General features: G+C 35.1%; 8 protein-coding genes and 1 pseudogene across 15 annotated transcripts in view; 5 read left to right on the forward strand and 4 right to left on the reverse strand.

The window, feature by feature from the left end:
* The window catches only part of LOC132286681 (probable serine/threonine-protein kinase PBL8), a 7,835-nt gene extending 3,390 nt beyond the window's left edge, over nucleotides 1-4,445 (reverse strand). Inside the window, exons 1-3 of one of the 2 annotated variants that reach the window (XM_059789047.1) lie at nucleotides 4,053-4,445; nucleotides 3,244-3,590; nucleotides 2,996-3,131 (exon numbers count right to left, since the gene is read on the reverse strand). In XM_059789047.1, coding sequence (XP_059645030.1) covers nucleotides 2,996-3,131; nucleotides 3,244-3,590; nucleotides 4,053-4,107 — 538 coding nt within the window. In that variant the 5' untranslated portion in view covers nucleotides 4,108-4,445. Of the gene's footprint in view, nucleotides 1-2,995; nucleotides 3,132-3,243; nucleotides 3,594-4,052 lie in introns of both variants that reach the window. The other variant, XM_059789046.1, reaches the window with a different exon arrangement.
* A 24,774-nt stretch (nucleotides 4,446-29,219) lies between these two features.
* LOC132284876 (protein LURP-one-related 8) lies at nucleotides 29,220-30,499 on the forward strand. Its single transcript, XM_059787005.1, has 2 exons — nucleotides 29,220-29,611; nucleotides 29,758-30,499. Exons 1-2 carry the CDS (start codon nucleotides 29,336-29,338, stop codon nucleotides 30,163-30,165), a joined length of 684 nt encoding a protein of 227 aa, XP_059642988.1. The 5' UTR covers nucleotides 29,220-29,335; the 3' UTR covers nucleotides 30,166-30,499.
* A 4,177-nt stretch (nucleotides 30,500-34,676) lies between these two features.
* On the forward strand, nucleotides 34,677-40,602 carry LOC132285827 (cell division control protein 2 homolog C). Its single transcript, XM_059788054.1, has 7 exons — nucleotides 34,677-35,141; nucleotides 35,687-35,748; nucleotides 35,885-35,996; nucleotides 36,118-36,211; nucleotides 36,766-36,835; nucleotides 39,622-39,760; nucleotides 40,302-40,602. Exons 1-7 carry the CDS (start codon nucleotides 34,800-34,802, stop codon nucleotides 40,392-40,394), a joined length of 912 nt encoding a protein of 303 aa, XP_059644037.1. The 5' UTR covers nucleotides 34,677-34,799; the 3' UTR covers nucleotides 40,395-40,602.
* Nucleotides 40,603-41,535: 933 nt separating this feature from the next.
* LOC132283807 (mediator of RNA polymerase II transcription subunit 33A-like) lies at nucleotides 41,536-63,617 on the reverse strand. 2 transcript variants are annotated; one of them, XM_059785835.1, is made up of 12 exons: nucleotides 63,009-63,617; nucleotides 58,814-58,924; nucleotides 51,248-51,601; nucleotides 49,040-49,356; nucleotides 48,823-48,914; nucleotides 48,323-48,704; nucleotides 47,945-48,155; nucleotides 47,741-47,855; nucleotides 46,940-47,101; nucleotides 45,631-46,303; nucleotides 45,180-45,386; nucleotides 41,536-43,188 (listed from the first exon to the last, which is right to left on the reverse strand). In XM_059785835.1, the coding sequence occupies exons 1-12, from the start codon at nucleotides 63,311-63,313 to the stop codon at nucleotides 42,098-42,100; spliced, it is 4,020 nt and encodes a 1,339-aa protein (XP_059641818.1). In that variant the 5' UTR covers nucleotides 63,314-63,617; the 3' UTR covers nucleotides 41,536-42,097. The 2 variants fall into 2 exon arrangements, with proteins under 2 accessions (XP_059641818.1, XP_059641819.1); XM_059785836.1 differs by lacking the exons at nucleotides 58,814-58,924; nucleotides 63,009-63,617 and having other exon boundaries at nucleotides 51,252-51,342.
* A 5,103-nt stretch (nucleotides 63,618-68,720) lies between these two features.
* LOC132286035 (protein PIN-LIKES 6-like) lies at nucleotides 68,721-76,903 on the forward strand. Of its 4 annotated transcripts, XM_059788293.1 has the most exons (12): nucleotides 69,082-69,278; nucleotides 69,402-69,486; nucleotides 69,609-69,922; nucleotides 70,278-70,357; nucleotides 70,440-70,564; nucleotides 71,751-71,872; nucleotides 72,526-72,705; nucleotides 73,447-73,521; nucleotides 74,217-74,317; nucleotides 75,613-75,665; nucleotides 75,887-76,075; nucleotides 76,483-76,903. In XM_059788293.1, the coding sequence occupies exons 3-12, from the start codon at nucleotides 69,740-69,742 to the stop codon at nucleotides 76,602-76,604; spliced, it is 1,230 nt and encodes a 409-aa protein (XP_059644276.1). In that variant the 5' UTR covers nucleotides 69,082-69,278; nucleotides 69,402-69,486; nucleotides 69,609-69,739; the 3' UTR covers nucleotides 76,605-76,903. The 4 variants fall into 4 exon arrangements, with proteins under 4 accessions (XP_059644274.1, XP_059644273.1, XP_059644276.1 ...); XM_059788291.1 differs by lacking the exon at nucleotides 69,082-69,278 and adding an exon at nucleotides 68,721-68,801 and having other exon boundaries at nucleotides 69,402-69,922; XM_059788290.1 differs by lacking the exon at nucleotides 69,082-69,278 and adding an exon at nucleotides 68,896-69,037 and having other exon boundaries at nucleotides 69,402-69,922.
* A 293-nt stretch (nucleotides 76,904-77,196) lies between these two features.
* LOC132286034 (uncharacterized) lies at nucleotides 77,197-83,866 on the reverse strand. Of its 2 annotated transcripts, none has more exons than XM_059788288.1 (3): nucleotides 83,638-83,866; nucleotides 83,287-83,420; nucleotides 77,197-79,290 (listed from the first exon to the last, which is right to left on the reverse strand). In XM_059788288.1, exon 3 carries the CDS (start codon nucleotides 79,282-79,284, stop codon nucleotides 77,581-77,583), a length of 1,704 nt encoding a protein of 567 aa, XP_059644271.1. In that variant the 5' UTR covers nucleotides 79,285-79,290; nucleotides 83,287-83,420; nucleotides 83,638-83,866; the 3' UTR covers nucleotides 77,197-77,580. The 2 variants fall into 2 exon arrangements, with proteins under 2 accessions (XP_059644271.1, XP_059644272.1); XM_059788289.1 differs by having other exon boundaries at nucleotides 83,528-83,866.
* A 3,699-nt stretch (nucleotides 83,867-87,565) lies between these two features.
* On the forward strand, nucleotides 87,566-95,911 carry LOC132286306 (uncharacterized). The gene is made up of 11 exons (XM_059788623.1): nucleotides 87,566-88,287; nucleotides 88,399-88,642; nucleotides 90,274-90,316; nucleotides 90,415-90,477; nucleotides 90,598-90,661; nucleotides 90,833-90,878; nucleotides 90,954-91,052; nucleotides 91,754-91,822; nucleotides 91,961-92,267; nucleotides 93,201-93,331; nucleotides 94,234-95,911. The coding sequence occupies exons 2-11, from the start codon at nucleotides 88,403-88,405 to the stop codon at nucleotides 95,506-95,508; spliced, it is 2,337 nt and encodes a 778-aa protein (XP_059644606.1). The 5' UTR covers nucleotides 87,566-88,287; nucleotides 88,399-88,402; the 3' UTR covers nucleotides 95,509-95,911.
* Nucleotides 95,912-97,327: 1,416 nt separating this feature from the next.
* Nucleotides 97,328-102,007, forward strand: LOC132284615 (uncharacterized). 2 transcript variants are annotated; one of them, XM_059786733.1, is made up of 7 exons: nucleotides 97,329-97,524; nucleotides 97,640-97,992; nucleotides 99,016-99,186; nucleotides 99,410-99,526; nucleotides 99,930-100,130; nucleotides 100,592-100,756; nucleotides 101,052-102,007. In XM_059786733.1, the coding sequence occupies exons 2-7, from the start codon at nucleotides 97,774-97,776 to the stop codon at nucleotides 101,691-101,693; spliced, it is 1,515 nt and encodes a 504-aa protein (XP_059642716.1). In that variant the 5' UTR covers nucleotides 97,329-97,524; nucleotides 97,640-97,773; the 3' UTR covers nucleotides 101,694-102,007. The 2 variants fall into 2 exon arrangements, with proteins under 2 accessions (XP_059642717.1, XP_059642716.1); XM_059786734.1 differs by having other exon boundaries at nucleotides 97,328-97,992; nucleotides 99,419-99,526.
* A 3,612-nt stretch (nucleotides 102,008-105,619) lies between these two features.
* On the reverse strand, nucleotides 105,620-107,895 carry LOC132281934 (putative Peroxidase 48; annotated as a pseudogene).
* Nucleotides 107,896-135,995: the final 28,100 nt, after the last annotated feature.

Here is a 135,995-nt window from a genome sequence, read left to right on the forward strand (position 1 = left end):
TCTTTCACTGAACTATAACCTGCGCACTTGCTCATCATATTCATTTTCTAGGTTCCTATTGCAGGTTTTACTTTTTGATTTCAGCGAGAACTACTATCTAAAATAGAAGTCCCAAAATTTCACAAATCCTTCAAATTCTGAGAATTCAGCATGCGAAGGGTTGAAAATGGGTGGAAATCTAAGATTTTAGATAACATTAGAACTTCAGAAACCTCAATGGAGCTTCTATCATAATGCTCCTTCAATACTTTATGAGCTAGCATTGGGTTAAAGCATTTATATTAAATTTATGAAGGGACATTAAATAGGCAGGACCTCTTCTAATAATCATGTATATCAAGGGACATTAACACCTCAAAGGTATTATGGTTACTACGCCCTCACTATAAGTAGGAAATTTTTATTTTTTATTTTTACTTCCACTGCTCTCTATATATAATCTCTCCCTAACCTGAGAACACAGGTTCCAGAACCAGCACCACCGAAACCACACCCAAATTGCTAACCACAATTGAAACCCACCGCCATCACCATATCCACCAACACCTCACAACCTTTTTAAAACAAACTCCATAACCATCACCATTAGCTCTGTCATCATTAAACCTATTTCATTTCCTCCTCTCCTACCCCCCTTCTTGCCACAATCTATACTCCCATGGTTGTCGGCTTTCATGATCCTGATGAGTTTAATCACATCATAATTACTACTAGATTTTTCCAATCTACTGTCCTCAGAGTGGATTCTCTTAAATCTCTTCATTAGCAAATTCACAACCCACAGATTCAACTCTGTGGTGCCAAAACAAACACGCCAAAAGAAATCCCAAGACCTACAAACCATCATAAGTTACATAACAACTCCATTGTTTCTGGCAAACCACATGCAATTTCCATCAATTCCCAACAGAATTTACAATGTTCCACCATCTTTGGGATTTCCCAACCATGAGCTAATAATATCATAGTTATCACCAGGTCAAAAATTATCCCACTACTGTTCAGGGCGCCAAGAAGCTTGTTTTAATGGGGCTTTTTAAATGGATACAAACAGCTCTATTAGGCTGTGGGTGTGTGACTGGCAGCTGACAGGTCAGTGTTGAAGCACGCAGATGGTTTCATTGTATCGGATTAGAAGAAAATAAGAAATAAAGAGAGAAAAAGGAGGAAGAAGATGGCAAGTGTAAGAATATGGACAGTCAACAGTGGTTTGTGGAGGGAGGGGGTGATAGATTAGCATTGTTTGTTTAGGGAGACAAAATATAATGAGAAAGAGAGAGCTATATTATTTGGACTAGACAGTTGACAAACATGAAATCAATATGGCTATGGGATATTGGTCAACACAAGTATATGACTGTCGGATATTTGAAGAGAGAGAAAAACTATAAAATTGCACCCATTGGAGATCTTCAAAATTAGGGTTTTTAGTTGCCAAAATATATCATGTCTTTGGAGGTCAACAATCAACAAAATCATAGCAAAAACTTGATATAACAAACATTTGATAAGAGAAAAAAGAACATGATGCTCTCAACATATCGTACAGAGAAAACAACAGCATAATTGATATGACCAAATCTTCTGAACAATGTTAGCACCTTATTTTGCATTTTTTGGGTTGTCTCCTAATGCTATATATATATATATTATATTTATCCTTATAAAACATTCCAACTTTCATTATCTTCTTAAACATTTTTTCTACATTTGTAGACTAACCCCCAATGTTAATTCTTATATGAAATGTATGTGGGTGTTTTGAGGTGTCCATATACCCAGATTCATTTTTTTGGGCTCACGTTAGCCGACTCCCCATATCTTAAGATTTAATGATTAGGTAAGACTGATACCTTGAGATGTACAAGTCCCAAAATCAGTACCTAATCTCACATAACATATAAGAAAAGGAGGGGTACTTAATAATATTTTCTTATTTCAAAGCGGGTACTATGGAAATTTCTCTCGATCAGCCTGGACAACCTTTACAAAATAAGGATTCTGTTTGTCTGGCTAAAATAATGCAGAATGGAAAAACAGGATTCATGAGCTGACCCCAAGTAGTTGGGAAAGGCTTAGTTGAGTAGCAGTTGCTTGTCTGGCTGACAAAAAGAAGGTCCTTACCTATTTATTCAAAAATAGTTGTGATGTGTTTGTCAAATGCAAAAACCGGGGAGAAGTAAGCGGAAATTTCTACTTTATCCCAAATTTCAAATAGATCTAAATGTGTGGCCATAGTTTTCTAGTTCACGATGTGGAATGGAAATGATTCTTTCATTAGTTGCTAGATTAAGGACAGTACATGTTGCAATATAACACCACATAGTAAAAAGTAATCAATAATGCTCTTACGGTCAGCAATGAAACTGGATTTTAGCAAAAAAGAGCTCCTTATATCTGTACATCTTATAAAGGACAGAAAACAAAACGAGAGAGAGAGAGGGGGAGAGAGAATCTAACAAATGTATGAGAAGGTTTGCATGATTGAAATCTCTCTTCTAATTCAAATTCATGGTATAACATGTATCCTCCCCAGTTCTGGTCATGGAATAGATTAAATAAATCTAAAAAGGATTTTTGTCAAAAAACAGCACTAACGAATAAGACAATTTCAAGAAGAGAACTAGTAAATTTTTCAGGCTTTTTCGGAATACAAGGATATAGTTGTTGTTGATGTAAACCAGCGATTCTACTTATATACAACTCAATTAGGTAAGTTAAAGTAGCAAACTGCATTGCAGCATGTCATCAGGAAAGTTCGTGCAGCATCTCTAGGGAACTTATTACGGAAGTGCTGCAAGTGCATTTGGGAGTTAAATGGGTAAAGAATCAATCCACCATATCACATGGATCATTTGCGCATGTTAGAGAACAGCTTAACTAAATTAAAAAATTTCATGAAGATATAATAAAATGGAAAAGAAAGAAAGCACCATGAAAGACCAAAAGCATTTAACAATGTAAAAAATGACTAATAGAAGAGCAGTGTGTGTACTTCGGAACAAGTGGTTCTCAAGGCTTCCTCGGAACATGAACTCATAAACAAGTAATCTGTGATCATCCTCACAGCAATATCCAATCAACTTCACCAAATTAGGATGCCTGAGCTGCCCGAGAAAGTTAACCTCCGTCTGGAACAGGGAACATAAAATCGAACAAAAGAGTTAGAAAGTTTCTAGAAGGTCCCAATTCTGTATCCTAATCATAGAATAGAGTGACAATATATTAAGGAAAGTTACTCACAAGCCATTCTCTGTGGCCCTGAAGGCCCTCCTTGTTGAGGACCTTGACAGCAACAGGAAGAGATTTGAGGCCAACCCTCACATTCTCATCTATGTAACCCTTGTACACAGTTCCAAAACCACCTTCCCCCAAAATGTAGTCCGGTCGGAAGCTCTTAGTAATGGTTTCGAGCTCGAATAGGGTAAATGCAATGACATGGGTATAGAGCACAGCATTCTTCCTAGAGTCCTCAATGTTCAATGTCGCCAAAGAAGGATCGCACAGATCTGAGGTGGACCGACTCTGCTTCCTCTCTGGAGGAGCACCAGCAGTTCTACCTGGCATCGATATCATGTGGAGCTGCTGAACTGCTTCAAAATATAAGAATGAAAAAATCACCAAACTAAAACGGAAAGGGAGAACAAAATAAAAACCCTAATTCAATCTCATCAAGGATAAAAAATTCACTAAACTGAAAAAGGGGGTTTAAACCCTAATTCCATCTCATCCTAGGTTAAAAATGAATCCAGCAATCAACGCAAGGAATGGAAATTATTCAAATTTTATCTGCAATATATATCGAAGCAAGTATGGAACACCAAATACCCAAAAGACAAAAAGTCAAATTAAGAGCATTCCAAGGAGATACAGAGATGGAAAATTGAACAAATTTGAATCACTTGTTCAGAGACTTTCAAATACCAAGCAAATTGAAGTAAAAGAAGTAAAGAAGATTAGAAGGGTATGGACAGTTACCGTTGTAGATCTGGAGGAAAGTGCAAGTAAGTGGGAGAATAGTGGAGAGAGAAAGTAAAGCAGTAAGAGGGTACCTTGATGAGCATGAGAAACAACAGCAGATTCCTCTCTAGTACCACAGTTGCCCATTTTCTTCTGTTTGAGTAGAAGAAGAAGAAGAACAAACCCAGTTCTCCTTTTGAAGTCTCGGTGTTGGTAAGTGTACTACTTCTCTTAGATTTGCTCTCCTGATGGCACACACTTTCATTCTTCGAGCACCTCCTTCCTCCACCCTTTTCCCCAAACTGTGTGTGAGTTGCTATCTCTTTCTCTCTCTAGACTGCGATTTCTGATGCCACAGCATTCATGGTAAAAATACAGGTATACAAGAAACACTTCTCATTGGGCGCTCTTGATCCATGACTGATAGGTCTACTGTACTCTCGTATTAGATAAAACATTCAAGTTCCAACGGTGATAGAAAAGTGTAACGGGTCTTAATTTGTTTCCCATTTGACTTAAAAGTTTAAACTGTCTTATATAATTTGAACACCGACTATGTTGAAACATTTAAACAAACCCATGCACTTGAGTGTTTTTTTTTTTTTTTTTTTTTTTTTTTCTATTTTTTTCTAAAGTACGTAGAGTGATTTTTTATTATTACATTGCTTGAGTATGAAAAAATGTTATTTTCAATTAATATAAAGTATTTTGGAATAAAATTTAAAAACAAAATTGTACAGTTCAAAACAAATAACATCATACATGTGTGATGAAGTGGATCAATAAATAATTCTTTAAAAACAAATTTTGTTATTTTTTAAAAACAAATTTTTATTTTTTATTTTTTAAAGTACTTAGAGTGATTTTTTATTATTACATTGCCTGAGTATAAGAAAGGTAAATTGTTTATACGTGGTGATGATCTCTAATTAATACGATACATTTTGGAATAAAATTTAAGAGTAAAATCATGTGGGCTCAAGTCCAAAGCAAATAACATGTGATGGAGTGGGTTAATAAATAATTCTTTAAAAAAAATTTTTGTTATAGTTGAATTTTTATAAAACTAAACCAAATAGAAATCTGTTTTGTACAATTTTTCACTGTTAATTTCTGAAGGTCAAATACATGTCCAATACCCTGCGAGAGTGTTTGGTGTGGTTTAAATTTTTATGGTCGGTCAAGGTTGGAATACAACATGATTACATGAACATGGATGGAATAGGGCGAGTCTAGCACATGTTTGGGAGAGGTTTGAATATGTTTTGAAATTAAATTTTAAAAGGGTGAGTTTTAAATGTAATTTTAAAAAGTGTCATAGATTAATACCAAAATAACAATATAACATAATAGAAAGCTAAATTTGTTAATTTAGGCATATGAGAAATGAAAAGAAATCACATATACATGAACAGAAAATGGGTTTGTCTTTAAATAGAAAAATTATGTGGTGGTGGCTTAAGAAGGCAGAGTAGAGAGAGAGAGAGTTGATTAAAAAAAATGACAAGAGAGAAACAGTGGATCAAAGAGATAAAGTGGGGTCTGATGTAGAGAAAGGATAAAAGGAAGAAGTTCAAAGATTTTTTTGAGCGTAGATTAGAGGAGTCATGATGGACTATTTTACAATTCCAAATTTTATATAAATTATTATAAATGATCTTTTATTTAATTTGGTCATTAATATATAAGTTTTATTTTCTAAAATCATGTTTAGGAATACTATTAAATTCCCACGATCTTTTCATTCATTTATCAATTCTTGCAAAACTTTTTTTTTTTAGCAAAATATTCATAAAAGTTAAGTATATGAGTCGTGTGAAACTAACTTAATTAGTGAAAAAATAAATAAATAAATAAAAATAAAAAAATACACCAATTAATTTTAAAAAAATAAAAACTCCGATCTACTCATGCAAATGTTTAGTCATGTTTAAATTTCTAACTGTTGGGTTAGTTTTCTCTTACGCCTGGGGTGTGGGTTGGTTTTCCTTTGTTGGTGTGTGGGCTTTGTTCTGTTGAGCCCGTTTGTTTTACTTTCTTCCCTTTTTGGGCTTTGGCCTTTTTATAGTTATGTTTTGTTAATAAATTTTCATTTTTTTTTATAAAAAAATAAAATAAAAAATACTTTGATCTTTTTGTCATGCAATTTGTTCTTCATAATAATCTAAACTAGGGGTGGGCAAATAATCCGTGAATCCACGAATTCAATCCGTACGGATCATATCAGATTGCTACATCCACGGATTGGTGACAGATTCAAAAAATCAAATCAGTAGATCACGGATCGGTCTATTAAAAATTCGATCCGTAAAATTTATATATATATTTTCAAAGAATATAGTTAATAATAATTTAAGGGCAAATTTTTGAAAACCCCCAATACTTTCAAGAAATGATCATAAAACCCCAACCAGTATTAAAAATCCCCAATAATATAACAACGTAATTATTTTACTCCAATTCTGTCAATTGGCCGTTAAGGGTATGTGGAATGATTAAATTACCCTTATTATATTCGATTTTATTTAAAAAACCAAAAAATCATATTTTTGAAATTACAATATTATCCTTTAGCACAAAAGGATAATATTATTAAATAAAATATATTTAACAACTTTATCAGTTTCACTCTTCTTCAATCTAAAATCAATAGCAGAGTCCGGTAACTGCCAAGAACCACGTTTTGTATCATAGGCAAGGAGGCATTTGGTGTTGACCGAAGCACAGATAATCCTTTTTTATGCTTCATCATAAGTTACAAAGAATCCATCATCGTATTTAAGAGACAGAATTGGATGTGAAGGTGGAGTTATACTTTCCCACATATCGTTGATTGGGTCGAAAACCTCTATCTCTAGACCTTTTCCACCGCCGTCGAGACCGCTAAAGACATAGATTTTGTCATCAGCGGTGACTGCGTGAGGGCACCACCTCGTAGCGTTCATCGAAGCAACATACCTAAACTTCCTCAATGACATATCGGCGGCACGGACTTCTTTAGAGTAATAACCATCGATTCTATCACAACCTCCAATACTGTAAATGGTTGAGCCAAGAACGACACAACAACTCCACGCTGGAGTTTCCACCTTATTCCAGATTGGTTCGATTGCCGCCATAAACAGAGGAGGATAACCTTCTCCTCCAGATCCCTTCCTTTTAATTTCCCTCAACTCATTGCTTAATTTAATTTCGCACTATTCCATCTTTCCTCCATTTGAGTCGTTTTTACACAAACGACTATAGACAGTTTTTTCAACCACCGACGCCGACGAAGATGGATTTGAGTCTTCGAATGTCATCTATTCACGAACCAAAGATGGATTTGGATTTCGAAACATCATCGATTCACGAACCAAAAATGGATTTGGGTTTCGAACCGTCATTAATTGACCAAGCAGAGATGGATTTGGGTCACGGAATATCATCGGTTCACCAACAAAAGATGGATTTGGGTCTGCTGTTGCTATCTTGATCGTCAGCCAAGCCGCCTCAAGTTTGTGTATTTATCTTAGGTGTTCCACTGCTTTCTATAATGAAGGAAACACAGTGGCTCAGGCTGCTTCTAGGGCTTCCTGCAACGTGCATGGAGGAGGGAGAGAAGATGAGTAAAGCATTAAGTAACTTTTGTGGGTTTTTACTATTACAAGCTTGGGGGTATTTTTGGTATAACATATTTAAATACACATCACTTGTTGGGCACATGTGACAGCAGGGGTATTTTCATCACAAAAGTCAATTTGTCAAAGCAATTATTAACCACGCGCTTGGTTAACGGCCCTTGTTGACAAAATTGGGGTAAAATGATAATATTGTTATATTGTTGGGAGTTTTTAAAACTGGTTGGGGTTTTATGATCATATTTTGAAAGTATTGGGGGTTTTCAGAATTTTGCCCATAATTTAATGGATTCCAAGGATATATTAGTTAATAATTATTTAAATATATGAATTAATATTAATAAATTAAAATTTTATCTATTAAGTTATGGTTAAAACATAAATAAATAATAAATAATATTAATTATAAAAATAATAAGGATAATTTAGATAAAACCCAATTATCGAATTCAATTCAATCCAATCCGTTATTAACAGATCGGTGACAGATTAAGATTAATTTAATTCGTTGAGAGCAGATCGAATTAAGATTGATACATAATCCAATTCGATCCGTTGCCACCCTTAATCTAAACTGGTAATCGTTCCTCACTCACAGTTACAAAATCTTTCATAATAGCTTTATAAGTTTTTTACTTGCTCAAAGGAAGCAACATATACTATTAATTAAGCAAAATAGGCTGTACAATGCACATAAAAAATAATCTAGTGTGAGGTTTCTCATTTTTTTTATTTTTGTGGTATTTTCATTATCTCAAGTTGCGAGCCCATGCATGGGATTGCTTGTCACAAGGGGTTTTATAGTGATTTGAGATGTTTCGTTAAGTTCAGGACGCATTGATATGCTAGTTGGACCATTTGGACAGTTTTTTTGGATTTTTGGCTGAGCGACCCGTGTGGGTCCCATGCTAGGATTTTTGTCCTGCATTATTTTCTTAATGGTAATTATTTACTTTAATTGTCATTTATTACAGTTGTGAGGATGGAATGGTCATTTAGGATCATAATGGCATTGTAGTAGTTTAATGAGAAGGTGAGGGCATTTTGGTCTTTTGGTAAGGTCACCCTTTGACTAAGGCCTTGTTTGCCACCTACCTAGACACTTGGTTGAATGGTTGTTGTGATACCCCTCGATTCTAGAGTCACGGGTGATCAAGTCCGAGCACAGATCCGAGGGACATCAAACAATTAATATATAATTAAGCACAGAATACAAATCGAATTAATAAGAAATAAATAATAAAGCAAAAAAGAATTTTAATTAAAAATCCTTAAAATAATAATGTTAAAATCCATTAATCCAAAACCTCCAAAGTAACTCCATTAATTTAACAACTCGGGAATCCCTCAAGTGGACCCCTAATAAAATCCTAAATTGGAAAGGAAATAACTGTAATCAAAATCCAAAGCTAAATAAAGAAGTAGTCCTACGTAGTCGGATGAATGAATGTCTGTATCTGCTCTGCATGACCAAGCTCTAACCCTGGAACTGACGAGCACCTGAAAAATAAGAGAGTGGGTCAGGCCCACATGCAAGTCCTATTTTACTATGATCCATACAGAAACCCGATACGCAGATACATCCTAGATAGCTCAACAATATCTAGAGTAATCTATATATATATAAGTACACACTATAAGACGCTCGATAGTACAACAGGTCTGTCTCAGCCTGAGTAGAGATACCATACAAATCACATATAATGTGATCGTGTGTACCAAGACCTACCAGGGAACAACACCTATGTCCAATTATCCATCCTAGGCAATATACACACCCTAACCATGGTCCTGAGACTCAAGTTCATACCATGGCACTATAGCATAAATATATAAAGTCTGTATACTATTAATACAAAATATCATCCATCTGGTATATTGGCTTGATATATGTATAACAATCCATCCAGTAGGTCATGCAATTATTTTATTGACATGACTCTAACATAAATAGGAGTTAACATTTATGGTTAATCCATACTTCCATTTAGAATAGGTAGGACTGAGTGTTTGAACTAATCCATCCCTAGTATGCCACCGTCCCATACCAGTGCATACAATCCTCCAAATAGCATAGTTAATAAAACAATACTACATATTCATCAATCATTCTCCAAAATATACATTAATATAAGTTAATACATATATAAAGATCTTAGGCATTCATTACAGTACCTAAAAATCATATTCCAACTATTTAAATGGCTAAAGTAAATTTAGGCATCTAAATCCTCCAAACAGTTCATTATTTAATGCGGTTAATAACAAATTAAACCCCAATTTAATCCAACCCAAGCACAATAAATTTTAAGTAGTTCATTGTAATTATAACTCTGTTTCAATATGGTTAAACAGTATAAAATCATATATATAAGAATCTCCAAGTTCCAGTATGTAAGTTGCTTAACAACCAAAGTGCAACATGTAGGACTTTTCCCTAATTTCACATTGTCCGTTCCCTAATCCATTTATGAATTATTATTTCCCTATATGTTTACAGGTTTATAACAATCATAAACAACATTCCAAGCAGTTTAAACGAATTAGAATTACCCTGCACAGTCCAAACAGCACCCTAAAACCATCTGTATGCAAAACTAGGCAAGAGCAGGCTCTCACAAATTGAGAGCCTGCTCCTTTATCATGAGAGCAGGCTCCCTAACTTAGGGAGCCTGCTCTATGCAGAATGGAGCCGGCTCCATGTCCCTTAGAGCCGGCTCCATTGATGAAGGAGCTGGCTCCCTCCTTTTGGGAGCCTGCTCTCTCCCTCTCTGAAGCCCGTCTGTGTTTTCTGTTGTCTTCCTTGTCTCCGGCAATACTGAGAGTCTCTGTACTAATTTTATTACATGTTTTAGGGTTCCGTCTTAGTCCCAGTTTAATCATAAAACATTGTTATACAACCATGACATGAATTGAACACAAGATTCTAAAACAACGGCAGCAGGATTTAAGTTCAAAACTTTACGCAAACTCAAACCAAATTAAATCAATGAAATTACATACTGTTAAACATGCATAAAAGATATGTTTTAGCATTATTTTAATCCCTGGAGTCTACCTAGGCAAGCACAGAACACAGGTTTAAAGGAAAGAGATGGAATAGAAACTTGCCTTTAGGTTTCCGTTCAAAACCTTAAACCTCCGTCTCTGTATTTTTCGACCACTTCCTACACTGCCGTTCCACTCCTCTGTTGCTCTTGGTTCAACCCAGAAGCACTCCGTCCCGTCCTCCTTGAACCTCTCTGTTTATCTCTCAAGTTTTACCCCCAATTCCTCTCTGTTTCTCACAACTCTCCGTGCGTGAAACTAAGTTGAAAGCTTAAACCCTAGATAGACCTAATATACGAATACATATAGGCATCTCTAAAAACCCTAGTCCACTTAGAATTAGAGATTTAAAACCCTAATTAAACTTTCGTCAGCCATAACGTGAAACATAAAACAAAACCCTAAATTACAATTAACGCATTTACCTTATTCAAACAATTACGTCAATGAAAAAAAATACTAATAATACAAATAATGTAATTACAGAAAAATAAAAATACAATTAAACAATTAATTAAATCACATAAACACATTAAATAAAACAATTCATTAAAATCACATAATTCACAATTAATTCAAATATTTAGCAAATAAACAATTAAATTCAAATAAATGAGCAATTAAACAATTAAATTATTAAAAATACAATTAAATAATTAACAAAAATATCAGGACTATCCTTTTAAAATTAGGGGTATTATAGTTGTGCACTTTTGAGGACTCCTGACGTAGAGGACTTCAGATGGGGAGGGGTTTCTCTTGCTGTCTTCCATTTCTTCTTCATTCTTACTTGTATTTCCTTCATGATGGACTCATATTCGTGCTCACAATTGAGCAACTTGTGGTGAGAGTTTGACGGTGAGGTATGAATGAAAAATGACCTAGAGAAAGAGAGCTTTCCATTGATATATTATTTGTGTCCATTCTTTCATCAGTGGGCTTCAGAATTGTCTTGGAAAGAAGGGGTGTTTGGTGGTGCACTAAAGAAGTGTTTTGTTCTTCATATTTTCTTAATTGGAGGTGATTTTAATCAACATTTTGGTGGCTTTGGAGTGGTTGTGCCAAGGGTTTGAACTCCCTTGAGGTAGGATTGCCCTAAACCTTATATAACCTTTACATTTGGTGAATTATATCTATTTCATTGAGTTGTTACTTGCTTGAAAAACTGACCTGAACTTTTTGTGTATTCTGAAATTATTTGGACTGAAATTACATGTTGATTTTTTTGGTTAAATTCATGTAAATTCAAAATTTATCTTTTAGAGATGAATTGATATTATGATAATATAGTTATTTATCTTTTATTGAGACTTGATTTCACACAATTTGATTGAAAAATGAATTTACTATGAAATTCTGAAGTTGAAGTCATCTTGCTGAAAATTCTGTTTTGGAGGCAGAATTTCTCCGATTTTTCTCATCAAAACTGTTTTAAATGGTGAGGTATTTTGGTAAAGTAAATTTATATTTTAAAACTATGGTCTTTAAACTTTTAATTGACTTTGGATTCATTCAAATTGGATGAGAATTGAATTTTTCATGAATTTTCAATGTTGGAAGCTATAGGCTGAAAATTTGTTTTTTTGGGCAGAATTGGATTCAAAATTTTGTGTCAAAACTATTTCAATGAGGAAAGGATTTTTTTAAACTAAATTGATATTTTCAAATTATAGTGTTTAAGCTTTTATTGGGCTTTGGAATCATTCAATTTGTTAAAGAACTGAAATTTTTATAAATTTTCAAAGTTGAAAGTTACAAGCTGAAAATTTTGTTTTACGGACGAAAAATTTGGGGTGATTTTTTTTCGATTATACAAATATTAAACATAATATGATTTTATATGAATTGTTCCTTCAAGAAAATATGTTAGAATGCTATAAATATTGCCATGACATCTATCCCAGTGCTATTATGAGATTTAATATTTTACAGTTAGTTTATTGTGCTATTATGGAATTCATTTAGCATATGGTTGCATTACATGGTATTGGGATAAGACAAGGCAAGGGTTGGGAAATAAAAGAAGGAATTGTGTAAAGGTCAAATAAGAATTGTGAATCTGATTGTGAAAAAGTAATTATGGAAACCGGATGACGGGGAATATCTCGTGTCCTTGTCGTTGGTATACATGGCATCATTATAAACATACATTCATCTCGCATGATTTGGGGGTGAATTTGGAAAGGAAAGGAAAATAGAGCCATCTCATTAGATTGTTGTTGAGAAAATGATTAGAAATGAGTAATGTGAAAGTTGGATGTCAGGGATTGCCTTGTGTCCATGACATTAATGGATCTAGAGAAAATGTAGGGACATATCCTACGTGTGGTTGAGTCACTAGTGTGACGGCCCTGTTTTTTCAAGCCAGTGTGTCCTATGATGAACCATAATTTAACCCGATAACGGATCCGAATGTGGAAGCGAAAACAAAAACAAGGTCGCTAGGGATATACAACATCCCTAGGACGCCAAAATGACCTTCCATGAGGCCATGGAACTCCACGAGAACCGACGTGGAATAAAAAAATCGAAAAATGACCAAAAGAAGCCCCCAAGGGCAAAATAGTCTTTTTATTTAGAAACAACGTCTCTAGGAATGTACATCATTCCCAAGACATATCCGTGACTTCCAATGAAGTCACGGAACTCAAAGAAAGCAAGCGGAAACAATTTAAAAAGGAAAACCGGACAAGTTTAACCCCAAAGGCAAAATAGTCATTTTTTAAAAGATCTAATTGCAACCAAGCACACCATTGGATAGATGACGAAAAATTAGTCAAGTTAGGCTCAAAAATCGCCCAAAACGGAGTCTGGATGAAGGAGAAACACTCATTTGAAGATTGGACGTCAACGCGGCAAAAGGGGCAGCAAGCAGCCCCTCATGCGCGCGCGCGCGCAAAGACGGCACCGCGCACGAGGACAGCGCAGCGCGCGGGCGCGCTGGGTGCACGCGAGGCTGACCACTGCTTGAAAAAGCTATTGTGCATGATTTTCTGAAATTTCCAGAACTGAGGCTAATTTTGGGACCTTAAAAGACTTTTGTTACAAAAACACAAAGAAGAAACCCTCCTTAAAATCAAGTTTTCTACCCGACCATGACGAATTTTTTTTTTTTTAATGCGGTGTAAAATGCCCAGAACGCCCCTAATCACTTTAGGCCAAAAACAATGAAAATGCAACTTCGCACCAAGTGTTCATTTGACCCTAAATGATGTTGTGTGCTAAAACGATTATGTACGCAAACGTAAATAGTGATTTTAGGTGCGCGGGAATGACCCATGGGCCCCGTAAATGCCCGATTCAAAATTTGACCTATCAAAGCTCAAAAATGCCTAAAATGAACTTTTAAAAGAATATTTGAAACTTAATATTACAAAAAAGGTTCAAAAGACCGTTTGGCCTTTGGCCACACTTCATGCATAAACGAAAAGACCATGTGGAAGTATTAAAGCCCACTTCTCACCACACATGCAAATATATTAATGTTAAAGCATGTCATTTTTTTTATTTTTCAATAAAATAGCTTGAAAGGAAAAGTACTTATAATACAAAATAAATGTCATTGGCCCATGGCCTCATCTCATACTTATCAAATACATAACAAAAGGTGTACTTACGTACACATTACATATTTAGAACCAAATATAAAAGTTTTGACATTTTGAATCAAAAATAGCATTTCATGCTAACACTTGCATGAATTAAATACTTCAAGGCTACAAAACATCCAAGGCATGATGTGTATCCCAAATTATAGTTCCAGTACCTGAAAAATGTCCCCACTACGTGGGTGAGTAACATAAAGTTACTCGTAGGAGATGAGCATGCATAGACTTAACGTCTTACTATTCATTAAATTGATATAGATTAATACATACGGTCCATGCCACCTAGCGTCTATGTCAAAGGTGAGACTCAGGGAACATCCTAAGCTACCTTAAAGCATTTATAGCATAAATCACATCATTTATGCAAGTAAATAACATATGAGCATATAGTGCAACGCAACAAGACATAGGTATTCAAAGTTATCAACTTGGAACCTAAAATGAGAAAAAAAGAAAAAAAAAAAAAAAAAAAAAAAACAACAACAACAACAACCGAAACAGTTCATGCCACCTAACGTCTATGTTCTAAATGAGTCTAAGGAATTATTCTAGGCTACATTAGAACAATTAAAATACAAATTACAATTTCAATGCAATTTATTTAATATTGGAACTTCCAATACCACGTAACAAAATATATATTGTCAAAATTATCCATTGACACCTAAAGTGTGTAAACAACTAAATAATACAATTTAGTAAAAGTAGAGCTTCCTATACAACGCATCAAGACATAGATTATTAAATTTAACCACTTGAAATCTAAAATGTGGGAAAAATGACTAAATATAAGAATTTAGTATCATTAGAACATCTAATACAACGCATCAAGACAAAGATTATCAAAGTTATCGACTTGTAATCTAAAATGCGGAAGTAACTAAATATAGCAATTTAGTATCATCAGAACATCTAATACAACGCATTATGACATAAATTATCAAAGTTATCAACTTGAAATCTAAAATGCGGAAATAACAAGTTACAACAATTTAGTGTTGTTAATTTGTAATGAAATGCAAAATCAATAAAGGTGGAATACTCGTATATCGATCGAATCAGACTGACACGGGGCTACTTTTGGGCTACTAACCCATGGGCAGCCTATCCTACGTGCGCACTAGACTTGTAGGAGGAACTTCATCCCCCGTACCAGGACCATGTCCTAGCCGTAGTCAAACATTTGATATCCCAAGTTTCCAAAATCAAAAAGTTGTGTAACCACGTATATATCATCATGGATATACAAGATAAAAGCTATCTATCATGCACAATTCAATTTTGGAAACATACAACACATGCTCTAAGTTCACAATTACTATGACATGAAAAATGTTGAATCTTCAGTGTGCGATTCATTACACGCTATAACAATGTTATTCAATATTGAAAATATAACCTTATGCTTATAATACAAACTCAGAATCATGATTTAAACATATAATCAACTTCAAACACATGATTAAATCATTATTGCAATAGAATTGAAAATTAATTAAATAACTTAATTAATTTCCCAGATTTCAAATCTCGTCCAATTAATCCCTAATTAACATGTATGTCAAGATCATCGCATGGTCATTACATATATCAAATCAAAAACATAATTAGGTCCTTGGAACAACAAAGTAGAATTTAATTAAAACTTGATAATTAAATCTATATATTCTAAAGTAACTCCAAATGGTCCTAAATTAATACATGTTAGTTAACAAGTCCTAGTCATTGCAAATATCAAGTTAAAAACTTAATCAAGTCAATGGAACCATTAAATAGATTTTAATTTTTTCATTTAATTAAAATCTCTAAATTTTAAAACTCATCCAAATGCTCTTAAATTAGAATATGTTAAAGAATATGCCAAGTCCTAATTTAACAGCATATCACAAGTTAATTCTATGCTAGATACAACTAAGTGAATTAAACTTTCATACAAGAAAATAATTAAATAAAGTTTTCAATACTCATTTAAATATTCTCAATTTCATATATGTTAATGAACATATCAATACCTAATTTAATATTACATTACAAGTTAACTACATGCTAGGTACATCCATGTGAATTAAATTTCATCCAAAGAAAATAATTAAATAAAAGTCTCAAAACTTATTCAAATATTCTCAATTTAATATATGTTAATGAACATACTAAGACCTAATTTAGTAACATGTCAAAAGTTAATTTCACACTATATACGATCATGTGAATTAAACTTTATACAAAGAAAATAATTAAATTAAATTCTAGATAAAATACATAAGCATGCATACAAGTTGTATAAGCTTAGAAAATAATCAATACAACAATTATATAAGCCTAAAACTTTCCCTACCTCCATTTGAAATGAAATTCTCAAAACCCACCAAAAGGAAACCACTCCGAATCCGACGATACTTCGGAGTTACGACTGGGACAACGAGCGGAACAACAATCACCTTTGAGGCACCACCAAAATCTAAACCCAAATTCAAAAATGGTCGAAAACGGATTCTAATAGAAGGGAAATAACGGCCTAGCCAAGGCTTACAATAAACTTTTAGACATCGAGGCAAAAATCAAATGGGAAGAAGCCGAAAAAGAAGGAAGAAGGTGGCAGCCCAAGGGCTGCCATGGATGACCGGCCAAGGAGGGAGGAGGAAGAGAAAAAGTTTGACTTTTTCTTTTTACACTTTTTATTTATAGAAAAACCCTAAAAGTGCCCCGAACGGGTCCGGAAAAGTGGAATCTACGCAAACACACTCAAACGGTAATATACTGTGAATGAAAAAGAATTGAAATGAGAAAAAATGAATAACGGAAGAAATGGCGTTGAGAACCGAGTCCCGTGCAGAAAGATATGTCCCGAACAAGTTCAACGGTAACCGGGGTCAAAAACCCTAAAACTGGGAAGAACAACTAGAAGACAATTCTATGAGTACGCGACTCGACAAAAAGTGAAAATGAATCTCGTACGAGAATTCAAGCTCAAAACGAGGCATTTTGCAATAACTTTCGTTAATTGCACAATGACCCCTACAAAAAAGGATAACTGCAAAACTGGCCTAGAATGAAATTATTTTCCAAAAGATATTTTCTTAAAAACCCCTAATCAAAATATTTCCAAAAGATATTTATGAAAAACACTCCAAAAAACAAAAATGTTTCTGAAAAATCCTTTCATCCACGCCCCTATGGGAAAAAGAAACAACTGACGAGCTTTTCTCCAGAAGTAAAGTTACACGCTTTGAGGAAATCAACTGAAATGAAAAATCGTGAAGTCAAAAATCAACTTCAAACACGAAAAGTGAAGTTGTGCCAAAAAAGTGACAAACGGGGAAAAAGACGAAAAGTGAATAGTGTCAAAAAAATAAGAATGTGGAAATGACGCGATCCTTTAAAGAAGTTGTTAATCCAAACGAAAGAGTCTCAGAAACCATTCCCAAGCACTCGAGACGACACCAAGTGGCGAGAAACTGAACTCGAAAAAGAAAATTCAACGAAAAAATTTATCCGTATAATTTGAGAAAAGGAAAGGAAGGAAAATGACCGGATCATTACATTAGGCCCTAAATGGCGCTGGAGATTACTCTGGGTCATGGATAGTTTTTTTCGTAGTGCTGGAGATTATGTGATACCCCTCGGATCCGAGACATGGGTTGATCAGGCCCATACCCAAACCCGAGGGAAATCAAACAATTAAAGTATTTTAAAACAAACACAGATGAAAAAAATGAAATAAGAATAACTATTAAAAGCTGAACAGAATACTAATATAAAATTCTCAATAGCCTGATAAAACTTAATAAAATCCAACTTCCAAAACTTCCATGAATTACAACTCGGGAATCCATCTAGTGGACCCCTAAATAAAAATCTCAACTGAAACGTAAACAACTGACATAAAACCAAATACTAAAATATGGAAGGACATCCTACGTCGTCGGTGGAATGAATGATAATCCCTGCACAGCACGATCAAGCCTAAGACTGGAACCGTCCGATACTTGAAAAATAAGAGTGGGTCAGGCCCACGAACAAGTTCTAATCTAACTACAATCCATACAGTGACCCGATACGCAGATACACCTAAATACCTCACAATATCTATCTAGTCCATACATAAATATATCCACACTAGAGGACCTTCACTGGACTATAATGGGGTCTTAACCTGAGTAGAAGGCAACATGCAAAAACGCATCCAAAGGTGGGCATGAATACCTAGACCTAACAGGGTACACCTCAACCATCATATCCAGCTATGCATCCCAATGCATATACGCTCCCTAACCAACGACTCTGAGACTCATGCCCATATCGTGGTGCCATAACATATATATAAAGTCCGTCTAACCCAAGGTATGCCATTTTATTGTTTATTGAATTGACATAAGAATTTTAATCCAGTTTATTCATTCAACTTAATCAGTCGATCTGACTTAAACACAACCAACATTTAATCCAGGTAGTCATTCAACTTAATCAGTCGATCCGACTACACACAAACACAATTAATCCAGATAGTCTTTCAACTTAATCAGTCGATCTGACTAAACAAGGTTTAGGATTCAATATTTTACAATCCTTCCCTTAAATCCAATAGGTTAGGTTTATGCGTTTTGAGTTAAACCATCCCTAATATGACACCGTCCCATACCGATTCATACCATCCTCCACAACCATGTAATTGACATAATCTATTAATTCAGCAATTAAAATTCCACATATATATATAATCGTTTAGCGATTTATAATCCAAAACCAATATCCAAGTATTTGCAATTAAATCCAAGCATTTAAACCATATAGTTGTAAGGAATGATTTCATAATTCAACAACTAAAATCCATTCCATAATCATATTATAGTCCAATAAATTGTTAAAATTATTCTAAACAATTTAGTTCCTTCCATCCGGTAACAGCGTACTAAGTTGCGTACTTGTACTCTGTTTTATTCCTTTCAACACAGGGCCGTACACTAATCCATAAGTCTAATTTATTAACTAAAAGACTTCTCCATGCATCTAAAACTTAATTTAGAATCATGTTTTAGCATCCTAAATTATCAAATTAAAACTAAACAATTTATTACCTTCCAGCCGATAACTGCACGCAAAGTTGTTAATTAGCGCACGGTTAATTCCATTAATATAAAGAGGGTATTTTATGCAATTCAAGACTTTGATTACATGTTAAACTAATTATTTAAACCCTCATTAAAGTTTCAAAATTATTCTAGAACCCCAAGTGTTCACACAGTAGCTGAAAAATCCGAATTTCACCAAAATTAGAGAGCCTGCTATTTCAAAACATTGAGCAGGCTCTAAAACTCACATGGAGCCGCCTCCAAAAGGAGATGGAGCCGGCTCCATCCACATGGAGCCGCCTCCATGTCCTATAGAGCTGGCTCCATCCTCAAATGGAGCCGTCTCTCTCATTAAGAGAGCCTGCTCTCTTCCGTTCAGCCTCGCTTCAGCACCTGCTTCGTCTCCGGTGAATCCCATTGATTTTGTCCCTCTCTGATACAGTCCCTCATGGTTTTAACTATGTCCAGTATAATCCCGAAGATGTACTTATAGAAGTTAAAAACAAATACAGAGTCTACAAGTTATACAGATTCCTCATGCTTTAAGAACATAACTAAAACAAATATGGACGAACCATCAATAACAGATTTCCAACACATCTAGGTTATCAACATAGCATCTAAGATACATGTAAAACTCAGTCCAGTATAGTCCCAAGATGTGTTTACAGAAGTTACAAACAAATTACAAATCAACAAGTTCCACAGACCACGCATGCTTATAACACAAGTACTGTAATGAACTTTCAGAAACCCATCATCGAATTAATTCACGGCAAAGATTAGGTTAATTTGACATATAAAACATGCTTGATTCAATTATTATTCCATTAAAACCCTAGAGTATATCTAGGTGCACAGAACACAAGCCAAAGGGAAGGAGAAAGAGAAGAACTTGCCTTTGAGTTTCAGACTTTGAAACTCTAAACCACCGTCTTTGAGGTTTTTCGACCACCTTCTAAATTGTCGTTCTACTCCTCTGCTACTCTTGGTTAAACCCAGAAGAAAACCCTTGTTCCCTTCTTCTTGAACTTCTCTGTAGATCACTCAAGTTTTCTCTGTTTCTCTGTCTCTCACTTTCTGTATCTAGGTACGTGAACAGAGTTGTACGTACTTCCCAAAACCCTAAACCCACATTATGATATATTTATAGGCCCAAAACAATAACCCTAATCCGTGTAAAAATTAGAGACTGAGCCCTAATTCCAACCTTAATCGGCCCATGAAACTACCTAAGTTGAAACAGACGGCGGCTATGATAAAACCTAAACTCTACGTTACGATAACTCAATTATAAACAATTAAATAATTACCATTTAATACAATAATTAACCAATTAATATAAAACGCAATTAATCAAATAACTCACGAATTAACAATTAATTTAATTTAAAGAAAAATACAATTTAAACAATTAATTAAATTAAAATACTATTTAAACAATACATTAAATACCAGGAATATCCTTTTAAATCTAGGGGTATTATAGATTACTCTAGGCTAGATACATTAACAGTTGAGATGAGTCAGTTGTTGGAATTTCGGGGAAAAATGATATGTCATTAGCACTGTCATTACATTCATGACACTTCATTTCATTATGTATGTGTTTATAATCCAGATTATCATGTTTCAAGTTCTCTTTCATAAATTGTTATATGTGCACTTCTTATGTATAGTATCTTAAGGAAGTGGGACAAAATCCTATTATTAGAAAGAGATGGAACAGGTACAAGGGACGAGGACCAGCTCGGTAAATGTTTAGAAAAGATGTTGTAAGTGAGTGGTGACGAGGGTGGTTATCCTTTGTCTGTGTTTCATAAGTACAACTACGCTAAGGGTTCCGTAGGTCAGGGATCGACAACTAGTTTTTGTCTAGTGGTGCTTGGGCATGTCACGTGCTGGAATGTGTTAGTGGATGTGCGAGTGAGGTGTAAGTGTATGTGTTAGTGGGAACGGGGATTGGCATTGGCTTTGTGTGTATTGTTTTTTTCTATGTCACGTGTTGACTATTTTCAGAAGCCAGTATGAGTATGTGATGATTCTTTTCCCCTTATTACTATGATCCCTATTTCTGGTTACTATTCTTTGTGTGGATTCACGGAGGTATTAAGGAGTGCGGTTTAGGCAACTCCTACTAAGCTGTGGTCGCTCATTCCTATTATATATACATTTTTTTCAGGTTATGGACATGAGGTCGTAGAAGATGTTCCTCCACAGCCATAGACGGATGTTGGATTTTATTTTGTAGTACATCTTTTGTATAAATGAAAAATGTATATTTTGAGACAAATATGTATATTATGAACCACTTTACAACCAGATTATGTTTAAGTAATGTAATTAAAAGATTATGGGATTTTAAAAATGAAATTGGCTTTATTTCTTTTACATTTTCATATGATGTTTGGCCAGGGAAGATGGACTTTGAGTATGCATGTTGGGATAGGGTAATGTTGTTAAAAATGATTTAGGACCAAGTGGTTCTCTTAATAACAAGTCACGGTTATTACAGTTTATTTAAAATTTGGACAGCGTCCTATAGCTCGATCAGACATTTCTGAGCTCGAGCCTTTCCTTGTCCAATTGTATGTTCACAATCCGGACTCCGGTCTTGGGGTGTGACATCTAGGTTATAGTAAGAGTAGCCATTAACATCAATTAATCATCCAAAAGCAAAATAAATCAAAAAAATCCTCTCAACTAACTAGTGGTATTTTTTTATTTTTTCATAACTAGACGTATCTAAGTACATCAATGAACGAATGTGTTTTGACATGTTCAATAAAATAGCACACTTTGATTGTTACAAGTGGATAAAATGTTTCTCATCTAAATATATGTTCACTTTTTTTATAATTAAAAGGGAAATAATTTTTACATTGAATAGTTGCACTGAATTGCTAGACTCACTCTTTTAATTAGTCGATTATGCAACAAATAAAGAAGTGAAATCTTCCACTTAATTATATTTGATATATAAAAATTAATTAAAAATTATTCCACTATAAAAATTAATTAAAAATTGTTCCACTAAGGAATTCAGTGTTTGGTGTGAATAAAGTTAAAGTTTAAATTTCTTTTTTTTTTTTTTTTTTTCTTTTTTTTCTACTTTTGGACACTACGAGTCTATTTCCTCATTTCCATTTTAAGTATGTATTTAAAGTTCGCCTACCAAAATCCCTTGTTGGTAGTGAAAAATAAATATGTATATCTCGCAGGTTTGGTCTCCTTAATTTTAGCAATGTCACTTCAAAAATTTGAGTGGACAGTTTCCAGTTGAGAAAGTCATATTGAGTTGTATAAGCTGTAGTCCACTGATTTGAAGTTGCAGTTGTTGACTTGCAAGTTGCAAGACTTCAGTCTTTAATTCTTTCCTTAGGAGAGTTTCCTTTGATTTTTCAAATTAATCGTGTACGGAGTATTTATACTCCAAGAATGGTCACACCTATGAGTCTCCTAATTTTTCCAAACCCAAAAAATTTAACTTAAAAGGTAAGACTTAGGATTATATGTGTTAAAAAATGTAGGTTAAAATTGCATATATATTTAAGTCATTTTAAGGCCATTATGATTGCTCCCGCTGGAGTGAAGTTTGCTCACGAAGCCCTACCACAATGCACATACTGAGGCTTAAGGAGAGAAATTTAAAGAATTTTTTTCTTCATTTTTATTAAATATGAATAATAATAACTAATTAAGTCTATATATTTTAGAAAATATTACTAATTAACCAATGAAAAAAATAATCTAGAAAAGAAAGGTTATATGTTATTTAACATTTTCCCTCACTCGAACTCGCAACATTCTCGTTGCGATCCGACCACTTTACTTATCCGAAATGCTGAATCAGATCCTTCCGGATTGGACGTTTGGCGTAAAACTGAACCAAATAATAGATTTAGTTATGATACCAACTGTAACGGGTTGGATACTTTGCAATCCGATCCAAATACTTAAATTATACTCATTCACTTTTTTATTTGAATTTAAAATGACACAAATGCCCTTATAACGCTAGGTCAACATCTATTGTAATTCAATATATTTCTAAAACTAATAAGAAGAAACATATCATTAAAATAAGGGAGGGAATATAATAAATTAATCATATCTAATGGACCTTAGTCTTTCTATTTAACCCTGTCCCTAGTGAGTAGTGATTGAGCCGGCCCTATTTGGTTGTACCATTCATGTAAGTTGATAGTTTGCATAAACAGGCAGAGTTTTAAGTTTGTAGCACGTTACCTCACCCCTTCTATTTGTTGTCAAGTTGTTTTGCATTATATTAATTAAAAAGTGATTGTGCCTGTCAAGTATCCCTAGCTACTTGTCCATTCACACACATAGAGGTTGATCCTGCCTTCTTTATATACTTTATATTTGGGGGTGAGGATTGACCCTTCTTTACTTGTGGGCCTTGTGGCTTACTTGAGAAATATGAGTGGATTAGAAGGGAGGTGGTAGTGTGTACACATTGAGTGGGCGTGTTTGGTGTTTATCCAAAACTTAATCCTTTATAGTTTAACTAAAATCATGAGTGGATTATATATCTAATGTCACCTTGATACAAAGGATAATTGTTTTCAAATTGAAACTAAATATTTGTAATCTCACTATTGTTTAGTGGGGTTTACTCTTTCAGCTTAAATAAATAAATGAAATTAGTTGGTGAGAGCGATAGTTTGTAACTAAAATTACGTGTAAATGCAGGAGTAGAGTTACGTGGTCCACTATAGAAAGAAGTCTACTTGTTTGATACTACTTAATGGCATGCATTTTGGCAAACGCATCGAATCAACTTTTTATGCTCCCAGGTTACCCAAAATACTCGAATTTGGTACTTTGCCCTTTTTTTGAAAATACATGGGAATCCATCCACTTCGTGGCGTGTCACTCTCCAACTTTAACTCCTGTCCACATTCTATCATTCGTGGTTATAGTTTTCCTTTGAGACAAAAGTTTTTCTACTTTCAATCTATGCCTCTCTTCCACCCCCATTCTTTCTCTCTCTCTCTCTCTACATATACACCATACACGCGTTTGCTTTTTAACTAGATGTCATGGTTAGTCCGATATGCTGACTTTTTTCAAATTTGATATTCCATTTGTATGAATCAATTTATACTAATTTTGTCCAAAGTTATTACATCACGATTACGAATCATATTAGATGCACTTAAATAAGATAACATGAATGTCCTTAATTTATAAATAGAAAATCAAATATGAAGGGTATATTTGTTATTTACATTAATTAGAGAGTGCATTTATCCTCTTCCAAATGTGTGTGTATTTATATGACACTGACAATGATTGTTTTTATAACGGATTGAGAATCATTATTAAAATTTAAAAACTCTAAAATAAAAGAAAGTCTGTTTTTTCTTTTAGGATCAATAATCTCACATGGATAGAACATTGTTGCATGCTATTGATTGAAGTCATTTAAAAAAACAATGCAACATTGCAACATTACTCGGTATGAATGTTAGACGGTAATTAAAAAAAGAAAAATTAAATTCCTGGTGAAATTCGATTGACTGAAGCAGACATAGGGGTTGTGGTCGGCTAGCTAGACCATGATTGGGTAGGGACACCTAATGTTCATGTGCATGTGCACGTGCATATATAAGTAAACCAAAGAACTCTGAGGCTTAAAGTGGGCTGGCTCCACGTCTACTACCGCCCACATCTACTACTGCCGACCAATTTTTTTTCTCCCACGCGATGTTTATCAACTACCACATTCACTCGATTTTATCTTTAATTAAGGTTCTGTTTGTTCGGACGAATGTAAAATAATTTTAAAAAATATTTTTTTATTTTTTGATACTTGGTTATTGTAAAATATTTATAAAAAAATATATTAAAAAGTGGTATTTTTTCGACAAGTTATTTTACAAACTCAGCTCGATGAACTTAATATCAATATCGACCTAAACCTTTATCAAATATCAAAAAAATAAAAATAAAAATCATTTTACCTAAAAAACAATCTTTTAGGAATAAAATACTTTATGTCAAAACAAATTTGAAGAAGGTCCTTACTCACCAGTAAACAAGAAATCATCGTCTCAGGACAATGCAGCGTTAGTTCCACTTCCTTATTGCTTGAGTTTTGAACCCTTGACTTGATTGGATAAGGTTGTCCTAAATGAACTTTGTCTTGTTCTTTATGGTTCTAAAATAAAAATGCATGGACAACAAAATAAAAGTAAGCAATGACAAATATGTCCAAAAAAAAAAAACAAAAAAAAAAAAAAACGATTTTCTATCGTGCACGGAATTGGGATACCACATGCAACATGAGATTAGGGTTTGATTGGTGTACCCTATAACAAGTAGGCCTAATTACCAGATTTCCAAACATTGGAGTAATTCCATAAAAGAATAACCTTCTCGGTTTGGTATATAACTATATGTAGTCCTCCTATCCACTTTTACGTATTTAATCAGGACATATCATGCTCAATGATGGTGAACTAAAGTAACAAAGAAAGGATTTCAATCGTACATACGTTGAACAATAAATTAACAAGCACGTTTATGATTATAATAATGAAATGAAACATGAACCTAAAGATCACATGCATGAACAAGACCTAACAATTTAGACATTTTGGATGACAAAACAAACATGCCCATAGTATCTTAATCGACAAAATTGAAACATGAAAAATGGGGGAATTTTGTTGTAAACACCTTATATTATTTGTGATCTAGACCTAGACGTATGTTAGCTGCTGGTGGATATACTGTCAAATGCAAACCATCGAGCGGTTGAGGAAATTGTTATTCCTATTATTTGGGTTGTATTTTACAAGGTTGCGATTTGTTTTCTTCCATTTATAGCTTATGCTGTAATGGCATAGGCTTTGGTGGCTAAGCAAGCCATAAAATGTTGTGTGAATTGGGGTTTAATTTAAATACCTTGTGATTGAAGGGATCAAAGTGCAAATTGATTACAAATGAGAGAACTCTTCCTTTCCTTTTAAAGGAAGTAACTGATTCTGATAGTATATTTCATTACATGGAATTAGTGTTTTAGAATTGAAATCGGATCACAAAAGAGAAATTCTTCCCTTTCATGTAAATGAAGTAATGATTCTAATATTGTGTTTGGTTGCATGAAACTGATTCTAATTATAAAGCTTAAATTCCATGTAATCAAACATATTATGTTCTATCGCATGGAATTGGTGTTTAGAATTGGAATCTGGTCATAAAGGAGAGAACTCTTCCCTTTCATGTAAAGGAAGTAATTGATTCAGATACTATATTCGGTTGCATGGAACTGATTCCAATTATAAAGCATAAATTTCATGTAACCAAACATGATATCAAAATATAATTTGTGTTAGCTTTTTATTTTAATAGAATGTTTCTTGCCAGTTTGATTAAAAATATTCAGCCTACCTATGCGTATTAGACAAACATCAGATGCATCAAAATAAACTCCTTTCAATGTCGAGACGAATTTGGAAAAAAATTATAAAATGTGAGAGTGACATCTTGAATTTGTGCAGCTGGATTCATTGGATTTACTTTTATTGTGATTCAATTATTTAAAAATTAAAAAATTCAAAATTAAATCATAAACATTGAAAATTCGAACGACAATATGCATAAAGTGTGAAAGCGACACATATTCTAATGAATTATGTAACTTAACTTATTTAGTGATTTAACGACACCACTCTATATCTTTTTATCAAGTGAGACATGGGAATCGGTAAAATCTATCGTTGTTCTTAAAATTTTCATTCTCGACTTTTTATTGTCAATCCCCATTGTTGGACTAACGCGCGGAAATCGCCATGTACGCTTCTTATTATTTATTCTTTATTATATCAAAAGTTCAAAACAAATGATTGAAATATCTCTAATGCACACGTCATTCCACACATTTCCACCGGAGAGATTGTCCAGATTATCTGTTAAAAAAAAGAAAAGAAAAGAGATTGGCTAGATTAAATAAATGTACAAGAGTTTGAATGGACATTTCATTTTTGTTCAATTCCTATGTCAAATGTGAACGTGACAAACCCAGAAAAAAAAAAACAATGACGACTTATTCTAGGAAGTAGGAAAATTGGTCAATGTTTTGCAAATTAAATAAATCACATTTATTTTTTAATAATCACCTGTAGATAAAATAATAATTATCTGATCAATGGGATTGAAGTTGTTGTCTGATTGGTTTCATTTAAAATTAAAAAAAAAAATAAATAACAAAATCAAGCTTAGATGATCTAAAGTTGCCGATATTTTTAGTAACCATGGGCAAAAAAAAAATCAATTAGATATTCACTTAGTATATTTTAGGTTAATATCATACATTGTATAAAAAATATTAAATTAAAATTAGGGAGTGTGAAGGTTCGAAGACAAAACTCCCTACAACAACGGGGAGCAATCCAACCATTGAGTATGATGACATTGGCACTGTAACATATTTTTCATACAAAACTACATTAAGTTCTAGCTCTATAATATTATTAAAATGAAAATACTACTACTTTATATCATTATTGTTAATTTATATTCATTCAAAATACTGAATTCAAATGCGTAACGAAGATGATCCTTCGAGAATGTGAGGTACTCAATCGCGTGCAATACGAATGTTATAAATAAATATATAGTATATATATAATAAGTTAATAAGAATAGAAAATTGCTTTAACTGTAGAGTATTGAAAGATAATCCTTCGAGAATGCAAGGAACTTATTCGCGTGCAATATGTATATTATATATATATATATTTTGTAGGCTAATAAAAAATTCATGATAAAAAATTGCTTTCGCGGTATTGGTTAGAAACTAAGAGCCGCACAAACCGCCCCAACCAATGGAATAATCGTAATTCCTAACAAATGTAAGCCTCTCACATTCATTAATTTATTACCCACCAACACAAAATATCTTGTGTCGTGTGTGACAGGTGTCCTCTCTCTCCACCGGGAATTTGTTCTCAGCCACATAAAATTTCCCTTGTTTTCGTCACTCTAATTATTTTATTTGTCTTACAAGTAAAGATAAGAGGCTATTGTCACACACACACACACACATATGCCTATAATATTACATATGTTATCATTGTTTCCACTTTGATTATTATTCTTCTTCATTATCATCACCATCAGTCCCCACCAAGCCACCACCTCCCTCTTTCTACAGTGCGTGCGTGATATCTAGGCTTCTTTCAAATGGATGATGAGAATATAAAATTTTCAAAAATATGTTTGATCATAATGAATAATACCATCTTCTGATTTAAATATTTAAACTTGTTTAGAGGGAATTTTTTATTTTCTTTTTTTTTTCCAATAACTTATAGATAAAAAGTTTTTTTTTTTTAATCTATAAAAGACTAAAAATCACTTATTTTGTTCTGCTGATATAAAATTCCCTAAATTATTCTTCGTCATAAAAAAATCCTAACTTACTTAAATAATTGTAATTTTTTTAACACAAGCACACTTTTTTTTTTTTAGGTAAATGTTAACATAAGCGTACTTATTTTAGTTTTCTAAAACATTTTTCTTTTCTTTTTTCATGGAGAACTAAAAAGTAAATAAAAACGATCTCCTCTCCAATTGTTAAAATTTTGCTCTTTATATATATAATCTTCAAAAGGTTTTTATTCACTTTACCATAATATGGTGTCTAACTAATTGTCAATTGGTCATGGATATTATTTTAGATGGTATAAAATTTGAGTGTTTCATTTTATGTAATATTGTATATGTGTGCGAATTTGTTTGAAAAAAAAAGAAAAATAAATAAATCTAATGTCAACTGAAAATGACCCACACGTGGTGTACAATTACTATCGTGCGCATTTAGTGTGCTTTAGATTCTTTGAGGCCATTTTGGCTCATAAACTTTTCAAAACTATATATATTATGTGCTGGAGGAGTAGAGCTTAGCCAATCGCATAAAGATATCAAAACAAGTAACCTCTCTCTCTACCATTGAAGTTGACCTGCCACTGCTATTTTACTTCTCCGAACCATTCCGGTAATGACAAAGGTATATCCCAACGCCGCGGCCACCGCCGCGGCCGCCGCCGCCGCCGCTACACCCACCCCCGCAACCGAGAGGCTGAAGTCCATCGACGAAAGCTCGATGGTCCTAACCGTGTGGAAGAAATCGCTACTCTTCAACTGCGATGGTTTCACGGTGTTCGACGCCCACGGCAATCTCGTCTTTCGCGTCGACAACTACTACGCCGCCAGTAAAGCTGAGATCTCTCTCATGGATGCCTCCGGCAAGTCTCTCCTCACCTTCCGCCGCAAGGTACATATATATATACACTATGTGTATATACATATACATACATATATATATATATATGTTTGTATCTATATATATATATATATATATATGTCATAATTGTTACTATTATGATCTTAATTTGTGTGATTTTTTGTTTGGATGATTAGAGATTGGGCTTGGCGGACAATTGGATGGTGTTCGAAGGAGAATCGGCGGTGAATCCGCTGTTTTCGGTGAGGAAGAATTTGAATCGGCTGAGGACGAATTTGTTAGCTCGTGTGATGTCAGGATGCAGTGGGAGTGGATCATCATCGCCACCATCGTCACCGGGGAATAAGAAGTCTGTGTATGAGATAGAGGGATCGTACTCGCAACGGTGCTGCGCCGTGTACGACAGCGAGAGGCGGAGAGTGGCGGAGATCAAGAGGAAAGAGGCGGTGGGAGGGGTGGCTTTCGGGGTGGATGTGTTCCGTCTCATCGTGGAGCCGGAAATCGATTCGGCCGTCGCCATGGCACTCGTGATTCTCCTTGATAGGATGTTTGGATCCTCTAGACGATTTTCAGCGCTTAATTGAGTCTCCAAACACCCCAAAACACACACACACAAACACACACTTAAACACACCGACAAACAAACCATCGCTGTCCGTCTCATCAACTTCAGCCACCACCATCACACTTATTTTCCTGTAATTTTTTGTTGTATGATGAGTTGATAACCCATTTTCGACTCTCTCTCTTTTTTCTTTTTTGAATTTATATAATCTGTAGAGCTTGGTTTTTTTTTCCTATTATGTAAATGAATAACCAAGCTTTCGGGTGAAGAATGTATATACATCTTCTTCGACAAAATGTCAAAAACAAAACAAGATAGAAAATTAATATGATAAATTGGTGATTTGATTACCAGATTATGGCTTTTCTCCATGAATTTTTTTTTTTTTTGTTTTTTGTTGCAAGGAACAATTTTTTTATTTATTAATTCCTATTACAAAATTTATGTGCGTGGGACCATCTTATATTATTCCATCAGATATATTTTGTAAATTGTAAACATACTTGTAATGGATGGTTTACCATTTACTTTAAAATTTAAACTGTTTGGTAGTATTACTTATATATTCACTTTTTATCTATAATAATGGGATCCTTTCATCTGATTTTATAAAGTGAAAAATAAATTTCATTCTAGACATTCAATTTTATGGATCTAAAATTTAATTGTATAGAAACATTTTAAAATCAAATTCCATAAGCACAATTCATGTTACATCGGACGAGGTTAGGTGGGGCTATTAGAAAATTTGGTAACATGTACCACAAAAACATTTTCATAATGAATATCATTTTATTTTACTTTTATAATTTACCAACTTTCTAGACGTGCTTCTAGAGTTTTATTATGATCTTTAAAATTAATTATTGATAAAATAGTTAAATGAAAGAGCCTCCACAAAAACAACATTAACAAAAATGTCACGCAATGGGGATAAGATCAAAATCGAGTTTAGGACAATATACATAAACCTTATATATCCTACATTCTGCTATTATTTTTTTATATTTAAAAAATTATTACATAATTTAAAATTACAATAAATAAAGTTCATACATTTCTTTTCATATCAATTTGTTATTAGTGTAAACTATGTAATAATTTTGCGTGTCAGCGGGATGAGTCTCCTATTCTTATTCTCATCTTGATTTATTAATAAAGTGAGTTTAGTGGGTCATAAATATCGCTATATAATTGGACTGGTTCAAAGGTCAACTTCCATTTTTTATCACTACCAATTCACACCTCAACTCCCAATTTTCTCTCTCCCCCACTTCCAAACCCAGCTTCTGACATCACGATAGCATACACAAAAGGAGGCTTTATAACAGCCATTGATGGCTACAAAATGCGTTCGAGATATATATATATATATATATATAGAAAAAAAAAAGAAAAAGAAAAGTAGAAGCCACATCTTGTTGATTAGTCTTTACAACCTGCCGCCGTTCGCCGATCCCGATCATGCAACAACCAAAATTAGCGCATCAACAAGTTTTGGTCACAATAGCCCCTCCTCAATACTAGTATTCATTATGTATCTCATTCATCATTTAAACTCAAGCATCACAAGAGCTGCACTAAATATTCTTCATACTTTAAAATAAAATTTTGAATTATCTGACTTTGTTTGATAATCGCAAATCAAGAACACCAGATTGGCGTTTCGGATTGTTTCCGTACTTTAGCAAAACATGGTAGCAATCAGCAGTTTAACTATTTATTTAATTTTCAAACTTTCAACACTTTTTACTTAATATTTTTTCATGTTTACTCTTAAAAATCTTGTAACAAATATAACGTTATCGAACATACTTTCAATTATTATTATTGAACACACACCACAAACAAAATATTATTTCTGTTTCGTGTCAAAATAAAAATACCGAACATAGTCCGCTTTGTGTATGGCAAAATTCACTCCACAAGAAGAGTGGACCCCACCAATGCGATAATCTCCATTGCCACTGATGAATTCTTGATCATATGTTATACAGTACGATGGAAATGAAGCAAACCACCTTCACTTTAGAGGGAAAAGCAGAGAACATATGATTTTTACACGAATAAGATTCATGACAATGAAGAAGAAAAATGGCTATATAGTAAACAAAATAAAATCAAAATTTGTAATTTCACATCACACGTGCCAGGAACATAAAATTGTGGCCTTGTTTATAGATTTCTGCAAGTGATTTTTATTTTGTTTCAACACAATATCGGGGAAGCTTACCAAAAAAAAACCCCACAATATCGGGGTTATTTGCAAAAACATGATAGTTTTGGGACATTCTTTTGCAATATACGCTCTCTTTTTTCTTTTTACTTTTCTCTCATTGGAGAACTGATTTTCTACTTTGGGTTAAAGGATAATATATAAGATGAGTGTCAAGTGGTTTGAATACAAATGATGATATTGATAACTTGAATTATTATAAGAGTTGGTACCTAGCTCTTTGAATTAATATATATATATATATATATATATATATATATATAAATATATATAATGAGATATTTTGAATGTTGTTAATCAAATAATAAATGATTGGATTAACATGCTTGTGACTTAGAGGTACAAGGTTCCTATTTATCAAAGAGAGGTCAGGGTTCGAACTTCAGTGGAGGCAGTGTGTGTGAATACTAACTAAGAAAAAAAAATGATTGAATTCAAACTTGGGCGTCACGTTCATTGTGGCTCCAAATTAAAATTAGTTCAATGCTATTATCGCTGAGGATGAAATTTCATGCTTTTTAAAACTGATTAATACACGGGGTAACGTTTGGTAGGCATTCAAAATCAATCCAAAGGCATGCACATTAAAGGTTTAACATTGTTAATTTAATATAGAGTTGTGTGCTTCCAAATATTTCACTTTCAAGTTTCAAGTGCACCACATTAAGTCTTCACGTTGAAGTCGGCTAGTTGCTTATAACCCCTCGACCGACATCTCAAACCTAAACCACTATCAGTTCTGAAAGTGGCTCGAATTGTCAAGGTCACTTGGAGGACTGGGATAGGTGGGCTAGCCAAAAGTTATTCACCTCTAACTTCAAAAAGAGAGAGAATACTAATGAGTCATGGTGTCGGCTAGTGTTACTTCATTATTCAAGGTACGCATATGATTCGGAAGAAAATCCCTTTCTGTAAATAGTAAATTCATCTGGTTTGAAATGCATTTAACACACATTTCAATCTTTTTGTATATTTCAAACTCGACATAACAGAAATTACTGTTCCACTGGAGAAATTTCGAGTGCATATATAACCAAGGACTACAAAAAAAATGATGTTTGAGAAAGAATAAAAGATTCTAATAAAAACGTAGAAACATATACAATATAAGAAATCTGTATGCTCTTCATTTTGACTGTGGCGAGCCCAATGTGGTGGCACTCCCCTTCTCTCTCATTTCTTTCTCTCTAAAATAAAATTTAAAATAATATAAGTAATTAAGAATAATATAAGTAACCAGTCCATCTAACACCATATGGAATGATTGAGCTGGTAACTTTTGTCGTTAACTAATGTGGCTCTTTGTACTTACAAAGAAAGCAACAATATATCCCAGAGCTTGGTAGAGTTGGTAAGGTAACGGTCTGGAGTGCCATATATTCTAGGTTTGAGTCCGTCCATCCCCATTATATTCCTTCACTGAAATTGGTGTTGAAACCATTATATTCCCCAGGCCATATCTAGGAGAGTTCCTGGTGCCATATATATATATATATATATATATATATATATATATATATATATATTTTCTAAATTCGGAAGATGCCGAATAAAAGATGTGGGAGTGCGAAACACCATTCAATCAACATCTCCAAATTCAAAAGATGTAACATTTTTCTTACAAAAATAAAGAGCCAATTTTGACTCTCCATACTAATCAATGTTCTAATAGAACTATGACGAGGTGAATAATTTTTTTTTTTTTTGGTTTTTCAAATATGTGGGAAGGCAGTTTCATCCATCACTATGATGAATTAAAACCGCATCAAGTAATTACTGTTATAAGTTTTTGTTTAAATTAACATATTTTGAGTACTTTAATTTATTGCATTAATCGCATATCAAGTTTTCTAGTATAAAATTGACCTATCATAAAAAAAAAAAACTCCAAATACCCAAAAAAATAAAAAATGAGAAAGCACACAAGTTAAATAAAGATGACACTAAAAGTTTTGGTAAAAACATAAAAAATCGTACATAAAAAATTGATTAAAGTATGTGATATGGTATAAGTCAATTTTTATATAAAACTTTGACCATACAAATCACCCCCTCACACTGTTCGTTCCATCTAAAACCATAAAATAAATGGCCAATTGGCCACTATCATAAAAGAGAGAAAATTAAAAAATAAAAAAGAAAGAGAAAGAGAAATCAGTGGAAGGAAGCACGTGCCAGACGGACAGAATTCAAATTTGAAAAGAGAGAGGGAGGGAAACACGTGCCTTTGGTACCGTTGAAGAAAGCTTGGAAACCGATTCAAAGTGTTTTCATTTTCAAATCTCCAACCCCACATTCATTAGGCTCTCACAATACTCTTTTTGGTTCAAAAAACCTTATTTATTAGGGTTTCACAATTGTGATTGATCAGAGAGAGAGAGAGAGAGAGAGAGAGAGAGAGAGAGAGAGAGAGAGAGATGGACAAGTACGAGAAGCTAGAGAAGGTAGGAGAAGGAACGTATGGAAAGGTGTACAAAGCGAAAGACAAAGCGAATGGGCAATTGGTGGCTCTGAAGAAGACTCGTCTTGAAATGGACGAGGAGGGTGTTCCACCTACCGCACTCAGAGAGATCTCTCTCCTCCAGATGCTGTCGCACTCCCTCTACGTCGTCCGATTGCTCTCCGTCGAGCACGTTGACAAGAACGGCAAGCCCCTCCTCTACCTCGTCTTCGAGTACCTAGACACCGATCTTAAGAAGTTCATCGATTCCCACCGCAAAGGCACCAATCCAAGGCCTCTGCCCCCTTCCCAGATCCAGGTTCAATTCAGCTTATCTATACCCTAATTGAGTTCTATTTGTGCAGTGTGAATTTTTTTTTTTTTTTTAACAAATATATGCTTTCAATTTTATCAATATATGTTGTTATTTTTCATTGTTTAGATTTACTAGTTTTACATACCCAAATTGAGTAGATCCTTCACTCCATCGAATTTTAGTTGTGGAGTTTGATATTTGACAAATGTACAAAATATTAAGCCATTAATGCTTTCCATTTTTCACTGTATCTTGTATTTTTTTTCGTATTCAGATTTATTTCTTTTTTTCATACCCCAAGTCGAATAGATCCTCCATTCGATCGGACCCTTCTTGGGAAGAATGATCATTGGCTAATACATAGCAAATGAAGCTATTATTGCATCTATTTTTTAACGTCTATGTTGTTTTTTATTTTTTGTGTTCAGACTTATTTTTTTGCATTCCCAAATTGAGGTGATTTTTTATCAAGCCCTATTTCTGGAGTATGATTATTGGCAAATGCCAAAACTTAAGGTACTAATTCTTTCAATTTTTTTGAATTACAGAGCTTTTTGTATCAGTTGTGCAAAGGCGTTTCTCACTGCCACAGCCATGGTGTCCTTCACAGGTTTCCAGTTTTTATTCCCTCACTTTTTCCTTTGTCTCCTGTTCTTCGGTTCTAGTTTGAGATTTGATAGAGGGTATTGGGTAGTGATTTCCATATTTCATGATTTGATGTTTCACTGTTTTTTTAAAAATTACAGAGATTTGAAGCCACAGAACCTCTTGGTGGACAAGGAGAAGGGTATACTTAAGATTGCTGATCTTGGTCTCGGGAGGGCCTTTACTGTTCCTCTGAAGAGCTATACTCACGAGGTTTGTGTTCTTTGTATTCTTACAGGCCAAATGCAAAGTGGGTACAACTATAGTTCCATTATAACTTTTCTTCTTGGATTAACTTGCGTGCATGTGCTCTTTCTCAACTATTTGCTCTCAGATTGTTACTCTCTGGTACAGAGCTCCAGAGGTTCTGTTGGGATCAACCCATTACTCAACTGCTGTGGATATGTGGTCTGTTGGTTGTATTTTCGGTAACAACTTACTCAGATGCTTTCCATGTTTCAAATTTGGTTTTTTAACATCTTGATTCACTCATTATAATTCTCTGTCAAAATATTTCTTATAAAAATCTATCCAAAGTTTTACATCCATAGATCATTGGCTGTTTTTTGCATTTCGTTTCTCATAAAGTCATAAGCTGAGTAAGGTAAGGTGCTAGGAATTTTATTTTTAGTGACTGCTGCATTCATTTATTCTTCTCTCGATTTCTTTTTTCCTTTTCTTTCATACCATCAGTAATCATGTTGTTGACAAGTAATGTGAAAGGTACAAATTCAATGTATTTTTAATTTAAGTTCTACAATATAGAAGCTGCCATCAGCTCTCATACGATTAGTCTCACTCAAGTAACCACTTCCAAACTTGATGATATCAGTGTCTTTGCTTAAAATATTATTTATTAGACCACAATCTGCCTTGCACATTCAGTCCGAAGTTTGCCCTTTTTCTGGTTTATTTTTTCTCCTTAATTGTCATTTAATGTGAATTTAGTTTTCTATTAATTTTTCCTGATTATTCTTTGCAGCTGAAATGGTAAGAAGGCAAGCTCTGTTTCCTGGGGACTCTGAGTTTCAACAGCTACTTCATATTTTTAGGTACTCCCTTTCCTTGAATTAGACTGCTTCTATAAACCAAATTTATATAGGCTTTTGGTTAGCGATCTAACTGCATATATGACTGCTTGGTGGTTAATCATATGGGGTATGGTGATTATATTTGTCTGAGTTGAAAGTAAATTTTGGCAAAATTATTGGGTTTGCTTAGTTCAGCTTTCTCATATTAGTTTTCAGCTCACAGAAAAACAAAATCTGTTTGAAAATTTGGTTCTTAACAATTTCTCGAGCATTGTTCTTCGAAAATGAACAATGCTCGAGAATGTCATTTTGTAATGTTCTCAAAATTATTATTATTATTATTATTTGTTTGTTAGAGTTTTTGAAGATTGTTTTCAAAGGATAAAACCAGATACTCTTTCGAGAGATTGTCTCTTTATCCAGATCTCCTTACAAGATGGTCTTTATCCAAACATCTTTGATTAATAATTGGATAATCATAATAAAAAATAAAAAAAGAAGACTTCCACGAGGTTACATTTTTTTTTGTTATTACTGTATTTTTTATCGTGCATTAGCTCCCCCTTGATATATGTCGACTCTTAGTGATGTTGTGGATGAAAAAAGACAAACAATTAACACGCAACAATAACCTTTCTCTGTTTTTGTGTGGTTTTGTGTTCAAATCAATAAAACAACCGAAATACATAATAATAAATCATCTAATAGTGACACCAAGATATACGTCGAAAAAAGGGAAACAAAAACCACGAGAACCACGGTTGTGTTCGCTTTGAGCCCAAGCCCGCACAGTTTTGTTATTGGGTTTGACCCTAAAAGGCCTCATGTGAATAGTGCAATTGTAACCAACATGTGTGCATAGGCTGCACTTGGACCAAAGCTAAATGTCAACATAATGACCATAAAAGTGAGCTTTAAATGGACCCTAATGAGGTACAACCCCCCTTAGCATTTTAACCTAAATTAAGGTGCCGGCAAGACCTTTTATAAAACCTAATATACTAGTTGGTCATATGTGAACTAAATCATATGAAAACGTGATTCAAAACAAGCCATGATATATAGGGAAGCTTACACAGGTCATAAAAAAGTCACGGCCCTAATGGTTTCGTTACAAAACGTCAATTTTAAGTAAGAAAATAATATTTTGAGTTTACAAGAATGGGAATGACAGCAAAAATCAAAGGTCGACTGTGGAATGGAAATGGGACCATATCACTATGAACTTTGTGACGGCTGAGATCACAGAAGGGACATGATGCCGTATGGGTGATAGTTAACAGATTAACCAGCATCTCATTTTCTTTTTGGACATTGTGTCAGATGTTGTGAAGAAACTTGGTAGGCTTTATGTGGAGCAGATTGTCAGACTTAATGGGGTTTTGATGTCCACTGTTTTGGGTAGGGATCCATAGTTCACGTCACAGTTTTGGAAGAGCTTTCAGGCGTCTCTTGACACAGGGTTTCATTTTAGCATGACATTCCATTCTCAGATTGATGGTGAATCGGAGTGTATAGTTCAAATATTGAAGGATATTTTATGGGTTGTATCTTGGACTTCGAGGGTAGATGGGAGCATCATTTGCCTATAACAATAGTTATCAGGCCGGTATTGAGATGGCACCGTCTCAGCAATGTATAGTAGGCTGTGTACATTTCTAGTTTGTTGGACCGAGGTAGGAGAGATAGTTGACCTTTGGACCCGATATAGTCGACGAGACCACAGAAAAGATAAAAATGATTCGGCAACAATTGGTCACGGCTTAAAGTTGGCAAAAGAAGCCGACCACTACCTTTGAGGTGTAAGACCATGTGTTTCTCAAGGTTGACTCACGTAAAGGCTTGATGTGTTTTGGACGAAGTGGCAAGTTGCCACCAAGGTTCATCGGGCCATTTGAGATTTTGGAATGTGTTAGTGAAGTTGCTTACTATTTGGTGTTATATATCGCCACAATTAGTGGGTGTCCACGACGTTTTCTATGTTTCCATGTTGAGAGGAAATATAAGCCGAATCCTTCAAAAAATAAACCCGAGAGCATCAATTGATATAGTAACCATGCCAATTCCAAAACCCAATTCGTAACCCCCATATACATGGCAACATATATATATACCTCATTTTTCAGTAGAATGTACTTCATTTTGAAAAGTCATAGATTCAATTGATGGAGGGGGGAGATACTGGAAGTCCTATGCCAATCAATCATGTTGCAAACGCCAGCACTGAGACTTATTGTGGGAGAAGATGTCCTCGTGATAATAAGTGCATGCTGGGCAGGCTGCAACTTTCTGAAGAGGTCATCCTTGAGGTTTATCTATAAGGAACTCCTTGAAAGATTTTGTATTCCTTCCTCGAGGTCTTCTGTATTTTCCTCAAGCTTAGTCCATAGGAGAGTTGCTTGAGGTTTTAATTATAAAATAAGAAAAAGTGTATGAAGGCTCAAAACACTAGCTAGAGGTTCAACATCTCTTCTTTAAGAAATAACGCTTGATGCAGTCGTGTTAGACTTGCCACTATTTGTCTCAAGTGGTTAGTTACATTTAGATGCAAAATACTTGGGTCCACCCTTCAGTTTCAGAGAGATTTTTCTGAGAGCAATTCTCCTCATTTTTAGTAAAAATCTTATAGAAGTTCTGAAATTAATGGGATGAAATGTCTGGTTGCTAGTCAATGATGGTCACCTGAATTTGTACGTGTCATTTCGAAAGCTTCACTCATATTGTAATTGCCGTGGGCTGCCAGGCATGTTAATTGTTAAATTGTCATTTGAATTTTCTTGGGTGTTCTGGTTTGTGCATCATTAAAGGTTGCTGGGAACACCAACTGAGAAGCAATGGCCTGGAGTAAATTCTCTGCGTGACTGGCATGTATATCCCCAATGGGAACCTCAGAATTTGGTGCGCGCTGTTCCATCATTGGGACCTGATGGTGTTGATCTTCTATCGGTAACTACTTATTCTTGAACTTCATCGTATAATTGTATGCTTTAATACTTTAGAATTCCATGTCTAGAATCTTCACTTCAATCAAATTCTTATTCAGGTTTAAGTATACATTTCTGAAACTCTAGTGCAGAAAATCTGACTTGGGTTCAAGTAATCATTTGTACCTTTTTGATATCACAATTCTACATGCTGAATCTTCTCTCACAACCAAATTCTGATTTTGGGTTTTAGTAAAAGTTCATACATTCTACTGATTTAAATATTAGGTTTATCCTGTTGTTAAGTCTTTACAAAGAAAACCTTTCTTCCTTATCTTGTTTTTATTATAAATTGTAACCTTTCTTCCTTATCTTGTTTGTATTATGAATTGTAATCTGAAATGAATATCAAGACTCCTAGTTGCAATGTGTGTGGACAACTGCCTAACAAGTTTAGATGTTGAAGTTGTGTGGCTGAAGAAGGAGCGATTTTGAATCTATTTACTTGCTTTGATCTCTGTTTTGCAAAATTAATATTGTTTTCATGTGTTTGGACAATGCAGAAGATGCTTAAATATGATCCAGCTGACAGAATCTCAGCTAAAGCAGCTTTAGATCATCCCTATTTTGACAGTTTGGACAAGTCTCAGTTCTGAAGTTGCATTTTCATTTTCACCTTTGTATTTGGCGCATTGACTGTATGGAGGAGCTTGCTTTGTATAATGAACATGAAGCACTGTGGGGTCTTTTGTTCATTTGATGTGTGGAAGTAGTTGTCATCATATATGATGTCATCATCTTGGTGATTTTAAACTTTGTAACTTACAGTGTTATATGTTACTTCTACAATTTCATTTTGTTCTCTCTCTCGATTGCTGATATTTTAAGGGTTTATTCTTACTCCAAGAGATGATATCTTCCTTTATCAAAATACTTCTTACATATAGAGTAAAGTAATGTTGTAATGGCTTACAAATGTTTTATACTATGCTTTAGGTGTTATATAATTTTTTTAAAAAAAAATCTATTTTATAATTTGTAATATTATAGATTTTTTAGCCTTGTATATATAGCATATTTGCGTATTGATTCGATATGCTACGATTAGTCGCAATTCCCCACTCCGAGTCAGACTAATATTGCATCGATGGAACCTTCATAATAAATGCCCAACAAATTGCCAAAGCTTCATAATTTTTTCTTTATGAGAAATTATTGTTACCGTCATTGGTTCGAGATGGATTACATGCTTCATCACTTAAAGCCAAATCGATTTTTTGAAATTGAGCTGGACTCTTACTGTTACTTCTTGAATTACGCTTATAACAAAATGGCAACGATTTATGTTTTCAAATTTTGGTTTGGATGACACTTTTTCACAAACTGAATTAGAAGAAGGTTAATATCAAAAAATAGTCTCTTGTAAATTTCCAGAATTCTTGACAAAGAATTTTACGAGAGCTAAATTAATCAGCGTCATAATAATTTGTTTGTATGATACCTCCTCACACCAGCTCTTGTATCAAAACACTTTGTGAAACTAACTCCCATGTCCCAACAGTTCTAAGAGTGATACCTTCATATAGTAGTTTGAATCGTTTTCTGTTTTTGTTTGTTTGTTTTTGCTATAATTTGAGTTCACTGAATGAGCAATTCAATCAGTATTGATGTGCATTGGCTTTACAAGTATATATATACACTTGCACTGTGAGTAAAAATAATCTGCACTTTAGTTCTATGGATCCGATAAAGCTTGCTGTGATAGCAAAACTGCCATTAACATCGCTCATAATCCAGTTCAATAAAAAATTCTAATTTACTCTGTAACTTAAATGCTAAGAGTTCTTTATAACTTCAACAAGATTTACATCTTAACTCTAATTTTAAATGAAAAGGACATGATTAAAAAATGAAAACTATCCCATCGATTACCAGAAAAATGAAAACTATTTACCAATGTTGCTAAGCAACACTACAGCGGCATGGGGTGAGTGCAAACGATGAAAGAAAGCCCCCTCACTAAAATCTGAAGCTCCTATTTATACTAAAACCCTAGCATTCTACTAAACCAAATCGTCTGGGGTATTCTGAGCAGTTAATGGTTGGCATATACTGTTTATCTTGTTCAGTAGAAGATTCTCTGTTTTCCTTCAGCATGGATTTATCATACATATCATTAGGATGTATGATCGTAGAGAAGATCGAACACTAGATACAACTGCCATAGACCAGATTATACCAGGACAATTCACTAGTTCCAGGAACAAGGTGCAGCCACTAGATGCGACAGCCAAAGCACACAAATGCATGCACAGATCACCTGGTGGCAAGACCCTGTATTAGTCATTCAGAATTGATTTTAAATTAAATTGTTCAGTTCAGCCACAGATCCCATAGCTGCAGCCCCACCTCTTTCAAGGAGGGAAAGAGCCAACTCACACTCGTGCCATCCTCTCAAACCATTCACCAGTTTCCTCAGTGTCTCCTGTTTCAATTCCTGAATCCACGTCGGAGCAAAACTCACTATTAAACCCACTAAACAAGAGACATAAGCTTTCCAAGTGGCGGGATCACAGTTGAGTGAAATGTTACCATCCAAAACCCCAGCTACAAAATCCATGTGGACGCTTACAACATGCGACCTCCTTGAGAATGCCCAGAATGGTTGTTTGGTACCAACACCCCACACTAAAGCTCCTGACAGAAGCACCAAGTAAGCCATTGAATATCCCTCCAGTATCCGGGAGACGGCACTCACCTCACCCGGTTTCTCTTCCCTCGCAGAGAGCAACCAGGTTGGAATAGTGTCCTGATACAGTTCTCGGACCAGCTGGAGTCCCCCTGTTACACATAAGAGACTTGCACCAAGTGTGGCTGCCTCTTTTGCCCTGGCAACAGCAACAGCAAGAGATGCTTGGGTAGACTTCAAGCGGGGGGAGTCTGCACTTGCCCATCTGGCTGCTAATTCCCGGGTAGACTTGGCTACAAATTCCACAATCACATCATTCACGCATTGGACATTGTGTATCGTGCGACAGGACCTAAGGTACAGAAATCCAGGTGCTACGCGAGGGTAAACAACACGAGCTGATACAAAGCTGCCCAAGAGACCAGTCACCCCACTTTGACTGGTCGATGGAGGGTTTGAAAGATTGAGAGAGCCAAGAAATGAGATGAAGCAGCTCCTCAGAAGCTGAGCAACAGCTTCCTTGTTTTGTCTGAAAATGGAGCGACAACATGAAACAACAATGAAGTCGTGCCAGCGGCGGCATTTTTGGGCCCACAGAGAGCCAACTATCGGCATGCTTGGCCAAGGGCAACCTGATGCACAGTTTTCCAATGCAGGTCCAGCAACAGCATGGATGTACTCCAAACTCTTATCGAGTTTGAAAGTAATGGTTAAACTGACAAGAGCTGCCATTGGTAGTGGAAGCATTGCTGGTGAAACTCCTTCAAAAATAAAAAATAATAATAATAAAAAAAAAAGCATTAAAATGGAAGGCTTCAGCAATCATAATGTAAGATGTAATTTAAAATTTTCAATTCTAAAGATGGAAAAATATCTCAAGCCAGAGAACAGATGTCACCATCATAAACAGTTTTACTAATTTTTGCAATAGCAATTATAGAAAATAATGAGGGTTTTACAGTAGTCATCATTGACCTAAACTGTTTCTACTAATATTTTAAAATAAAATTTCAGAAGGATTATATGAAATGATGATCATAAATATACAGTTAAGGAAAAATGAACAAAAGGAATTCATAAAGCAACATGTTTGCAATAATATGGCACATACATGAATAACGGGACACTCACATGCCATGATATTGACACGACAAGAAACAAATATGCTGACATGGCAAATCTTTAAAAGGTTGCGCACAGACAAATGCATAGTTCTCTATATGTGCGAGTGTATATTATGTAACACATTAGTACGGTTTATTATCTATACTTCAGTTTATCATCAATACTTCTACATTGATAATTAAACAAAGTGGAAGATTATATACATCTACATAATTATTAATTTATGGTACTAGTATTCTCTTGTTTCCTTATTTTTTAAAATTTACCACTATTTTCGTTTTTCCTTATTTTAAGTGTCTGTAACATCATTGACTTGGATCAACTATCTAAATGGGGTCAAATTTTGCAATAAAAAATTAGATATACAATTGGGATACGATAATCACATTTTAAGTGTCAGGCATGAATCCTGTACTCCTGTTACAAAAATTCTTGAGACATGTACAATTCAAGTAGTGTCTTTGAGCGCTATGAACCTTTGGAACACGATGGTTCTTGTCATGATATGGAGCATGGTTAATTATAGGATTAGGAAGTCAACCCCTTTCATGATGCTCCTAGTCGAGCACTTAGTGAGAGGATTCTCCCTAATACCACCGTGCCCAAAGGAACAAAGCTTTCCAATGAGGCAGCAACATTAAGGTTGACATTCCAGAATTTGAAGGAAGAATCCAGACGGATAAATTTATTGATTGGCTTGATCCTAGAATACTGGATGTTGAGTACAGGAAGTCGAATCACTGAAAGGCGAGGCTAGTAGCCATTAAATTGAAGAAACAGACTTCTATTTGGAAGCATCCCGAGAAATAACAAGCATTTGATGGAAATAGTATAATCATGAGATGAGGTAAAATGAAGAAAGAACCAAAGAGAAAGTTCCTGCTTCCTACAGGAGCATTCTTGACTAGACATCTCTCTTAAGTTTCACATTTCATCGGGAGCTATCAGTGGAGGAGAATACAGAATAAGTTGAACATCTTAGGATGCGTTGTGTCCTATTAGAACCGAAGGAGCAATATTTTTGCTTGCTACCTTGGTGGGCTTTGGCCAAAAATTGGTAATATTGTCCTATTATAGCCATATTAAACTTACAATATTACCTTTCAGAAAGCAATCAAGATAGAACCACCACTCAAGGTTAATCCTAGCCATACTGACACTTCCAGTTCACCTTGTTGATGTTTCAAGTGCCAAGGATTTGTTAATATTCCTCCAATTGTCCTGACCGCAAGATTGTTTTATTAGTAAAATAGGTGTTTATTAAAGTTCCACCAACTAAGGATAATCCAAAGAATGAAAATGACATCACCTATGGGTATCAAGGAACCAACTAGATGTAAATAATTGGCTTTAAAACAACTGTTTTCACACCTGATGCACCTCTCATGTCAAAGTTTGTGATATTATCATTTATGAACTAAAATGATCTCTAGTTCAACTCAACACAACAACGCCTTTTCCCAACTATTCCGGACATCTATAATTGTTCTCTAGTTAAGGAGATAATTCAGCAGACACCGACTTACATAATAACACAAGCTGAAGAGTTAGAAAAATAACAAAAACAAATAATTGAAACATAATGCAATATAATAAGAATTACAAATGAAGGACTTGTTTCACCTACCAGATGAACAGCTTGGAATATTGACACCTGCAGCAGCTAGTATTTCTTTTATTTCAGACTCAACTGATACAAGGTTTGCTGCTGGACTAGGCCAGTCTGTTCCATTCATTGACACTGGTTTCCATATACCACGAGTAACTTCAGCGGAGAAGTAACTAATTATAGTTGCAAGAGAAGCAGGCAGAAAGTCGACTAGGTCCCTCAGACCTGAAAGGTATTTGACGGCTCATCAGAGATATACTATTAATGGAAAGTAAATCACAAAGAAACTCCTAACTAAATTTACTTCCAAAATTCGGTAATAATGTCAGTTGTGCTGTTGATAACAGGCTAGGAAACCAGATTAAGGAGCTATATAAGTACCCACTAACCAGACGAGAGTAAACTAAACAAGAGATTAGAAATGAATAGGGAATACATATAAACTACAAAAAGTAAGCCTTTATTCAACCTGTTGTCAAATCCCGTGAAGAAAGCCTTCCGTGAGCACAAGCTGTTAAAATAGCCTCAAGAACAAAAGGGATAGCTTCCAATACCTCCCATGCGGGGAGCAAAGGTCTCCGGTAATCATCTTCTCCAGCATTTGCCGGGGAACTGCTTGTGCTGCTGCTTGATGGTGTTGAAGAGTTGCCAGACATGGTCCCACTGTTGGTCATTTTCCAGTAAATCATATTTAAGATCTTATTAGCAACCTGATGAACTGGATTTCCACTACTAAGGCCAGAAATTGTTGAGGCTATACAGGATTTGTTTAGACAATACCAAGCCCTAAATTTTGGAAAATAATCAATATATATGGGCTCATTTGAAGTAAATCCATTCAGGTTTGAACTACTACTCATTTCATCCAGGACAGCAGAATTATGTGTTTGAATGCGTCTATTGTGCAATAAGAGAAGATACTCCAGAGAAAGCCCAGCTCCAATTGCTCCCCCTCGTCCTGTTATACACTGCTCAAGAGAAGGCCTACAGAATTTCCACAAGCGAAGAAGAAAGAGAAATGCAGCAGAAAAGACCATGTAAATCGAGGACTCATCACTTGTGCTTGCTTTGTGCTTTGATGTTGGTACAAGTGACCCAAAAGCCTCACAGAGCGGCAGTAAAGAAGCTGCAACTTCAGGCACCTGTAGGAAAGATAACTTAGGAGTATGTAATGAAGTATTTGCATATGCAACTTCATCGGATGATTCAGCACTGAAAATGACGGACGATTGAAGATTGAGCCGAGATCACATCAACATGATTCTTCGATATTTCATGATCACTACAAGATTGTAAGTGATCTAGAGGCCATAGAAGTTAGATTGGTCTAGTATTAGATTGGATGGACAAAAATCATTTATTGACCATTTATTAGACAAGCCAATTGGAAACCGACTTGGAGTTCGGCAAGAAATATATGTGGATAATTGACATAGATGGCAAGTGTTTGGATTGAGCCTCGGAACACACTTAGCCCTCCAGAATAAATATAAATTACTGATTCTTCAATTTCAATCCTTTTCTTTTTACTTTTTTTTTTTTTTTTTTTTGGATAAAAAATTTTTCAATGTCAATATTAACCCTTGGAGTTTCAGACTTTACTTTTCCTATAGGTAGCACTCCTCTCACCGCGAATGAAATGGCCAACAAATGCATGCTTGTGGACAAGGATAAAACTGCAAATTGGTGCAAATTAACTCTCTATCAGCAAGAGTAAAAATGATAATGAGCAAGAACTACACTTTAATAGAATAATTCCAGAAGTATAATTCACTTACCACACCATGCAAAGAAAGAATATGAACAGTATCAATAGAGGAAGCACCAAAAAGGATAGCATGCAGCATGGACATGTAATCAATCAGATGACTCCTTTCTCCGGTAAAATTGGGTGGTACAGAAGGAGAGAGAAGCTTGACTACGAAGTGCACCACGTGTTCCTGTAAAAGAAGCCAATTTGACAAAACAAAAATTAAGAATACGGGTGACTTCCAACTCCAAAATTTGCGAACAAAATAAATATTTTGTGATCTCTAAAGCGATGTTAAATCAGAAACTTGAAATTATATTTGCCACAGCCAAACCATTCTCAAAAGGGATGCTATACAAAACTCCTATGCAAAACAGGGGGTGAAGCTAATTGATTATAGTTTCAGAGTACTAGGATACTTAACTGTTCTAGAACACTTCTATATGAGTTTTTAATAAATTATGGCAATGGCTAAATGTAACATCTCCTAAAAAAAAGAAAACTGGCTCTTGCTTATTATTGCTCTGGTGCCAGCACTGTAGGCCTAGGACAAACAAGATAACTGTTAGATTCTTTATAATAATCCTAGCAAGGAGCCGAAAGGCTAATGCACAATTTCAAGAGCTTTTGCAAACCTCAAGCACATCCATGAGTGCTTTACATCTGAAGAGCCTGGCCCTTCTAGTTGTAATCAGTAACATTTGAATACATCAACAAACATAAATGAATATAAATAACTTATACAATAAAGCAACTTTAGGCCAATTGTGGGCACACAGGGTATTAGAAACAGTCCACGCTTAACATATTCAGTAAATTAATAAGCTACCTGAATATTCCATCCACAACTGAGCGATGCACCACACAGAATCTTTGCAGCTGCTGACTTCTCCTCCTCCAACCCATTTAATGCAATACAATATAACTTTTGAATCTCTACAAAACTTGAAAAGGAGAGCAGTAGATACATCAAATTTTAGAAAGAACAGATATGGCAGAAACAAAGTAACACTATATATTCCTCCCTAAATACCTTGAAGCAGGAGTTGTTATAAGGGCATCTATTAAGGCACTGCTTAATGGAGCTCCTTCCATAAATTTTGACCAAGGGGATCTTTGAAGAGGTGAAGAATCTGAAGGTGAAATTACTGATGCAGACACGTAACCAGACCAAAAATATGCTGAGGCATCAATTAACTTTCTCGCAATGCAAGCTTCCACTATGAGGTGCCTCATGTCACCACCTGGAAACAATGTAATACAACACATTACAGGAAGCAGCAATGAGGAAAAAAGGGTTGAGAATAAACTAAAGAAATGAATCAATATAATATTTGTATTTAGTATTAGTACCAAGTCATAGCAAGTGGTGAGATTATGTATTGAACTATACACTCCTAGAATGTTTTACCTTCTTTTATGGAAGTGTCACTATGAATCCCTTCACTTGTTCCATCCTTTACATTATTGGAACTAGAGATGAAGCTAGCTGCTTTAGCAGCTGCAATATTAGCTGCACTAGCAGCTGATGCAGGGGGGCATAGTAGGGCAGAATAGTGTCCAAGGACCTGAAGAGAGGAGATCAGCCCCTGTTTTCTTGAAGCATGGTCTTGGCCACACGTTCTATGTTTGTACCCGGTTTCCACATTTCTAGATTCCACACCTCCTGAAAGTGAAGAACTAAGTGTGGCATCATCCTCCAAAACACGAGCAATCGCAAGTGGGACAATAGACAGAAGGACACTAAGGCGGGCCTCAAGATGTGGAATAGGCCCTTCCAGGGGGTCACGTTCCTGCAATAAAGCATGGAAAAAAATGGATATCAGCTAGATTTTAGTTGTAATAGGAAATATATATATAAAAAAGTGTATGTATATATATATATATATATTTGTGAGGGTTAATCTCAACTCGTTGCACAAGCCGAAGTGCTGAAAGCCAGAGTGCCAGGAAGGTTTCTTGCCAGCTTGCCTTGTTAAATACTTGAAGTGTTTTGATATTTTCTGCACTAAGATCGTGAAAATTAGTGGCTACCAGAGCCGTTTAGCTATTAAATAGAGAAAAATTATAATGACCTATGACGATCAAGTAAGAAGAAATCCCAGGCAGAAATTTTAACAAGATTCACCTGTGAGTATATCAATGGCTGATGTGACAGGAAGTTGTTTCCCATCCATCGCATTCTCCATATAAATGTCAAAAGGAACCCAGCAAGCAAACCGGCCAGATCCAGAATCACAGCAAGGTGATGGCTTACACGATCCAATATCAATAAGCATCCCAGTGAGCTGGTGCTTGTTCAACTGACATTCAAAATCCAGAGCTCTTTGGATATTTGCAGACAATTTTACCAAAAATTGGTTTGCAGACTTCAAATTTGGTGATGCCAACTTATGAGCTTCAAGAATATGCATCCTTCGCAGGAGGTCTTTGAACAATTCAGGCCTATTCAACCCCATGCCACAAACCCAAAAAAAAAAAAAAAAAACAATAAGAAGGAAAGTGAAAAGAAAATGTGATATATATTAACTAGTCAAAGTTATAACTTTAAGCCAACAAATTACACACATCATAAAGCTTAGCACGCCCATGCCATAACACTGCCAAGAGGACTTGACCTGACACCCAGGGGGAACTTAACCAAGTAATTTGCCACAACAGGGTACCACTATGCCACATCGACGGCAGTACTACAAAAATTGTTGATTTAGAAAGTGTTAGGAGGATATAAATATTGAATTTATACCTTCTCTAATAGATTAAGCTTTTAGAGTAGTTAGTTGTTAATAGTATAAGAGTCAATGGTCTCGAATTAAAACCTCACCGTCACCCTGATAATTAAAATTGAAAAACACGTGTTGGAACAAAAGAAGGCCACACCTAAGGGGGTGCGTTAGAGGATATACATATTGAAGTTATACCCACTCTAACAGCTTAAGCTTTTAGAGTAGATGGTTGTTAATAGAAAGTTTAAAGTATCCCAAACTACTCCAAACTAGATTACACATTCATTCATATATATATATATATCACATAGAATACGAGTAATATAGAAACGACTTTTCAATTTAGAGAACACCCCAGATGATAGCAACTTCTTGTTACTGGCTGCAATGTTTTTAGCATCTCTTTACAACTTGTGTTTATATTACTTATTGAGAAATATTCTTATAAAAAATATACATATAACTTGTTCAGAAATATAACAATTGCAGATAATCTCAAATATTTGAACAACACAAAATGAATAGTAACTTCCAAAAACTCTGTTCAATTATGCTACTATCCCATTTCAAATTTCAGTAAATACATTATCTGATGTTATCAAAGACTTCAGATCTCTCACTACAGTCCTTGGACTGAGATCCTGTTCAACATGTCCCTCTTGATCAGACAAAAGAAAGCATGATATCATGTCTGCTATGTTGAGAGTTGAGGTTAAAAAGCTCAGAAAGTGAGCCTAGTCATATATAAAAGGTGTAATTGCCACCAATCGACCAACAAGAGAGAGAGAGAGATGCTGCCAATTCTCAACTGAATGCATCTACCCATTTTATTTTCATTTCCTTTAATAAAAGCTTCCGAGAAAAAAAAAAAAAAGGTATCCAAGAAGCATGACCAACTTCATCATGAATGGGCTTACTGCGACCAAGGGAAATCTCTTATTTTATCAATCATATGCAAACAAATACAAATGAAAAAAAAAAATGATCATGTGGCTTATGACTCCTGAATTTACAAAAGAGAGTTATTTAGGCGATTTTTGCAAGCCTAAAGCCTAAAAGTACATATTCAAGTTTCAAAAACTTGGTGTAGATCATTATTAAACAAGGAGAATCTGTTTATGGACTTGACAAGACTAGAGATCTGATTCAAAAAATGATCTTATGAGAAAGAGAAGCCAAAAACATCAAATAATAAGGGATGCAGTTTGAGCTAAGGGAACCATAATTTTTAGCTACCAAAAAATCATAAGAGACTGATGTTAGCTCATTGACACCAATAACGGATCTAGATTTCCGACTCCTTTTAGGATAAATCAATGGCAAAGACTGGGACCTCCAAAGTTAAGAGGATTTTCTAAATGCTACATGATAGTATAATAAAAAGGCCACGAAACTCAGCAAAATGCAATGCTAGGAACATGTGAAGAGTAACGAAGTTGGACAAAAAATGTTGCAGTAATGGAACAATGCAAGCCGAGAAGTTGGTAAAGGGGGCTATACAGAATTCGGTTGATTACTAAAGAAATGTATAATTCAATTCCGGAAATAACAGATGTGTACAGAGGGCCAAAAAAATTGACAAAAACTGAATACAGCAGTGAAGAACGTACATACTCAAGTGAACAAGGCGGAGTAGAACCATAGCCTTTCTATTTTCTGTTAGTTTTCCCAGCACCTCCAGGGCCAGAAAAGAATTTGTTCTTCTTATCTGTTCACGATGTTCATTTTTTTTATAGATTTTATTTCCTTTAAAATCCACATCCATATTCTGGCTAGCTCCACTTCTAATTGCTTCACTTGCTCCGTCAACAGATGTCATTTGCAATCCCCAATCTTCAAATGTGCTGTCAATTAAGCCAATGACAATATTGAAAAAGAGCAATACCAGTGTGCGTCCAGGTTCCAGATCCTGAACCCCATATCTCTGGGAAAGCTGAAGGCAAACATCAACAGACTTTATTATCCTGCAAAATAGAAAAGCATGAATTGAACAGATTTGATTGGTCGAATCGCATACTGCTGCACGTGATACCAAAAACTGTGTTTCCAAATATCAACATTCTTTTAGCAAGAATTTGCATTACTGTCACAATAGCTACAGTGAACCAAGAGAAATCAGAATGGGAGACTACCATACCAGCAAGTCAAAAACTAAAAAGTTAAATGACGATAACTAATTTGTTTCCAAGAAATGGTTACATGTGCCTGAGAGAGGGCAGAGCAAGAGAGTTGAGGACCCACTTTCAAATTCAAACTTAAAACAGAAAGTGGATCCTCAACTCAAAGCATTTTAAGTCCGATAGAAGTTCATGTAAGAGGAAAATAGAAATTCATCTCCCAGAGCATTTGAAAGAACAAAAATTACCCTTAGGAATGGAGTCACTGCAAAATACAGTGCCGTTTAAAAGAAAGAATCAGGAGGTTGCGGCAGGGGAAATTTACTCACCAAAAAAATACAAGAATTAGAAATTATATCTTTTCTTGAGCATTAAAGACCGCAAGTGGTTATTCACCAAATGAATTTAAAGGTAGCCTCAGCGGAATTTAAACAATCATTTCTGCCCGCAAAAACAAGAGTACAAACACCTAAATCGTAACTATAACCGAATTGTAATATATTCTTCTTCCAACCATCTGTCAAATTAAAAAATAAAAAATATTTTCTTCCTTCAAATCATAGATACAAACACCTAAACCGAAATTATATGGTAAGATAGTATTAAGCGTTGCAAGACTTTACTGCGTAGTGGATGGAAAGAAGGTTGAAGGAAATCAATTTTCCCTCCCTTAATTAGATAAATTTCAATTTCGTAAATGTTATTCATAGTAGTACGAGATGAACTGGAAGGCTGCAGTACTACCATAATAAATCACATTTAAGAGATTGAATCTTCTAAATATTAGCTTGACTGAATAAAATTTAAACATTTGATTCTCATACGCTTGTTATAAATTAATTGTCGGAAAGCTTATCAAACTGCTTCTTTGGACAATGGATCTATTAAATTAGTTCCACTATAATATTGATCCAGTGTATCATTGATGATGAATTTGAATGGTAGTCCAGGTTTGATAATCTTGGCTAACTTGACAAGAGAAAATTTTATAACCTGTAAATACTCTTTCAAGTCCTTCAGTCTAGTAATGATAAACTCATCCACGCAAACTTCTATGGTTAGGGTGACAAGTGGAAGTCGACATATCATTTATCAATCCACTCTTGCCCATCCTTAACTGAAATTCTGGCTCCGACAATGACGTGAAACCAAGTCTAGGGTAACCCCAGTTCCTTTGATAAGTAATAATAAATTAAAAAAGGCGTTCAATAGGGGAACGCGTCCCGTGGACAAAGGAACTGGGGTTTAAGGCCCCAAAGAATCCCAAAAAGAGATTAAATCAACAGAAGAGGAACACGAACTTCTGTTCACATAACAAAAAAGAGAGCGAATAATAAAAAGTTTCAGTGTCGCTGTAGACGACTCCTTCCCTTCAAACATTCTACTATTTCGCTCCTTCCAGATACACCACCAAATACAATGTGGTACAGATCTCCAATAAGCACGAACACTCCTACTCACACGGCAACCTCTCCAAATATGAATTAGCTCCCTAGTAGAGCGTGGCATTACCCAACACATGCCAAATAGGCCAAGAATGAGATTCCAACAATCGTGCGCTACAGAGCAATAGGAGATGATCGACTGACTCCCCATCCTGCTTACATAAATAGCACCAATTAACAAGAAAATTTTCCCTTTTCCTCAGATTATCGATCGTCAGAATCTTTCCCCAAACAGCAGTCCATACAAAGAATGCCACCCTAGTAGGGACCATGGAGCACCAAATAGTCTTCCATGGAAAATCATAGGATGCAAAATTAGACAGACATAAAAACAGGTACCTTACTGCAAAACACCCCTGAGAGGAGGGAATCCAAATCAAATTGTCAAAACCCCTGCCAATTCCTTCTTGCCGATACAATTGATCCAAGAAAATGCTTAACTCTTCCAACTCCCAATCCTGAAATGAACGCCGAAAATGAACATTCCACGTAATCCCACTATTATCAAGCTGATAACAGTTAGCTACTATGGCATGTTTATCAACTGCAATACTATATAACCTGGGAAATGTACGACATAAAGGCTGGTTCCCACACCAAAGATCATCCCAAAAGCGAACGCAACTACCATCTCGAACTCTGAATCTGATATGAGAGGAAAAGGCATCCCATCCTTGCCGAATGGATTTCCAAGCCCCAACTCCTCCCGCAATAGAAACCGGACGTGTGGTCCATCCGCCAGCATCTTCCCCATACCTGCAAGACACTAATCTACGCCAAGGACGATGTCTTTCCTTCCCGTATCTCCACAACCACTTACCCAGAAGAGCTTTATTAAAAGGGATCAATCGTCTAATACCAAGACCCCCCAACTTTATAGGCTTGCAAACTTGCTCCCATCTAACAAGATGATACTTGAACTCATCTCCCCTTCCTCCCCAAAGGAAATTCCTTTGAATTTGTTCAATTCTATCAGCAACAGAGCATGGAATTTGGAACAAAGAAAGAAAATAAGTGGGAAGACTTGATAAAGTGCTCTTAATGAGAGTTACTTTCCCCCCCTTAGATAAATATTGCTTCTTCCAACCAGCCAACCTCTTTACATACCTATCAAGCACAGAATCCCAACTCCCCACTAACCTGGAAGAAACCCCTAGGGGCAAACCCAAATAAGGGATGGGAAAGGAATTCACCCTGCACCCAAGAACTACAGCTAAAAAAGAGATGTCCTCAACATTCTCGACCGGGACAAGCACACTCTTGGCCACATTCACCTTTAACCCGGAAACTGCCTGAAAGCAAGCTAGAATGCACCTCAAATATCTAAGTTGAGACACATCAGCATCACAGAAAACTAGAGTGTCATCAGCAAAGAATAGATGTGAAATCTCCACCTGATTGTCAATATCTCTTCCCACCCGGAATCCCTTGATAAGACTAAGATTCTCTGCCCGGCGCATGAGTCTGCTTAAGCCCTCTATAACAATTAGAAAAAGAAAAGATGACAACGGGTCACCTTGTCTTAAACCTCGAGAACACCCGAAAAAGCCAACTGGAGAACCATTCACAAGAACTGAGAACTTGACAGACGAAAGACAGGTCTCAATCCATGTCCTCCATTTACTTCCAAACCCCATTCTTTTTAAGCAAGTAGAGAAGGAAATTCCAGTTGACATGATCATAAGCTTTCTCAATATCAAGTTTGCAAAGAACTCCAGGAACACCACTACGCAACCTTGAATCCACACATTCACCAGCAATACGAACTGAATCAAGAATTTGCCGTCCTCCAATAAAGGCATTATGGGAATCTGAAATAATTCCATCCATAACTTCTCTCATTCTATGAGCCAACACCTTAGCTATGAGTTTGTAAATACAACTCACTAAGCTAATAGGACGGAAGTCCTTAATATCTGAAGCGTTTCCCTTCTTAGCGATAAGGGCAATAAATGATGCATTGAGTGATTTTTCAAAAACACCAGTAGAATGAAACTCCTGAAAGGCACTTATAACTTCATTTCTCACAACCACCCAGCTTTCCATCAAAAAGCGCATAGTGAACCCGTCTGGCCCCAGGGCTTTATCCCCATTACAACTGGATAAAGCTTAAAAACTTCTTCTTCAGTAAAAGGAAGCTCTAATCCATCTCTCTCCAACACAGAAATGGCCTCAAAAGGAAGACCATCAAGCTTAGGTCTCTAACCTAAAGGTTCTGTGTAGAGCTTCTGATAAAAAGAAACGATCCCACTACGCACCTCTTCCTCCCTCCACAACTCCACGCCTTCAACCCGTAGACGACCTATATGATTACTCCTTCTGTGAGCATTAGCAAGTCTGTGAAAAAAATTTATATTACGATCACCCTCTTTCAACCAAAGAGCCTGGGATTTTTGTCGCCACGAAATTTCCTCCATGCAAGCAATCTCAGCAAGAATTACCTGACAGGAAACTCTCCTAGTAGAAAGAGACTCCACATTCCCACCCGCCTCCTCAAGCCTATCAATCTCAAAAAAATCAGCAAAGACTCTATTCTTCCTCCATTCAAGATTCCCAAAAACATCCTTATTCCACTGCTTAAGAGCGAGTTTGAGAGCTCTTAATTTCTGTGTTAATATGAAGCTAGGTGCACCTGTACGATCACTCCCTCCCACCAAGAACGAATAGTCCCTTGGAAGTCCTCCGCTCTCAACCACATATTCTCGAAACGGAATGAGGTTTTCCTAGAACACAAACCCCCACAATCCAAAACTAAATGAACATGATCAGAGGTAACCCTTTCTAAGACCGCCTGAACAACGTCTGGGAATTTTTCTTCCCACTCCCTGGATATCAAAAATATGTCCAATCTTGAGAGAGTAACTGGGTCTCTACCATTAGACCAGGTATAGGTTGCACCTTCCATTGGTAGATCAATGAGAAAGTGCTCATCAATGAAGTCGGAGAACTGATCCATGTCTATGGACCTTTTTCCTCTGGTAGACCTCTCTGACGGGAACCTGATTAAACCCCAAACTTAACAGCATCACCAAAAAATCCCCCCCCCCCCCCCCCCCCCCAACACACACACACACACACACACGGAATTGTTTGCACTCAAGAGGATTCGAACCTTGGACCTAATGCTTCACGAGGCACCAGGGCCAAGTTCTTATCCACTTAAGCCAACCCCTTGGGGTTCTCCATTTCTTTAGATATTATATTATTAAAAAAAATTAGGGCTAATTTCATAAAACCCCGCTACTTTCAAATTTTGATCATAAACCCCCTACACTTTAAAAAGTTATTACATTACCCCAATATCCATACCCGACCCGTTAATCGGGCTGTGAAATGACAAATTTGATCTTACTATTTAATGTTAAATTTAAAACTGAAAATTATTTTTTGTAAAATTACAAAAATATCCTTGTCTTCTTCATCTCCCCTCTCTCTCTCTCTAAAATTCTCACCCCTTTCTCTCTCTCTCTAAAACAGGCCCATCACCAGACCAAGTGATGGTTCTGTAACATCACAAATATCAAGCTACATATCCACACATATATCTTCTAACAAAGTAAACATATATACATACTATCAATATATACATACCATCAATATATATATATATATATATATATATATATATATATATATATGAATTAGAAGAGGGACTGATAGGCGAAGGAGATGTAGAGTTCGATAGAGAGGAGCAGGTGTGGCGCCGTGGTAGCGGAGCTTGTCGTTGGAGTAGCGGGAGAGGATTCTGCCGCCGTAGCTAGCTACATATGAATCTGATGGTGGAGATGGAGGATGGTTTGAGGGTGTTAAGAGGAGTGACCATGTTGATTGATTTGGGTTAGGTGTTGCGATTGGTGAGAAATTAGGGTTGAGTCTTTGAAGATCGTTGGTGTGAGCATGGCGACCAAGGTCACTGTGTAGGCTGTAGAGGCCATGAATGGCGGCGACGCCGATTACAAGGTGGTTGCCGTCAACAAGTTCGAGACGTTCATTTCCTTACTTGAATATACCAAAACCGGTCACACCCGTTTCCGAAGAGGTCTTGTTTCTCCTCCTCCTCAATAACAACACAAAGCCCTAGAATCTGAGCCATTCGTTCAAGCGACGGTCAATCATCACACGGTGGAGGATAAACAGGGTTCGATTTCTAGGGTTTATTGTCCCACTTCGATTCAGGGCTTGCCTCCTCTGCCTCACAACCATCACCAGTTGGTCAAAAATGAATCCACCACCACCAACTCCTCCTCTGTTTTTATCACGCTATCAAAGAGTTTCAGAGAGAGAGTTTTAGAGAGGGGTGAAGAAGAAGAGGGTAGTTTTGTAATTTTAGAAAAATTATTTTCAATTTTTAATTTAACATTAAATAATAGCAAGGTCAAATTTGTCATTTCACAACCGGTTAACAGACACAGATATTGGGGCAATATGATCACTTTTTAAAGTGTAGGGAATTTTTGAAATAGGTTGGGGGTTTATGATCAAAATTTAAAAATAGTGGGGTTTTATGAAATTAGCCCAAAAAATTATAATATAATATTGTACATAATTAGAATTTTATTTTTTCCTTGTAATTTAATACTACCCGTTTTTACAATGTACTGTAAGCAAAGTTTCAACCTGCAGTCTTGCATTCTTCCTATGTGATGCAATTGCAAGAACCATTGACAAATTGGACTAATGGGTTTCTTCCGACGCTACAATGACCTAAAAGAAAAAGAGCCATGTGACGTTCATCACGTTCCCATTTTCCTTCTATTATTATTCTTTCTTCTTTTTCAGTTAGCCATCTTAACACTAAGTCAGAAAAATATGCATGCATGTGCCCCCACCTTCCCTTACATAATTAAAGAGTAGTTGAGCACCCAGCTAAACGCCAAAGAAGTTGTTATAAAAAGGTATACATAATGTCCTATATGATGAGCTAAGATGCACCATATTTTGGAAACACCGTTGAAGGTAGTTGGGAGTCTCTAAACTGAACATGATTAACAGTACAAGACTGACCACTGGCTCATTTTTGATGGACTGGTCACAAGTCTTCTCTCTCCCTTTGTGTAAGTCCACCTGCCTCTCTCTCCATTATCCCCTATTCTCTTTGTCAAAACCAAATGTACCATCCTCATTCAGTTATTACCTTCAGTCAGTAACGTCGATGGATGTCATGAGTAAAATAATATAATTGGAATGATTTAAGATGAAATCATCCACTCAACAAGAGCAATCATATGGGAGATCCTGGTTGTTGCCACTTGCCCTATTGTTCATATCTTGTGTTTCAACCACTCATAAATTTAGTGCTACATGTCTTTAATGACAGAAAAATCATTTTGGTAGATTTAAATAATAAGAATAATAATAATAATACATGGATATAGAAGCGAAGAAGTACAAAGGTTATCAAATCAATACTTGAACTGTTGAACAAAATATTAACAAAAAGGGGGAGAAATTACAAGGACAAACTTAGTAAAGAAATAATTTTTTTTTAACAACTAATTTGAGTCATAACTACCTTACGAACTGATATATGCATGCATATGATTGTATCAATGTTCGTGGATGTGAGAAAGAGAGAGAATTTGAATTTTGGTGGCAGTGGGATAAAGACACTTACTTCTCTCGGCAAGCATCTGCCCCAAGTGAATCAAATGAAAATGCATATCTTCTTATAAGTTCCAAATAGAGTCTATAGGCCTCTGGTTGAGAGAGTCGATGAGGAACAACCCTGTAACAAATATATAAGGCTAAGGGAATCAAGAACCTTGCAATATCAGAAAATTATAAAGATTTTACATGGCAGAGCTCCTTTTTTACTAAGGGAGTTTGAGCATCCCTATTATTCTCTTATTGCCAATACTCCAAAAATAAATATATAATAAGTTAATTTTCTCTAGTAATTTTTTTTTTTGATAAGTAATTTTCTCTAGTAATTAATAAGTTGGAACCAATAAGTTCTATGTTAATAGTTCTATTACTTGAAAATTGATCTAAATGTGTGTCTGTGTATATATATTTGCATCTATAACATGTTCTAGATATAGATATCTACAGGTTCTAAATTTGATTTTACAAGTTAAATAAAGTATGGAATTGACCCTAAAACTAATGGGAAGACTTTTCTTATGCGTCCATACCTTTCTCTAAGATAATGACTGAGTGCAAATTGATAATTTAAGCGAGAGTTCCTAAGAATTGAATGTGTTACTCCTTTATTTAAGTGCTTTTGGTGAGGATACATATTTTTGTTGAGTTGATTGTGAATTTACATGCATTAAAAAAATTTAAAAAAAAAAGAAAAAAAGTTCATATTAGACTATCATTTAAGAAATTCTGATAAGCCAGATAGCTTTGCTATGTCAAATGAGATTCCAATCTGAAGATCACTAGATTATTCATCCACCCAAGAAAAATATTATGATATGGTTATTTAAATGCAATCTATAGCTACAACATACCATTATCATGAAGACATGAAGTTCGAAGATGTTTTGCAAACTACGATGTACTTGTTCGGTTGATAAGGTAAGATGGAATATTAAGACATGAACAAGTGCAAGAGATTTTCTTCTCTAGTTAACATGATATTTAGATTTAAGAATTCTTTTATGCAATATATGTACTTTATGTGTAAGATATAAACATACCTCCGTAATGATATATAAGGCCTTCTTTTTCAACTTACCTAAACTAACAAAAAATTGAATAATTCTCTAAATCAATAATTTTTTTTATCTCCCATAGTTATGAAATCTTAGAGGGTAGACAGGAGTGTTGTTTGATCTGAAAAACAAGGGCAAGAACGAATAAAAAGCTCCCTGGTACATGCTTCTTCTTGGAGAAGCAAAATGACAAAATGCAAAGAGAATGACGTGGTTATGCAGATATCCTAAACATGCCTGCCATGACTTACAAGATGGAATGGAGAGAAGGCACGCCAAGTACCAAAATTAGTTCATAAAATTCCTCAAATGTACGAAAACTTCTCCACTCACTATTATAGGAATATTTATCAGACATCAAGGCACCTGTGCCTTACCTAGATGATTAAAGAGATGGCAAAAATCGAAATATATCTGTTTACATATTCACATGATAAATGGGATGAAGAACAAGGTACATGGAACGATGTTCACTAATCTCAGTTTGAAACTGCATCTCCAACTTTAGTTCAACTTAGACACCAATGTAAGCAAATCCTAGAAGAAATCGGGTATTTGGGCACATGCAGTTCCCCCGTCCCACATGCACCGTATTAAATTTCTACACATGGTGTTGAAGAAGTGTAAAGTGCCTGGGCATTCATTATTTCTCGCTTGGGCATCCCTATGAGATCACCTAACTATTAACTAGCTACCAGTAGCATACAACTTGCCGCCTTAAGCCTAATGTAGGCTATAGATGGTCTGGCAACCAAACCGATGCATATGTTATTGCTGAAGACAAATTACACTGGTCCCTGGAACTCCAAAACATGCACTTACATGACCAATGCAGTGCCCCATAAGACGTACACATACCTAAGGCCCAAAGAGCCCACAAAGACATTACCATCCTAGACCGACTCTTGGCCAACAAGGTTCTTGGAAGTTTGAGAGGTATTCTTAATCAATAGGAAGGTTTTTCAAGTCCCAATCAACACAACTTTGAAGCAACCATAATCCAATGTGCAAGGTACATCTACCCATTTTGTAGACAATTCCACAATTTAAGGGGGATTGCCTTTGAAGAAAAAGGAAGTTCTTTAATTCAAAGCTGAAAATTCTCATGAAAAAGAAATCCCTTGAATCAATATAACTAATGGCAGCATGTGCCATAAGTTTGTTGGAGCTTGAAATATATTATCGGACTCATTCCTTAATGGATTAAGCTTTTGGGGTAACTGATTGTCTAACATGGTATGAAAGCTTTTAATATGGGAGATTACGGGTTCAACTCTCTCAAGCCACCCATTCAGTATTCATATTTGCACTTTATTCTATTAATCTGTCTATTTTTCAGTCTATTTGTCAATCACACGTGAAGAAAGGTTTAAGAGATTAATATACATTCCTATATTCATTCCTTAACTTTTGGTGTCTGACAGATTTAAAATGAGGCACTCAATCTCTCAAAAGGATCCCTCAGCCAGAGAAGAGGAAATTCTAAATTCTAATTTTCCCTCTCATACAAGTGGTAGGTTCTGTAATAGAGGGATAATGAACCAACAAAAAAACATACAGGTGAAAAACTCCTGCAAAAACTGCCTTTCATACTGAAGAATAATGATTCCTTTCTTAAAAAAATTTCAAAAAGATTTTTCCTCCTATGGTGTAAATCGCATTGCAAACTCTCACATCGCCAAATACTTACAAAAGGAGTGTAATTCCAACTATCAAAATGGGCCTTCCACCCATTTTGCATATACCCTTTCATAGTCAATGGGATTTGTGGAAGGTTACTACTCAGTTGCATAATTTTGATTGCAAAATATAAGGGCAAATTTTTTTAAATGCCAACTATTTGCCAGTAATTGGCTATATTCCACATTCTTGGGCTCAAGTCCACTCTTTTTTCTTTTTCTTTTTCTTTTTTTTTTTTTTCCTTCCTCTTGAATAAGAATAATGAGAAATGAACCCTTAAACCCCCACCCCCTCTTCTTTTATTTTAAATGTTATACCTAGGAAAGGCAACCCAACCTGGATTCTCGTGTCCTACCATTCATGGAACAGGATTGAGGTATTTCATGCGAGGCAGGGGCAGGTTGGGATGAGAAAGGAAGACCTCCACAAGTGTCAGGAAAGGATCCCCTGTCCTGCCCATCCCTGTTTATGTGTTGAATTTATAATAATACCCCTTATACTTTAACATGATTACTAAATTATATAATCCATATAAATTGTACATTTAAAACGTGTTCTTTTATATCTTAAATCATGTATTATGATTTCTCCACTAACCTAAAATAAAAGGCTCATGGATGGATTGAGGTATCCTAATTGGGTCAATGATGGGGTGTTCCACAGCCGTGGCAATGTGGACCGCCTTCTTAGGCAGGAATGGAAGCCCGAAGGGGCTCGAGATCAGTGGATGGGCGGCTCGCCGCACACCTGCCCCGTTGCTATCCCTAGTCATGCAAGCACTTTTAATGCTACAACTTTGTCATTTGAGTTCATATCCCATTAAGGGATTGAAGACTGTCTTTGGCTTCTAACCTCTCTAACCACTAACTAATGACCCTCAAATAACAAATAATGGTTAGATTTCTCCAAGTGCAAACAATTCCACACCAAGTCCAAGATCCATCCTGACCAGTCTTCTGAGAATTTGGCACCTGAAGCTAAGAACTGGTCATAATTTAGTCTTAAACTCTAAAGGGTTACACACATACAGTTGACATCAAACAAGATTACTTTTCCTGTTTCTATGTTTCTAAGAATAATACCTTGTTGGTTAATCATAAACAATGTAACAGTTAAATATTATTTTCAAACAACTTCACTGTGTTTTAGTCTCTTGAAAGCATAAACAGACCCCATAGCAACTAATATATGTAGTTTTCAATTCTGCTCACATGCAAAATAAAATCAATCAATTGGCATTCATAAATCACAAATTTATGGGTGGCATGCATACTTATCCGATTGGGTAATCCAATAGCCAAAAATTAGTCTCACACGGACCACCATTTCTAATTTTTCACAGACCAGTATGAAGGTAAAAAACAATTGTATTGAACTCACAAATTATCAACAACTATTATTACTTCAATCCATAAATGGGTTAAAACTCAGTAAATGAAAGATGCTATATTTATTTATGTAGAGAGAGACCTAGAGGTGAGAAGGGCGAGGACATGGAGAGCGGAGAGGAGACCCGAAGAAAGGGCTTGTTCGAGGAACTTCCAGAGTGAGGGAATGTTGTTGTCGTCGTCATCGTTGTTGGAAAAGCAAAGTTGGGACACCAAAACCTCTCCTAAATCGGCACTGGGCAACCCTAAACCGGCATTGGCCACGCATTTGACGACTTCCATTGCCCATACCAGTGGAGGCTCCTTCCTCTGTTGACACCCTTTCATCGTTTCAAGCACTCGCTCCTCAAACTCATCAATACCCATTTGCTCTTCTCTTCCCATCATTATCTCCCACTCATCTAAAATCTCTCTCTGTGCGTGTAATATATCTAAGAAGAAGAAGATGAAGCAGTGACGAAGATATTGGAAATAGCGAATTAGCGAAGAGGACAATTCAATTAGATGACTTTTCTAGAATAGAAAGAAAAATACTCGTACTAATAATAATTTCTCTCTCCAGTCTCTCAGATCAGGTAAGTTGCTATATGCAATAGAAAAAAATTCATTTAAATCAGCGGTTTTTTTGAGTTTGTGCGTGTGGTGGGTCAGTGGGCGTGGACCGTGTGGTTGGTTCGTAAACCCCCACTAAACCCTGGTGTGTACAGGCCTGGCTGTGCTACTTCCTTACCTACCCTTTTTTTTTTCCTCCCTCTTTTTTTCTTTTTATTTGCTTGTTATATATTAAAAAAACAAATTGAATAAATTTGCTATTATTTTGTATGGTTGAAAAGGGCTGCGATGGTGCCCGTCTTTAAAATGACCAATAAGGTTTGCAATCACAATTTTAAAAATCAATTAAAGAGTGAAAATTTTGAAAGTAAAAACCTATCTATTAGGTGGGTTAATCTAATGTTTCATTAAGCAAAAGATTGATGGGTGTATTATGAATATAGAAGTGTAATGAGTATAGCAGCACTGGCTGCTATCACAATTTAGTCGTTGGATCACATGAGCCCATTAGGTCCTACTACATGATCCAATGACAGTGACGTGCTAGTTGAACGGTGGTGGCTGCGGTCAAGATTTTTTAACATCTCTATCGTGGACAATTTGTAAATTTTTATTTTTATTTTTATTATTTTTTTGGAAGGTAAGTAACTATTGTATTGATGAAAGAACTTTACAAGGCTTTCCAAAAGTACAGGCTAGCCCACGAATGATGGACCAAGCCCAGCAAACAAAAGCAAACAATGAAATTAGAACACTGGGCCAAGCCCAACAAATACAAAGACAATGTTTAGTCTAGGGCAAAGCGAACGAAGGGCGAAATGATGCTGAAGCCATCACCCTATGCTAATTAGTCCGGAGGTTTCGCCGGCGGCCTCAATATCGAAGCCAGAAGCTCCCAATCCAACGTCAGCCTCCTTGCAAAAGGTGAGTCCTTTAGGTTTTGTGAAAGTAATTTCTGCCTAACCATGTCGGTGATTTGCCTTAAAATTACCATCTGTGAGGTTTTTTGATTCGTGAATGCCCTACTGTTTCGCTCCAACCAGATCTTATTGACAATAGTGGAGAGCACAAGTTTCCTCACTGAGTTCCTCAGATCTCGTCTTGCCCATTGATGAGAAACCCGGGTAACAAAATCAGCCCAAGTAGAGGGAGGGGTGTGGAATCTGGTTATGGATTAAAGATGAACCCATATTGGCCTTATGAAATTGCAAGCAAAAAAGAGATGATCATGAGTCTCGTTAACCAATTCACAAAAGTGACAGACCCTCGATCCGTTAACCGACCTCATTCGGCTTCAATCCATGGTGGAGAGCCTGCCTTGGACAGCCAACCGCAATGTAAATATGCATCTCGGTACAGAGAGTGGGTTCCAAATAAGGTGATACCAGTGCCTTGGGAGGTGGTAAGAATTGATCCTACAAATGGTATGGCCCAGTGAGAATGCGCCTGTGGGAGATGGAGTCCAGACCGATGAATCCATTGAGTTGTTTGACGGCTCAATAAGCGCAAGATCAGGGAACCGATTAAGCAGGTCCTCCGGAAAAGCCCATGCTCCATTCACGGCTAGTATTTTCGAAATCCATACAAATAAAAAAAGCCCAAGTCTTTAGTTCTAAAATGTGGCGAAATTATATGAGCGGTAAAAGGTCAAATTTTAAGTACCCTACCTTATGGTCTCAGAGTATCTTCAATCATTATATATATATATATATATATTTGTATAAATTTTATATGTTATAATAGATTTATACAAAAAAAAATTAAATTATTTATTTTTAAGGCTATTTTTACACAAACCCATCGATGTGTGGCAACCTATGCATCGACCGGTATCCCGACAATATAGGTTTTTACTGTGCAGAGCCAAATCGGTCGACGTCTAGCCACTCGCAATAGAACGAGTCCTTGTAGGATTTTGTAAGCTTATTCTTTTAGGATATGAATCATTCTTTCAAAACTCTCTCTTTTTTTTTTCAAAGATTCAATCTTTATATATTAAAAACTCCGTTATGGTGTGGCCAAATTTTTATGAAGTCAAATTAATTATTTGAAATTAAGTTGGAATTTAAACAAACTAAAACTTAAATTTCAATCGAGAATCGGCATTAAATAACTTTGGAAGAAGTTTTCTTAGTAGTGAAATATCCCCCACAAACAAGAGTACAACATAAATTTAAAATGCTTTGAAATTCGCTCTTGGGCAGGCACGGATTTGTGAAAGGCTCAGTGGGGGCATCCACCACCATTGAAAATTTTTATTATTGCATTTTACACCCCTAAATTTATACATTTTTGTATTTATACTTATAAAATATTGAAATTGCCCCCTCTATATAAATTTGCCCCCCTTATATAAATTTCTAAATCCGTCCTTGTCTCGGGGATACATCTACGGATTATTTGGTCCAACATTCATTTACAAAATATGTTTGAACATTATTGCATGATTTCTATTCTTATCGTCCGATGATATTAATGTGGCTAAGGACAAGACTTGAGATAGTTATGAAGATAAAGACAAGGTCTGTGATTGCTTTACACTACCGAAAGATGACATTCTTTACCATAGACAAGACGGTTAAACTTATTCGAGTTTCCTTTGAAGTCTAGTATAGATCACTCCGTAGGGGAGTTAACACTATTGATTTTAGATTTAGTGTATAATGTTATTAATGTTCCAACGAAAAATAAAACATTAAATATTTTGTCATTATAATCTTACTCTTTAAATTATGCGTGGAGCCTTATTCCTCTTTATCCGATCAACGGTTGTTTTACACTTATTGTGTAAAAATATATCCTCCAATGACAATCAACCAGTATCATGTTTAGACCCACATAATTTTTACAAACTCACTTAATATAGGTTGATTTGTTAATTGAATTAGAATATGGAGGAGAAAAGAAATATGCTGATGTGACTGTATAAAAAGATTGTGTAAAATACATAACAATTTTATATATTGGTGACATGGCAGTGTATTTTAATAGACTGAAGATTAAAAAAAATTACACATCATACGTGATTGTGTATATTTTACACAAAAAAGATATTTTAACAGATTGCTGGAGATGCTCGTTTGATTTTAGCTCTAACCTGTAAGGGGATGCCATGTCATTGGTACATTTGACCAATAAAAATCAATATAAAAATTAATTGAGGAAAAATTATCAAATAGTCTTGGTACATTTGGCACTTGGTGGACTAATACAATAAAAGTTAATGTTGAGATTTTTTTATAATATATTAATGAGTAGTAATACTCACACCGAACATTTGCAGTTAATTGCCTAACCGAATAATTTTTAATTAACTATTTATATCAAATATAACTAAGTGGAGTGCTTCATTTCTTTATTTGTTGCATAATTAGCCAATTAAAAAAGTAAGTCTAATAATTCACTGCAACTATTCGGTGCAACTGCAACTATTCGGTGTAAGAATCATTTCCCTATATTAATACACTTTAAATTTAAGAATTTAAATTTAATTAGTCCACTAAATATTAATGGTTGAAGATCATTTAATAATTATCGTTGGGAGCATTTAAAAAAAATAAGTGAAACCAATTTTATAAAATAATGCATTGACATGCATGCCCACTGAATATCATCTCCCTCCGAAGCTTCCTGCATCCAGAATGGTACGTACAAATGTACAATACCCTCCTCCCAGCCCGCCCATAACATCTGTTTTTTTAACTTTCCAATGTGGCCAAGATACAACTCAACCCAATTACTTTTTGCCTGTTTCATTTTAAAATTATTTGTAGCTTAGCCCACCTTTGTTTTTGGGTCTTTATGCGTAAGCCTACCCCACTTTATTATCCCACATTATAATATTAGTTAATAATATAATATTAAATACGGAGTACTATGTTTTTAATCCACTCTCTAATAATTCTTAAAGCATACAATTATTTTAAGACAGAAAGTATGTTGTTATAAGTAATATTTTATAAGTAAAATAAAGTTGTAAGTTAAATATATTTTAATCAATATTATTAATTAGTAAATATTTTAGTCACATAACTATTAATGTAATTTGGCTTTACCAATTATTTATTTATTTATTTTATTTTTATCCGAAGGTGCTAGACAAATTTTGGGTGGCATGATTTGAGAAATTTGTGTGACAATCCACCACACAAAGTAGTTGTTTCTAACTTTGCATGGTTGACAATTAGTTAGGGAGTTTGTAGAGACCACAAAAAGTTGATGGTCTGACTCCACGAGATCAATTACCAACCCTTCAAAGTATGGGTAGGTTTTGAAGGGAAAGTAAGGGTTGCATTAAATTAAAATTGGAAGGGTCTATTACTCTATTCTATTCTATTCTATGTGCTATAATAAATCCTCAATTTGCCACTACACCTTCCCATTAATTAAAATTTATAAATAAACTAATATTTATCAATTATTTATACTTATTTTTCTCAACTTTATGTTTATCAATCTAAAAATCAGAACAAACATAGAATAATTGTTTATAATATTACTTTTTAACTAATTAGGACCAATTCTAGAAAATGGAAGGGTTTTGATTCCCTTTCCGGAACCTTACCTATCAAATTTGCACAACCCTAAAAGTATGATGAGTGAAAAAAAAATTGACATTCCCAATAGCTCTTCAAATTCTTATATATATATATATATATTTTAAATGACACTAATAATAATAAATTACTCATCTTTTAGCTTCTTAAATGACATTTTTTTACTTATTTCCGTACTATTGAAATTTTAATTTAGGTAATATATTTCAAGGTAGGATGTTCAATGAAGTTAATGAACATTAACGCCAACGGTGTAATGAAAATTTGAGTCATGTAATATTAAATTACGTGTTTGCTTAATTCAATTAAAATGAGGAAAAAAAAAAAAAAAACCAGTGAGAGGTTGAATTTCAAATTTCTTTATCCTAAATTTCCTAATCGCTTAACAGCGTGAATATGGTAATAATGTTATTTTTACCGGAAAAGGCCAAAAAAAAAAAAAAAAAAAACAGATAGTAAGATGGCACGTGGCGAGTTGAGGTTAGAGAATCCTTGTGAACGGTCCAAAATATGCGAGAAAATTTCGGTTGGTACGGAAAAAACACGGTTGAGAAGTGCTTGTTTTGAATAGGGTGCTGGTAACAAATACATATGGTACATATATTTGTGTGTGTGCTAACTAAAAAGTAGTTGAATTATATAATATTTCTTTTCAAAGTGCGTGTATATATATATATATATACTACATACATATGTATAATGTAAGTAGTGACATTAATATTGGAAGCTAACAACGGAAGGGGAAGCGAAGACGCTTTGATTGGTTGGTATGAAATTCCTTTTGATTCACTTTCTACCCTCTGTAAGCCTTTTTATTTTTATTTTTATTTTTTAATCTCCTAGGGTATTTGAATTTCATATGCGTGAGTGTGTGTATCTATATATATATGCGTAATTACATTTTTTGTTTGTTTGTTTTTTGGGTGGTATATTTCGGTGATGTTTTCGTTGTTGAATAGTTTGGTGACCTGACTTTGATGCTATTCATCCAATGGTCCTTAAAGTAATGTTCTTTGCGTATTTTTGCAGCTCCTTTTATTTATTTTTTCTTCTCAAGTAGATTTTAAGTTAAATGACTCATGTTTTATGCTGAGTCGGTGAAGTTTATTTTGTCTGTTCAAATATTCTTTTAACTAATATTAATATTCTAGTGAGATTTTATTGAATTATTTAATGCTTTTCAACATTGGTCAGAATTTCGTCTGGATTCTCCGGAAAATATTCATATATTGGATATATATTCTGTAATTATTCTTATATGTGTGTCTGTCTGTTTTTACATATGCATTCTTCCCCATTTAGTATTTACTTAGTTTTGTAGTTCCCTCTTTTGACACTTCTGTTTTTCTTATGTTTGAATTTTGCAGAGAAAGAGGATTGATCTTTGATCGAAAACTGGAAATTTTATCAGAATATAGAAAAAGATTCTTTGGTTAAAATGCTGATTTTCAGGTTTCTTGGATTGGGAATCTGTTTATGAATTTCTTTGTTTGCAGTAAATCAGCATCCGGAATTCATAGTAATTGGATCGGATTTGTTCCTGTTAATCATTCTTCATTCGGTTGTGTTCTTAGATCTGTTCTTGTTTGTAAGAGAGGTGGTGTCCTTCGCGAGGAAGGAAACAAGTTTCTCCATTTTTGAGCTGGATTTGTGTATGTATACGGGATTTCTTCTTTACTGAAGCTTTGAGGTTCACACAGAAATCATGGACAGGTTTCTGCCACAAGTTCTAATGGAAACTCAAGTTGGAGGACAGTCTGTGATCGGGACTATCAAGATTGCTGTCTTACCTATAGCCAAAGTTTTTACAATATGCTTCTTGGGATTTCTTATGGCAACCAAACGCATTAACATCTTACGCGGGAATGGAAGGAAGCTTTTAAATGGGGTAAGCCGGCAAGTTCCTAGTCCGGTTCTAGTTGAAGTTCACCATTGTAAATTTTGTTTATACAAGTTATATCTGATTACGGGTTGTTAAAAGAATATTTATCTGTCAATCACAAAATAAGCTAATCAAAAGATCAATGTGTAGAGGTGACGAGAGAAACAGAATTTAAATGCCATCAGCTACTACAATTTCATTACTATGAACTGTCCTGAATGTCACTTTATGCTTAAGTTACTTAAAGTCAGTGGATGATGAGATTTGGTAAATTTATTTGTATATGTTTTAACCTTTTTTGATGATATCTATGATATTGTTTTTTTGTATACTAACTTCGTGGTCAAACTATGCTATGCAGTTGGTGTTTTCACTTTTGCTTCCGTGTTTGATATTCTCTCAACTTGGACAAGCCATCACTTTGCAGAAAATGCTCGAGTGGTAAGAACTAGATATTCTTGTTTCTTGTTTAATTGGCATAGCAATACTTGACAGATTTAAGTAGCATTTTCTTCTTTTTCAGGTGGTTTATTCCTTTTAATGTTATCTTGACTACCATATCAGGCTCGATCATAGGTTTGCTTGTTGCATCCATAGTCCGTCCGCCATATCCATTCTTCAAGTTAACTGTAATACAGATTGGAGTCGGTAAGCACCGTCATTCTGGAGATATATGTCAAAGTTGCACTCTTTGAATTTTAGGACAATTTATTTTTCACATGCATCATGATGTACAATTTATGAAATCTATACATGTTTTGTGTCTCTAGTGGTTTGACTTTCTTCTTATATGAGTTTCTAGTTTCCACTTCCACTATCAATATGGAGCATATTGTTAGACTACCAATTACCCCTGAAGACTATGGATCCTTATGTGCAATTAGACCTAGAGGACGGTGATTAGATATTGTTTAATTTTTTACTAACAATAACTGACTTTTAAATTCTAGTACTTAAAAATTTAATGCAGCAATATAAATTATTCAAAATATAGACAGCAAAGATAAATAACCAAGCAACCTGACATAGACATACTGTTTTTATGTGGAAAACCTCAACGGGAAAAACCATGGAACTTATTCCGGATGGATCAAATCCACTAATAGAAGAAAGGTTTATAACTAGGTTATCCAGACTTTAACCCAGGAATCCCCTTGTTAACTTTGAGCCAGATTCACGCCAAACATTTTCCTCAAACTCCACTGCTGCTAGTCAACAAATCCGCTCCTATTGCAATATGCTCTTCAACGCGTGTTTTGATCTCTAATATCTATTAACATTCAATTTTTGGTTTGCTGTGTGGAACTTGACGTGGTGTTGAAATCCAAGCTCTAGGAATTGTTAGTTCAACACTCGTGACGCTCACCATCTATATGAGTGATGAACGAAACAAATGTCTAGCAATTGGATTGTTAGGATGCCCTTTTTGCCTCACAAACACATGATAATATATGCTATACATGATTGGCCTGTGCTTGCATATGTTTTCTGAAAGCATAGGGTCTTAAATATAGCCTTGAAGGCTGGAAATGGTTTAGGGTTAATAAATTTTGAATTTGATTTGGAAAACGACTTTACGTAAATTTCTCTCGACTGGAACCAAGTTCAATGCATCTGATTTCTTTAGTGGTCTTAAACTAATCCATCAATGGATTGAAGTTCCCTGCCCTAGTTCAATTATGATTTTCCAATCATACACTATATTGGATGCTCTCCTCCATTTAATTTATCCTGCCTTGATTCTATGGTTAACATCATCTTCTATTTCTTCTTCATTATGAATAACTGAGCCTAAATAAAGAAAAAATTAATCTCTGATTTACATTATGTGCAGGAAATATTGGGAATGTGCCACTTGTCCTAATTGCAGCTTTATGTCGAGATAAATCAAACCCTTTTGGTGACTCTGCCAAATGTGCTCACGATGGGAATGCGTACATCTCATTCGGTCAATGGGTAGGCCATATGCAAATCTTACTCACTAACTGTTGTTCATTCAAAGTCATTGAAGCTGTTGATTGTGTCACACTAGACTTTTAATGATTTTTACACACACCCTCGAACTTTTAAGTGGTTATCTATGTTTATGATAACTTGTTTTTCATATTTATTTTCTTCTACTTCCATTCTTAATCAACTTCTATTCTTAAGCAACCTTGGACTTGGATCCATGCATTCTAAAGTATCTATATTTGACATGGTTGATAGCTAGTTCAGTTTCTGAGAAACAAATAGAAGACCACTTTTTTTGCTATCCATGTCTATCATTTGAACATGTATATTTGATGACCATCCGCAGAAAAGGAAATCATTCTTGTGGCTTTCCGCAATTAAGGAAGTTAATGTCTCCAACATAGAAAACTAACGGGTCATGGTGCTTACTTTGATATTTAAAAGGTGCATGAAATGACAAAGGAAATTCGTCCGCACATTTTCACTGAAAATCTAAATTCTCATTTCTTGTCTTTGGTGTATGCATACATTTGTTGTTTCAAGTAATTCTTACTCATTCATTACTCCATTTAAATTGTATATATGTAAGTTAATTCTTTATTTAGTTTCTTTATCTTAAGTGCTAAAATTCAATAAATCTGGATCTTTATATCTAGGTTGGTGCTATTATCTTATACACATATGTATTTCAAATGCTTGCACCTCCTCCCGAAGGTAGCTTTGACATTGAGGAAAGAAATCTTCCCATCAAGAATGCTCCAGAGGAAGGCTCCCCCGAGCAAGTTCCATTGCTTGAGGTTGTACCAGAAAATTCAGATCTTCCACAAAGAGGGAAGGTGAGAACCAACTTTATTGCATTCCATATGTCATGTCACAGTGGAATATGTTCAGCGCTTCCAAGATTATGGATGTGGATCATAGTCCTTCAGAGAGATAAATAATATGTCTGGCCTTTTAACATTAAGGAAAGTGAGTCACTAGGGAAGTGATATTTCCAACTGTAAATCATTACTGAAGAAAAAATATATATATATTTTAAAATTGTTATAGTTGCTTTGAGTATAAACCAAAAGACAAAAATGAAAACTTTGGACAAAAATGTGACTCAAATGTCCTCTGCTCTGCTGATATGAATTATGTAATTTCATCTTCTACTCAGATGAATCATTGAATCCATCTGCTGGCAAGATTCAGATGAATCCATCTGCTGGATTATAGTTGCTTTAATTCAGATGATGATGCACCATACTTGGAAAATTTATCACTGTCATATTTGTGAGGATAAGATGCCATTGACACAATCATCCCAATTTGGTCCTCTAAAAAACATTTTATTTATTTATTTATTATTATTACTTTTATTTATTTATTTATTTTTCTCCATGAGGGATTTCATTAAATTTGCAACACAGTTTTGAAACTCCATGCTTTGGTTTAGCTTTTCCATATTATTGAGTTGGGAAGGGTGCTTCCATGATTTGATTTTAGGTTTGTTAATACTTGTTTTGCTTTCTTGCTGCTTATTTTATCAGTAGAATGGATCGTGATATCCTTAAATTTCATGCACTTTTATGCAGTTTAAAGAATTCTTAAACTTTGTGTATGAGAAGTTGAAGCTCAAGCAAATCCTGCAACCCCCTATTGTTGCTTCTGTAAGTACAGTATCTTGACATTTGTTGAATTATTTGATCTTTTTTCTCTTCATTTTTTAAGGGCTTTCCCTTTACACTTCCTATTAAACCATTGGTCCAAAAAGTTCTTGTTTCATGTGATTTTTCTTCTTCTTCTTGTTAAACTCCACAGCTTGCTAGTAAACATTTCATTCAAAAGATTTTGATGCGTTGAAAAGTTTTGTTTTATGTTTGCAACATATTATTACCAACTTAGAAGTGGGATGAAAGGCAACAGAGTATGCATTGAAAATGCCACATTTTGGTTTTTGGTTGCAAGTTTGCAACATACTATTACCAACTTAGGAGTGGGATGAAAGACAACAGAGTATGCATTTTGCAGTATGTTAAACTGCAAATATTTTTCCAAACCTACTTTTAAATGGAACATTGTGTTCCACAGGTGGTCAAACAGCATGAGAATGCATTCCACCACGACTACGGTTTTTTCAAGCCTTAAATCCTGCTTTAACTTTCTCTGCCTGCAATCACTAGAGTTTCCTGAAAGGCATGAGTGTTTTCATTAGTATGTCCTCCAAAAATTCCCCAACTCAACCAATCATTGTTGAGTTGGTTCACAGTCACTTTTAATACAAACCAGTTCAACTGACTGTTATGATGCAGAGAATGTTGTTCACTCGCACCCCGAATTAAGTTGGTATGTGTGATTACTGCAGATCCTAGCCATGGTGATAGGAATTGTGCCATTCTTGAAGCGGCTGGTCCTTACGACTGACGCTCCACTTTTCTTCTTCACTGATAGCTGCTTGATTCTTGGGTATGCCCAATTCCATCTCCTTTTTATTATTTTATTATTATTAATCTATTTGGTGGGTCCTTTTATCTTGAAATCATTGCCTACTAATCTATATTCATGCATGCACGAGTATTCGTGTGTATTTGTGCGCTTGGTCTCAGTTGCTGCATGAAGTGAGAATCTATCGTGTAAATAAAAAATAATGAATGGAAGTACTTCATAATCCAAAACAAGCGAACATGCCGCAACATTGGCCTTTTTTTATTTTCTTATTATAATAATTTCAGTTCTTTCGTGCGCATACAATGCGTTTCAAATGGCACATGGGAACTCCTAATATGCTTTTATAGAATAAAAATATATAAAAAAAGGAAGTAAATTTTCTTTAGCTCTTCAGTGTCATTTGAATAAGTTGAAAGTCACATTTTAGTAACAAGGAAGGAGTAATTTGCTCACTGGTATGTTGAATTTTAACACCTAAAATGAATGCGAGTTTTGTTCAGTGTGTCTGAGTTGTCATTTAGGATACTGCTAGAAGCACAGCAGATTGGCCATTCAGGACAGTGTCTTATAACCTAGAGGGACTCAGTGAGAAGACCAATAGAAATGCATCCTCAGCAGGTTTCCAGGTTTCAGGAACATAGAACATGCTGGGTTATCTATATGAACCCATTGCCTGGTAGGATTGATTAATGAATATGCTGGGTTTCAAAATACTGCTCTCGGAAATAATTAGCACAACCTGAATAGAAATTGTTAATTCTTAGTGTGGCCCACAGATCAACAAAATTATGTGATTCCACTAGTTAGATTCTGACTTAATTTGACTTGCATATGCCTAGTTATATGAGCATGTGAGAAGAGTACCCTTTTATGAAGAATCTGATCTTGTTTTCAGCATCCATAATTATCCCACTGGAAATCAAGAACAAAATCCAGAATTTTCTAAAATTTTGTTGATATTTGATGATTTAACATTATAACAGAAAATGTTATAATTCTGCATCATGTTCAATGGAGAGCTAATCTCTAGTGCTTTTACCTCATATGGTTGGATCAGCATTTTCAACTGGTGTTCCACATGCTAACATTCACATATCAAAGAGGGGGAGTTGTGTCTGGAAGGTGCCTCTATATTGCTAACCATTATTCACATATCAAAGAGGGGGAGTTGTGTCTGGATGGTGCCTCTATATTGCATAGCAGTTATTTAATCCGGTCTATGTTTAGCTGAATAGGCTTCAGTATTAAATATATTATGCAACTATCGATCTCAAAACTTATGGTTTCCATCTAACTATTTGTGTGACCATCAGGGAGGCAATGATTCCATGCATTTTGTTGGCATTAGGAGGCAACCTCGTGGATGGTAAGTTGACTCTGTAAATTTGTCATGTCTACATTTTGTTGTCGGTGTTTGGTGTCTCTGAACAATTTGTATGGTACTTGATCCTTTAAATTTTCTCGTAAAATCATCTGTGGCAGAAATACAGGGATCTCAGTGCGCCTCTTCTTAGTGTGCAATCTACTTTCTCTTGAACTGCATATATTAACCAAAAGTCAGATGGTTATTTTGTTGGTTATTTACAGGACCAGGAAGTTCAAAACTTGGTGTAAAGACAACTGCTGCAATTGTTTTTGGGCGTTTGGTTTTGGTTCCTCCAGCTGGAGTTGTTATTGTCACGTTGGCTGATAAGCTCGGCTTCCTTCCCCCGGGTGATAAGATGTTCAGATTTGTGCTCCTCCTCCAGCATTCAATGCCCACATCAGTGCTTGCTGGTAACACCTCTTCTCTTTTGAAAATTTATTCCCAATGCATTTTTTTTAGTTGGAAAGACAACCCAAGACATTAGGAAGATCGCTGTTACTTTTTAATATTAGGGTTATATATTAATGTCGAAACATTGGACCAATTTGTCAATTCTTAATTGATTTTTGAACTTTTTGTGGTAAACAAAAAACTTCATATTCAATTTTTTAAAAGTAATATAATTCATTTGCTTAAACCTCAAAGCAGCTAAATGACAGATTTTTAAGTCCGGCTTCATGTCACGTTGTTATCAATTGTTACAAAATTTTCAATTTATAAGTGCCTATGAATATTAAGGTATAGATGCACCAAAGTTTTAGCAGGTTTTGTGTATTGGGTGGTAGATTTGAAAGGATTACTTGTTCCTTCTTCATAGGTGCTGTTGCCAATCTAAGAGGGTGCGGGAGGGAGGCAGCTGCGGTCCTGTTCTGGGTTCATATATTTGCAGTCTTCTCTATGGCTGGATGGATCACTTTGTTTCTCAACATACTCTTCTAAAGATGCTTCAAAACACAGCGGGAACAGCAGCGGATTTGGAAACAGCAGCTGAATTTATATCGATGGATGATCGTCATTGATCTTCACACTTCAAATCTGCATCATGCTATTTTGGTGCCAGACTGCTTATTCTTTTTGTCATACATTTCCATGCTAATCAACAATAGCTAAATGAGAAGTGTGGAAGTGCAAATTGCCTGCTTTGAGCTCAGGCATCGTTGAAGAGGAGTTCTGTTCGCAAGACTACTGTGTATGTGCTTAATGATTTATTTATTTATTTATTTAATTTTTTTTCTGTTCGTTCAATGTTTATTTTCATCCTAATTTGCCAGCTAAAATTCAAGCATCTTCCACTTGTGCCCGGTTGTTTGGTTTTGCCTTTTTCACCATTGTCATATGGGAAAGGGCTTGAGATTGCTAGCTTTTTATAACACTGACATATATCAACATAGGCTGGTTAATGCACCAAAAGGAATAAATGAGCCAAATTTTCACAAAGACAAAATTATTGTGAGAATACTCCCACCACGCGCAGCTCACGTGCTCAAGGGTGTGTCTCTTTGTTACAAAAGAGGATGCGAACGAACTCACCTTTGTGTGCTCAAGATATAGCTTTTTCCTTGTCATAAAATAGAAAGCAGGTACACAATTAAAATGTTGGAAACATCAAAGCTTTATACATGAACTCAAACCCAATTCACCTAAGCTTCCTGATACTAGGAAGTTGAGTAGAAAAAATGACACAGCAATAAAATAAAATTGAAAAAATAAAAGAAAAAGAAACTCTCTGAATCCATGCAAATCCTCTCGCTCAAGACTTCCAAGAACAGGACATGAGTGTCACTCTAATTTTACTCGTAAAGTTCACCTCGAGTGAATCAACACATGAAATCACATTTATACAAGTCACGTCTGGAAAACCAACACAGAATGTAATCCATTGATGTCAATATCAATCTGATAATTAGAGAGAAGCTTAAAAAAGAGACCACCACCTCCTGCACCTATTCTCCCTTTGGCTGGGTAGGCGATTTAGATGCTGTCCCGGTTGAGGGAAATTAGAACCGCCTGTTGACCCTCTTCTTTCTTTTAGAGGGTTGCCTAACCACAACACAAGAACAACTCCCACTATACTGACAATCGGTGCAGCGGCGAGAAAAAACCATCTTCCTCTTGCCCTCTCTCTGCCGGAGGTCTCTCTCGCATGATCCACATTTATCAATTCACCCTGTTCTGATCTACCATGACTAAATTCACAGGCTTCTTCTGCTTCGGCATCATCCATGATGTCTGAGGAACTATCGTCACTCATGCCCTGCTGCTCAATTTCATGAATCACCGATTCATTGGTGGCGTTCTGCTTTCCCTCCTCATAATCTCTGTCATCTGTGGGGAGCTCATATCGACAAAGGGGGCATGAGTTCCTCGCACTTAACCACGGCAAGATACATGAAGGATGATAGAGGTGAAAACAAGGAAGCCGATTCACGACAGTGCCAATAGAAAGAAATTCCTTGCAGATTGCACAAGCCAAACCATTCTGCTTGTCATGCTCCTCGTTAATGATCACACGAGGCAGACTATTAACAAAAGACACAGATGCCGGAGGTGCTCCTCGTCTTGAGCTGTCAGTCTCAGCAAGTTGTTCAAGCAGTTCCTCGAAGCCTCTCGCATCTAAATAGTCCCCAGAATTTCCAACATAAGGTGGTACCCCGGATTCTTCCAAGTTAGCATACATGTTAGGGATATATGTTTGTCTCCTTTCCCTGAATCTCCAACGAATTGTACCCTCAAATTCAGGAGAATGAAGCTGTCTGCGCCAATTTTCAAGCCCATTTCTTTCCCTTGAACTCAATAAACTTCCATGCGGAGCTCCCACTCTTGAAATTTCAACCATGCTTCTCTCAGCTTCTTCCCATTCAGTATCTTCTTCCTCTTCTTCTTCTTCTTCTTCTTCCTGGTCATCTGAGTTCCATTGGTTGAGACCCGCACGCATTGGGTCAATATCAGTATCACTATCAAAATCACTTCCTGCATTTGGATTGGCAAAAATTTCAGTATCCAGAAAACTATGTCCATCCACAGATGCATCAGATTCTCCTCCATAAGCACTATATGAAATGGTATCACTTTCACCATGGAAAAGCCTGTAGCCGCTGAAGCTGACATTTGATTCATTCTCTCCATAGAGAGAATCAAAGCCGTCACTTTCAGTATCAGAAAGTACCCTCCTCCATCTTCTGGACCCACTAGGAGTAGTACGGGAACTCACATGCTGCATTGACCTTGCAGCAGTATCACCATCTAAAGATTGATTCTCATGCTCAGCTACAGTGTGCTGGTTTTGCCTTGCCAGACTAATCATATGTGAGAATTGTTGTGAAAAAATATTTTCAATAGACTCAGAACTACTGTGCCTTGTTCTTCTTACTCTCGGTGTCCTCCTCCTATGCCTATCTTGTATTGGCGTTCCAAGATCTTCTAGAAACAAATATTTACAATCCCCACATATAGTGATAGCTTCAAGATCCCCAGCCTCATTATCAGGAGAAAGGCTTCTGTGGCATAGAGAGCATACTGCTGGCAGGTCAGACTGGTCAATAGCTAAAGCACCATTTGTGTGGCCAAGCACGGTCGACTGGGGCATCCCTTGTAAAATACTTTCCGAATTAGCATCCATCTGGAACTGCATTGAGGGTCAGCAAAAAAAATAAAATCAATGATACATGAAGAAAGCAACTAAGAAAAATAACATGAAATCATGCAAAAAACTAGTAGTGATGAAATCAACTACTGAAGTCTGAACGGCAAAAGGAGCAACAAGCTAGTGAATCAGTTGGTGGATTCAGTACAAAAGAAAATAGCACGTCTCAGGACAGTATTGCATAATAAAGAAATACCAAAAGGATAATTAAATCACAAGCCCAGTTCCTTCCAGTCTGGGTCAATTGTCCCACTTGCTTCAAATCAAAGGTTCCTTACCTCAAGAAATCATATGAAATGCTTGAAAATACTAGACCTTCCCATAACGAGATACAGGGTTCCCTACCTCAAGACCTTACCCAATTAACCGAACGCACACTTCTTGACCATTCCTCAAACAAACTCACCGACTTGATACCACCTGAAATAGGAGCACTCTCCAAACTGTCATATTGGGACCTCTCCAAAAACAATCTGAGCGGACCCATATCAACTGGTATCGAGAATTGGTCTAATTTGCAAGAATTTTTTTTGAACTACTACAATTTGAACGCCAGCATTCCACTACAAATAGCTGATCTTCATTTGCTAGCAATAATTGACCTTTTTCATAATTTGATCAGTGGAGAAATACCTTCCCATCTCGGCCACACTACTGACTTAACAGAGTTGAATCTCTCGCACAATAAACTCTCTGGTAGCGAGTTTCTCATTCTCTTACATATATAAATTCAATTGACTTGTCATACAATGCTTTGGGGGGTCGAATCACAGTCGATATTCAGCTCAGGTATTATCAAGATTCATTTGTTGGCAACAAAGATTTGAGTACTGACGACACCAAATATTTGCCAATCAAATCCAACTTCAATCCGATGAAGTAGAGGTGAAAGGCAAGGCAAATATTTGGTGTCGTCACTACACAAATCTTTGTTGCCAACAAATGAATCTTGATAATACCTAAGCTGAAAATTCACTGTGATTTGACCCCCCAAAGCAATGCATGACAACTCAATTGAATTCATATATGTAAGAGAATGAGGAACACTACCAGATAGTTTCTTGTGAGATAGATTCAACTCTGTTAGGTGGGTAGTGTGGCCGAGATGGGCAGGTATTTCTCAGCTGATCAAATTATGACTAAGGTGCTAGCAAATGAAGATAAGCTATTTGTAGTCACTACACAATCAAATCCAACTTCAATCCGCTGAAGTAGAGGTGAAAGGCAAGGCAAAAATTTGGTGTCGTCACTACACAAATCTTTGTTGCCAACAAATGAATCTTGATAATACCTAAGCTGAAAAATTCACTGTGATTCAACCCCCCAAAGCAATGCATGACAACTCAATTGAATTCATATATGTAAGAGAATGAGGAATGCTACCAGATATTTTATTGTGAGATAGATTCAACTCTGTTAGGTGGGTAGTGTGGCTGAGATGGGCAGGTATTTCTCAGCTGATCAAATTATGACTAAGGTCAATTATTGCTAGCAAATGAAGATAAGCTATTTGTAGTGGAATGCTGGCGTTCAAACACTAGTTGTTCAAAAAAAATTCTTGCAAATTAGACCAATTCCCGGTACCAGTTGGTATGGGTCCGCTCAGATTGTTGTTGGAGAGGTCTAAATATGACAGTTTGGAGAGTGCTCCTATTTCAGGTGGTATCAAGTCAGTGAGTTTGTTTGAGGAAAGGTCAAGAAGTGTGAGTTCAGTTAATTGGGTAAGGTCTTGAGGTAAAAAAACCCTGTATCTCATTATGGGAAAGGTCTAGTTTTTTCAAGCATTTCATATTCCGGATTTCTTGAGGTAGGAACCATTGACTTGATTTAAAGCAAGGCACAAGTAGGTCAATTTGGACAATTGACCCAGACTGAAAGAAACTGGGCCTGTGATTTGATTGTCTCTGAAGTCTATATAAACCAAATCCCAGTTTCCTATTATTTTTGTTTTCCCTACTTCCTCATTTTTTTATTGGCCTACCTCCTGTCCTTATAGCACTTTTGATTTACATTAAATCACTTCCCCATACCCAATTATCCATCAAATGTACATACTTCTCAGAATCTCATTTCTCACAAATGCATTCATTCTTATTCTGTCTTTCTTTTTGCTGCCACTCTATACCAATAAATGGCTATAGAGGATCAAAGGTCAATCTTTATCATCAGTGTATCTACAATCACTTTGAACTGGAAATAATTAAAAAATTATGAACTGACACATTGTAGCTACTTGCCCAATTATAAAACATAAAAATAAAAACACTAACTTTTTATAATAATGATATGATAGTGCCTTATAGCCAACCACCTATAACCAAACTCCATGTTTATGAATCTTAAACCAAGCTAAAATATATTTTTATTCAATCACCTCTCACTTGACATTCTACCTCTGCTTTTTCAATGTTAGATTTTCCTTCTTGGACTGTGTTTACATTGGCTCTTTTCTTGGAATTTTGGAAAGTGGTGTGTACAGCAGTTATACTGGACCTTACCTTTTCTTTATCTTAGTATTTTACTTATCAGGAGAGCGGAAATAATCTTGTGCTTTAAAATGTCGAGTTATTTATTCATCTTCGACAATCTTCATGAATCCTGAGTTCTGATCTTCAAAGCTCAGTTTTATCTACTCACTGCCTTGCATCAACATAAAATGATATACAAAAGTTTTTCACCTACGTCAAATTTAGTTTTATTCCCCAAAATAATGAGAAAAAAGAAAGGAAAATGGCACGAAATGCTCATAAAAGGTAGCCACTTGAAGCAAAAAGATAATATATTTTGTCGACACTTTTGACCACTTTCTGTTTCTACAATAGCTTTTGCTTGCATTTCTTAATTCTAAGGTATGGATCTTTTTGGTCATTGGAGAGATTGCATTGACACTAGTAGTCTTAGAAGTTAGACCCATCCAGTTTGTATTGCACAACAAATAACTATTAACAATAGGATTCAGCAATATGGCTCTTTTTCTTTTTCATTTTTGATGTTGAAATGGGGAACCCTTCCAACCACTGGCCCTTTGGACTTATGGCTGCAAGGTAAAACTTGGACATGTGCAATCACCAAGTTGGCAATATTATGGTACAAAAAAGTAATTGTTTAAGATGGTGATGTTTTAATGCAGTAAGTTAGACTAAGTAGCCATCATGGACGTGTGAAAGATATCAACAGAGCAATTCCCATAACTGACTATTACTTGGACATGACCACAAGGCACTAATATCTTACCATGTAGGTCAGTAGCACACAAACAGGAGATATAGCATCTCCAGCATCCACAGACATGATTCACAGGCTTTTATCATGACCATCCATCTTCAATAAAATGTTATGCTTTCCATTCATCTTACAAACTGAATCCCATAACTCTATCAAGATGTTGATTATAATATGGGGCAATTTGGTATCAAAATATACTGCACAATTTAACTACTGAAGATCCTACGCCAACAGTTAGTCTAAATATAAACAGCCCAAAGGCCCTAAACATGAAAATACCAACAGTATACATGCCTTTTTTTTTTTTTTTTGGGTGAAAAACAGTAGACGTGCTCATTAGCATGAGACTAGTGTTTGAATGATTAGTAAAGGCAAAAAAAGAATGAACAGTGGTAATCCCTCCATCTTGTTTGGAAAAGATACTGATGAGGAATGAAAAGAAATAATGTTTTATCATGTGAGTAGAAAGGCAAAACAGAAATTCTATTGTTAGAAAAGACAAAAGAAAAATAGGGATGAAATGGTTTAGATCCTAAATTTGACAGAAATATATGTATGTGTGTATATATTTTACATAAATCTCTGTTCAAAAAGTTCACTAAGATTATAGAATAGAAGAAGTACATGCATAGGCAAAATTCACATAACCCACAATCAAAGTTACCAGAAGCTGAATAAAAAACCTAAACTGGATTCCAAAACAATCAATGTGCAATCAAATTAAATAACTAAGAAAAGAGAAGAAATACGTACAATAAATTATACAAAATTTGCAATGCTTATCGTGATGTTTAATCGGCGCTCTGAATTAGGCGTAAAGTGTCGAAACCCTCGATTTTCAAGCATCAGATCTTCAGATTCGGATCAGTAACACAAGAGACTCCAAGCTTATGGTTGGTGAAGATTCAAAGAAAAGCAAAGGAAAACGAAATTAGGGTTCCGCGTAGAAAAAAAAATCAGATCATGGAAGGAAACTAATCGAGAATGGATTTACCTAAACAAAAAAAACTAATCGAGAATGGGAATAATGTTGATGTAGTTGAATTGAATTCAATGAATGTAGTTGGTAATTGAGAAAGATTGTTACTGTGTTTGGATACTTACATTCCTTTTTCTTCTCTCGACCAAGTCAAGTGAAGTGGGTCATATTCACATAGGGCTCTTTTGGAGAAAACTCTGTAACATTACTGATTAAAGAGCGTGTGTCCAAACTTCAACTTCAATCATGATGACCCTTTCTTCTATTTTTCCTAGAAAAAGTAGGGAAAAGATGATGAAAGTTTGGTACCCATTGGCCTCTTGGTGCACTTTGGTGGAGTGTTACCCTAGTCCATTTAAATCGACCCTGCAACACACTTGCAATAATATCGAAAATGAAACACTTGTATATATTACTCTTGTATATTAATAATGTTACATCTTAGTGTAATATGTCTCAAGAAAATAATTGGGTGGAAAGGCTTCCCGAATGGGACCAAGTGGTTCTCAATTTGGGTGCATAGACAATTGTGTAGACAATTGATATCAGAATAAGACACAATCGTTAATTTAGTGTCACGTTTAGCGTCCGGCTCTGAAAGCATCCGAGTTTGTAACTCGGGTAGGTAAGATGCCCGAGTCACAACTCGAATCTAAATGAAAAAATAATTGGATATAAATGAATGGGTATGCAGTACTATTCAACAACTTAATCTTTTGAGTAAATGGATAAGTGTTCACCCGTTTGTTCTTGTTAGTGATTTTACATAACTTCTTCTTCTTCTTTCTTCTTGTAAATATACATAAATAATCTCCTCAAATCTATTCATGTATATTATTTAAAGAGAATTCAATAAATATAAATTAAGCTACATTTGCTCAATTATTTAAACTAAATTCATTTATTTTAAATCGGTCCTTCCAAAAGCCATATGGAGTATATAACAGAATGAAAAGGTTTGATGTTTGGTGATTTTGATCTCTCACCTTCTTTGTTGTTGATATTAGTAGATACTAGATAGACGATTCCAAATTGTTGGAATGATCCAAATAGATAAATGAACAAACCAAAAGACATTTTATCTCGGGTAATTTATATAAGACTCTTTCCCATGTACCTAACCGCCCTTATGATTTGTCATGATTACAGGCAGCACCTTTCTCGTTTCGAAAATTACGCAGATCTCCCCTACTTTTGAAAATATCCTACACGGACCTCCCTTCTGTTGGAGTCAACGGCGGTCAACGACGGAATTGATGACGTCATCTACTATTTTTATTAAAATTTCTAAAATACCCTTGTCCCTAATTACATATTATAGGTAATATATACACACACACACTTGAAATTATATGTATATATATAATACACATATAGAACCACAGTATCTGGCTAGGTGTAACGGGTGGGCGCTTGCCCATTTACCCAAAAGCTCGAACTGTTAGGTAAGGCTGCATACCCACCCATTTATATCCAATCTCTTTCCCATCCGATTCCGATGTGGGACAAAATGACCCTTGTTACATTCTCCCCCACCCAAACTCGCAACGCCCTCGTTACTGTTGGGCCACCCTGCCTACCCGGGTGACTCACCCGGACGCCTTCCGGGCCGGGCGCTTGGCGTGGCACCGGATCAAGGACTGGGTTTGGCTTTGATACCAACTGTAACGGGTGGGCGCTTGCCCATTTACCCAAAAGCTCGAACTATTAGGTAAGGCTGCATACCCACCCATTTATACCCAATCTCTTTCCCATCCGATTCCGATGTGGGACAAAATGACCCTTGTTACACTAGACTACCAACGCGAGTGATTGGGATTGGGATTTACCTATCAAAGAGAAAGAAAGTGATTCAGGTTTCAAATCCAACTTCTTCTTACTCAAATCAAAGAAAGTGATTCAGGTTTTAAATCTAGGCGACGTGATTTACGGCAATGGTGGCAGTAACTCAGTGAGGTTTAGGGTTAAGGCGACAGTGTTGAGGTTTGGTTCACGGCAGCCGGCGATAATCTAGGCAACATGATTAATGGCAATGGTGGCAGTGACTCTGTGAGGTTTGGGGTTAAGGCGACAGTGTTGAGGTTTGGTTCATGGTAGCCGGCGATAATCTTGGTTTGGGTTAGCAACAATGTTGATATATTGGTTCACGACTACCGGCAATGATAATCTTAGTTTGGGTTTGCAACGGTGTTGGTTCACGACGGCGAGATCTTTGTCTGGGTTGGTGGTCGGCTGTGGTGGAAATTCATTAATATATATATCTTGGTCTGGGTTGGTGGTCGGCTATTGTGCCTTCCTTTCACCACCATTGTTGTCGCTTAAAAGCTTCGATAATCATCCATTGAATAAAAAGCATAATTTGTGCGTGTGATATATATATATATTGCGCAGTATACTATGAAATAAAAAACCCAGAAACTCGTAGAGATTAGAGATTGCAACGATTAGAAATTACTGGCAATCAACTATCAAATTTTCAAGGAGATTGTGTCATGAAGAAAAAGAAGCAAAAACCCAGAAACCCCTAGAGATTAGGGCTATGCTTCTTCTTCTTCTTCTTCATGAAAATTGAATGAATGTGTCGCAGAAATAAATCTTGGAAAATATTGCGACTCCATTACTGTAAAAATTTCACGCGCTATGGAGTTTGAGGGCTACCTTACTTATATTTGTGTTCCAAAAGGGTATGTGAATTGTGTGAATTTTTTGTCATCGGGAAGAGAAATAAAGTTGGCGTTACCGGCGGCAGATTCATCGGAAAGAGAAATAAAGTCGGCTTTGCAGAGGGCCCAGAGTTTCAGATGGGTAGTTTAGTAATTTCAGATGCCAAAGAGAGGGTATTTTAGTAATTTTGACAGGCCTGTTGGTGTATTTAACTCTCCGAGGGAAGTCCGTATAAGATATTTTTAAAAGAGAAGATTCGCGTAATTTCCGAAACAAAAAAAATGTTATCCACAATTATGACAAACTATAGGAGAGGTCTGTATAAATTACCCTTTTATCTCTAAATATGGGGGATATGTCACCACTCATATAATATCAAATTGATTACAAAGTGATTAGTAAGACAAAAATCTGACTATTCCCAGCTAATTAAAATTATTCAAAGCCAATAGCCTCACAATAGGATACTAATCCAAATTCGAATCTGAATTGTAATTTAAGGATTCTAATCCAAATTCGAATCTGAATTGTAATATTGTTAGTATGGTATCGTGCAATTTCTATTTGATATTTGGTGGACTAACTCAATAAAAATCTATCGATCAAGACACTTTATAGTATATTAATACACACTTGTGCGATCATTTTCTTAACACAAGAATATGTAATATTATGTATTTTATTGGTTTACCAAGTGTTAATGATTCATGATATATCTAATAATTTCTCGTGTCAAGAAAAGATATAGTTTTTTCTTTTTAAGTTTTTTATATTTTAAGTTGGGCCGAATTAATAGTAAAAAATGTAGAATTTTAAAATGTTATATTTCCCTTTATAATAGAATCTCCAGAGTGGATGTAAGAAGATCCTTTACAAAACAAAAGCATTTTATAAGTATAACTTACCAATTGCACAAAATAAGAAGCATTTTATAACTTACCCACCGATCGCGCAAAATAAGAATAATAATCAATCAGAGTTTATATTTGAAATCCATGTCCCTTCCCTCAAATGAACAAAAAAAAAAACTCAAAATGACAATTTATTTTTCTTACTTGTATCCTTTAAAACAACCAAATAAAACTCACTCACTCTCTTCCTTTTTCTGGTGTATAAGACAAGTAGAGTAACTAGTAACTAAAAGTGTCTCCCTCTAGGAAAAAAACACAAAAAGAAAAAGAAAAAAAAAGAAAGAAAAAAAAATGAGGAGACTGTGTGAATCACTCATCATATTTGGTTGACTGGTCAAAAATATATATATATATATATAATGTTTGAAAAAGAAAGGAAATTATACAACTTTAATAAATTTATCACCATACCATTTTTTCATATATTTTAGCTTTTATAAAAATAAAGATAAATTTGATATTAATAAAAATCCTATTATTTCCCCTCATATTTTGGCTTTTATAAAAATATAGACAAAACCAACCATCAAGTTTTAACATAATCCATCCAAATCATTTCCTTTTTTTCTTTTTTTTTTTTTTTTTTTTTCAAATTTTTTATACCAAACACAAAAAACCATATCCCTCCATTGCCTTTATTTTCTCTTCCTTTCTTTTCCTTTTCCTTTTCCTTTTCCTTTCCTGTCAACCAAACTGGACGTTAGAAAAGCTAAAAAAGGTATTCTTCTTTACTTTACCTTTCAAAATTTCCAAAAAAGGAAAGTTCATTTTCTCCTTTCCATTCTTTTTTACCTCTCCAAATCTCCCAACTCCAAATTCCAAAACGAAGCGTTTGGCCGCACTTTCACCTTCTTGAGCCCCCCTTTGACACTGTTTCATACATATCATCAGTTCATTCTTACACTGATTCTCGAAGAATTTGATCACCCAATCGAAATAGGAAGCAAATAAAAATAATAATTTTTAGAGTGGTTTAAATGTTTCTCCATTTCCTTGTTTGGAGAGAATTCCTTTTTTCCCATTTCCAAATTCAGAAAGAAACCCACCTGTAAAGCTGTGTGTATCTGCACATATTAGTACAAACATTTATCACTCACATTTCGTACTGTATTCAACTCTTCTCTTCCTTCTGCTATATATATATATGTATGTAGCTAAACCCTTGATAGTTCTTGTTGGTTCATCTATGTGAATTTCCAGGTAATATTCATTTCTTAAGAAGGAAAAAAAAAAAAAAAACAAGAGATTGATAGGCTTTTTGGGTTTTTTATTGATTATATATATAATGTGTGTGTGTGTATTTGCTTCTAGGAAGATGCAAATGTCAATGTGGGTAGATAGGAGGAGGAGCCCACGAATATCTGCCCTGGATGCATGGAAGGAAGCCCACCAACAGACACCCTTTACTCCACAGAACTCTATGCGAGTGGGGTTAATGGAGAACCGGGCCTCTGGGTCTGGGGATGAGAAGGGACCACCCTCCAGAACTAGGGTCAGAACCAAGAGAAAACTCCAAGATGTGGGTGGTAGTTCAGTTTCAACCAAACCCAAACAGGTGCGTGTGTGTTTCTGTTTTGTCTCTTTTTCATTGATGATAATGATAATTTATTTGGTTTTCTTTATTAATTCATTATTGCCTAGAGGGGAGGAATATGACTGTTTTTATATGGGTGTTTATTTAATACTTGTTCATCTTTATGTGGTACCCTAATCAGTTTTTTAATTTTTATGTTTCGATTTCTGGACTCAGTAGGGTTTAGGATACCCATTTGATTTATAACAATAGAAAAGGTATACGTGGGGTGTTGAAAATTTTGGTTGTTTGAGCAATGTTGACTGGGATTTTACCAGTCGTGATTTAATCATATGCTGCATTATTATTCCAAAGGGTCTATCATTTTACTTTTTCTCTTTTGTTGTTTGTTGAGTAGTGGTGGCAATTGACAATAGTAATTTGCTGTGTAAAGTGAACTGGAGTGCATGCTTTAGTTTAAATCCATTAGACCTGAAAAACATATTACCTTCAATAGTAATCAGAAAATTCAGATCAACGAAACCCACTAATGCTTTTTTGAGTTCCTGCAACTGCTTATGTAATTCCATTTAAATCCATTATACCTGAAAAACATATTACCTTCAAGGACTTGCGAGGCCCTCTGCTAGGGTTTTCCGTCTAATAGTTACCACTGACATCAATGGTCCAATTTTTGCAGAGACTTGGAGAGTTGTAGGATTTTTGTGTGTACTAGATCAGGTTTCATAAGCATTATTGTCATAGGACGCGAATCACAAATCTCATTCAACTAATCAACTAGGTTTTTTGCTCAACTACTTATAAATGAATATTTGTTTCTTCTGATCTCCATTTTAAATCCTGGTCTGCTCCTTTTGTTGAATTTATTTTCAAAATTGCGCTGGAAAAGGTTATTCTACATAACCCTAGCTTGGCAGGTAGCAGGGGAATTAGTCCTTTACTGCTGTCGGAATTTTTTTGCATCCTAACAAGCTTGTTAGGTTTTGGCTTGATAAAGAAGTTCTGAAGGCCAAGTTGCCTGAACATGGCTGGTAAGGACAGATTGCTAAAGAATAATATTTCAAGAGAATCTATTATTACAATTTCACCATACATAATATTTATAAAGAATGATGATATGCTTGATATGTATGCAAACTGATTATCAAGAAAAATATCCATATTTCTGTAAAAGAAAATTTGCCAGACATTATTATTTTTTCCACTATGGTGGTCTTGTTGACCCAGTAAAAGATTAATTCTCAGGTTGAGCCTTTCTTTAAAATTTGTTGAGTACGTTTCAGTTAAAATCTCTGGATGATAATGTGAATGATTAGGAGCCAATCATGAGTACTAAAAAATCCTTGTAAAGTAATCATGGCAATTCAGGGTAAATTTCAGAGTAGCTAATGATAAGAATTTTGAAGATTATTGGCAAAGGAAGTCCATAACTATTTGTTCTACCAATTCCATTGAGAATCTATATGTTTACTTTTTCGGTTGCTGAATATGGTGCCAGTAGGTTCTTCTCGCCTATCAAGTAGACACAAATGGATATCAATCAGTAGTTCTTTCGGATTGTCACATTATTCGGTCTTCTGTCAAGGATTTAGTTTTGGCCGTTCTATGTTGTGTGAGAGTTGGTTTCAGATCCTATTTCTAATCTTCTGCAGGGTAAAGAGAGTCCAAATCGTGAAGATCATTCAACAAACTGTGGTGAGTGTTTTTTCTAAACAGATGGGTTAATAATACTTGTTAAGTTTCAGTCAAAATAACATGATATCAAATTTCAATTCACTTACTTCTTCAATTAGGTCAACCACTACTTTTGAAGGCTAAAGAAAGCCCAAAACATGATGACCATGCTGCATGTACTGGTTAGCCTCTTTCTTGTTGACGTTCTGAAATGTGAATTTCTCAGTTCTTAATTTCAATAATCAAGGGTTACCTCCATTTTCAGTTTAGTTACTGATTTATATTAGGTCAACCATCTACAGTGCTATCCATGCCATGGATGCCAGAAAAACGTATACTTGAGCTTATCCTTGACATATTGCAAAAGTGAGTTTCTTTAAGAATATTATGTTTAGCATATATATGGTGATTTCTTGCATTATCTGAAATTTAAGAAAAGTGTAATAATCAAATGATTAGGAAAGAACATATATGGTTAATTTCTCATTGAAAGTATATTATATATTCATTTTTTGAATATTTTCTCTTTGATGTTAGGAGAGATACACATGAAATATTTGCTGAGCCAGTTGATCCCAGTGAGGTTTGTTTCGGGTCTTAACAGTTGTTTTGCTCATTTTAACCTACAGTAACTGATGAAATGCTCTGCTTCTGTAAGGTTGAGGATTACTATGAGATCATTAAAGAGCCTATGGATTTTGGCACCATGAGGGCCAAGCTTCATGAAGGAATGTATTCTAGTCTTGAACAATTTGAGGTTTGCTCCTTTCCCGGAAGTTACTTTTGTTATCATTGTTACTATTTTGAATAATAATTGTTCATCATCATCAATCAGTGTATCTGTTAACATCACTGCTTTTTGTTCATGTATAAATTATTCAGTTCACTTGTTTCATTTGATAATCTTGTCTTCTTTGACTTGTAATCTAGTGGTTTTTCTTTTTTAATTTATCCTCTAATATTATCCTATTAGGAAATCCTTCTGTATGCATGCTTCCAATTTTAATGCTGTTACCATTTTCATTTTTTCTTTTTTGGTTTAAAGGTAATTCTTTATTTTTATCACACTTTCTCCAACATGGTTCACTGATAATGTGGTCATGCCAGAAGATTCTAGTTCTCATTGTACAAATTGTGATCAATATCCCAGATTCTTATTCTACAAGTCCTACAGGTCTGGATGATCCTGGATTTCCTTGGTATCAAAGTTGGCCTTCAATTCACATACCTTTACAACTTGTTTTGTTGTCCATCTAGGTGGCATTAGTGTAGCCATTGTGTATACTGGTCCTATATGTGGCCTGTGGACAGGACAATCTGGATTATTCAAGGCTAATCTTTTTTTGAGTGAATAATGCAACATTCTGGTTATTGAAGAGATACAATCTATATGTCTTATCCATGCAACATGTATCATAGGGGTTACCATCTGACCATTACCTTTTGATAATTATGCAGCATGATGTATTTTCAATATCAAGAAATGCGATGCATTTTAATTCCTCAGCGACCATTTATTTCAGACAGGTATGGTCATGAACTCCCTACCAGATTCTGGTAGCATTGTACTAAGAATCCTGACTCCTTGGTCAAAAATCATTTTGGTCTAGCTACAAGATCTTGATTTATTCCAGTAACTGAATACCAGAGTCTGAAATATTACAGGCTCGTGCTATACAAGAACTAGCTAAGAAGGTTTTTGATGCCCTAAAAAATGATCCGGAAAACTTTGAATCGGAATTCTCGGGGACAAGACGAAGATCCACTAGGAGGCCCCAGGGTGAAGCAAAGGTTTTTAAAATGTGCCCTGGACTTGCTACAAATGTTGGATCTGGTAGTATGACCATTGATGCTACCTCTAAAGAAGCACAAAGTTCTTTAGGTTGTCCAACAAATTTCAGGAGAAGTGTCCGAGGAAACCACAGCTTCCCTAGTACAACTACTCATGTTGACACAAGAGATCATTTTTCTGGTAAGAAGTGAAAACTGCTATATGACTTTATAATCCTGAGATTCCTCTAAAATTTGATTCAAAGACAATTTTCATGTATAAAATACTTCAGTGATAAATTTGGCAATGGGTACCATATATTAATGTACTTTAAGTTAGTTCATTCATTGAGAAAACATAAATGGGGTTTATCCACTTTATGAAGTTCATGTATCTGTTTAAAGAAATGTGCTTAATTATACCTTTACATTTATTGAATATGTGCATTTGTATGTGCATGCGTTTCTTGTTCTGAATTGTAATTGAAGAGTCTCAGCTCTCCTCATGCTACTTCATGAGTGGATCAAAACCTTCTCAATCTTCTTTTTCCCCTAAGCATCTCATTGATCATTAAGTTGGCAACACCCATAAGCCTGATAGCATGATTTATGTGCTGCCTTTTGCACGGTCCTCGATCCACAGATTGTATTAAGAAGCATTTCTTTTTCCTTCCTTTTGAATGCTTAACTTTAGTGATTTCTATAGAAATTTGTGTTTTCATGGTCACAACATGGTGTTAAACTCCCTCAGGGGGATCAATTGCTGGCAATAATAATAGCCACTTCAGCAATGGGTAGCAGACTGTACAACTAAATATTATTGATACCTTTGCATCATTTTTTTTTTCCCATGATGTATGGGGCTTATTTTTTGTAGCTTAATTTTGCGTAAATGATATTAACTTTAAAAGGGGTCTAAATTTCTGTTTAAACTTTCAGATATTTGCTCCTGTAGAAACCAAGGTACAAATGGAGTTGAGTTTCTAAACCCTAGTATGGCGCATTTTGGTTTTAGGTTTTAAACTTCTGCAAGTTTCTACAAACATAATTTAACTCTGCTGTTATAGTAAGCAAAGTTCATCGTAACTTTGTATTACAATTGCTGATTCACAATCATTATTTATCCTCCAAGCAGGTGCTAGAGATGGTAGAAGCTCTAGTTATAGCGAAGCAGATCGGCGTTGCACATATAAACCTTCTGAGTCCTATAATGAGAATGATTCAATAGTTTCAATGATCTACAATGACCCCAAACCACTAGTTCTTGTAAGTTCTTTTTTCCTTTTGATGTTTTTTTAGGCAAATTCGCGCATAAAATCTATATTTGGTGCTTTTTTCTTTTGTATGTAAACATTCCATCAATTCAAACGTGCCTTGATGTGAATTGAAGTTACATGGAACTGATGATTTAATAACCGTTGTGTTTCTGTGATAAGACTTCCCTCAAGTTGGGTACTGGTTAATAAAATAATCCTTTTTGTTGTCTTATTTTCGTACAGTTGACCTTCTAGACCCACCTTTACGTGAGGTTGGTCCCTTTATCAAGAATAGTGCTGCCTGACAGACCTAATCAGATTAGCCGATGCCCCTTATTTTTTCCTATTATTTTTCTTCAAGAAGAGTTTTGCATATCGTTTTCAATCCACTGTATTCTTATTTGTGTTAACTGTTTGAGGGTTTGGTCCATTTCTCGTCACCTTGTGGGTAATGCTTGGAGCAGTCCCCGACTCTGTGGTTGGATATATGATTGGAACTCAGTATACTCTCACCCGATTAGTTATTTTTGGGGTAATTGAAGTCTTTAATAAGTCTGTTCACTATGTCCAACCGGAATCTTTTGAGTCGAAATGATTTTTTACTTATCTATCATATTTGTCTGTGACCACCGAATAAATTTAATTCTTTTTAATTTGTGATTGCATGCAAGTTATAGTAACCCTTATATACATGATCAATATCCCAAAATATTATCATGTAAGTAGTATTTTCCTCTACTGTCGTGAATGGTAAAGAATGACTTGTCAGATGATGCTAACCATCCAAATATGAGGATGATTACTTTGCTGGATCTCTTTATTTTACATAAATGATTGTAAATGTCTGATCCATTTTACTTGTCTTAAACTTAATAATGCTTGGGAGGTGACAATATCTTCTTGTTTCTCTAGGTGAATCAGCAGGATATTAGTTACAGGGAAAGCTTGATGCTGTTTGTTAAAGGTTTAGGACCAACAGCTCAAATGATTGCCAAAAGGAAGTTACAAGGATGTTGGCTAGATGCTACCAGTTTCCTGACTCCAAGTTCTAACTCTTGGGTTCAGGCTCAAAAGTGTCAAACTCCTGCTGCATTTCTCTCTACCCAGAGAAGACCTAGTACTCTAGATAACCTTATCACTGATACATCCCAGAAATTCCTCCATCAACCTCCTGTGTGTCATCCTGTCCTTGATACAACCAGTGACGTAATTGATTTAACTGATGCTGATGATAGAGAAAAGGCTTGTACGGGTGACAGGATGAGTAATCATCACTGTGCTCCAATAGGAGAAATTACCCGCAACAATGATGCCCCAACTATCCATGATTGGGTGAATGTTTTTGGTGTTTCTGGAAGAGAAAAAGCTCCAACTACCCATGATCGGATGAATGTTTTTGCTGTTTCTGGAAGAGAGAAGGCTCCAACTACCCATGATCGGATGAATGTTTTTGCTGTTTCTGGAAGAGAGAAGGCTCCAACTACCAATGATCAGATGAATGTTTTTGGTGTTTCTGGAACAGAGAAGGTCCTTCAGAACCAAAGCACTAAGATTCAGTTGGGTTCATACTCTTCCACTGCTGGTGCTGGAGATTTCAATTCCTCACCTTTTGGAGTCAGCAACACTGGCAATAGGTTGACGACAATCACTGTGAATGAAGGCAAGTTGGATAATCAAGAGTGGCCAATGCGTTCAGCCTCAAATAATCTTCAGTCAAACTTGTTTGAATTCAAGTCGAGAAACAACAGCTCCACATCATCCTCAGGGCCCTTCAACAGGAGGGAGTTTCCTAGTTTGAGCCAGACCAATGGTTTCATGCACATGGGTTCACAGGATCAAGCCGTAGCTGCATGGGAACCAAATGATGGAGTCAGTAGCTCGTCTCAGGTAGGCCACTTTTCCGAATCAAACCAAAACCAGCACGATCAGCCAGTTTCCCAGTTCACTTTCGATCTACCCTTCTTGAAATCACGACTCAATCAAATGAACCTTTTGGGGAAGGATAGATCCTTGCAACCTAGTTTCCAGCAAGGTTGTGGTGCTGAGGGGTCTCCATTTGACCAGATGAGATATAAGAGGGTTTCTAACTGTACCCACCGAGCAGAACCTAGCACTCAGCCATTTCTTAATCATCAAAGATGGTCCACTTTAGATACTACAGGTACTGATTTGGCTCTTCAGCTGTAGCAAGTTTCAAAGGACCAATATTTTGTAGAAAGAAAAGTTTATTTATTTACTCTTCTGTCAATGGAGGTTGCACCATTCCCTTCGAGTCTACTTAGGCTTCGTTGACACCAAAATGGCACACGGTTGTCAAATGGCCAAAATGCAAAATATCATTGGATTACTAGATCTGTATATTTTATTTCAATCCATATATCAAATTATATTAGCAAGTTGTGTAGTATGTGCTTTTTTCCTTTTTCCACAGACATGCCTGTTTTAGTCGGTCTCATTGTCTTCACTGGTCTCTGTGGGTGCACGCACCAGTGAATCAACTGCAAAATTGTCACCGGTGTTGTTTTGCATTGCAAAGTAGCACAAGTTGGTGTAAATGAGATCATGAACAAGGTTGTGAAGTTTTAATACTTAAACCTACTGATATTCCTATATTTATCCTTGTTTTATTATTATAGTTTGAGGTAATTCTTGGTTAGTTGATATTAGAAATGTTCACGTAAACAGATATATGCAGCAAAGTTTTATTACTTGAATTGCATGATAATGCTGGTGCGCGAAATTAAAGCTACTGAAATTGAACTGAAATTAAGAGAATGAACATGCTAGTTTGTGCCCTTAGAGGAACTCCGAAATCACCAATCTTAAAACACATCCATGAAGAATCACCATCTCATATCAAACATGTTTAGCCCAAAACACATCCTAAATTACAAATGGAATACCTCAATTAAGAAGGGAAATCTGGTTTACCATGGGAATAGTCTCCTCTCTCTCTTTTATTTTATTTTATTTTTTTTAAATATTATAGAAAATGCCATCAGGTTGCACCAAAGGGCATGTAGCCAATTAACATTATATTCACCAAAGGACATATAACCCAATGGTATAACCTCTCTACATCAAGAAGATAACAATAGTAGTACTTCATTATACTATATATATATGTATATATATAGGTATCATCATCTACATCAAGAAAACTGTAAGCTTAGGAAGAAGCTTGTACAGTTTGGAAAGGGTTTTTGATTGATCAAAAAGAAGAATCTACTTCAACCAATAGGTATTGCCATTCGGGTTTGAGCCCGGATGCCGAGCAGTGTGTGTTTTTCTTATCCAATGCAAAAAAAAAAAAAAATAATAATAATAATAATAAAAAATAAATACGAACATTATATTCCATTTGATAATTACTAGAAAACATATGTATATCTTGTTATTCCTTTGATTTTTATTTTCTTTTAATAAGGGGAAACTCTTAAAAGTACAGGTTTTAATTACTAATTATATATCACATGGAAGCAATAGCTTGTTAATTGTTTGAGAAACTAAGAACCAACTATTGTATTTATTATAACCAAGCTATCCAAATCTAACTCATAAAAGATAATTAAATTAGGCCAAACATACATACAAGGAAAACCCATTATTATATCATATCCTATGTCATTACTCATTACTTAACTAAGACACTGTCATAATCACAATCCATAATAAAGAGCTTATTCCACTTTCCACTCGCTAGCCACTTACCAATAAAACACCGTCTCTTTGGGTTTATGATTTCAGTTGCAAAATCATTTTCCTTTCTTAAGTCTACCCACCTACCTGTGAAAATTGACTGACTCATACATAATTGCAAATCATTGGCTAATACCAAACACAACCTAGCAACTTACTTGCCAAGGGAACGGAAGACCTAAACATTGCACCAAACATTGAAATGGTACATGAGTTGGAACCCATTACTACTATTTATGTATACGTATATACATGCGTGCATATATATATATATATATGTATATGTATTAATATACGTGACAGATCCATTTCGTTGACAATGTTATGTTTTTTAGTTTTGAAAAAATGTTTTCCAAAAGGTTTCCTTTGATGGACTGGGTAGACCGGAAGGGAAGAGCTTACCCTGATCTGATCTGATCTACCCGCCAACAACAACTAACCAAAGTAACTGATTTTTGTAGGAAAACGACCGACCCCATCTGGCTTTGGATCGCCAAATCAACGGTTCGATCACACTTGTACCTTTAGACCTCCCATTGATACTCGTTTCATTTCTCTCTCTCTCTCTCTGAAATTATAATAAAGTTCTCATATTCTCTCTCTGGCTTCCAAAAAGCAGAGGTCGTAAAACGTGCATTCCTCTCTCTCTCCTCCTTATTTACTGAACACGCCGTTCTTTGCGGTGGCTGTGGTGACGGTGACGGTGGTGGCGGTTTCGGTGGCCGAGCGGTGTTTTGTTGATCATATTCGTAAATGGCGTATAGAAGGAGACAAGGAATCAGCAGGGCTTCTACGTTCAAGGAAGAGATTTATACCCCGCCCGATCTCGGCAGCTCTTCCTCCTCTTCTTCTACGCCGTCGTCGTCTCTGGCCGCTCAGGCCATCAGAGCCTCCGCCGCTCATCGTGATTCCTCTCTCTCCTCCGCTTATGGCGACTCTGCTTTTCACTCCTCTTTCAATGACAGATCCAAGGTTCCCTTTCTCTATCTTACCCTTTTCATTTGATTTCTAGGTTTTCCAACCTGCAGATCCATTTACACACATATATGCATATATGATTAGTCTTTTCTATATTTCTTCAAAAATTGTATGATTATTGTGTAGAACTTTTATGTCCTGGGGTGTATTTTGTTTTTGATTGTATGATCTAGATCTGATTCTGGCAATTTCGTGACAAAAACATAAACTATGCAAAATTGAATCTCTCCACTTAACCTTAAAACTTGAACATTCCAAAATCAATTTAGAATGACTCATTGGCATATCTTGATTTTCTTTTTGATGGTATGATTCCTTTTGTAGGATAAAATTTACGAATCTATATTCTTTGTGTGGTCCTTTACATTTTCTACTTTGGATACAAGACCTTGCTTTGTGCCTTGTTGTGAGTTTGTCAATATGAAAAGAATCAAATGATTTTGATCAAGAAAAATCAATATATTACCTTTTGGAAAAAGTTCTATATATTCGGGAGTTAAGAGGCCAAGCTAGTATGCAAACCTAAAATTGACAATGCATTCTTGTTAAAATTGTTTTTCCTGGTATATCATATGTAGTTGCAATGACACAATTTTTGTCATTTCTTGGAATTGATGGTATGCAGTCATGGTGTACAAATCTTTTTCTCAGTGATGAAAGAGATCCATGTATGAATGATTTTTTTATATACCTAGTCAATTTATCTGAGACTGTTCTCTGTTTGTTAACATTACATAAAAATCAGATTGAATCCACTGGTGCCTTTTATATCTATTATAAAGTCAACATAATTTGTAGATTTATGGGCAGGTATTATTATTATTAATTTTTTTGTGCTTATTTTAAATTTCCTTTTCTATCACAAAAGTATTCTAATGCTTAAACTCAAACTTAATTCAACTAAGTCTACCTCCAACTACTTTGGGCGGCTGCACTAATTCTTTCCGGCATTCAGATTTTATAAGTATTTTCATTTGACATCAATAATATGATGTGCTGTCATACCTGAAAATGTAGGACTCTTCTACCTATGATTATACATCGATGAAAAGCTTGAATGAACCCAAGGGGTTTTGGGGTGTTCTAGCTAAGAAAGCTAAAGAAATTCTTGAGGATGAAGACGCGCCCCAACAATTTGAAACGCCTAGCAGAATGAGGCCAGAAATGCTCAATACCTCCACACGTCAGGTGAATATCAACTTTAAATGCTGCTTCTGGCATAATGTGGACAGAAGAACAAACAGAGAAACTTAAATCATAAATATGCTTTGTAATATTTTGATATGTTGTTTGCAACCATTTTTCTGTCATGTAGTTGCCATACTGTAGTTATATATCATGTTTAGGTGGCTAAGCTTTGATTCTTTGATAAATTTTCCCTTCTTGCTTCTCTGAATTGCATTTTTGTCAGCTATATCAGTCACCTGAGGGCTCTAGAAAAATGGACAATCCAAGGCTACGGAAGGGCTTGGATGCACTCACCTCGTCCCTTAATCACATTGGTGACACCATTGGAAATGCCTTGGAGGTAAGATATATTAGATTATGTTCTTCCAATACATTCTATTATATTAAGGAAACAGCACTTTTGGTTCAATTGGTGTGGGTTAGCAAGTCTATATCTAAAATGCCAACGCTTGATAATGTGATTATATACTCAAGTTCTAATTGGCACCTGAAGTTTTTTGTATGTGTAACTACGCAAGTTACCTTGCAGTATGTTTTTAAAATTAACCAAGGATTAATATTCACTTAGCTGAAATGAATTTAGTTATCTATTTTCTTTTTTCTGAGTCCGTTCCATCCTTCCACCTCATGTTTGATTTCTAATTTTATAATGAAGCCCCATATCTCTCTCTCACAGAATATGTAATATTCCTGCCTTGTCTAGAACTAGAAATGATCATGCTTCTACATTTCATATTTTTCAGGAAGGACGTACCATTGTGGAAAATCGAACTGCAGATATTATCCAAGAAACCCGCAAGTTGCAAATTAGAAGGAAAGGAAGTATCTTTGAGGAACAGAATCAGGTCCCAGGTGTACATAACCAATGGCACCAACCTTCAGTTCAACCCAGACAACCGCAGATGCAAACCAACCAAGAAACTCAACTCAAGGCATCCCGAGACGTAAGGTGGCAAATGTGTAATTGTGCAATGGTGGTCAATGTAGTAGAAGTGTACTAAATGTGTTTGACTAGAATTCATTGTTAATTTTCTTGAAAGTTAAGAAACAACCAAACAATTCTAAGTACTTAGAATTTACTGTTGACTCTACTGCATGCACATGAAACTGCATACAGAACAATAATACTACAGAGTATTTCTAGTTCCTAAAATGCTTCTTTGACTCGAGTTATAATTCTATTTTGGCCTTTTCTCAAAATAGGCTTTAGCTTTCAGTTATAACATTCAATTGGATTTCATTTTACTTAGGAGGTTTAGTAGCATTTTGGGGGATACAGATTGTTGAGTACTCATCTGCAACTTAATTAACACTTAAAGGAGGTGTATATTTGAAATGTTGAAAACCTTTTTCTTATATCTCCTTGCTGGTGAAATGCATTGTGGGGCTTTGTTTTGGGTCACAGGTGGCAATGGCGACAGCTGCCAAGGCAAAACTTCTTCTCCGGGAGCTGAAAACTGTCAAAGCAGATCTGGCTTTCGCAAAGGAAAGATGTTCTCAGCTAGAAGAAGAAAATAAAATCCTTCGAGAAGCTCGTGAAAAAGGTGTCAACCCTGAAGATGATGACATGGTTGGTATTCATATATTTCTTTTTTGTGCAGAAAGAGTCTTTTTAAGTCCAATGCTTATTTTTTACATGCTCATATCTCTATAATGTGTGCATTCACTTATGAGAAATGTAGCTTAGGCAAATCGATCGTGAGTACAATTACTTTTAGATATTGTGACATCAATATACATGCATACGTACACAAACCGCATCCATTGGTTCCAATGATGTCACATGCATTTTCAGTTGTGATTTGTGAGAGAAGTGTAATCACATAACTGACTCACATTTTTACTGTGCATTTTTGCAATCTCAGATACGCCTTCAACTTGAGACACTTTTGGCCGAGAAGGCTCGTTTGGCCCATGAAAACTCCGTTTATGCACGTGAGAACCGGTTCTTGAGGGAGATTGTTGAATACCACCAACTCACCATGCAGGATGTTGTGTATTTGGACGAAGGCATAGAGGAGGTTACAGAAGTTTACCCCATCCCTGCAGTCTCCAGGATGCTCTCTGTTACCCCACCCTCCCCTACATCTCCACGCTCACCTCCTGAGGTTTCCCCATCTAGAAGCCCACCAGTGAAAAATGAAACCTTTCCTCTCCCAGTCCCACTACAAGCAACTGAGGTTTCCCCATCTAGAAGCACTCCAGTGACAAATGAAACCTTTCCTCTCCCTGTCCCGCTACAAGTAGGAACTGAGGTTTCCCCATCTAGAAATAGAAGCACGTCAGTGACAAATGAAACCTTTCCTCTGCCCGTCCCACTACAAGCAACAACTGGTGTTTCCCCATCTAGAACTAGAAGCCCACCAGTGACAAGTGAAACCTTTCCTCCCCCTGTCTCACCACAACCGATAGCTGATGTTCCAAACATTGAGGCCTCAACAAATTCCAGTACTCCAATTTCCTCAGCAGAAGATTCAACAAGACATACAAATGATCCAGCCCATTGACATTTCCCTGTACGTTCTCTTGATTTAATATTTTTGTAACATTAGTCCCTTTTTCTCCCTTGTAGACTTATTTTGGTGGAGGGAAGCAAAAAGAAGGGGAGTGAGGGTTGGAAATTTTATTAAATTTTTTTTTTTTTTTTTTGGGAAATTGGTTAAAAAATCTTTTCATAGGCTATATTAATTATTTTTTCTGTAAGTAATCGGGCGTTTGTGTTGGCATTTTGGATTTCTTGTTATATAATGACAGAAAACCTTTGCTGTTTTTTCAAGGAATTTTTTTTATTTAATCAATCATTATTTTTTTGTCCCTCTTAGTTTTGAGTTGACTTTTTTTTTTTTTAATTTTTATTTTTTATTTTTTAGTTGGGTAGAATGTTTAAATTTGTTCCTATTATTCAAATCCATATGGTTGATCGTGCCATCAACTAAAGGGGTCTTTAAGCTTTGTACATTATGAATCTTATAACGCTGTGTTTGCTGTATGGAATTAGAGTCTTGGAATATAACGCCGTGTTTGTTGCATGGAATTAGAGTCTTGGAAGTGAAGAAAACTTTAGTTTAATTTTGTGAATTGATTTTATCTTATTCCACGAATTTCAATTCTAAGGCACCAAATTTATAATGGTGGATTTTTGTACAAAGTTCTCTTGCTACAATTTGTAAATGTAGTAAGTCGAAGAATGCTACCTTTAACAAAGGTTACAATAGTTACAAGGCGTCACGCTCATGATTAAATTAGACCAGTCTTTTGCATACTATGTAATGGCTATGCAGCGGAATGGACAGTTGAATTTGACATATGAGAGTCAACCAATTAAGAACTAATTGCAAATTATAGTTAACTAACTACTTGGGTATGTTTCCATTTGTTCAGAATGTTTTTTAATTTCTGTTTTAATTTAATATCTCAATTTAATTACAAGAAATGCAATTTTAATTTTGATGAGTTCACATAATTAGTTAATATAATTGAATAATTTTTGAGTTAATTTCACTGACATCCCCTTCAGGTTTGGCCAAATTATTATCACTCACACCTCAAAATACATTTTCGTCATCAACATAGTTAAAAGAGATGTGAAATGACTTTTTTGCCCCCATTTATTAATGATTTTTAATCCAAAATTTAATGATTATAGAAGGACGAATTTGCCCTCATTTGCTATTAAGCTTTGAACCTCTTCAATGGCTTTCACAAAGATCACTCATGTTACTGAAAATAACAAATCGGTGACCCAATATCTAGCCCAAGGCTCAACCATAACGAACACCAACTGCTACCATATCGAAACAATCATCATCAGTGAACCACCATCGAGTCCCAAGCCACAACCACAGTGAACACCAACCGTTGCCTCGTCGGAGTTGTGTCACCATCTCTTTGCTCACGGCCATTCCAATTTCCCAACATGCGTTTTAGTAGGTATTTAAGTCATTTTATACCTAAAACAATCTTTTTATAAGTCAACCTAAAGTCAAAAGGGTAATAATGTATTTTTAAATGCAAAAAGTGGTTTGACACAACTGAAAATAACTTTTGAGGTGTGAGTGAAAAATTGACCAAACGTTTGTAATGATAGTAATTTTCGAAAGTTGTTTGAATATGATAATAGACCAAATATAAAGGGGTGTCAATGAAATTAACTCATAATTTTTTATTTATTTATTTTACCAATAGGCTCTCTAACCTAGATACAAGCTCTCTAACCTAAATATTAATGTAAATATTAATGAGGAAAGAATTACGGACGAGTAAAGGTGTGGTAAGCGATGAAATGCTTTGGGGAGTTAAAAATAAGCATAGATCCATAGAATTACGTGTTTGCTTTATCATGAGATTTGACGGGTTGAAGTTTGAAGTAATGTTATATTGAGTGTTGAGTTTAGAATTTTTAATTTTTTCCCACTGTATCGTTATTTATATAATTTTGTAGACATGGTCTACTCACTATTACTATCATATTATATATTAATTTCCTGCATTAATGTATTAGAACGATGGTACTAATAATAAATACAAAGTAATATAATAATTGTGTTAATTATTTATTTATTTATTTTTACCTGGCAAGGAGGGGCAGGGAAAGGATGGAGGAGGAATAAGAAACAGTTGTAGATAAATCAAAAGTTTGGTGGCTGTTATTGTATGATCGTATGTATATAATACGCTACGTTACATATATACGAGTATATATAGCTTCAAATATAGGCCAAGAGGAAACGTAAACCCTACACCATACATGTATGTATGTATTTATGTATGTATATAAACGGTGTGTATATATAGCTTCAAATATAGGCTAAGAGGAAACGTAGACCCTACACTCTATATGTCTGTATATAAAGGGGCGATGAAGTAAAATTGAGCAAGATGTTCATGGGCGGCCTGCCGTCAGAGGCAAATACTACGTGCAAAAGAGAGAAGAAATTGATGGAATTAAGCCATTGAAGATTGAAGAAAAGTGTGACATTGAAGACACTCAAGTGTTTTAATTTATTGATCGATCTCGGGCCTTCCTTGATCATATCAACTAAATTAAACCCCTTGAGTGTTTTCACATTCCCACTTTTTCATCGTGGCTATTCCATCACCATCATCAAATCAAGGGTACTTCCTCTCATATTCTTTGGTATGATATCTTTTCTTTTTCTGCATATTTGGGTTATTATATATATGTGTATAGTCTGTAAAATTATATATATATATATATATGCTTGCTTGCTTCTTCTCTTCGTTAGATTATAATGAATGAATGAATGTTTCATTGTCATACTCCTTAGATTTGGTGCTTCCAAACATATCATATGCATGTCTTGCTTTTGAATGAATATTTAAGATTGTATTTTGAGGTTCATTTGGTGTTTTCTCTCTGATTATATTCATATATATATATATATTTTGTCCTTTATGATAGACGCGTGAATGGTATGGTATGGTAGAGATGATATATATATTCCCATTAAAATATATTATTGTCATTAGATGCATGGTCATTTACCGCTTTAAACCACTTCGGTTAATTTTTTTCTGCGTTTAATTCCATCATGAATTTTCAATCCAACTTATTCACTAATTTGATCCAGAAGGTTTTGTTTTTTCTTGTTTCATTGGTTTTTATTTGATTTTAACGACAGACTAGTTTTGTTCATGATTTTTCACCGCCTTTTTTAGTTGGTTATAACCAGAAGTTTTGTTAAACCTCTTTACGTTTTCAAATTATTATTATTTTCCTTTTTACCGTATATCATCCTGTTCTTTGTGGCTTTACTATTGGATTCTGTAACTAGTTATGTTTTGGGTTTGGGTCTGGCCAATTTTCCGACGTACTTTTGTGAAATATTCTGACACACACACACACACTTCCTTCTCTTTATTAAGGTCGTAGGATTATGCGCGCATATATGTATATATATAACTATATACATTCTTTCCCTTTTCTCTTTATTAAGGCAAGACATTGACTGTTCAAATAAAGGGATATACACACACTTCCTTCTTCTCTTTATTAAGGTTGTAGGATTATACATATATGTATATATATAAGTATATACATTCTTTTCTTTTTCTCTTTATTAAGGCAAGACATTGGGTGTTCAAATAAAGGGATATACTAATACTATACTATACTATATAGTCTATACTCAAAGTAGTCCAGACTCCAGGGAGTCATAGTGAATTTCTTTAGGGACAATTTTATGGTTTCTGCTTGGTCCAACTAGGAATTTTTATCATCAAAACCTTTTCATCTTCTTAGTCTTGGATAAAAACTATAAAACCCCCAAATTCCAAATGCTCAGCCTAAACAAGGGGCAGGTAATCATGGCAAATTAATGTCATACACTAACCAGTAAGGGATAATTCATAGCTTCAGTCTACAGATCCCATCAATGTATTCAATATAATGTAGACATTATATATCATCTACATGCAGACATAATACAAATCTAGATTTAGCAAACACATTACAAATCACACAAACAGACCTGCACACACACACATATGCGAAGAAAAATATCTGATTGTGTGTGTAAGAAAGATGTAGAAAGATAGAAATAAGTAATTCTCTACTAAATGGCAAAACATCCATCAATAATCCACAAGTTAGTACTAAATGGCAAAACATCCATCAATAATCCACAGGTTCACATGGCCAGGTGCTGCTTGTTAGAAACTATAGGGAAGGAGCAGTTGACTCGGACCTGCCCTTGAGATCCAGTAAGCACTCCAAGGCTTGACAACTTCACCATGGCCCTGGCAAAATCCATTCTGAAAAATGCTGCATCCGCAGCCTAGTCTCTAACAGCTTCAGCTGTCTTATCGTTTGCCATAAGCTGCTGGTCTGCAAATAGTATCCCTCTCCCTCTCAGCAAACTCTGATAATAATGGGAGTCGAACCCTGATCCAGATGGAATTGAAGACAACATCTCTTGGTAGTAAGTCATCCCCCCAACAGTCAACTCACTCATAGCCCTTGTTCCAATGGGCGAAGGAGCCCCATTCCTGGCATTGCTGTTACCGCCTTCACAGTTTGATCTCATATCATCAATGAAATCAACATCAATGGTTTGATCTGGTTGTCCAGTCCCCAAGAAGTTGTTCAGTCGAGGTTGAATGAATTGACACCCAATTTGGCCTATATTGTGGGAACCTTCAGCAAACGAAAGAACCAATTCAAACATGAATCATTTTGCTCAGGAGAATACAATTATGAGAATGTGAAAACCATAAAGTTTAGTGGATATACCCAAAAGTGCAACAGTTTCCCTTTCACTAAAGCCTTTGTTGGCCAAACAAGCGAAGTGTCTCTGAAATATTACCCATCTGGCCTTGGAATTTATGCCATGGCCCTTTCGAAGTAGGACCGGACACTGTCTCTCCTGCCCATCATCACAGGATAATAAAGACCACTCGCCTATAATTTTCAACAAAAACAAACACATCAGTGATCTGAAAACCAGAGGAACTTAGAAGGCGGTAGGAAATCAGAAGATCGAAATAAGAGAATTAATAAAGTAAAAGAGCAGTACCAAAATATTTTTTTAAAAAATGATCAAGATAAATATAGGCTAGGATAAGCTAGCTGGACATTACAAAGAACAATTAGAACATTACAAATCATGGAATGATTGTAAATGAGCCCAAAAAAAAACTAAATGAAGCTGAAATAGGAAAATCTAAGCCTTCAAAAACAAAATCCATAACAACAAATGTGATTAATCATGCCAGGGTACTGTCTTACGTTATATACTCTACAGAATCCATTAAATGAATAAGAACGGAATAAAGAAAGAAAATACAATAAAAGATTAGGGGTGGTGCAAACCATAACAAGACCATCTCTGGTGGCCAGAATTAAACCCCTTGAGTGCTAGGTTCGGAATTGCATTCTTTTCAATGGAGTAGTTCTTATTACCATTGCTGTCATCTAATAGAACTGAAGCATCACAACCCTGAGAACGTAAATAAAAACCACAAATTTATGAACAATTAAATCAATACCAGATGAAAATAAAGAGCCACAATCAAGAGAACAACTCTATACCCCTATCAATATAGAGGAATTCAAAACCTAAGAACAATAACAATTTAATGCCCAAATAATTACTGTTACTGGAACAGATTTCAAAGAAAGAACTATATACAAAAACAAAAAAACAGATAAAAAAACAAAACAAAAAGAACAAAGGCAAAAATCCATCTTGAAGACATAATAAACAAAGGGAAGAGTATAACTCAATTCCCAGATGATTAATTTCACAAAACAATCAAATTTTTAAAAAGAAAAAAGAAAAGATTATATAGGAAACAAGAAGAACAATTCAACAAAGGGCAAAAGGCTTTCTCAAAGCCCAAGATCAAAAATGGGAAAACCCAATTGAAATAAGAAAACCCAATTGAAATAAACTTGAAAGCATGAAGATATACATGAAATTAACATCAAACCTCAATGAAGCAATCGTGGAACAAGAGGCGCAGCAGTTGGGCCCGACTCATTCTCGACCTGATTATTTCAACCGCATCAGGGCACGTTTCTCTGTAAAAATCTTAGCTGAGGGCACCTCCTTCATCAATTGAAGAAGGTGTTGGTGAAGAAGATGGAGAAAGATTGAAACCCTTTGCTTCACCTTTGGGGTTTATCAGAGAGACGATAACGGAGACTATAAGGGACAGAAAGACCCATTTGTTCATCGTAGTCACCATTTTCGATTCAAGAAACTGAACGAATCTTTAGAGAGACGAAAGAGTTTAGAAAGAGACTTTAGAAAGCGGGAGATGGAGATTTGACCGAAGAATGGCACTTCATCTGAGCTTTTTCAGTATTTATAATCACTAATGGTAAGTAATTAGTAATTACTGTACATAAGTTAACCACTTCACCCTTTTGTTATACCAGTAGAAAAGCACTAATTCATAATAACTGGAGCTAGAAAATTACGTGAGAGGGGGCAAATTTATATAATGGTTTTTTATTATTTATTTATAATTTTAGTGAAAATAATCTTAAAATTTTATAAATATACAATTCAGAAAGATAAAAATTTAAGAGTAAATAATACAAAAATAAAAAAATTTAGTGCTAGCGTATGCCTCCATTGAACCCACAGTAAATGCTTCCCTGGTATGTATGTATCCAACTATTAATACACTAACACCTTATATAAGGATTAATTTTCTTTACTAATATATAGTGCTAAATAATAAATACAAAGAAAAATAATAATTACAACGGTTTATTTTTAAGAAAAAAATGACGCACCAAGGGCCTTGTGATATTATTTTCTTTTACCTGCAATCTCTAACTTCATCAGAGTCTCATAGACTATCCGTTACCTTTGACAATCATCTCCGAGAATCGCCTATCAGAATCTAAATTTTAGAACTTCTCTAAACATAATAGCTTATGCTACTCTAGTCTCTAGTTGAGATTAGTGATAGTGAAAAACAAATGCAAGTTATGGAGTATAACAAATTCAGCATTGTCACGGATAACAAAACTACCACTAGCAAGCCCATATTAGCCCTAATTCATGGCAAGACTTTTTGACTTGGGCTTCATCAAATTTAATACAAAAAGCAAATTTAGCGAGGTTCTCGCTTGGAAGCTAATGTTGGCGAGTTATGTATATCATGTTTGGAGGGAAAGAAACAGTAGAATTTTCACGATTCAGTGTGGTTGAGGCTCTTCTCGATCAAGAAGTATGCTTGTCTTTTTGCAGAAGGAATGGAATCTTCCCAACTCCTTCTTTAAACAAGATTGCACCAACTACTTCTTCTTGTTGGAGTTGGTGGGCAAGTGAACACAAATGGGATATACTCACATATATTCAACTGAATTACTAAACAAACAATTCAGAAATACTCACTTCTATAGAACTAAATTATTTATCTTGTATTGCTCAATTGTCTGAGTCAACCATACACTTATATGACTTACCTATTTAAACTTCTCCAGGGATACTTCTAGTACATGAATTTAATACATACAATGAACCAAAATGTTTCATGTACTAACAATTATTACGAGATTCTTCATCTACGAGATGACTTTCTACCTCCCTAAGTATCACTTGGTCTTCTATGATGAATTTAGACAAGTCTAGATTAATCTTCCAACATCCCCCCTTAAGTTGGATTTGTTCAATTCCAAGTTTTTCCTTCAATTTGATTAAACTTTTTAACTTCAATGCTTTTGTTAAAATATCTGCAATCTGATCTTGGGTTTTGCAATGTTTAATGACAATTTCTCCATCTTTAACCAAATTTCTAATGAAGTGATACTTGATTCTAATATGCTTGTTTCTACCATGAAAAACTGGATTCTTGCTAAGTGCAACTGCTGAATTATTATCACAAAACAGAACAGCATCTTTCACCTAAAAATACTTCAAATCTTCTAATACTCATTTCAACCATAGTGCTTGGCAACTAACTGTGGACAGAGAAATATATTCAGCTTCTGTAATTGAAAGTGCTATTCGAGGTTGCTACTCGATGCCCAAGATATTGCACCTGAACCATGTTAAAGACATAACCAGAAGTACTTTTGTGATTGATCATCTCCACTACCTCCCCAATCATTATCACTGTATCCGATTAGAGTTAAATTTTGACCCCTCTTGTAATGACTTCCATGATCAATTGTACTTCGAACATATCTCAGAATTCTCTTTCCAGCATCCCAATGACTTTGCTTTAATGCTACCATGAACATGCTTAGCATGCTAACTGAAAACATTAAATCTGGTCTTGTTGCGGTTACGTACATAAGACTTCCCACAAGACCTCTATAGATAGTAGCATCAAAATCTTCACTCCCATCATTTTTGCTTAACTTCAAACCTACTTCCATGGGTGTTTTACTTGGTGAGACTTCCTCCATTTTGAACTTTGCAAGTAAATCTTTTGCATATTTCGTTTGTGAAATAATGATCTTATCACTGTCTTACTTAACTTCGATTCCAAGGAATTAATGAAGAAGACCCATATTTGTCATCTCGAACTTATTCATCATCGACATCTTGAACTCATCACACATCTTTTTACAACTGCTGGTGAAATTTAAGTCATCAACATATAAGCAAACTTTTAAAATATTTTCACTTTAGTGTAGAGAGCATGTTCATAAGGACATCTCCTGAACCCATTTTGTATGAAAAACTATAAATGTGACTGTACCAAGCCCTTGGACTTGTTTTAAACCATATAAGGCATTCTTCAAATGACATACCTTGCCTTCTTCACCTTTCTTCACATAACCTGGTGGTTGCTTAATATAAACTTTTTATTTAATGTAGCTATTTAAAAATGCTGATTTTACATCCATTTGATGTATTTTCCATCCTCTTTAAGCTGCCATTGCAAGAATTAATCGAACTGTCTCCAATCGAGTCACCAGAGCAAAAAATTCTTCATAATCAATGCCATGCTTTTTTTTTTTTTTTGTAACATTTCACAACAAATCTTGCCTTGTACTTGTCCACTTCTTCCTTTTCATTTAGTTTTGTTTTGTAAACCCACTTGACACCAAGTGGTTTCTTGTCTTTTGAAAGCTCAGTCAATTCCCATGTCTTATTCCTTTTGATTGCATCAATTTATTGGTCCATAACTTTCTTCCATTTCTTATCTTTTGCGTCTTCTTCAAAATTTATTGCATTATCAAACATCACAAAATTTATCAAGTCATCTCCATCAATTCTTCTTGTTGCTTAATAAATTTGTTGGATGCTTCTTGTTTTTTGAGGAGGCGATTCTTCACCACTTGATGATGATGAACTCGAGCTTGGAGAATCTGGTGTGTTTTCAACATGCTAAACATCTTGATCTTCTTCTCTACTTTCTATATCCACAACAATTGAATTCTTTTCTTGAGTGGTATTTTCCCATTTTCATATTTCTTTTTCGTTGAACTTCACACCTTGACTGATGATTATCTTCTTTGAGGTGGGATTTTACAGCCTATATGCCTTTGAGCTTTCACTATAGCCAACAAAAACAAACTTTTCAAATTTATCATCTAATTTACCTCTCTTCTTGTCTGGAATATGGGAGTAAGCAATACTGCTAAAAAATTATTAGATGATTAACACTTGACTTTAAACCACTCCAAGCTTCATAAGGAGTCATTCCTTGAACAACTTTTGTTGTAGCTCGATTTAGTAAATATACCACACATGATACTGCTTCACCCCAAAAAATCTTTAGCATCCCCTTTGTTGTCAACATACTTCGAGCTAACTCCATGATGGTTCTGTTTTTCTTTTTGGCAACTCTATTTTGTTGTGGAGTCCCTTAAACAGTTTTCTGATGTCGAATACCATACTTGATCAAAAAATTCTTATAACATATATACTTTCCACCTCGATCAGATCGTATGGTTTTGATCTTGTAGCCACTTTTATTTTCGACAAGGGTTTTGAATGCTTTAAATCTTTCAAATGTTTCATTATTTTCTTTTAGCAAATAAATCCATATTTTCCTGCTATTATCATCTATAAACGTTAGAAAGTAACGATTACCTCCCATTGATATGGTTCGCATTACAAATCTGTATGTACCAACTCAAGTAGCTTTGAAGCTCTCTACACCTTTCCAATGGAAAAAGGCTCTCGATGATGCTTTCTCAAAATGCAGGCTTAACAAACTTCATCTTTTCTATTGATTCTTGGAAAACCTTTCACCATGTTCTTTTGACATGTGGGATAATGAGTTGAAACTTTTCATTCATCACGGCTGTAACGACCCTCACCCTGGCCAGACACAATATTGTCCGCTTTTGGCTCACCCAGACCAGAGACTTCCCAGGGGGTCACCCATCCTGGTACTACTCCATTTTGTCTCACCCAGACCAGAGACTTCCCAGGGGGTCACCCATCCTGGTACTACTCTAAGTTAAGCACGCTTAACTATAGAGTTCTGATGGGTTCACGGCCATCACGGCTTTAAAACGCGTTGTGTCATAGAAGGGTGTTGAATCTACATACAGTACTTGCCCTATCCACACCCAGACGATGTGGGATTGTGCACCTGTAGCTCGCCCAGTGTGGTAGCCTACTGGTGCCCCCTACACACGCTCACACACACCCGCCCACAAGGTCGCCACAATCACCCCCCCTTTGGGGCCCAACGTCCTCGTTGGCCACACTTCCGGCTGGGTCAGGCTCTGATACCATTTGTAACGACCCTCACCCTGGCCAGACACAATATTGTCCGCTTTTGGCTCACCCAGACCAGAAACTTCCCAAGGGGTCACCCATCCTGGTACTACTCCAAGTTAAGCACGCTTAACTACAGAGTTCTGATGGGTTCACGGCCATCACGGTTTTAAAACGCGTTGTGTCATAGAAGGGTGTTGAATCTACATATAGTACTTGCCCTATCCACACCCAGACGATGTGGGATTGTGCACCTGTAGCTCGCCCAGTGTGGTAGCCTACTAGTGCCCCCTACACACGCTCACACACACCCGCCCACAAGGTCGCCACAACGGCACTAAAACTGACCATCTTCTCATACATAAGCTTCAATGGAAACATTCAGTTTTGTGTCATTTTTACCTTTGTAATCAGTCCACCATTTTTTTCTTTGACCACACAAACATCATTGTTGAAGCGTACATCATTTCCCTTTTACAGAATCTGTCCAACACTCAAAAGATTGTATTTAAGGCCTGGAGCATAATTTACATTAGTAATCTTCTGCACTTCCTTTTGCTTTTGGCAAAAATGTCGTTTTTTCCTCTAACGTAATGCCTTTTATTATCACCAGTTTTGACTTCACTTTTGATAGATTCAGCCAAGTTTGCAAAGGTATTTTTATCTCCAGTAACGTGATTGTTGCAACTACTGTCGATATACCATATATTTTCTGAAACTTTTTCTTGTGTATTTCAAGCCAACACGAAAACTCTTTCTTCCGTTTCTTCCTCCTTGTGTATGAATGTCGAACTGTTGCTTGCTTCATTATTATTCTTTTTGAACCAGCAATCTGCTTGAAAATGCCCTAATTTTCCACAATTGAAACATTGGAGATAATATGAGTCACCGCGACCTTTACCTTATCCTCTGCCTCGACATCTATTCATTCCTCTTCCTCTTCCTTTATTAGGAGGAAAATTAGCATTTTCCTTAGACTCAAAATTTTTTCCTTCACTATTTCTTTCTTTTTTTTGGCCACCTCGATCACTTCTTGTTCCTCGAAAACCCTAAAAGAAGTTTGAACATAAAATGCTTGTTCTAGAGGCGAATCAAATTTTTTTAATCGAAGCTTGTGAGATTGGAGTGATCCCATCAACCTATTTACTGACAAAGTTGACAAATCTTTCGACTGTTCAATTGCTACAACGATATTTTCAAATTTTTTGGCCATACTTCGGAGGATTTTTTCAACAATTCTTTGATGTTGAATATCTTCTCCATTCACCTTCAATTGGTTAGTGATCGAAAGAATACAATTAAAGTATTCTTCTACACTTTCAGAATCTTCATTTTAATCGTATCGAATTCAGCTCAAATAGCTTGCAATCTCACCACTTTAACTTTATATTCACCCTTAAAACATCTCCAATGGCCTTTCAAACTCAAAATATAGCAAGTGGATGAAAATAAGTCACTCCAATGGTCTCTCAAAAGACCTCTCATATTTTGAGATTCTCAAAAGTATTGCCAAATATAGCAGCTCTCAAATGACATCTCAAAGTCAAAATATAGCAAATGGATGAAAATAAGGCACTCTAATGGGCTTTTAAAAGACCTCTCATATTTTGAGATTGTCAAAAGTTGTTAAAATGAAAATAAGGCACTCCAATGGGCTTTCAAAACATTAAATGGTTGTTGTGTCAAAAAATAGTATTTTAGATAAAATGCATCATTTGAGCAGAATTTCAAAAAATATAACATTCTGACACTGTAACTCCTTTCAAAATATAGATTTGGCATGGAAATATAGCATTTTGCATTGGAGATGCTCTTACAAGTGGCCTGTAACGTATCCCACGCTTGCTTTGCTGAAATGATTGTTGAGATTCTTTCAAAAATTACTTCATCAACTGCTCGATAAATGAAGAACAACGCCTTTCTATCATTCTTTTGATTCTCCTTCAACTCATTGAGTTGTGCTTGACTCAGACCCGCTTGATTTTCCGGTTCCACAAAACCGTTTTCAACAATTTCCAATAAATCTTGTGATCCATACAACACCTTTATTTGTATACTCCACTGATTGTAATTTTTCCCATTAAACTTGGGAAGTTGGGGCTGTAACATGTTAGACGCCATTTTTCTTTGCTGATCTTGTAACAAGTCTCTGATACCATTTTGTTGGAGTTGGGACAAGTGAACACAAATGGGATACACTCACATATATTCAACTGAATTAGTAAATACACAATTCAGAAACACTCACTTCTATATAACTGAATTCTTTATTTTGTACTGCTCAATTGTCTGTGTCTACCATACACTTACATGACTTACCTATTTATACTACTCCAGGGATACTGAATTTAATACATACAATGAACCAAAATGTTTAATATGAACCAAAATGTTTCATGTACTAGCAATTATTACGAGATTCTTCATCTACGAAATGACTTTCTACCTTCTCAAATATCACTTGATCTTTTTAGATTAATCTTCCAACACTTCTTTATCCATTGAGAACCATCTCACCATCTCACCATGCATACCACCATCTCACCATCTTACCATGCATACCACCTACCACCAAGCTATGGACCTTCGCTGAGACTTGTTGATGTGTTCCCGCCAATGCCTTTGGGTGGGTTGTGGTAGTTTACTTGGGCCACACTTTGGGCTACAAGAATTGGACAATATGTATGGTTGTTGCACAGGTTTTGAATTTATATTGTTGGGCATCAGCTGTATATGTTTTGTTTTGGATTGATCCATGGTTCTGGGTATGCCCTTGCCAATTGTATATTCTGATTTTCACTTTTATTGCAATCTCACTTATTTATCAATAATAATAATAAGTAGATCAATTCATTGAAAACAAAAACAGGAAGTAATTCCAAAGGGCCCATTCTTTGAGATGCAAAGAAATATGTCCATAAAATACAAAGAAATGTGCCCATAAAATATGAGCACTTATTCAATTGGTGCTCACATTAAAAACTTTTTAAGTGTAGGTTCTGCACTAATCCAAATTCATGGTAAAATTGTTTTATACGGGCTTCATCAAATTAGAAACAGAAGATTAAATTTAGTAGAGTGTTAACTTGGAAGCGTGCCTTGGTAAGTTGTGGCGATCTATGTGAGCGGCAGGTTATAACACTGGAAGAGCAACAACGTATAGGTGTACAATCCCATATCGCTTGGATGTGGAAAGGAGAAGTGCTATATATGCAAAATTTGTACACTTCAAATGGTATAAGACCTTTTAGAGTAAAATTCAAGAACAAAATTGTACAGTTCGAACACAAAACAAATAATATCATATCGTATAGTGGAGTGATTCTTACACAAGATTTGTGCCTTTTGTCTACCAAATTTGACCAACAGTTTTTTTTTTTTCGACATATAATTAAGCTATCGACAGTTTCCTCTCCGTATTTGACCAACAGTTTCCTCTCCTTTGCCAACCAGGAATAGCTATTATGCGCTCAGATTCTTTGCCTCCCACGTCTATGGTTTGAAAAGCGTGTGTTTTGGGTTAGGCCTATTTTTGGACTTGTTAGATTGGGCTGTGTTGAACTTTTTAGTTTTCAGTTTATTCTTTTGATTGTTTGGGTTACCCTCTTGCCCGTTGGGCCTGGTTATCTTTGTTCGGCCCTTGGGGAAATGCCCCAACGCTTGCTTACCCAAAAAGAAAAAAACAAAAAGTAAGAAGTGTAGCAGATCAAGGTGAGATTTTGATCAGTTTCAAAAAGTTTTAAAACATTTTTAGTTAATTTAGTTTACGAAAAGAAAGAAGCTTAATTGCTAGCTTCCAATTAATGGAGGCTGATTCTACTACATAGGATGTGATTAGTTAAGAACTGCATTAATTAATTAGCAAAGCAATAGAGTATAGTATATAATAGTATAATATAGTATATTCCTTTATTTTTTACATCGAAGAAATCTCTTCTGTGGGTTAATTCTCACGTCTTACTTTTGACATACTTTGAAAAAAAAAAAAAGCAATGAAAATAAAAAATTGTTGTCTTTGCATTCATCAAATAAAATAAGAAAATTAAACAAAACCATCTCGATCAGATTTTAATATAAATAGGTACAATTGAAAATCATTGATCATCAAAACACAAAAATATTAATTAATCTTCCTAATGAGTATAGTAATAATTAAAGAAAAGTCTGAATCAATTATTTAAGGAGTTAATTAATTAGCCGGATGAATTTTTTTTCTTTTCTCAAATTAGCCTGATGAATTGATTATAAAAAAAAGGCAATGAAAATAAAAATTTGTTTGTCTTTGCATTAATCAAATAAATAAATAAGAAAATTAAACAAAACCATCTCGATCAGATTTTAATATGAATAGGTACAATTGATAATTATTGATCATCAAAACGGAAAAATATTAATTAATCTTCCTAATGAGTATAGTAATAATTAAAGAAAAGTCTGAATCAATTATTTAAGGAGTTAATTAATTAGGCGGATGATTTTGATTTTTTTTTTTTTCTCAAATTAGCTGGATGAATTGATTAAAAAAAAATGCGTATACCCTTGACATGCATCATGCATGCAAATATATCATATATATAATCTGACTACTTAAATGAAGAGAAGATGCAAATATATATAATCTACACTTTTGGAAAATAATGATGGAGTCGATCGAAAAGCTGACAAATAATAATAATTAAAGAAAAGTCTGAATCAATTAATTGAGGATTTAATTAATTAGCCAGATATATTGATTAGAAAAAAAAAAGTGTACGTATACCTTGGCATGCATGCAAACATATTATATATATATAATCTGGCGACTTTAATGAAGAGAATAGGCATGTATATATAATCCTACACAATATACTATATATACTCTATATATGTGTGTGTTTGTGTGTATATATATATATATATATATATATATATATATGCAGAAAAAGAAAAAATACCATGGTATAGCTTGATGATGATGACAGAGATTAAATTATTAATGGAGGGTTTAACCAGCAAAAAAGGAAACGACTACGTTATGAAAGATGGGTTGTGTTGGTCGGGGACCTTTTGCATATAGCCATTCAGTGTTATTTATAGAAGATTCCATCAGCGGTTGAAAACAGTTGCACCCCTTTTGAATTCAAACTCGTGTGACACTTATCCAAACTTTTTTCTCTATGTGTGGGAAAAACTCAACTGCAACTCCTTTTATTGAAAAATATATAATAAATAAATTATATCTCACCAATCAACTTATACCACGTGTTCCAAAGATAAGTCTTACATATGCCAATAAATTATTGTCCGCATAATCAATCATTATTTACTAAACTACCACCATAATTTTTATTGCACTATGAGCTTTCTTAGTTTCTGTCACATAGCTATAAATTGAATATTAACATATAGTGCAAATAGACACGTGGCCCAATAAAAAATAAAATATTATTTTAGGGTGCAAACAATGCCCCCCTAGCTCTTTGAAATGAGGGTAGACCAAAATTTTAAAGAGCTAATACGGTGGATCACAATTTAAATAGTGATCGATTGTTCTTTATTCGGCCCTTCACAGTGCTAATCAACCCCTTATCTTTTGATAGTCCTTCGATTGTTTTTTCCGATCAGCGCCTTAGTGCCTTCAGCCTTTCTCTATTTTGTTTGTTGGCTTTCTTCCAACCACTTTCTGGCTATGGCATATTCATCATAAGATCATTTTGAGCACTTAATCAATTGAGGTACTGATCAAACCTTATCACCAAAGTGACAAGTAAGTGGTCTAGGTGCAGGATTGAATTATATAGAGGCTGATTGTGTTTACCCCCCGAGTAATTTCCAATCTTAACACTAAATTGTTGACATTTGCAACCAAAACATACATATTTGGCTGTCAATCAATAACTCAAAATTTAAATTGGTCACAATAACTGATTCTTCTTTGATATCCCAAGTGGTTGAACAACCTAATGGGTCCTCCCGGATTGAACGGAAATTCTTTCGGCCTCTTGGGATTTCTTAGGGCCGAACGAGTTGCCCTCCAAGGCCAAGTAAGCCTTGGTTCAAAATTATATTGTTTTTCAGCCTCTTTTGGTGTCCTTTTGATTATTGAATTCAACACTTGAACACCATTAACCTTTTCTAGAGGCTTTTTCGACGCTTGACATATGTAAAGCTTGATACTTATCAGTTCTGCAGCGTCAACTTTAATGCCAATTTCAGCCTTTGTCAAATGAATCTCATAAGTAGGATCTTTGACATAATTATTATTCGACGCCTCTATCACATGAATTTCATAGTTTGGATCCAGTACTAGGTACCCCTAGAGGCATTTCTTCTATTTTGTTTTTCTTTCAGGACCTTTTCATATCTTGTAGCACCAGAGGCTAGTTGGAACAAGTCTCGAAATTACATTTCCTCAAATTTCCTCGTAATTCAAAGTCTAAACCAATCAAGGCTAGACTCACATGTTCAGTTTCTGGAAGGGCTACTTGGCATTTGTGTTTCGCCCTTTTAAACTAACCAATAAAGGCTTTAGCCGTCTCTCCAGGCATTTGGGACAGCCTAGATAAGTCAGCCATCGATACCTTTGGTTCGATCTTATAAAATTGGGTATAAAACATTTCTTCCAATTGTTGCCAAGTATAGACCGAATTTGCTGGTAAACTTATATACCAAGAAAATGTGGTCCCTTTAAGGGAATTAGTAAATAGCCTTAATTTTAAAAATTTATTTGCTCCAGCCTCACCACATTGTATGGTAAACCGACCAATATGTTCTATGGTCGAAGTGGTGTCTTCTCCCGAAAAAGGTAACAAAATCGGGAACTTTATAGCTTCTTGGACACGCATATCAGTCTATATAACCCGGATATGGCTTCTTACATGTAAGGCGACCAAATCTTCTTGGGATGGTCTATAAGTTTCTTGAATTAAATTAACCAATTGATGGTTTGGCTGTTATGCTTGAGGCTGATGCATATAAGGTGCCTCAGGATGAGGTACATACGACACCTGAGGCTGATGCACGTTCGGCACCTGAGGCTGAGGCATGTTCGGTACCTGAGGCTGAGGCACATATAGCGCCTTAGGCTGAGGTGCTAGAAAATTAAAACCAGCATTAAAATTATCTCGCCCCTCTTTGGGCTGACATACCTACGGTTGGTGTTGATAAATTAGATTAAGTGGTCGCCAATTCACATTCTGATTGGCCCCTCTGATTGGTTGATATTCCGCTGGTATCTAATGTTGCGACTGGTTGATTGGCATACGTTTGATACTGTCCATGCAATGGCTGCAGAAGGGTTGAAACCCTTGCCGCTGTTGTTTGTAGTAATTATGTTGAACCCCAATAGTCACTGGAACTTGTTGTTGTGCATGCAGCAAAGTATCTGTAGTATTTGACCGTGTCATAATGTGTTGATCAAACCTTGTTGATAGGACGGTTAAAGAGTCATTCAATTTAGCCAATGTGCTATGGATTGGCTCTAGTGCTTCATAAAAGGTACGGCTAGAAATTTCCATCCGTTGCACCAAGTTGTTAATGTTCTCAGCCAACATTACTTGGCTGTTGATTTACTTCGATTTCAGCCCCTTATCCTGATGTTGAGGCTATTTCTCAGGCAAATTTTGCGACCGAGACCGAGTAAATATCATAGATAAATTTTAAATTTAGACACTTTCGGTGTCCCACCGGGCGTGCCAAATTGTTTGGCTATTTTTTTTTAGGGGCATGCCATAGTCTTTAACTCAAATTGAGAGTAACTAAACTTATCCTTTCAACCGAAAAAAGAAATCAGCTTTTATAGAATTTCAGGCGATTGTTTGGAAAGTAAGGATTACCACTTTCCTTTCAGTTTCTTCACTGCCTCAATGAAGAGGACTTTTAGAACAAAGAATGAAATTGATGAAGGGAACAAAAGATACTGCACAAACGTTCATCAATTTAAACAGATAATTCATAAAATAAAATAAAGAGGGGATAAAGCCAAGCGTCCATATTTTATTTCATGAAATAGAATTCCAATACAAATTACAAGTAAAGGAATTGCAGATTAACTAGAAAACTACTCCTATGAAAATTATTGGAAAAGTAAAGTATAAGGAAATACAGAAAAGGAAACGACTACATTATGAAAGATGCATTGTGTTGGTCGGGGACATTTTGCAAAGAGCCATCCAACGTTATTTATAGAAGATCCCATCAGCGGTTGAAAACAGTTGCATCCCTTTTGAATTTAAACTCTTTGTTTGAATTTAAACTTGTCTGAAACTTATCCAAAGTTTTGTCTCTACGTGAGAAAAACTCAATTGTAACTCCTTTTATTGAAAAATATATAATAAATAAATTATATCGCTCTAATCAGCTTATACCATGTGTTCCAAAGATAAGTCTTACATATGCCAATAAATTATTGTCCATATGATCAATCATTATTTACTAAACTACCACTATAATTCTTATTGCATTATGAGCCTTCTTAGTTTCTGTCACATAGCCATAAATTGAATATTAACATATAGTGCAAATAGACACATGGCCCAATAAAAAATAAAATATTATTTTAGGGTGCAAACAGCAGTCGCAGAGACAGAGAGAGGGTAAGTTCAGAGTTGAGAACGAGAATAGAGATGGAGGCGATTTGGGAGGCTGAAATGATTTGCCCTAAAATTTTAAGAAAGTAGCGGGAATAAGACCCGCGTACAACCCTTCACCAAATTCACTTTCTACCACACGGTTTTTCATTAACCGTGGTAGAAATAGCGGTACAATTAGTGAAATAAATTCACTTTTTACCACTGTTCTTTTATAATCGCGTTAAAAAATACAATTACTACCACGATTTTCCCTTAACCGTGGTAGAAAAATTCTTCTACCACGGTTTTAAAATAACCGTGGTGAAATATATACTTTCTACCACTGTTATTTTAAAACCGTGGTAGAAAGTGTCTTTTACCACGGTTATTTTAAAACAGTGGTAAAAAGGGCATTCTAAAAAACTGTTTTTCTTGTAGTACTAGTGATATAGGACAGAATTCTGTACAGTTCGCCAAGCAGTTCAACAAGTCCGTTTTCGACAAACTAATAGTATTTTTTGGATCGAAACGACGCATTGAGAAAAACCCACTAGCCTAACCTTCGTTTAGGTCACCGAAATCACAATTTATTGTGTTATAGGAGGCCTGCAAATTATTTTAGGATTTTTGTTCGAGGCCTAGCTTAACGAAGTTCGAATACTCTGAGATTTTATATTTAGTAGTTTTATTTTATTAGGTTTTTTTCTCTATTTTTCCAGAATATTTAGAGAAATTTTATTATCCTTGTAGGATTAGATTTTAGTTTCCTTGTAGCATTAGATTTTAGTTTCCTTCTAATATTAGATTTTCTCTATTATAAATATTCATGCATTGCAAGAGCAAAATTTAACCTTTTATTAATATTATTTCAGAATTCTTTATGAATTTATCTCTTATTATATGGATTCAAAGTACCCTACTTTATGGATTCAAAGTAACCCGTTCCATGTGAACAAATCTACGGCTTTCGCTTACGTCAGTTGGTATCAGAGTTTAGATTTACCCAGGTTGATGACGATTGCTCGTTTTGGTAGCACCCACTTTGCCAACGATGTCTCGCAACCAACCAAGCATGGGTTATATTCCTATTTATAGAAGAAATCTCTTCTTTGGCTTAATTCTCACGTTTTACATTTGAAATACTTCGGGAAAAAAACAATGAAAAAAAAATGTTTGTCTTTGCATTAATCAAACAAATAACCAATGAAATAAGAAAATTAAACAAAACCATCTCGATTAGATTTTAATATGAATAGGTACAATTGAAAATCATCGCTCATCAAAACACACAAAAATATTAATTAATCTTCATAATGAGTATATAATAATTAAAGAAAATCTGAATCAATTATTTAAGGAGTTAATTAATTAGCCGGATGAATTTATTTTCTCAAATTAGCCGGATGAATTGATTAAAAAAAATGCGTATACCCTTAACATGCATGCATGCAAATATATTATATATATAATCTGACAACTTAGATGAAGAGAAGATGCATATCAACCCATTCTCTCCCTCGTGAGAGTTTTCCCCTTTCTTGAGAACCTTAGCCGCCGCCACCGCCAACGTCTCACAAATCAGAGGGTTTAATTAATCTTAAGATTGGGTTATTCCTCGCCACATCGAGGTTCTCTGTTTATCAAAGATGGAGTTGTTTCCATGGACTTATCTCTGTGGGTTGGCTTCCACACTTTCTCTAGTTTGCCGATCTTGTGTGGTCTTTGGTCGGAGGGGATCCGGTGAGCAGTTTATGGTTCAATCAAGTGCTTGGACTGCTGGATAGATTATTGGCCATCCTTGTCGCTTTTTCCCTTTGATCCAGGTATTTTTACAGTTTTATTGGTTGCCTTTTATGTACTAAATTTCTAACTGTGGTGTTTTGTTTCTTGGTCTCTCTGTTGGCCTTCCTCTTCCGAGTATCGGCAACGATGAGCTAGCCTACTTCCGTGGCCATGGATTTCGGACACTGGATGGCTGTTGTAGGTCCTCGTCCTAAGGATGGAAGACTCCCCATGCCTGCAATCTCTGAGCCTTTTTGTGCTTGGCGGAGGGTCTCTCTAGACACCGGCGTTCTCGATTCTGCTGGATCAGCGGTGATTTCCTTGTTTTCTCCGGTATGTGGGTTTTATGCTCAGGTCTGTTCTACCTCTTCTTTGGCTGCCATCGACTATGGGTCGTGGCTAGATGTTACTAGAACAAGAGGGCAAGTTGGACATCGCGATACTAAGCAATGTTTCTCGGTAGGAGATTTTGCCATAAGACTGAAGGAACCTTTGGTGCTTTTCACAGCCATGGTTGTGCTAACTTGGGTAGTGGATCGGATAATTTGCTCTAGAATTCCCAAGTTTGTGCCCATGAAATTGATATTCCAGATAAATTGCCGAAAAATTCGCCAACGTTGCTGTTGTGTTTATTGGCGTTTGGGTTTCATCATGACGAGGGACTTGCGATATATATTACACTGTCAGACATCTGTCCTGTCAGATGACATCATGTTGCTGGGCTGTATTTGCGTGTTGACCAAGATGCAAAAGGTTGTTGGGCTCAGATGAAGCTGGTTCTAGTGGTTGCAGGACGATGCCAATCCAAATGGGCATGTTTGGTTTGGTTGGATGGAAATAAAGTGAAAAGAAATCAATAGAAAATACCAAATTTACTTTTATAATTTTAAATACTAATAAATAAATGAATTTGTATTTGTTGGTGTCTATTTTTAGCAAATAAATAGTAAAATAATGGATTATTAAATTTAATAATATAATTGTTTATATTTTATTTATATTTAAAATAAGACTTCATAATATTTTCTGAGGCAAAAGTAGAACTAATTATTAGTGTACGAAAAACATGGAGATGTATTGATAGAAATACTAATTTTTTTTAGAGAGATTCGATTGTGTTTTATCGTTGCCAATTATATATATGAACTTGTGGAAAAACAAAGAAAAGTGAAAAAAAAACAAAGAAAAACAAAGAAAGGTGAAAAAAAAACAAAGAAAAAGTTGTTTTCCAGAGAACTTGCCTCTCAAAAATCTAGTACAAAAATAAAAGAAAAAATTGTTTTCCATGATTAAGTTAATGTGTAAAATAGGGATGTCAAATAAAAAGGCAAACATTTCACGCGAAAAAATTATTTTCTGTTTTGTGCATTAAAAGTTTTACGAGAAAATAGGCAAGTATGAAAACAAAATTTTCCATTAGTTTTCTCTTTCTATCTATCCAATCTCTAAAACAATTTAAAAATTTTCTCTTTCCTTTATTTTTTATCTGTTTCCACCTAACCAAACAAAGCCTTAGGAAACTACATGCAAGAGATTAAGGAATTAGCGACAATGATTAATTGAAGAAAAGTGTGAGACTGAAGACGTTAAGAGGGTTTTTACTTTATTGATCTCCTTCCTCCTTCCTGGATCATATCAATAAAATTAAAGCCTCCTAACGTCTTCATTTTGGCACTTTTTCTGCTTTCTTTGCTTTGGTCTTGTCTGCGCTCCTCATCAACAAGCTATGCTGTGCTATGGTATTTTCGTATGTATTGGTTATTATATATATATATATATATATATATATATATTATTTGGGATTATATGTAATTGCTTCTTCCCTTCACTAAGGTAGTTCAGATTATATATATATATATATATATATTATGTAGGATTATATGTAATTGCTTCTTCCCTTCACTAAGTTCGTTCAGATTATATATATATATATATATATATATATATATATATATATATATATATATATCCCTCCAAGAATTAATATACTCCTATATTTGCATGCATATATGTCAAGGTATTACCTCACACTTTTTTTCTAATCAGTTCATCCCACTTAATTAATTGATTCAGACTTTTCTTTATTATTATTTATTAACTTTCGATCGTCTCGTATGGAAGATGGGTTACGTACGTACGTTCATTATTTATTTATTTGTTTGTTTTGATGATTGATTGTTTTAATCGTGTGTATTCATATTAAAATCTAATTATAATGGGTTTTGTTTAATTTTTCTTGTTTCATTGTTTTTTTATTTGATTTTTATTTTCTTGAATGTTCTTTTATTTGATTAATTTAACGGCTGACAAGTTTTGAAGATGATTTTTCATTTTTTTATTTTTATTTTTTGTAATTATGTTGAAAGTAATATGTGGGAATTATGAAGAAGAGAGGAACAAAAAAAAAATCGAGAACTGATGTTCACAGATTGAGTCCTGAACAAGTTCCAGTAGTCCAATTTCCACAGCAGGAGATTCAACAAGACGTACAAATGATCTAGCACATTGAGATTTTCCTGTACGTTCTCTTGATTCAATATATATATATATATATATATTGCACTTAAATCTTTGTTTTATGGATGGCTTTCTTCGTTTTGATTTTATCATTACCAGCAATCGGCATGATGTTTTAAGCTATTGCATGTGTAATATGTCCTCATCTGTTTTGAAATAATGGATTCCAATCCATATGGTAGAACCGTGCAAGAGAGAGAAGAAACCATTGAAGATTGAAGAAAAGTGTGACACTAAAGACTCTCAAGGGATTTAATTTATTGGTTGATCTCATGGATTTCCTTAATCATATCAATTAAATTAAATCTCTTGGGGGTATTCACTTTCTCACTTTTTAATTGTGGCTATTCCATCACCATCATCAAATTAAGAGTGCTTCCTCTCCTATTCTTTGGTATGATATGATTTTTTTTTTTTTTTCCTGCATATTTGGGTTATTATATATATATATGTGTGTGTGTGTGTGTGTGCGCTTTTGTTTGCTTGCTTGTTTCTTCTCTTCGTTAAGGTAGTCAGATTATAATGAATGAATGAACGTTTCATTGTCATACATCTTAGATTTAGTACTTCTGAACATAGCATATGCATGTCTTTCTTCTAATTGGCTATTTAGGATTGTGTTTTGAGGTTCACTTGGTGTTGCGTGTCATGTATAGTGCAAATCTTAAGTTGTTTTGTTTTGTGATAATTAATGTTTTGTTCCGTAACAGTTGAATATTCATATGATGATGTATATATACTATTGTCATTAGATGATAATTAATTGCTTATTGCCAATTTTTGGTCGGGGTCTATGTATATTGAGTGATTCATTCGGACTCACAAATTTTTATCATTAGATGCATGACCATTAGGTTTCATCTGTCAAACAAGAGGTATTCATTTTAAAAAAGATGTGTAGGCGTTGACATGCAAACATATTAATTATATATATAATCTAACGACTTTAATGAAGAGATCGAAGAAGCATGTATATATAATCCTACACAATATACTACATAGTCTATATATATAGACATGCAGAAAAAGAAAGAAAAAAACACCAGGGCATTGCTTGATGATGAGAGAGATTAAATGATTGAAGCAGGTGAGGCCAAACAAAAGAAAGAAAGGAAGTACTTAACTGGATGGAATCGCTGTCCAGAAATCACTAAAATTAAAGCCTTTGAACGTCTTCAATGTCAAACTTTTCTTCCATCTTCGTCCCTTCGTTAATATTTGCCTTGGCATGGCGAGGGAATTTGTATCCTAAGGTGATTAATATATAGCTTATTTGAATGAATACATACATACATACATATATATATATATATAGATAGCTTATATTTGAAGCTATATATAGCGTATATAATTAATGAACATACAATAAATAAACGGTTTACCTAAGCTAAGCTACCAAACTTATCTTATACTACTTCCTAATACTTATCTTTCACAAAATACATATATATACATAAAAATTTATATATAGCTTATATTTGAAGCTATATATATAGTATATAAAGATCATACAATAAATAAATATTTAACCTAAGCTAAGCAACCAAACTTTTCTAATACTACTTCCTAATAGTTATCTTTTACAACTGTTTCCTTTTCCTCGATCCGTATCGTTTCATTCGTCTCACCATCTGCCTTTTTTTTTTTTTTTTTAATTATTTTAAATTTTGGTTAATTAATAATACTCCCCAAAATATAAAGAAAAAAAAAAGGCATATTCGAAAGCTCAGGTATACTATAATCAAGGGACGTCTTCAAATATAACAGGCTAGATTGTACATGAAACAAGGGGAAGAGAAAAACAACATGAAACCAAAGGAATGTTCTTATTAGTTGTGTTGGGGTGACAACAGAGCATCCTCTTACTCGATTCCTCCTGGATTATCGATCCCAAAAATATATATATATATATAATAAATAAATTTGAAGTTAGTATATTAGAAATTTTCAGCCTAAGAAAACTACATGACTTAGTTGAGTATTTTGTGGACATGGAAACATGGAGGATGTAAGATGGAATAATTTTTTTGGCATCCTTTTATTTTTGGGGCAACCAAATAGAGGGTTTATCAATCTTTTAATTATTTCTCTATTTTTCCTTTCTTTCTCAGTTGGTAGGTTAGATTGTACGGCTACAACCATTTTGTATATCTGAGTTTCCCGCTCATTTTCGAAATGAGGAGTGCTAAACACAGTCGCGTAAGCTACTGTGTATTCATAGTTGCATATCTAATTGGTTAAAAAATAAATTCTAATTAATGTGTCTTTCCTAATTTTTTAGAATTTTAAAACTTCAACTTTAAGACCAAATTACCCTTTTAAATTATTTCTTCTTTCTTTATACCTAATAACCTTCCTTTTTTTCTTTGTTACGTATATTCAACTTTATTTTTTTTCTTTATTTTTAACAATTGTCTTCTTTTTTTTTTTTTTTATTTCTTTCTTGATTGGATATATATGGCTATATTTCATTATTTACTTTCTTTCTTTCTTTTTGTTCACTTGTCTTATATATATATATTCCACCTTGATGGATTTTTTATTAGATTTTATGTAATTTAATTGAAATAACCGTATGAGATTGAGTTTTAATTGAAGTAATATTATAAAATTTGAGTTTTAGTTAATATGTGAAACAAGAGAAATATGGTTTTCTAATCTATTCACAGTAAATTACTATATATGTGTGTGAACAAAGAAAAAAAAATAATTGAAAAAAAATAGAAAAAAAAAAAAGAAAAGAAAAGGAAAGAAACAATCAATTTACATAAGATTTTTTTTTTTTTTCTCTCTCTTTAATATGGATCTAGACAATAAAGGGGAGAAATAGTGACAAACCCGAGTATATAAATAGTTAAAAACACTTGGAAAAAAAAAAAAAGAAAAAGAAAAAGAAAAAAGAAAGATGAAAGAATAAGGTATGTAAGTAAAGAAAGAATCAAAGATTATATATAGGTGTACACGTACAAGTAGGATAGAAAAGAAAGAATAAATATAAAAGGGTAATTTGGTCTTAAAAGTTAAAATTTGATAGTTCCAATAAAATAGGAAAAGACGCATTAATTACATATTCTATAATTGATTTTTTAGCCAATAAGAGGTGCCACTGTGAATAGCACTACTCTTTGTAAATATGAGTTTGCTTTAGAATTTATACTGGGATTGAGTATGAAGGATTTGCTGTACAAAAGAGATAAAAGGATATAGCTATTACATGGTGTTTGTCACTAAAAAGGGTATAATGGAATTTACGTTATTTTTAAATTTTATAGTGACTTTAAATTTGATTTCTTAAATCTAATGTTTTCAAAATAGAAACATAAAAATTTATGTGTCGGCTTGGCATTCAATGATAAAGCCCACATGTATTAAAATGGAGAAATTATTTCTGGATCTCAGGACCATCAATTCCTACCAATAACCAATTGATAGTAAACCAAAAATAAAATAAAATACTACACATAGATGATTGACTCAAAACTAATGATCCAAACCATGTAATAATTTATTGTTAAATGGAACCCTTATGACTCAATTGGAGCTCCTCGTTTTTATTTTTAGCATCTTTAAAAGGAATATGGGGGTGGCTCAGTCCAAGGTGGCAAGACGTCATAATTTAATCTTTTAAAATTTTAGAACTCTCTATTTATGTACCAATCAAGCTCAATATATGCATTGATGTTAGCGCTGCAAACGAATTGAATTGTTCGTGAACAGTTCGGACTCAACTCGTTAAGGGCTTGGATCAGGCTCGTTCGTTAAATAAATGAGCCGAGTTAAAGCTCGGGATCTATTTCTAAGTTCGTTTAGTAAACGAGCTAATCCCGAGCAATGTTAGGCTCGGCTCGTGTAAGCTTATTTATGTTCATGAATTGTAAATTCATTATAGGGCTCAAATCGGGCTCATTCGTTAAACAAATAAGTCGAGCTCGAACTCGATTTCTAAACACGCTTAGTAAACGAGCCGATCTTAAGCAATTCTGGACTCGGCTCGTGTAAGCTCATTTATGTTCATGAACTGTAGACTCGTTATAAGGCTCGTTTACATTTAATTTTATTTTTTAATGAAATTTTTTAATTTTTGAAAGTATAAGATAAAAATACAATAATTTAGTACTGAACGAGTTGGCGAGCTCAAAAACGAGCTTGAACAAATTTTGACTATAAATTCAATTTATTTTATTAAATGAGCTAACCCGAACCGATCCCGAGCTTTTTAACACCATAACGAGCCCAAGCCTAGTTTTTTGAGCTTGTCACGAGCCCGAGCAGTCCAAGGCACGGCTCAGTTCATTTGCAGCCTTACTTTTTTTTTTTCTTTTGGAGAAGTGTACAAGAAGTCCCAATTATATTAGGGACGAAAATAATGAAACAAAACAACCAGCAACACCCACACATAGGACAGTGAACAAAAGCTTAATAGCAGCAAAATACAAAGTGGATGCTCCATTTCACCATTGACACTCAAACTTCTTAAACTCAATATCCATCCTTATGAGCGATACCACCCTTGACAGACAAGTGACAACAACATACGTACATTATATACCTCATGTTAGCAACCAGCTTTGAGCATGAGAGATAGAACACGCCTGCAGAAAAGGCTATAGAGGTCTTGCTCTGTGGAAATGAGACTCAGATCTAAGCACCTTCTTAGGTTGATTGAAGCAAGTCTTGCTCATTATTTTTCATGCCAAGAGTACGAGTATTTGTAAGGGCAAGTTCTGGTCTCAAATGGAATACTTAGTATGCAAAGCTGATACATATTGCTCTTTAGGTATGCTCGTTCAACTTGGATTATTGGCTTCGAATTGGCCTTATTTCTTCTCAGCTTGGCCTTACTGAAATGAAAATTCTTCAACTGATGTATCAGGTCAGAGTTGATAGCCTAATTTCCAACTCTCAGGCTAGTTTGGCGTGGTGGAATGAATTGGAATTAAATAAGAATGGAGGTTGGAATGGAATGAGAAGAGAATGTAATAGTCATTCCTTTTGTTGAAAGGTGGAATAATTTTGATGGAATGATTATTTTCCAAGAACAGTGGGAAATAATGATTCCAACTTTAAAATTAGCAACAAACACGAGAATGAAAAAAAAAAAAAAAAAAAAAAAAAAAAAAAACTATTCCACTCCACTTTCTTTTATTTTATTCCACCACACCAAACTAGCCCCTGTGAGTAGTACCAAACTTCTTACAGCATATTCAATATAAATATGGACAAAAAAGTACAGGACCAAAAGGGCAGCAGCCCAAAGGCAAGGAAAACAAAGCTGGTGCAAGAAACCCATTACACCCAGCCCAAGAACAAGTTTAAATGTTCAACAAAGAATCCTTAAGGGTCTCCTTTCAATCCGGTGAACATGGAGAACTCTCCCCAGCACGAAGTCTCCCAGCTGGTGAGGAGTTGGGGTTGAAAAAGAATTGCATTCTACTTGAGTTAAAAAAAAAATTATACTTTTGAGTTGTGAAGCTTCTTGTTTTTTTTTTTTTTTTTTAATGTACAAAAAGTATATCAATTCATTGAAAACAAAAACAGGAAGTGCAATTCCAAATGGCCAATTCTTGAGAAACAAAGAAATATGCCAAAAATAAAATAAAAAATTGTGCCCATAAAATACAATGAATTTGAACCGATGATGCTGACCAAGTAAGAAGTGCAGATTTTACTTTCCAATGTAGATTCCACATTGCTGGATCAAGGGGTGAGATTTTGATCATTTTCAAAAAGTTTTAAAACATTTTTACTTAATTTAATTAGTTTACGAAAAGAAAGAAACTTAATTGCTAGCTTCTAATTAATGGAAGCTGATATAATATATATATATATATTTATAATGGAAGTAATTACGAACTGCATTAATTAATTAATTAGCACAGCACTGGGTCGGGTATAGTAAAGTATAGTATAGTAATAATATATCCCATTATTTGAACAATCAATTCCTTGACTTATGACCTAGTCATTCATTCATTGTTGCTTCTAAGGAAGCAATTAATTTACACTGAAAGCTTTATAATAATTTCCCATAAATAATATGTATAATCCATCTCTCTATGTGTGTGAGCTAGCTTGTTAAAAAAGTACTGTTGAAATAAAAAATAATAATAATAAAATAAAATAAAATACTTTGAAAACGTACGTAAGGGATTTAATTTTAACATCCATGAACCCCATCTCTTCTTTGGCTTAATTCTAACGTCTTTCGAAATACTTTAAAAAAAAAAAAATCAAAACATTTTTTTTTTTCTGATAAATATCAAAACTTGTTTGTCTTTGCATTAATCAAATAAATAACCAATAAAATAAGAAAATTAAACGAAACCATCTCGATTTTAATATATACGACTAAAAATCATCGATCATCAAAACACAAAAATAGTAATTAATGAACATACCCCATCTTTCCAAATGAGTCAATTGAAAAGCTAATAAATATTAAATAATAATAATTATAAAAAATCTGAATCAATTAATTAAGGAATTGATTAATTAGCCGAATTTTTAAGTTTTACATGTCAAATTAATTTGAGGTATGATGTGATAAATTGATGTATGAAATTTTGGCACATCTATAAGAACTTCATCAAATATTTCAAATTTATTAATTTGTTAATATTTATCGAACTCATCTCATGCAAGTGGATTTATCTATTAAAATAATAATAGAAACAATTCATTTGACATCTCTAAAAGTTGCAAGTCAAATTTGAGATACTTATCATATGAATTATTAAGTTTTACAGGGGATCCTATTTCACCAATGCTATTTGTTCTTGCAATGGAGGTCCCTACTCTTTCAATTAATCACAAAGTCAAGTCTAACGCTTGTTTTAAGTTCCATTGGAGGTGCAAGAAGTTGTCTATTACACACCTCACTTTTGCTAATGACATACGTGTCTTCCCCCATGCTAACCTTAATTCTGTCCAAACCATATTGGAAGCACTCAATTTGTTTTTCTCATTCTCTGGCCTGCAAATGAATCCTTGAAAATGCAAGGCATTTTTTCACAGACCAAAGCCAGCATACTTGCACTCCTGCAATTTGATGCTGGAACTCTTCCAACCACATACTTGGGCTTACCACTGTGTGCCACAGCAATTACAGCAAGGGACTATCAAACTTTGGTTGAAAGAATAACTAGAAGAGTTGGGAGTTGGACATCCAAGTTCTTATCTTATGCTGGGAGAGCTGTCCTCATTAAATCTGTGCTGTATGCAATCCAATCTTACTGGTCTCAAGTATTTTCACTTCCAAAGAAGGTGTTGGATGATATCAACCAAATCCTAGGGAGCTTTTATTGGTCTGGAACAGATTTGAAAAAGAGTGGAGCAAAGGTTGCTTGGGTTGCAGTTTGTAGGCCTAAAATTCATGGGGGTTTGGGATTTCCAGACCTTAAAATGTCAAATAGAGTTATAATGTTGAAGCATATTTGGAAGCTGTGCCAGAGGAAGGAGAGTTTGTGGGTGGCTTGAACCAATTGTTATCTCATCAAAGGAAGAACCTGTTGGAGCATCAAACCCACTACATTGAGTTCTGGTTTTTGGAGAGGCATCCTTAGGATGAGGGAGATGGCAAGAGGCATCATAAGGTTCGGGGTGTGGGAAGGATACAAGACTTTGGCTTGATTACTGGCTCCCAAATGGCCCCATTGTTAAACAATTGGGACTCAATAAATTGGAAATTCTTCAACTGGATACTAAAGACACAGTTGATAGCCTAATTTCCAATAATCATCTGGTGGTTCCTATCTTATCAGCCTACTCACAATATTTTCAATCAATGTACTTCATATCCCAATTATACTCCCTTCCTTCTCCCTCGGATCAGCAGGACAGCACTGTGTGGATGCCTAGTCCTTCAGGTATCTTCTCATTTTCTCACACCACAACATACTTTTCACCTCCTTCTCCAATCTTCAGCTGGAACAAGCTAATTTGGTTTAAGCATCACATTCCAAAACACGGCTGTATTGCTTGGCTAGCAGTCAAAGTTACAGCTCACTGATATGGAGGTTCATACAAGAGATTGTAGGTTTCCACATATTACCTTGTGGTTGGAATGACTTGATCCAGTGGTGTTCAATTCATTGGACTGCACCAAAAAGCTTAACACATAAGTTTTTATTATCAGCAACCATCTATTTCATTTATTTCATTTGGATAGAGAGAAATGGTAGAGTCCACCTCACCATATTATTGTTCAAATCAAGACTTGCATCAGATCAAGACTTGCATCAATCAAACTTAAGAAGAGTGTTGATTTGAAGCTTATCAAAACTGAGAATGATCTTCTTGCAATGTTTGTGCAGGCCTGTTTCATGTCATATATACATTCTTGGTTAGTCTCGTAGGATTTATCAGTGCTGCCGTTGATTACTTTGGGATTTCCTTTTGTTGTTATGTTTTTGGGCTGCCTTTGAGTGCAATTTGTATGTTGTTTCCACTCTTTTAGGCCCCATGTACATTCTCCTTTCTTATATACAAGCTTACCATTAACCAAAAAAAAAAAAAAAAGCACGGATTTGTGAAGGGCTCGGTGGTTATTTTTAGATTTTATATTAATTAGTTTGGCGTAAACTGACATCTTTTTATTTCATATGGTCAAGAATCGAGAGCATTCATTAATGCATCATTATGCTCTTAAGGGACCAATTGAGGGTAATTTTGTCAAACCAAACCAATGCAGATCAACTTCTGCAAGGGGAAATAAACAACCTAACTACAAATACCCTAGAACAGCCATAATGGACAACACTACTTAATGGAAAGCAAGAGAGTGAACATTGGCATAGCACCAACCTTCATTGAAGAGCTTCTGTAGGTCCTCAAGTTTACTAATTCTCCTCAAATCTGTTGTACCTTTAAGAATGATTGATGCAAGTCTCCCTCTGGTACATTTTCTGATCTGATGAATGACCGTGGATGTGGATAATGAGGAATTTCTGAAAGCTATATTATTCCTCTCCATCCAAAGAAAATAAACAGCAGCATAGTAGTAGTATAGTATAGTATTATTTGAACAATCAATGTCTTGCCTTATCACCCCCCATTCATTCATTCATTCATTTATTCCTGCTTCAGGTAATAGTTTACAATGAGAGCTTTATAATAATTTCCCATAAATAATAAGTATAATCCATGTCTCTCTCTCTATGTGTGTGTGTGTGAGAGCTAGCTATCGAAGAAGTATCTTTAATTCTCACGTCTTACTTTTGACATACTCGGAAGAATAAAAAATCAAATCAAATCAAAATTTGTTTGTCTTTGCATTAATCAAATAAATAACCAATGAAATAAGAAAATTAAACAAAACCATCTCGATCAGCTTTTAATATGAATTGGTACAATTGAAAATCATCAATCATCAAAACACAAAAATATTAATTAATGAACGTACCCATTCCAAACGAGTGGATGGGGAAGCTGATAAATAATAATAATTGAAGAAAGTCTGAATCAAGTAATTGAGGATATAATTAATTAGTCGAGGAATTGATTAGAAAAAAAGATGTGTAGGCCTTGACATGCAAACATATTAATTATATATATAATCTGACGACTTTAATGAAGAGATCGAAGAAGCATGTATATATAATCCTACACAATATACTACATAGTCTATATATATAGACATATGCAGAAAAAGAAAGAAAAAAACACCAGGGCATTGCTTGATGATGAGAGAGATTAAATGATTGAAGCAGGTGAGGCCAAACAAAAGAAAGAAAGGAAGTACTTAACTGGATGGAATCGGCGGTATATATCATTCAGCAGAAAAAGAAAGAAAGTGAAGACACTTAAAGGCTTTAATTATAGTGATGCTCTATCCAGAAATCACTAAAATTAAAGGCTTTGAATGTCTTCAATGTCAAACTTTTCTTCCATCTTCGTCCCTTCGTTAATATTTGCCTTGGCATGGCGAGGGAATTTGTATCCTAAGGTGATTAATATATAGCTTATTTGAATGAATACATACATACATACATACATACATATATATATATATATATATATATATCTTATATTTGAAGCTATATATAGCGTATATAATTAATGAACATACAATAAATAAACGGTTTACCTAAGCTAAGCTACCAAACTTATCTTATACTACTTCCTAATACTTATCTTTCACAAAATACATATATATACATATAAATTTATATATAGCTTATATTTGAAGCTATATATACAGTATATAAAGATCATACAATAAATAAATATTTAACCTAAGCTAAGCAACCAAACTTTTCTAATACTACTTCCTAATAGTTATCTTTTACAACTGTTCCCTTTTCCTCGATCTGTATCGTTTCATTCGTCTCACCATCTGCCTTTTTTTTTTTTTGGTTAATTAATAATACTCCCCAAAATATAAAGGAAAAAAAAAAAGGCATATTCGAAAGCTCAGGTATACTATAATCAAGGGACGTCTTCAAATATAACAGGCTAGATTGTACATGAAACAAGAGGAAGAGAAAAACAACATGAAACCAAAGGAATGTTCTTATTAGTTGTGTTGGGGTGACAACAGAGCATCCTCTTACTCGATTCCTCCTGGATTATCGATCCCAAAAATATATATATATATATAATAAATAAATTTGAAGTTAGTATATTAGAAATTTTCAGCCTAAGAAAACTACATGACTTAGTTGAGTATTTTGTGGACATGGAAACATGGAGGATGTAAGATGGAATAATTTTTTTGGCATCCTTTTATTTTTGGGGCAACCAAATAGAGGGTTTATCAATCTTTTAATTATTTCTCTATTTTTCCTTTCTTTCTCAGTTGGTA

Source organism: Cornus florida, unplaced genomic scaffold, assembly GCF_030987335.1.
Source record: "Cornus florida cultivar Cherokee Brave unplaced genomic scaffold, ASM3098733v1 CherokeeBrave_3.0.0_Hap2_Chr11, whole genome shotgun sequence".
Classification (NCBI taxonomy): domain Eukaryota; kingdom Viridiplantae; phylum Streptophyta; class Magnoliopsida; order Cornales; family Cornaceae; genus Cornus; species Cornus florida.

Coding starts and splice junctions, on each gene's coding strand:
- LOC132285827 (XM_059788054.1), top strand. CDS start 34,800: ATGGACAAGTACGAGAAGCTAGAGAAGGTAGGAGAAGGAACGTATGGA. Junction 35,749..35,884: donor AGCCATGGTGTCCTTCACAG/GTTTCCAGTTTT, acceptor TAAAAATTACAG/AGATTTGAAGCCACAGAACC. Junction 39,761..40,301: donor ATGGTGTTGATCTTCTATCG/GTAACTACTTAT, acceptor TGGACAATGCAG/AAGATGCTTAAATATGATCC.
- LOC132286035 (XM_059788291.1), top strand. CDS start 69,740: ATGGACAGGTTTCTGCCACAAGTTCTAATGGAAACTCAAGTTGGAGGA. Junction 69,923..70,277: donor GAAGGAAGCTTTTAAATGGG/GTAAGCCGGCAA, acceptor TATGCTATGCAG/TTGGTGTTTTCACTTTTGCT. Junction 73,522..74,216: donor AACCCCCTATTGTTGCTTCT/GTAAGTACAGTA, acceptor TGATTACTGCAG/ATCCTAGCCATGGTGATAGG.
- LOC132284615 (XM_059786733.1), top strand. CDS start 97,774: ATGGCGTATAGAAGGAGACAAGGAATCAGCAGGGCTTCTACGTTCAAG. Junction 99,527..99,929: donor CCATTGGAAATGCCTTGGAG/GTAAGATATATT, acceptor CATATTTTTCAG/GAAGGACGTACCATTGTGGA. Junction 100,757..101,051: donor ACCCTGAAGATGATGACATG/GTTGGTATTCAT, acceptor TTGCAATCTCAG/ATACGCCTTCAACTTGAGAC.
- LOC132286034 (XM_059788288.1), bottom strand. CDS start 79,284: ATGGATGCTAATTCGGAAAGTATTTTACAAGGGATGCCCCAGTCGACC.
- LOC132284876 (XM_059787005.1), top strand. CDS start 29,336: ATGACAAAGGTATATCCCAACGCCGCGGCCACCGCCGCGGCCGCCGCC. Junction 29,612..29,757: donor TCCTCACCTTCCGCCGCAAG/GTACATATATAT, acceptor TTGGATGATTAG/AGATTGGGCTTGGCGGACAA.
- LOC132283807 (XM_059785835.1), bottom strand. CDS start 63,313: ATGATGGGAAGAGAAGAGCAAATGGGTATTGATGAGTTTGAGGAGCGA. Junction 49,357..51,247: donor CGCCTTGTTCACTTGAGTAT/GTACGTTCTTCA, acceptor GGGGTTGAATAG/GCCTGAATTGTTCAAAGACC. Junction 43,189..45,179: donor TATTCCAAGCTGTTCATCTG/GTAGGTGAAACA, acceptor TTATTTTTGAAG/GAGTTTCACCAGCAATGCTT.
- LOC132286306 (XM_059788623.1), top strand. CDS start 88,403: ATGCAAATGTCAATGTGGGTAGATAGGAGGAGGAGCCCACGAATATCT. Junction 90,317..90,414: donor AGATCATTCAACAAACTGTG/GTGAGTGTTTTT, acceptor TTCTTCAATTAG/GTCAACCACTACTTTTGAAG. Junction 90,662..90,832: donor ATCCTTGACATATTGCAAAA/GTGAGTTTCTTT, acceptor CTTTGATGTTAG/GAGAGATACACATGAAATAT.